Source organism: Watersipora subatra, chromosome 10, assembly GCF_963576615.1.
Source record: "Watersipora subatra chromosome 10, tzWatSuba1.1, whole genome shotgun sequence".
Lineage (NCBI taxonomy): Eukaryota > Metazoa > Bryozoa > Gymnolaemata > Cheilostomatida > Watersiporidae > Watersipora > Watersipora subatra.
The window spans coordinates 33,212,074-33,356,252 of record NC_088717.1 but is presented as its reverse complement, the minus strand read 5'-3'; the positions used below and the strand labels follow the sequence as shown (position 1 = coordinate 33,356,252).

The 144,179-nt window shown below is 34.3% G+C and overlaps 5 protein-coding genes across 5 annotated transcripts in view; 3 read left to right on the top strand and 2 right to left on the bottom strand.

Annotated features, from left to right (window-relative positions):
* Positions 1-3,941, top strand: part of LOC137406988 (calpain-15-like) — an 18,703-nt gene extending 14,762 nt beyond the window's left edge. Inside the window, exons 12-13 of the mRNA XM_068093589.1 lie at positions 1,911-2,110; positions 3,746-3,941. Coding sequence (XP_067949690.1) covers positions 1,911-2,110; positions 3,746-3,941 — 396 coding nt within the window. The remainder of the gene's footprint in view (positions 1-1,910; positions 2,111-3,745) is intronic.
* Positions 3,942-13,921: 9,980 nt separating this feature from the next.
* Positions 13,922-33,088, top strand: LOC137406987 (calpain-15-like). The gene is made up of 7 exons (XM_068093588.1): positions 13,922-14,103; positions 14,448-14,631; positions 15,178-15,319; positions 20,849-21,029; positions 24,076-24,237; positions 24,934-25,092; positions 32,893-33,088. The coding sequence occupies exons 1-7, from the start codon at positions 13,922-13,924 to the stop codon at positions 33,086-33,088; spliced, it is 1,206 nt and encodes a 401-aa protein (XP_067949689.1).
* Positions 33,089-89,383: 56,295 nt separating this feature from the next.
* LOC137406477 (uncharacterized) lies at positions 89,384-109,343 on the bottom strand. Its single transcript, XM_068093061.1, has 5 exons — positions 109,300-109,343; positions 108,300-108,470; positions 105,505-105,613; positions 102,876-103,619; positions 89,384-89,861 (listed from the first exon to the last, which is right to left on the bottom strand). The coding sequence occupies exons 1-5, from the start codon at positions 109,333-109,335 to the stop codon at positions 89,725-89,727; spliced, it is 1,197 nt and encodes a 398-aa protein (XP_067949162.1). The 5' UTR covers positions 109,336-109,343; the 3' UTR covers positions 89,384-89,724.
* LOC137406986 (transcription intermediary factor 1-beta-like) lies at positions 109,340-132,076 on the bottom strand. The gene is made up of 6 exons (XM_068093587.1): positions 132,022-132,076; positions 113,734-113,907; positions 112,759-112,911; positions 109,895-110,078; positions 109,380-109,490; positions 109,340-109,344 (listed from the first exon to the last, which is right to left on the bottom strand). The coding sequence occupies exons 2-6, from the start codon at positions 113,899-113,901 to the stop codon at positions 109,340-109,342; spliced, it is 621 nt and encodes a 206-aa protein (XP_067949688.1). The 5' UTR covers positions 113,902-113,907; positions 132,022-132,076.
* Positions 119,093-119,668, top strand: LOC137406985 (uncharacterized). Its single transcript, XM_068093586.1, has one exon. It carries the CDS (start codon positions 119,093-119,095, stop codon positions 119,666-119,668), a length of 576 nt encoding a protein of 191 aa, XP_067949687.1.
* Positions 132,077-144,179: the final 12,103 nt, after the last annotated feature.

Genomic DNA, 144,179 nt, shown 5'->3' with positions numbered 1-144,179 from the left:
GATATTTCACATAAAGTAAGCCTATGCTGTAGTAATGTTATAATCGTGTTGTAATATCAAATGCATTGCATCATTATTATGTAACATTACAATGTACTTACCTTTAGACAGCACTTTATATCGTTTTATAGTGGATGTACGTAGTACGACCATATTTATCATTTTCTGAATTTCAAAAATATATATTTTACTGAGCAAATACAAATATTTAGTGCTAGATGAAAAAAATTGTTTAACAGTTTAACAGTTTAACAGTAGTTTGGTAGCCACATTTAATAGCCATCCACCTTGTAGAAAGGATCACCTGCCTGTTACTAATTTAAATACATGTAGTGGGTCAGTGAAAGAGAACTCAAGTAACATTTTCTGTCTATTACTAACTCACTATTTTTGTTATCCTTTGCTAATTAGAGCATTGTTGCACCACGAGAGTTGTTTCGGAGTGTTGCCAACTGTGCTCGTGGTTTGGCAATGGATCAAACAGTCTTAGTTGGCCAGCCCTGTTTTCCATCACATTTTATTTCCGGTGACTATCCTTCATCCAAGCTTGCCATTATGGTGTTTGAATTCCACAGAGCGACATGCAGCTGATTAATAATAGACAATTTTTCTGATCAAAGCATTTTAACATTTATTGTTAATTGGTTTAGTTATACCACTTGAATTAGCTCTGTGAGTGCTTTTCAAAGACGGCAACAAGGTTTGCGTCAATAATTTTCCGTCTTCTATAAAATCATTATTTTTTGTATTGCAGTGGAATAACTTGTTGTAAATATGTTTTTCAATTGTACGTTTTAGGGTTTTGGTGTTGATTCAAAACAACAGTAACTATATAGTCATCTCCAAAGCAATGATTCAATTCTATCTTTAGACATATGCAAGCTATGAATCTAGCATAAACCACTATAGTCGGTGTAAAGTAGTCGAAAGCAATTTAAGCAATCTAAAGTATTCTAAAGTAATCTATAGTAATTTAGAGTAATCTAAAGTAATGTATAATAATCTAAAGTAATCTAAAGTAATGTATAGTAATCTAACGTAATGTATAGTAATCAAAAGTAATCTGAAGTAATCTAAAGTAATGTATAGTAATCAAAAGTAATCTAAAGTAGTCTAAAGTAATGTATAGTAATCTAAAGTAATCTAAAGTATTGTAAAGTAATCTAAAGTAATGTATAGTAATCTAAAGTAATTCAAAGTAATGTAAAGTAATCTAAAGTATTGTAAAGTAATCTGAAGTAATGTATAGTAATCAAAAGTAATCTAAAGTAATGTATAGTAATCTAAAGTAATCTAAAGTAATGTATAGTATTCTAAAGTAATCTAAAGTAATGTATGGTAGTCTAAAGTAATCTAAAGTAATCTAAAGTAATCTAAAGTGATGTATAGTAATGTAGAGTAATCTAAAGTAATGTATAGTAATCTAAAGTAGTCTAAATTAATGTATAGTAATCTAAAGTATTGTAAAGTAATCTAAAGTAATATAAGGTAATGTATAGTAATCTAAAGTAATCTAAAGTAATGTAAAGTAATCTAAAGTATTGTAAAGTAATCTAAAGTAATGTATAGTAATCAAAAGTAATCTAAAGTTATGTACAGTAATCTAAAGTAATCTAAAGTAATGTATAGTAATCAAAAGTAATCTAAAGTAATATATAGTAATCTAAAGTAATCGAAAGCAGTCTAAAGCAATGTATAGTAATCTAAAGTAATGTATAATAATCTAAAGTAATCTAAAATAGTCTAAAGTAATCTAATTTTTTGATGAAATATAGTTTTGAATTTGAAAAATCAATAAGCATTATAGGAGAGCCAAATTAGCTGTCAAATATGATACAATATAAATCTTCTATCCAAATTTTAATGTTTCAAGTTTTACCCTAAATAGATAATACTAGATTTGCTTGTAGATACCTCCAGGTATTGATAATATCAAAGCGTACCAGCTACCACCCAATTATTCTGGAGGTAGCCTACTCGCTATAGTGAATCGTAATCAAACAAAGTCTGTGTGTGTAATGACAGCTCCACAAACCAGTTACGGAACTATATATTCTACTCGAAGCATCGCTGATCCAACGACAAAGGATGTCATTCCCGCTAACTGCAGGTTGGATTTCCAAGATAAAAAATATTCATCAGAATATACTCTTTTTGATGGTTGAACCATAGTTCTGCGTTTTGTTTCATTTTTTATTTATTGGGTTTGACTATCTTTCTTGCCAAGTCATTTAATAACAACGGACATGCTTCTACTGCTTGAACTGAAAAAAATGTATTTAGTTTGGCAATGTACATGTATATCTTATACATCACTACTTGCAATAAGTGAGAGTTGTTGGAGGCAATTAGCATAGAGACATCATGAAATTACTATATATAGTATAGAGACATCTCGAGATTACTATATACAGTATAGAGACATATTGAGATTACTATATATAGCATAGAGACATCTTGAGATTACTATATATAGTATAGAGACATCTTGAGATTACTATATATAGTATAGAGACATTATGACATTATTATATATAGTATAGAGACATAATGAGATTACTATATATAGTAAAGAGACATATTGAGATTACTATATATAGTATAGAGACATCATGAAATTACTATATATAGTATAGAGACATCTTGAGATTACTATATATAGTATAGAGACATCTTGAGATTACTGTATATAGAGACATCTTGAGATTACTATATGTAGTATAGAGACATCTTGAGATTACTATATATGGTAGAGAGACATCATGAGACTACTATATATAGTATAGAGAAATCTTGAGATAACTGATGTCATTTAATGACGAGCTAAATGATGCTGTCAAGTGTCATATAAACCTTTTGGCAAGTTTAGTCAAGTTGCTATATTACAAGCCAACTCATGCTTCCACAAGATTGTTATTGGTTAAGTACAATTGAGTTCATTGTAGTTGAAGTAAATGCACAATTACTTAGAGACAACTAAAGGCTATAGAAGCTGAAAACTTGGAATACTCTAAATATCATGTTTATTATCATATTAATTACCTTTCTGCATTTAACTATCAAATAAACAGTAAAAAATGTGGTAAATCTAAATTTGTACACATATGTTGGCGATGATAGTTCTTCAAAGTTTTTCTAATATTTACAGATATTCTAGCTTTTTAGTGTTGTGTTCAAAAAACAGGCACATATAATTTGAACTTTAGTAACATGTCAGTTAAGAACAAATTGAATACTACTACTAGCAGCTAATTATTGCTCATAATCAATAGTATCAGATATTGTGCCTATTATGTAAACAGCCCAGTGATTGGCTGACATTTTAAAAGTTTTTGTGGAGATGCATTTTTCCTATTCAAAGCAAATTCATTGTCACTTAAAATAGGCATTCAAATCATCAATCAAAGATATTTGGACATTGGTTGTTTAATAGCATATTGCGTTTAAAACTAATTTGAACTATTTTCAATATAGTGAAATACAATATATACAATAGGTTAGGACCGCTTCTTTGTGTTGTACTAAGTGTACTTCATGATAAATACAGTAAATGATGTGAACATAAATAATGATAGTAATTATTAATATAAGATAGCAATAATTAAATTTAACGGATAAACAAAGCTATACTACATGTAGACATAATGGGTTTTACCAATTACAGTCAAACATGCTCCACATAGCGAATTATTTTCAATATATTGCATGCAGAAGACAGAGTTAAAACCTGGTTTAATAATTTTAGCCAAATTGTTCAATTTCTCCTAACGGCTGATGAAAACTGGGCTTCAAACGATAATCGAACTTCTATTCGCTTTACACATCCATCTTCAGAAGAACAAGCTAAATTGATGGCTGGAAGCAATGTTCGCCAAAAACCAACCTTAACTTTCACTAACCGAGTCATTCATCGACTTGTGCAAAACTCTGAGCTGGCCTGAGACAATTTTGTTACTTCACCCAAAAACAGTCGCTGCTATGAAATTAATGAAAAATTACTTTACTTCAATTTTTTTTAAAGAATAGATAAAAATAAATCAAGGAAATGAGCTTCTTTCAGTTTTGGTATGGTAAAAGCAAACAACATTTATCTTAGCTGTATGCTGCAAAAACTAATCTACATAACATCTGAAGCTACGCAGTTTAAGGATAGTTCTGAAGGGTTATTTTACACGCACCACATGCAGACCATAAATCACTTAAGAAATCTATGTAAAACTGTTAGGTAACTATGTTGGGCACTTACTATTTTAAAAAACGTCTGTGAAAATAGTAAATTATCTGTTGAAATATTCAGATGGCAATAGTTAGCGAAACACAATAGTGAGACTGTAGTGCTATTCTGTTCATCTGTACACGTTTGCTAGAATCTGCAACTTGATCAGCAGCTGATGTTTTGATAAATACTTCTATTCTCTAACAACTACATGTATCTGAATGAGAATCAATCTTGAAAACTATTGATATGTATGGTTTAATTTTTGATGCACTTTACAATAACATTTGTTTACATTTGTAGTAACCAGAACTGCTCACCTTTAAAATGTTATTAATCTAAAGACAGTTTTGTCAATTCTTTACGGAGAGTGAAAAGCGTAGCCACCAACTTATTTTAATCAAGACAACCAGCAACACTCCCTGTTCTAAGAAAGCTGTTGCAATAACATTTTTAATATTGAGTTAAAACTAGAAAATTAGATGTTATCACTTGCCACTGTTAAATCATCAACCATTTCTATGAGAAAAGGCATTGTACGCTAAAAATGCTGAAAACTTTTATAATGGAAAATTAAACAAATTGAGTCTATTTTAAACAAAAATGACTTTGTGTTTTTATAATATGCGGCTCACCAATCTTGAGCATTTTGTCCGGCTGTATTTGAGGCACTTGTGGAACTTTTTAAATATAATTTGTAACGATTTTTTTGTGTGAAAGTATTACACCTCGATAGTATATGACTAAACTTTGATTTTTACTATTGATTGTATAATTAATTGTATAGCTGATTGTATAATCGATTGTATAGTTTATTATATAATTGATAGTATAATTGATTGTATAATTGATTGTATAATTGATGATATAATTGATGGTATAATTGATTGTATAATTGATGGTATAATTGATTGTATAATTGATTGTATAAATGATTTTATAATTAATTGTATAGTTGATTGTACAATTTATTGTATAATTGATTGTATAACTGATTGTATAATTGATTGTATAATTGATTGTATAATTGATTATTTAATTGATTGTATAATTGATTGTATAATTGATTGGATAATTGATGGTATAATTGATTGTATATTGATTGTATAATTGATTGTTGAGGTGATTGTATAATTGATTGTATAATTAATTGTATAATTGATTGTATAATTGATTGTACAAATGATTTTATAATTAATTGTATAGTTGATTGTATAATTTATGGTATAATTGATTGCATAACTGATTGTATAATTGATTGTATAATCTATTGTATAATTGATTGTATAATTGATTATATAATTGATTGTATAATTGATGGTATAATTGATTGTATAATTGATTATATAATTGATGGTATAATTGATTGTATAATTGATTGTATAATTGATTGTATAATTGATTGTATAATTGATTTGATGCATACAAAAATTGAAAAAAATAAAATGATGCACATTTATTCCAGAAACATTATTTCAAACTTTTTTTAAGATGTTATAAATCCAAATTGTAAAACTAAATGAGTCTAAACTTGCAGTTAAACCTTTTCAACTCTAACCTGTTTTTGTATGTTTTTAGCAAGATCACGTAAAAGCTTAATTTAATAAAGTTTACGCATTAGCTTGTGGTGAATAATTTTAAAAAACTACTCAAGCTTGTATATAGGACCGAAAGTTAGTTTGTTTGTTTTATTTCATCAAAAAATATGAAAACAGCAAAAAAAGAAAAAGAAAAAAGATAATGATGAGGCCCAAACTGCGCAGTAGCATTGCTAGTCAAGGCGCTGGGCCACAGGTTAACAGCAAGCAGCCAGAAACTATTTAGTCATCGCTCAACAGGTACAGCTTGAGGGCACGTCTAAAAGTGGGCTTACTCACTACCCTACGCAGTTCATCAGGCAGAGCGTTCCATTGTGCTGACTGCTGATAAGACATTCCGCGATGACCTGAAGCAGATTTAGAGGGAGGTAGCTTTAGATTTAAGGAAGAGCAGCGAGTGGGATATTGATGAATGCGATGTGATTTAAGGCTGTAGAATAATTGATGAGACGCGATGAGAGTTCGAAATTTATAGAGTTTATTTACCGTAAGAATTGAAGATTTTTGAAAAGGTTGGCGGGTGTGTTCTAATTTAGGTTTTTATGTAAAATCCTGAGAACTCGTTTTTGTAGAAGTTGAAGTTTGTTTAAGTATTTACCTGGGGCGTTCTCCCAAGCCTCAATACAGTAACTGAATTTAGAATGAAAGTGTTAGGTGAATTTCAAAGTATCAGGGACCTAGGTGTCTAGCAATGCAAACAACAGTTGAATAGGCATGAACAGCACAAACTAAAATTCTTAGCATTTCTTTAGTCGATTTAGTCTTTTAAAAATAATGCATATTGACAACAACAAAGTGTCATGTTAGGTGAAACTAGTAACCAGACAAAGCATTCGTTGTTGTTTATGTTATTTTTAGGCAAATAGTGTGTGAGAAATTGCATGTGTTTATAATATTAAGAGTGGATAACTTCTTACTTAGGCGGACACCAACTCATTCATAGTAAACTTGTTTTGCTTTTTAGAGCGTGACAACCATTTTTTATGCGAAACTACATTATACCATAGTGTGCTTTTGATTTTATCAGATGATATTTACATCAAAATTTGTAAATATTTCTTTCAATACTGATTTCTGTTTTAGTTGGCTTCTAGCTAGAATAATTTCTTATTTTTAAAGTAAAAAAAAATTGGAAACCAACTAGCTTGGTTGTTCAGTCATTTTTATATAAGGTAAGATTTTTTGTTTGCATTGTCTGCAGAACAGAAATAGCCAGCTGATGCTAGAAGTCTTTTTGCTTGAATTATTTGATGACACACTGTTGCAGGTGCTTCATGGACATAGCTTTGATGACACACTGTCGCATGTGCTCCAAGGTGTTAGTTTTGATGACACACTGTTGCAGGTGCTTCATGGCTTAGCTTTGATGAAACACTGTTGCAGGTGCTTCATGGACATAGCTTTGATGACACACTGTCGCAGGTGCTCTAAGGTGTTAACTTTGATGACACACTGTTGCAGGTGCTTCATGGGCTTAGCTTTGATGACACACTATGGTATAAAATTGATGAGATGCTCAACTGATTGCAGGAAAAATGTATTTTGTCTGGTTTAAAGATTTCCTGAAATAATGTTCTATGTAATGCTTTTAAGGTGACTCCCAACCACGCTAAAGTAAAAATTGTTATAAAGAGTTCCACCAACTAACAAAGCCAAGGTGAGACGTTTAGCTGGTATGTTATTGTACTTCAACAACTTTAGTTGTTGAAGTACATTTACATACCATTAACATACCATTAAGTACATTAACATACCATCTTAACATATTATACAAGTACATCAAGATATCTTCTAACAACTTTAGTTCTTGAATGTGTCCTTCAACTTAGTCTAAATCGGGTACTGAGTCTAATTATAGTTTCAGAAAAAAACATCCAAAAAGAGTTTTTAATGAAATCTAGCAAGCTAGCAAGAGCTGTTTAAAGTTTGGGTTATATGTATCTTTGACCTGAACAAAAAGCATAGAGGCATAAGGTATATGTGCATGCTAGTGGACATGCCATAGAGCTGTGATGTTACAACTATAGATTGTAATAGTGTAGGCCAGCCAGTTGAATTTGCCTTCCGAAAAATGACTAAAATGGAGAAAATATTTGCATTGATAGAATACACTTGGGCTTGTCTGAAATTAGATCTTTGTTTTGTTTTACATAACTGTACAACTAAAACAAACCGAAAGCTGCTGGTGTCTGTATTGGGTAAAAAAGATGTGGTTACTCTGCCAGAAAAAAATCAACACTTCATGCTAGTCGATGAGATTTGACTGCAACGTATTTCATACATTAAAATGAAGTTTGAAAAACCTAAGGGGAAAACTAAGCTGAAGGGAAAGAGATTCAGAAGAAGAGAGATTCAGGCTATAAATGAGGAGAAACAGTTATATGATTATGGGTTCCAATAATCACAAGCTATCCAGGAGTCGGTTAATGAGTTGCTCCGCCTGAGAGCCCATCTCCGGAGCTCACATTTGTCTATAGCCTAATCTGTGGAAGGCTTCAGTGGTCCCAAAAAGAGTGCACTCAGAACAATGCCGGTTTCTTTTTCAAACTGAATTTTGCCACCTGCTACATTGTTACAAATTTTTGCAACAAAACATTGTTTTTGATGCAAAGGGTTTGGCTGAGGCAGGTGGTGCAGAGGCTTTGGCCAAAGCAAATGATAATAAGGCTTAAGTAGAGATAGAAAAGAAGAAGGTAAGGTCAAAAGTGAGGCACAAGGAGTTACGGCTTCAGATGAGGAACTGCATGCTCAAGGAACTGATAAAGTGATGGACATGACTGCTGCGCATGTTGATTGCCTTGAGAATGAGAGGGAGGTTAAAATAGAAGATTGTGTGAGAGATAAATCAAAGAATGGATGACTGTAAGATGAGTATGCCATTTAACGCCATTGTTAAAAAGATAGTAAATTGTTTTGTTTTACTTGAACTATTGTTAAACTGATTAATGCCAAAACTGCAAATGTTAGCCATAATATTAAAACTTCGAAGTCAGCTGCACACACATATATGTATACATATAGCCTGTCTCTGAATTTTGGCTAGTTATTAGGTACGCATGCCTGTGCTTGTTTTAATATAATTTTGATTTGCTCATTAATGCTACGCATGACATAGTTTAATTCATGTCAGCTTCGCTGACTTCTAAAGCTATCTTAACTCAGTAACATTATTCTGTTTATTTTTTATATGATTGTGCTTGATTAAGCTTGTTTTAAAAGTATTTGCACAGAACATTTATTTTTATTCAACATATAATAGCAGTTATCATTTCAACTTTCAAACTTCATATCATGCAAAAATATTTGTGGCAGTCGAAATAAATTGAGAGAAAAAATAAAACCTATGTAAAGGTTTTCCAACTTTGTCAATCAACTCTAATTGTCAAACTTGATATTATAAAAACTGTTTGGTGCTGATCAATAGTATTAGGAAAAGAACACTCTAAAAGTCTTTCAAAGTAAATCTGAAATAACTAGCTAGTAATAGCTAATTTAAATCCGTTTTGCTATGATTACAATAAAAGATGATTTGGTAATGATACAATTAATACAAACTGAGAAAACAAAATAAAAATCCTGAATATGTTAAATTAATAATAAAAATTAATGCATAGAACTGTGAGTCTGTATAAAAAAAATTACTGTTCTCGCAGAAGCTATTCATCAAAACTTTGAAGACAGCGATACTGGTACCACTCGATACTAGTACGTTTTTTTAGATTTTTACCAGTACCGACAGCTACCAGTACTGTCATATTCAAAGTTTTGGATGGATATCTTCTGCTGAAATAGTAATTTTTTTATGTACACACATTTTTCTATGCACAAATTGTTATTAATAATTTATCTTATCAAATATGTTTATTTAATTTTTTAATTATTTTTAAGCGAAATTTTTAAATATAATTATGAAAAGTCCTTCAATTGTAGAATGAAACAAACCAATTGAATGCTCTAACAAACTGCAATGCGTGGCGAGGCTAAAATATTATCACAGATAAACTGCAAGCATTGGATGCCAGCTGGTAAATATGTTTATTTGCTGCCGATGCATACGTATTTAAACATCTACAACAGATTAGAAGTAATTTAGCATATTTCCTCTAACTAAAAAGGTTAATGCTACTCTACTCTAGTTAGAGTGCAAAATGGAGGCAAAATTTGCTTCTCCTGTAAGAGGGTTAAATTTATCTTCCCAGATTTATGACAAGCTGTCTTAAAAATACAACAACAGCCTCTACTTACATGCCACTTCCATTTGATTGCCACTAATAATAGTGTAAAGGTTAAAAATAGTGTCATTACGTTCAAAGAGAGATTCTAGGTATCTGTGTAAAGTTTCTCACTGTAACAAACAATGGCTTACATACAAACAACTTATCTGGTAAATGGAATTTTAAATATTAGGACTCGGTAATCAGATACTCTAATATTTATGTCTTAGAAAAGATGTTTGTCTTACATTTTGCTGATATTATTTAAATCATGGCAGTTACCAAAATATATTTTGCAATCTACTTTTTGTACCATCTCTGTTCTATTTGTGGAAATTAAATACAAAACGGCATCAAAATATCTAAATTGTAATTAACAAGCTCACAAGATATTAAATACAATTCATGTTGAAGCTCTAAATTATTTTTAAACAGAATTTTTGAAACACTAGTAGTTTATCTGCTACCATTGAAAAAAGTTATTTCTTTTTCAGCATCCTCTCAGGCATCCCTAGGCAAACTATATACTCCACTTGTTTGTACAGACCGTCTGTACAGATAAACAATTTTAAAGCAGCTTACTTCATCGTTTACATTGAGTTTATATTTCTTATAAATAATACATTTATGACAAATTAATGTTAGTTTCGACTATCTTTCAATAGGTATGGCTAGCATCTCAAATATTTGTAGCAAAATTTTAGTAAATGTAAGTTTTGTAAAGCTGCTTTAAACAATGGCATCCAAATCAATGTGAGTGTTTAAATGGTTTCTGGGTGCCCACTTCACTAGAGTAAATAGTCCACACCACTAGAGTAAATAGTCTACATCACTAGAGTAAATAGTCCACATCACTAAAGTAAATAGTCCACATCACTAGAGTAAATAATCCACATCAGTAGAGTAAATAGTCCACATTACTAAAGTAAATAGTCCACATCACTAGAGTAAACAGTCCACATCACTAGAGTAAATAGTCCACACCACTAGAGTAAATAGTCAACATCACTAGAGTAAATAGTCCACATCACTAGAGTAAATAGTCCACATCAGTAGAGTAATTAGTTCACCTCACTAGAGTAAATAGTCCACATCACCAGAGTAAATAGTTCACATCTCTAGAGTAAATAGTTCACATCACTAGAGTAAATAGTCCACATCACTAGAGTAAATAGTCCACGCCACTAAAGTACATAGTCCACATCACTAGAGTAAATAGTCCACGCCACTAAAGTACATAGTCCACATCATTAGAGTAAATAGTCCACATCACTAGAATAAATAGTCCACATCACGAGAATAAATAGTCCGCATCACTAGAATAAATAGTCCGCATCACTAGAGTAAAATAAATTCCTGTGTATTAATCCTTTGTTTCTACTTTATGTATACATATAGTTTGATGCCGTTTGGTGTTCACACACTAAAAATTAAAATAAAGCTTGCATAACAAACAAAGCTAAAACATGAAAATTTTAAAAGTGTGTAAAGACAGAAAAGGTTAGTCCTAATATAGAATGTTCAAAAAACACAACCAAAGATTTGACAGTTTTTAAAAGAATTGTACTTTGAAAATTACAAATGGGATTATTTTTTCTTTGCGAGTTGTTGCATTTTCAAAGATTTAATTTTATTGCAACTTACTATTATAAATGGTTTAGGTCAGATAGAGTAAGAAGAGGATCAGAAGGTGAGGCTGATCGTACAACAGAACACTATCGTCTGATAGCTAAAATTAATGAAATTTCAAGACAATGTGCAGAGGTAACATCATCTACCAGACCACGAACTATGTATATCACAGAAGCTGTTCGCGATTAGTAACTAGCATCTCATAGCCAAAGTTTGAACTATTGTAAAACAACCATTTGAGTCTTTTTAAATAATCATTAGTTCACAAGTATGTCAGATTAGGTTAGGGTGAGTTTTATATTTTAGACCGCAAAATTAATCTAAATAAAAAAAATCCTCTAAATTGAACAATTGAATTCCCTTTTAGAAGTTGTTAATATTTATCATACTGTAAAAATGCGCTGAAAGTCATTATTTGAGTAATCATATTTTAATATAATGAGTATTTTGATCAATATTTCAACATTACATAGAGGGTTAATTGAAGCTAAAAATAGTTTCTTTGTTGTTATGGAATGCCTTTTGTTGACAACGCAATATGCCCTATTTTAACTTTACTTCTTAGCCCTGCAAGAAAGTTGAATCTTTTATGTATTAAGCCAAACTTTTCACTTTTTATTCGGACATATTGAGGTCTAAGACTAAGGTCTTTGTTATAAGATAACAAAATACAACCAGATTTTTAGGAAAGTGAGAAACTTTAAAAGGGCAAATTTTGTTGACTACTAAAAATAGCATATAGTAGGTTATTTTATAGAGTACTAGCTGTGCTACCCAGCGTTGCTCGGTAATAAAAAAGTCTTTGAACAGAAAATTCATTTGTATTTAACATATAGAACATTTGCCATTTTAAATTTCAAACTTCATATCATGAAGAAATGGTTTTGTGCAGGACAATTAAATTTTTTTTAAATAAACAACTGTAGGCCAAAAGGTTTTTGAACCACTGTAAGTTTAAAGTTTCATAACTTGAAAGAAGTATTTCGTTAAAGTTAATTTGAAAAGAAATTTTTAAACATAAACTTAAACATAAAATCATTAGTAAGTAATAGCTAAGTATGGACTATTTCACTATGATTACAATGACAAATTGTTTTGTATACAATAATATGGTTTGAGTTTGTTTCAGTGTTGGTATGCGACAGATTGGCGTGTTAACACTGAAATGCAAAAATATCGTAGGCTGTAGACAAGCATAGGGTAGTATTATAAAAACCCATTGTCATTATCTAATGCAGTCACCTCGTGGTAGCAAGCATCATCATTCAAAATAGTAACAAAATACTGTTAACCTTAGTAACTACATGTACCTACAATAATACTTAGTGCATTTTGTTGTTATGATTTCCAAGATGATATAACATTGAAATGTACTGCATAGAGATTTCTTACCTTTGAGACAGACTCAAAAGTTAAGTGCTGAACTTAAATGAATTTAGTTTACTAAACACATGCTTGAAGGAAGTTTTAGTATGTATTTTAGTAAACTTCAAACTTTTAACAAAAATTTCACAAATCGTGTTTATTATAAGGAATACCGGTTATTGGATAATGGATTACTCGCCATGACAAAATCAGCGACGAATAGCTTTTAATATATACATGTATATGGTGATAGATAATAGATACAGATTTTTTAATAGATATGGAGACAAAATAATTGTCCGTGCGAGCAGAATTGGCCTCGACCCCAGATGTAATAATGAATACTTACAAAAAATATTTCTCACCCAGGCACCGTAATGGGTGGCCGCATTGGTAAAATAATTAGTATGTGCTATAGCTAGAATGACAGATTCACAGACAACATACTCCTAGAAATATTTATATATATTTGCTATGTAGAGCTCTGAGTATTTTTTCTACTGTAGTAGCAGCCATAGGGCGTTAAAAATAATTACTGAATCAAAATGTTGTAGTTATTTCTTTATGAGTTCTTCTATTCCTATGAGCAATGCTCTTTATTTTGTTGAGTCAATTATATTAGGCTATTTATTAAGTTAGTGTTTTGTTGTTGGAGGCTTTTGATGAAAAAGCCCTTTATACCAAACTATGGGTATGAAGCTAGTTTGGTGTAAATGTGTGTCTGTCAATATGATATGTGTAAAGGATATTTAGTTTTACAATTTGGACTCTTCTGTTCAAACCTTACGGACATATGCGCCATGCTTTTCACCAGACTACCAAACTAATTGGATTAAAATTATTATTGAAACTACAAAAAACTTATTTATTACATCTTTTTTATTTAGACAGGTACAATGTATCAGGACACGGAATTCCCTCTGTTGGTTAATGAAACTGTAGAGATAGAGAATAAGATAAATCAGTGGCTACGACCAGGTGAAATTCAGGATGCTAGTACTTCAGAAGATTGTGATTGGGCACTTTTTAGAGAACCTGCATGCAATGATGTCATTCAAGGAAAACTGCCTGACTGCTGGTAAAGCCAGTGAAAATTTAAATTCTTAGCTTTGGTGTAGAAACGCATGTGTGCGATCATAAGTTTGATTGCACATGTATATTAAAGAACAATCCTTTAAATTAAATAAATAGTACACTTATTAGGTAATTAAATAATCTAATTAAATAGATTGTACAATTATGCTTGAATGGATATTTGCATGTGTAGGTATATTAAATTGAAATCTAAGCAGAAAAATGGTAGTGCATGACTCTTAAAATATTCTTGATTCTTATTTTAATAGCAGCCATCATAACATGATGTAGTATAAAAGTGTTGTGAGAACGCCGCCATGACAACACAATTACAAATACATTTTACAGGTTTTTAACCGCAGCAGCATCCATTGCTGAGAAGAAGTTTCTGCTAGAGAGAATATTTCCCGTAAACCAATTAAATCCATATGGTGTTTATGGGTTCAAACTTTGTATCAATGGAGATTGGAAAGAGGTTATCATTGATGACAAACTTCCTTGTGATTCAGATAAACAACTAAAGTTTGCCAAGGTACTTTTTACACTATCATCAAGGATTTCACAATAGATTTATTTTTATAAGTTTTATGTTTTTGACTCGATGCTGTCAAAACTTTAAGCGCAAATTTGAGAAACTAGTTACTTAGCTGATGCCATGGTTACAGAGTTCTTTACATCGAGTGTTTAAAATGCAAATAAATATAAAAAAAAAACAAACTGGAAATCTTAGGTCTAGCGCACTCTAGGTAACTAGATAATCATTTAGAATACGCTAACATAAAGTTATTAGTGCAATAAAAATAGCAAGAATGTTTATCACCTTTACCACATTCTAAAGTGGTCAATTTTTGTCTATCTTATTCTTTAACGAATGACAGTTGTACAAGTTGATGCAATGGAAATTTTTAGCACAGGATTTAAACCAAATACAATATTTTCTGGGTTTATGCTACTCAGGATCACAAACCGAACTGAACAATGCAAGCATATACCTGTACTATTAGGTACATAAGGACAGGAAATAAATAGCAGCTGCCTTTAAAAAAATATAGATCCTTATATAAATGCATTTCTACAGGCAAAGAGAAAGCAACTTTGGGTGCCACTTTTAGAAAAAGCCATAGCAAAACTGTTAGGAGGCTACTCAGCGCTAAACTACAAAACATTGACTGATGGAATGAGATATCTCACTGGTTGTGCAGTAGAGGTACACTTTACTCGTAAGTCAACTTTCAACATTATCTACTTTATATAAAAATGCACAAAAACGAAATCTATTGTTGTGCCCAACCTAGAGATTTGCAACGGGAAGCTTGCAACTCATTTTGCAAAAGGAGCTCTTGCAATGCAATCCGCTGTCTAAAATTGGTTTAACCTTTATGCAGGTAATGAGCAATTAAATCCTGCCAAATATCTTATTGCAGTCTCACAAAAATATAGTCAAAACAAAGTTTAAATTATAAAGGAAATCCGACTTTGGCCTTCTAACAATTTACAAGTTCGCTTGTTTGTTTTTTATAGCAAGAAACGCTCTTGTATTAGTTGCATTCAGCTTTGGCTATAACCTGAAAATTTTTCAACTTTTAACCATCCACATGTAGCTGTAAAAGAGTAATTATATTTTCAAGTTGGCACTTCTTTCTTTGAAAAACTAAAAGTATGATATTTTGATTAGACAGTTTGATAATATTACCTTTAATATTACAATATTACAATGTTCGGGTGGTAGTATAATTATTTATTTGCACTTGTTTTACATCTTATACTTTGCCTTGTGATATATATTTTGAAATGGCAAAGTGTATTGTATTATTTTTGTTGAACACTTGTTTTTACAGCATCATTTTCATATCTATGAATATATACATATCTATCTTATCTCCAAATCCATATATATATATATATATATATATATATATATATATATATATATATATATATATATATATATATATTTATATATATTTATATATATATATATATATATATATATATATATGAAGAGAACTCTACACTAACAACCTAAAAGATAACTAGTGGAGTATGATATGTTTTTTTTTTAAATATTAAGTAGAAAGTAAACTTTTAGTAATTGCGCTACTAACTGGTTTCCTGCAATGCACTCTTTAGACGTGGCTGTACTAAAATGAAAACCTTTACCAAAAAGCAAAAATCTAATTACCTACAAAGATTAATGGAAATGACCAAATGGTTAACTCACCGAATGAGATGGAAAGCACATTTTTACTTGAACCCAAATCAGCAATCAGAACAAGAAAAAACCTATGGATTCAAAACAAAGCAACTACCACCTTTTATAAAAGAAATGTCAGATTTTGAAAGTAAAATAAAAGAAATGATACAAAACATCAAATTCAAGTCATACAACAATGAGCTTCAGCGAAGACTGCTTCAAGACATTAAGACGATACAAGCAAACAATAAAATACTTGTCAAAGCCGACAAAACAACCAATTTTTACAGACTTGAAAATGATGAATACAGCAAAATGTTGTCAGATAATGTGACTAAAACTTACAAAAAAGCTCACAATACAGCAGTAAACCAAATTACATCAAAAGAAAAAGAAGTAGCGCAAAAATTAGGACTTGAGAAAAGAATTGAGACAATAGCCGAGAAACAGCCATTTATAGCGTTAAAAGACCACAAAGATAACTTTACAAACCACCCCACATGTAGACTAATCAATCGAACAAAATCTGAAATATGAAAAATTGGCAAAACCCTGCTCACAAGTATCAACAACAAAGTGACAATAGAAACTAAGGTAAAATTATGGTGAAGTACAGGTGACGTACTGAATTGGTTTAGAGAAATAAAGGAAAAACAACAGCAAGCATTTATTACTTTTGACTTTTGTGAATTTTACCCTTCAATAACAGAGGCACTATTGAAAAAAGGATTAGACTTTGCAAGCAACACAGCAGATGTTACAAAAGACGAAAATACAATCATACTGCAGACAAAAGAACAACTGCCCTTTGGAAGAAAAATGCACAGCCAAAAATGTGATATACTAAGCAACAGTGAACAACCATACAAACAACCACGCAGCGACCTACATAGGACTTTGCTCAACAGAATTTAAAACTAGATACAGCAACCGTAAAGCAGCATTTAACCACAAAAACAAACAACACCACACAGAATTGAGCAAGCACATCTGGAAGTCGAAAGAAAGCAACGCAACATACAACATAACATGGAAAATATTAGCTCAAGCACAACCATATACAAACAAAACAAAACGATGCAAACTATGTTTACTAGAAAAATACTTCATAATATGCAAACCACACTTAGGCACATTGAATAAAAGAAATGAATGGACTTATAATTGCAGACATGCTAGGAGTTATCTTCTCTTACACTTGGCACTAAATAGTACAACTAACACAGCGAGCCCATTTCTGACATTTCGGCAATTTCAGTAAAGCTTTTAACTTTTGTACAAACGCGTCTGATGAGTGCATCACATAAAACAAATTTGTAGCGCAATTACTAAAAGTTTACTTTCTTCTTAATATTTTTTTCAAATATATAAAAATGTATATATATATATATACATGTATATGCATTAAAAAAATTGTTTCTTTACCCCGGTTAACCCGTATGGGTGGTAACTTCTGTTGTAACTCGGGTCTCCTACCAGAGACCTGGGAGTTTGAGCACTCGCCTCAAGATCTTAGCTGTTCTCAATAGCGCACTTTTCTGCAACTCACCTGAGTTGATTGCTGTTGGTATTTGGGCAAGCCACATTTTATGCGCCGGTGTTATTGCGCCCAGTGCCCCAATGACTATTGGGATTACAGTTGTTCTTACATCCCAGCATTTTTCAATCTTTTCTTCAAGAGGGAGATATTTCTCTACCTTTTCTTTTTCTTTGCTGGCTATATTGTAGTTATTGGGTACTGCTATATCTATTATAGTAGCCCTCTTGTTCTCCTTGTCCACCACTACTATATTTAGTTGGTTTGCTAGAACATGCTTGTCAGTCCGGATGTAAAAGTCCCAGAGGATCTTAGCGCGGTCATTTTCATTGACCTTATCAGGAGCTTCCCACCAGTGTTGTGGTTTATTAATGCCATACTCATCACAAAGACTTCTATGCACAACACCTGCAACATGATTATGCCGCTCAGTGTATGCATTTCCTGCTAGCTGCATATATATATATATATATATATATATATATATATATATATATCATATATATATCATATGATATCATATATATATATATATATATATATAATTATATATATATATATATAATTGCGAATTAATTGGCGAATTAATTGGCTCATTCTTACTACACGAGATCAGTAAGAAGCACAGCATCAACCTAGGACTGTATAGAGATGACGGTTTAGCAGTAACAGGATCTACACCCCGCCAAGCCGAAAAAATTAAAAAAGACCTCTGCCTTATATTCAAGAAGCACGGACTAAACATCACAGCCGAAACCAACAAAAAAGTGACACACTTCCTAGACGTCACCTTCGACCTAACAACTGGGAAATACTCACCGTACAACAAACCCAATAACACCCCGTCATACATCCACACCCAATCCAACCACCCACCCTGCATTATAAAGCAGCTACCTCAAGCAATCAACCACCGACTATCAGCAATCTCATCCGATGCTAATGAGTTCAACCGAGCAGCACCACCATACCAGCAGGCATTGACCGCAAGCGGATATACACACCAGCTGAAATTTGCACCCCATGAGACCACTACACCAACTAAACAACACAGGCGACAAAGAAAAATCACATGGTTCAACCCACCATATAGCAGAAACGTGGCAAATAACATCGGCCAGAAATTCATCAAAATATTAAATAAATCTTTTCCGAGCAATCACCCTCTAAGAAAGCTATTTAATAGAAACAACACAAAGATTGGCTACAGCTGCATGCCTAACATCAAACAAACCATCAACAATCACAATAAGAAGCTCTTGAACAACGCCTCGACGCACCCAGCAAACAACAAAACATGCAACTGTCGCGCACCAAATGAATGCCCTCTCGAAGGAAACTGTCTTAGCAAGTCGCTCATTTACCAAGCTGTAGTCACCACAGACGACGGTAGCAAACCTACAGAAAGTTATATTGGCCTCACAGAAAATACCTTTAAGACACGACTCAGCGGCCACATATCATCTTTCAGGCACCAGGACAAGCAATCTGCCCCAGAGCTTAGTAACTACATCTGGCAGCTAAAAGGCCTGAACACATCGTATACAATTAAATGGAAAATCGTTCAACACGCAAGGCTATACGACCCAGCCACCAAGCGTTGTAACCTGCGCATATCAGAAAAGTACATCATCCTCACAAAACCAGAAATGAGCTCACTCAACAAGCGTAACGAGCTAGCTTCCACATGCCGACATTCTACTAAATACACACTACGAAATGCAATTACATAGCTATCAGTCGTTATAGTAATTACACCTCCCTTACATATTTAACTCAGTTGGACGAAAACAATTTTATCTGATGATTGTCTGCGTAACAGACATGAAACTAATAGTAATGAAGTTGTTTTTTATCTAAGGTTTTACATGAATAAATTTTATATTTAAGCTCTGACCACTCATTGAGCACTATCTGGCAGCTTTAACACACTACATTGGAATATATATATATATATACATATATATATATATATATATATATATATATATATATATATATATATATATATATAATAGCAGCCTAAAGAATGACAGAAGTCATGAAACTGCCAGTAGCTACAAGTTAAGTAAAACTACATGTATACATGTATATATATTTATATATATATACATGTATATATATATTTATATATAGATATACATGTATATATATATGTATATATATACATGTATATATATATATATATGTATATATATACCTATATATATATATATATATATATATATATATATACATGTATATGTATATATATATGTATATATACATACATGTATATATATATATGTATATATCTATATATATATATAAATATATATACATGTATATATATTTATATATATATACATATATATATACATGTATATATATATGTATATATATATATATATATATATATATATAGGTATACATATATATACATATATATACATGTATGTATAATATATAATATATATGTATTTATATATATATATATACATGTATATATATATATATATTTAACAGCAGAGCAATGTAATCAGGGGCATAGTATAAAACTTCTTGCTACCATGGTCAAAGTACAGAGCCTCTATGGTACCGAGGCAGGCCTGGCTAATTTTTTTAGTTCTTTTCACTTCAGTTTTTGTTAAAGGGTTCAAAACATCATTATTCTTTTCAAAAGTTCAAATCTTCATATTTTAGTCTACATACATGTTGCAGCTCCACAACAGCTGTACATATTTTATTTAAACAGTTGCTTATAGTTTGGGGTAAAAATGCAAATGGGTTTCTAATTTATTTCATAATAAAATTTAAAAAAACTGGACAACAAAACAGAAAGAAACACAAACTGAAGGAATTTTTTAGAATTTGTCAATTGTTTGCGAGATCCAGCAAGGCAACAATATTTATATCAATGTTGTCAATTTTGCAAGCAAACGATCAAACCAAGTTAGATGATTTGTTAGGTTTTAAATATTTCCTTATTATTTGTTGTGCAACTTGAAGCAATAATTTTTATTTAACATCATCGATTAGATGAATTAAATGATGAAGGCCATCAACAAGCGCTCTGGGAAAGACTACGAATGGCACTACAAGATGGCTTCATAATAGCGTGTAACACGTATCCAAACTCTCATACCGATTTACAAAAGGTTAAACTTCGAGGAAGGCATGGGTATACTTTTCTGGCTATAGCACTAATAGGAGATGTGAAGTAAGTTCTAAACACATTTAGGCACACAGCCATTCAAGTTGACGCTTTTTACACTTTTGAAATAGAAAGATTAATATTACGATTAACACCTAAAAGTGCTGGGATAAACTAGCAGACCAGATAACCTGTGTGCAGACCAACAAATGAATGGTTTGCTTTAGGAAAGACGGATTAGTTGATCATGTAAAAATGTTTCTTTGTAATTTTTTCATCAATATTTCACTAAACACCTGTCTAAATATTCAATAGATGATGCTCAATTTTAGGGAAGTTTTGCAATTTTTTTCTATAAATTGCATGCAAAAAGGAATTCTAACATTACCGATTTGGGTCATGATTTCAGAAAGTGAGGTCAAATTAAAAAATATTCAAATTTAGACACAGTAGTTGCTCAGCATAACAAAAAAATTTAGAAACTCTCTGCTGAAAGAAGATTTGTTCCTACATTGGTTAGAACTGATTTTATAGTCAAAAAGCTACTTAATCTTTTTAAAACGACTGAAATGTGAATTCAAGAAAATTTAGTTTAAAATTTTGTGTGACGTAACCATATGTTTTCAATTAGACTCACCATAGCAACCACTACTGAATTTAGCTGCAGTTCTACAAATACATAATTTCTAGGACAGAATTTTATGCTGAATCTGAATGTTTCAATTAAAAAGTTGTAATTGTTTTATGTCTATAGATAGTTTTAGCTTCAAGTTAATAACCAAACCTTGCTGAATGCAAAAAATTTGATTTGATGTTGCGCAAGAAAATGGTTACTGGTATCATGAAAACACTGTTCACCATAGAGGCAATACAATAAAACTTAGTTTTAAATCAAATTGGTTAAATTAAATTATTTCCATGAGTAATGATCTATATTGAGTCAAATTTCAAAAAGGAAACATGTTGCTGGTTATGGCTACTTCACTATTACTTTTTCTTCAGTCTTCTGTCCAGCGCAGTACAGCAGCGTACTCCAGGAAACAGTAACTTCCACAGTCGTTTAAAACTATAGATGCTGACTTTCAAAGAATCAACATTAGAACCTGCCTCACAATATTGGCTGCAGACATGTTTTAGTCAGGTGTGAAGGCAGCACTTCAGTAGTTTCTCCGGATATTCCATTCAATATACCAGGTAGCACTAAATGGTGCTATTGCAAAATTTTACATGATTGTTTGAAAGCATACAGACTGTTCACATGTGTTACTTGACTTGCTTCCACGATTTAGCTTCCTCAGAACGATTGACTGGACTCCCTGCATTGATTCACAAACTTATCCCGTGTGTTGACACACATATATAGCGTGCATATATTCAAACATGAGTCTGCATATTGGCTTAATGTAGTGTTTATATGCAGTTCTAGCTTTCTGTCTATGTGTATTACTAGCTCTTTTTGTAGAAACTATGTGCTTACTAGCATGAAATATGCCTTCTATATTTGCTAAAATAGCAATATCCAACCCAGTACTGGATATTTCAGAGCAAGCATATCTGCACAGGCTTATTTCATCATTTTCGAATTGAGTTATGCTTTTGGAACAACCAGACCCAATTTACAAAAACATTTTCAAAAAATTTAGTAGTTAGGACAGCCGAATTTTTTGTTACCAATGGGATGTTCACTTTCGTGAATGAAATTTCTTAACGCAGCCTGAACTATAACAAATCCTGCTCTTCGGAATGTGCGATTATTTCTTCATGAATATTTTTGGCATCAATTGAACATGGAATTCATTCGCATCAAAACTTTCTTTGTCATCAGATAATTCTGCATTAGTTACATCGCCAAAGTATTCCTTGAAATTATCATTTATAAATTTAGTATCAATGAAAAAAAGCTTATTTGACTCAAGCGACGCCATGTTTTATAATTTTTGTTCTGCATACCAACGGCTTCGCAAGAAAAATTTGGTCTGTTTTAAGCTTCTATTAGTTAAACAGAGTTCAGATTTTGAAAGAGCATAAATGGTTGCCCTAAATATATGTAACTTTAAAAGGACAACAAATGCAGGTGGCATAGAGTTTACTAACTTCCTATCAATATTACACAAACATAATATATGCAACTTAATCCTACTTACTAAAATTGTGACCCACTTTCTTTTATCAGAATGGAGGTTGCATCTTATTTCAAAGCGTTTAAAAGTGGTAATTGGACACTGAACTTTTTTATATATACACCATACTACAATTCCTAAAACTTTGATTTTTCTAATTCGATCATTGCTTCGAGTTTTCAAAAATGCGTGAGCAAGTCAACCACCAGTTTTATGTGAAACTTCTACTAGCCTTGGCATATGAGACAATTTACGGTGAACAGGAATTTGCTTATTATTGATGTTTTTATTATTTTTTAAAGTTTACAATATTGTTTGAGGGTTTGTACACTGTCTTTACTAACTCCAAAAATAACAAGACTCCGCGCAACAATCAGGCACAGTACAGCTCCGCCTCTCGTATTGCATTTTAGTCTATTTTATAGTTACGAGGCTCCGCCCTCCTTGCATAGGGCTGGGCTGAGCTGGCTCAGTTTTGCATGGCTTGACCTGGCTTGGTATGGTTTGATCTGGCTTGGTGTTTTAAGACGAACCACCTTCCACTACAATATTAAGCTTCAACAAACGTAAATTAGACTTGAGTGAAACTAATGAGTTGAGAGTTGAAAGTTCAAATAGTCAAAAGTCAAAGTTCAAATTGAAAGAATCAGTAATATGGTCAAAGATTTTATGTAAAAATGATTCCTCATTGCAACAATATGGTGTCCAAAAACGTGTTTGAATGAACCTGCTCAGCCTTAACTTTAGTGAAAAATGCTTTTTAACATATTTGCTTTTTTATTATTTATAAAAATGAACATAAATAGCATAAATAAATCTCATTTTTTGGCATATTGATCAGAGCATCGCAAACAATATGCTTTGCAAAACCCAAAATCTGCCTAAAATCTGACAGCAAATTGCTCATAGATTAACTGCTGTAAGGGGACCAATCGATTGTAAGGTAATAAATTTAGAATAAATTACTTGTAACTGCATGTTTTCTATTGAAGGCTTTTTCAACTTCGCAATATATGGGGAAAAGTTGCTTTCAGTGGAAACTGGAGTGAAGGTTCTGATAAATGGAAAGATGTGCCCGAACACTTAGTTCCACTGGAGGGAAAAGGAAACACAACTGAAGGCATCTTTTGGATATCTATGGAAGATTTTTCACGGTCTGTATGCTACCACATTTAGTTATACCAAGAAAAAAATTTTTTCTCATTATTTAGGAAGATGCCTTCAAAGTAATGATATTCATATTTATTTTATTGTTTTAATTAGAAGTTCGCTTTGATGAGCTACTTAAAAATAAGTTGTCTTATCCTGAATGAGTAATAGCAATTGTGTAAACCTGCTGAATGGCTGCATGGTTGCTAGTTATGGCTCTACAGTATATTAGCTAAATTATACAGAAAGTACAGAGTTAAATGCAGTAGAATACAATCAAGTACAATGCTGAACTGAGTATGCAATAATAAGTACTTGAACAGTTGCACTTGTGAATTCTAAAATTGTGAAAGCAATTTATGTAGATGTATTTGTGTGTTTTCATGCTCCACTCAAGTTAGAATGTATCTGTGCTTATGATTTACGTAGCCCCAGTACATGTATGAGCTAAAAAAGACAGAGGGTCACAAAACTGCTAGTACCGATTAAGTTAAATAACATTTTTCATCTCCCAATGATTGTTGCAGATTTCTTAAACCGAAAAGATGCGTGTTTATCAGTTTACCAGAATATGTGGTTTAATACAAAAAACAAATTAAATAAGGATTGTTTAGTTTTTGTGTTTTAGTCCAACTTTTCTGTGCTGCATTATTTTAGAACTGTAACAGACTGCGTTCAGCATCAGTTAATATGTTTTGTAGCTATTTTGCTAGTCTAATAATATGCGTTGCACGAGAAAACTACTATGAACATTCCGCTAAAGCAAAACTTTTTCAAGAAGGAGACACCTCATGGGATGCATTTGAGTTTGAAATTTTTGATACTGCTCAAGTTGACATTAATCTACAGCCAATAGATAGGTGAGTAATCTACAATTAAAGTAAAGAATTATATATCATTTGAAGCGTCACAATGTTGGCTTTTTGAAAAAACTTAGTTTAAACCACATCTTATTTTCTATAAAAATATTATTAGAGGTTTACTGAAGGCTGTTAGAAAAATACTGTACAGCTGTCACCGTTATTAAATAGTGTCTCAACAAAATTCATAAAATAACATTTTTTTTATCTTTGACAATCTTTTTATTGTTAATTAAACTGTAGATAGGGTTTTGTAGCTTTGAAAAGGTCTTTTCTAGTCCTTAAGATGATCGATATTTGGTTGGCCAGCCTTCATAGTCAATCACTGCTCAGCAGCGCTTAGATCTACTATCTGTCAGCATTTGAAGGGCATTTAAAGCTCTGAAGGGGGCGCTAATCAATTATGCCAGGATTGCACAATCAGCTCCATCAATCTTCTTTTATTAGTTAGTTTGTTTTTTGTTATGGATTGTCTATTCTGCACCACAAAATCTCAATTGAGTTATGGTCTGGTGACTGAGCAGGCCAGCTCAGAGTGTTAACATTATGGTTAGCAAACCATTTCTTTACTCTTTTGGATGTGTGACATGAAGCATTATTTTGCTAGAACAGCCATTCTTTGTCAAACAGATTTTTAGCAGATGGTATCATCACACTTCATAGCACTTCACAATATTTCTCTGTATTCATCATACCATCAATAAAGTTTATTCTACCAGAACCAGCAGCACAGACACAACCCCACACCAATACTGAGGTTGTATGCTTTATCGTGGGTGGAATAAATTTTGGTTTAAACTTGACAACGTCTCGTTCTTACATAATTGTTACCAGAGTGGTTTTGCAAGGTGAATGTGCTCTCATCACTCTCATTACCATTATCTCTTGCTGATTTGTGAACAGTTGATGATGCGAACTTTGTATGTGGTGATTCTTTCAACTCTTTGGCCAGCTAAGGACTGGTTATATGTCCATCATAGTCAAAGGAAGTCTCACTTGGTGCCTGGTCAATCAAGCTGCTGCTAATTTTTTCCTTTTTCTACCAGCCCTCTCTTCAACTTGACCAGTTTCCATCCATCTGCAGATTGTTGTAAACACATTTTTCTTAGAGCAGCTACCTCCTTTGCAATTTCCCTTTGTGATTTCCCTTGTTATTGAAGGTGAATTATTACAGCACTTTTTTTCGTGAGATGTTGAGGCATAATGATGAAGTTATTAGAATGACTTTTACTGAGAGCCGAAGGGTTTTCAAATATACTACTTGGGTTACGTTGCGCAATGCACAATGTCTCACTAAATGCAATTATTGGCTTAAACGGTTACTAAACTGAGTAGAATAAAAATGTTGGGAATTCTAGACATTATTCACTAGACTCCTATTTATGAATTTAGGGAATTTTTTATGCGACACTCTGATTAGTTGCACCTTCAACTGTACTAGTGATGGAATTATAGTTGGAGGTGGGAAGAAAATTAGAGCCATTATAGCACATTAGGTAGTAAAACACAAGGGCGGTTCCATACTGTGTATCACCACTGTATAATCTCCAGTGACTATTGTATGTATATATTCTATGTATGTTATTCTTTTTATTGTTTTATGAAGCTGATACTTATTCATAGAAACTATAGAAACAGCATTAAGTTGATGAGATATTGTTAATTTTTGTATTTTTGCCTCAATTTAAAAACTTTTAGGTGAAACTTGGCCAAAATTCTAACACTCCTTGAATCATAAAAGTGATTGTTTTGCTTTTTATGCATGTCATAAACATTACAAAAAAGGAATACCAATAAATTTCAATAAATGAACTGAATGTTTCTCAGATAGCGCTAGAAAGTCCACAGACAACAAATATTGTAGACCAGCATTGACTTGATAAAATATATTTATGTTTTACCTTTAAAGTAAATTAATACCTATATATATAGGCATATATATTTTTGTAAATATATGTTTATTTAGATATGCAGATAGTTACATATGTACAAATATTCATTTAGATTTGTGTACATATATATACACGTATATATATACACGTATATCTATATATATATATATATATATATATATATACATATATATATATGTATAAAGAAAAATTGTTTCCTCTCCCCGGATACCCCGTGTGGTTGGTAATTTCTGCTCGTTAACTCGGGTCTCCTACCAGAGACCTGGGAGTTTGAGAACTTACCTCAAGATCTTAGCTATTCCCAAAAGCGCACTTTTCTGCAACTCGCCTGTGTTGATTGCTGTTGGTATTTGGGCAAGTCACATTTTATGCGCCGGTATTATTGCGCCCAGTGCCCCAATGACTACTGGGATTACAGTTGTTCTTACATTCCAGCATTTTTCAATCTCTTCTCCAAGAGGAAGATATTTCTCTACTTTTTCTTTTTCTTTGCTGGCTATATTGTAGTCATATGGTACTGCTATATCTATTATACATGTAGTAGCTCTCTTGTTCTCTTTGTCCACCACCACTATATCTGGTTGGTTTGCTAGGACATGCTTGTCAGTCAGGATGTAGAAGTCCCAGAGGATCTTAGCACGGTCATTTAAATTCACCTTACCAGGAGCTTCCCACCAGTGTTGTGGTTTATTAAGGCCATACTCGTCACATAGACTTCTATACACAACACCTGCAACATGATTATGCCGCTCAGTGTATGCGTTTCCTGCTAGCTGCTTGCATCCACTGATGATGTGTTGGATGGTCGCAGGTGCATATTTGCACAGTCTGCATCTAGGATCGTCTCTAGTGTGATTAATTTTTGTTTGGAGTTGCCTTGTTGGGAGCACTTGCTCCTAGGCTGCCATGATTAATGACTCTGTATTGGTTGTTAGGTTTTCTTTGTTCAGCCACATATATGTCTGGTGACGATTGCCAACCTTAGATACTTGTCGGTGGTAAGCACCATGAAGAGGTTTCGTGTGCCAGTCAGTTTCCTCATCATCAGGGCGTAGGTCCATTGTCGGAGCAGCCGATTGAATTTCCACTAGCAACTTATCTGAAGTGGCCATGGAGGCTGCATATGCTTTGATGCGTTGCTCCTCCTCTTTCCCTGTTTGCTATACACTTTTGAGTCCCCTGCTGCTATCTTTCCTATTGAGATACAATCTAGTAGTATCAGTTTTTGGGTGGGGTGCTCCATGCATGGTCAGCAGTTCACGAGTTGCTATATCTGTTTTCTTGATGGCTTCCTCAGTTCACTTTATTATGCCTATATATATATATATATATATATATATATATATATATATATATATATATATAATATAATATATATGTGTGTGTATGTATGTGTATATACATATAAATATACACATTTATGTATACATATATATGGATATATATAGTATATATCAGTGTAATATATCAGATACTAGTATATATCAGTGTATATTAGTAATGCAATGCTGAAAACTGACTAATGTCATATGCAAGCATTAAATAAAGAGTTACAAGTGCAAACAACTGGTAAAGTTTTGTTACAGAAAGTTAGCCGCAAGTGGAGATCGCCCTAAATTAATCCTGACATCAATGGTAATCTTTGATCAAAGTTGGGGATTAATTGGATCTACTAAAAACAGTGATATAGAGTGTATGACTTGGAGATCAAAACTTCTCACTAAAGGAAAATATCAAATATATGTTACAAATTTCAATCAGTGGGTATTGAATGGTAAGTCATCGACTAATATGGTTGCTAAAGCTAAAATATTAAGTACCCAATAAGCCTTTTGAACGACTGCTAAGCTAAAAATGACAAATTATCTGTGAGACGGAGAGACGGATAACGATTAACATTTAGCATCAAATCAGACACTTGTAGCTCTATTCTTCAAGAATATTGGTTGCAATTTGTTCCCTGTGTGATTTTATCTCAAATTAGGTAGTCATTTATCATCCATCATGGTGTGCATAAAAAATAAAAAATAAAAATGAAGCTTTTCCATATCCTATTTCAGTTTTGTACAAGAGCTCTATACAGCCACATGTGGTAAATGGTAAAAAGGTCATTAAGGTTAATATGTGTCTCACATTTTAATGCTTTAATTCACTCTCATAGAGACCCTCACACCTTTAGTTTATCCCATAAACATAGTGGGTGTTTAAGACTTGAAAGCCTGGTTTCCTCTTAAAGTTACTAACAGTGGTGTTAAAGATTTGGCATTATCATTGGTGATCAGTTCTTAAAGTAAAAAAATTTACTTTTACTATTTCCACATATATATTTATGTTCAATACAGTTTGACAACATAAATATTAAATAATGTGAACATTAAGAAACCGACTTTTTTCTAGGTGAAATACATTGTTGATCAAAGATAAAATGGCTTTAAAAACAAACAATATTATTTTAATTGTATGGTTTTGTAATAAATACTAGTTTATGTTTGAACTCCTTCACCCAAATGTTTTGAGAAAGTCGTAGTTAATATAATTATTTGTTAAACCTTCACAAAACAACTTTAGACAAAGTTGTTCAGCAGCTCAGAAATTTCCTAATATGTGCTGCTTGTGAGTTATGAAAGAAAAATGATAATCCAGGTTCTTTGTTTCTATAAATTACTACAAAAAACCAAACAGCTGATTTTGCAACCATGAAAATTCACCATAGCTCGTAACAATTTTTCTAACATATGAACTCTACAAATTAAAAAAAGTTAGAAGATTTTGCCAATTTTTGATGTACTCAAACTATACAAGTTAATCATGTTTAATAAGACACTCTATTGTATTTAAAAGGTTTATTTAGTAATAGACTGCAAGAGACATGAATATGTTTCTATAGATATGCAAATTAGGTACAGTCAGTTTTATGTATTCTCTTCATATGTGCATAGACATGTGAATTGAAGTACCATCTAGTTGCGAGTTTTCTCTAGCCTTTTTTGCTTGAAAGAAAAAGCATAATGCATACTGGCAGTTGATTGGTTGTAATGCATACTTGCAGTTGATTGGTTGTAATGCATACTTGCAGTTGATTGGTTGTAATGCATACTTGCAGTTGATTGGTTGTAATGCATACTTGCAGTTGATTGGTTGTAATGCATGCTTGCAGTTGATTGGTTGTAATGCATACTTGCAGTTGATTGGTTGTAATGCATACTTGCAGTTGATTGGTTGTAATGCATGCTTGCATTTGATTGGTTGTAATCATTCATTAACTTGCACTTTCTACTAATCTTATCATTTGAGGCAATTCCATCTGAGCTGTAAAGTTTTAAAACTTTCATTTTTTAGAAAACATTAAGTTCACATTCACTTGTCATACTAGTAAAAAAGTCAAGTGCACGCAGCTGAAAGTGAGCCCAGAAAAAATAGCAAGTATTTTAGTACGGCTGACAGCTTCTAAAGGAACAGCACTAACTGTAAGTTGGAAAAGAGTTTAGTAGTTTAATCTTTAAGTTGCACATCTAGGCTACAATTTAGCCCAAAAACTATTAGAGTGTAAATAGTCTGACTTGTATAACTTAAATTGGCTGCTCAAAAGTTTTACATGTTCTGCTTTTCTAAAAATTTTCAAAAAATTAGGGAAAAATCGTTTTGTTGATTGAACAAATTTATCCGAAGTGATATTGCACTCAAATAGTATAAGGAAGTTTCCCTTCAATTTTCATTGTTTATAGGTTTCTAAAATGATGTTTTGTTTTTAAATATTCAAAGGAAGTTACTTAATAGAAGTTCCAATGTAGCTTATATTGGGAATTTTTAAAATGCCCAAAAGATTTTGCAATTAGAAGGTTAAGCTTCAAACAAAATATAAAAAGTTTTTTTAAGTTTCCCAAAGTTCATCTTTTTAATTGACCAGTTAGAGATAGTACACTATTCACTGTTGGTCTATATGTGGTTCATCGCTGTCTCTTGAGTAAAGAGGTTGTCTCAGATTTTTTTTTAACTCAAGTAAAGTTATGCTCTGGTAATGCTCTATTCAGGTTTGAACTTTACATTAGTTGTATTATTAGTGTGTTACATTACAATGTAATATATTTGCAGACAGTAATCTTTATCATTTCTATGGTGGCTGTATCGAGACGATTTGTATCAGGACTTCTGCTTTCTAAAGACATACTTTACTGAGAAAACCCATAATCTTTAGCGTCGTATAGAACAAAAGTCTAACCATAGAATGGCACACACTTAGTGCCACCATCATGCACAAAAAATTAACTACCTGTCACTGAACTAAATAGCAGTATCAGGCGTAGTCAACTTCCTGAAAGTGTACACAGCAGAAACACTGGTTCACTAGCTGTGTGAGATGCAGTCTAGAACCTGAAGACTCAAGCAGCCATGCTTTGGAGCCAAACTAGTTTTCAAATGTGATAAAATCTAAATAAGTTTTCAAAATTTTGAATTTTAGAGTTCTTACCTACTTGTAGATAGATAACATCGGCTCTGCTTGTAGGTACCTCCTGGTCATGATAATATTGAGGCATACCGGCTACCAATAGACTTTAGTGGAGGTAGCGCAATCATTATAGTGAATCGTGACCAAACAAAGTCTGTGTGTATAAGGACATTCCCAAAAACCACCTATGGAAGTTTATATTCTACCAGGTGCACTACTGACCCAATTACAGAAGATGTCATTCCAGCTAACTGCAGGTTGAAACTTCAACTTTTAAATAGCATTCCAAAATATTCTCTTTTATAAGGTCGAGCCAGAACTCTGCATTGAAATATTCACTTTTTATTTAATGATTGCAACTTGTTCTCTTGTCAAGTTATTTAATAACAACATAGTACGCTTCTACTGCTTGAACTAAAAAAAATGTATTTAGTTTTGCATAGTACATGTATATCTACACATCACTACTCGCAATAAGTGAGATTTGCTGGAGGCTATTGGTGTATTGAGTTGTTATGATATAACTTATATCATTTAGGGATGAGGTAAATGAAGCTGTCAAGTGTTATATTAATCTTAACAATGGGACGTCGTGTTACACTTTAAGTAACTTGCATTATGAACAAGTTCATGCTTGCAGAATTTTGATTTAGCCTAAACTTTATTCAAAAAATTATAGCTAGAATAAAAACCAATTCACTTAAGAAACAGAGCTAAAAAAGTTGACAAAAATTTAGACAACATCGAATGCTGTGCTTATAATCAAACTAGTCCATACTTTGCGTTTAACTATCTAAAAAAAGTAAAAATATATTAAACCTTGTAATACTTGAGTTGCAACAATAGTTTTTCAGAGATATTATAAATATCTACCGGAATGCAAACTCATTACCGTGATGTGCAAATGACAAGCATTTACATATATATTTTGAAATGTAGCACTTGTATCCACTAAAAACAAATTGCGCGCTGTTACTAGCGGCTAATGAGTGATCACAATCCTTGAATTCAGACAATCTATGTAGTGTACTATGTAAACAGTGCAGTGCTTGACTGAGGCTTCAGGAGTTTTAGTTGGGCTTTAGTTATTTCTTCATAAAAACAAAGTTTTTCGATCACTTACCAATCGTTTTTCAGTTACGAGAATAATACATTTAAAGCTAATAGGAACTATGTTCAATACAATGAATTACAATAGGAACGATAAGTTAGCACAGTTCATTTGTGTTACACTAACTATACTTCATGATGAATATAGTGAATTATGTGAACATAACTACTGCTAGTAGTCATAGTTAAAATATACTAAATAAACTAAACTATATTACTTGTAGATATAGCGAGTCTTACCAATTAGTGTCAAACATGTTTCATACGACTAATTATTCTCAATATACTGCATGGGGAAAGCAGAGTAACAACCTTTTTTAATAATTATAGCCAAATTGTTCAATTCCTTCTAACGGCTGATGGAAAATGGGCTACTAATGATTACAAAACTCTTATTGGCTTTGCATCACCAGCTTCACAAGAACAAGCAGATTTAACGGCTGCAAATCCTGTTCTCCAAAAACCAAGCTTAACCTTTTCTAACAGAGTCATTCATCGACTCGTCCAAAACTCTGAGCTGGCTTGAAGAGATACTGTTACTGAACTTGAATACAGTTGATGTTATGAAAAGGATGCCAATAAACTTTCTTTTAATTTTTTTGTTCAAAGTAAAAAATAACAATAAATCCGTCAAATGAATTTTCCTTAGCTTATTGTTCGATAACGGAAAACCATTTTTAGAGCCAAAAAGGTGTGTGTATGTGTGTGTGCGTGCGTGCGTGTGTGAATATTATTGATTGAGGTTTTCATAAGAAAATAGTGTTCTGTTGACCTCATATATAGTTAAAGATTAAAACTAATACAATGTGGTATAATATGATAATTGAGAATACAATTGATAATGGCTACAATAATATGATTTCTATAAGAGGGTAATAAGGTCGTTGATTAAGCTGAATATATATATATATATATATATATATATATATATATATATATATATATATATATATATATATATATATATATATATATATATGCATATATATGTATGCATATATATGTATTCATATATATATATGAATATATATATATACATATATATATATATATATATATATATATGTATATATATATATATATATATATATATATATATATATATATATATATATATATATATGCAAGCTGAGCTGATTGAGTATTTAGATTCCAAGTTAGTAATTAGTATAATCATTTTTTAAGGTTTTTTTAACGCGGGTGACACAATACTCTACTATTCTTATGTCAGTTATAGTTGTAAAGTGACAACCAATGGTATTTAATAATTTTAATTCAATGTTGTTAGTATACCAGTGTTAGTAAATAAAATATAGAATGATCAGTAGTCATAGTATGGCCAATTAATCAATATCAAATCACAGCTCATTCACAGGATCTAATATCTCTACTTTCATAATCTTGATAGCGTTATATTTAAAAGATTGTCTGCCATAGTTCTTATTAATAGATGGTGTTAATAATGAGCATTGTGATCTTAGGCTTATTTGGTGTCTCTCACTATTCTGTTCAACATATTCGTATAGAGCACTGGCCACTGTAGCTACTTCAACTTTGCCTATCAACTGCCTGTAAAAGAAAGAACGTCGCCTGGCGAGAGTATGTAGGCCTAATAATCGACGACCATCAGTTACTGAGAAGGATTTAGGCGCTTTGCATATTACTCGCACCGCTTTATTTTGGCAAGCCTCAATTTGATCTGAATGACATTTACCTAGAAACATAAACAAAGTCACACAATATTCAAGACGACTTCGGACTGTTGAAGTATATATTAATTTAGCATCTTCAACAGACAAAAAATGTCGAATCTTACGAAGAGCATATAAGCATATAAGGTACTTTACGTACAAAGGCAATTTTATGATAGGCTAATAAAACCATTCATATGTTGATAGAGATCTGCTGATTAAACACAATCAGTCTTACGTACATTTATCATTTGTAAGTTTACATGTGAATTACAGTAATAACTAGTCGCATAATTTTTGTAGCTTGCATTTTCATTTTAGCATCAATAGTTTCAGTGATTTTTTAGCTTTGCTAATGGTATATATTTGTAGCTTTATATTGAACATATATAAGTGACTATTATTTTAGCTATGTGGCAACCTGATATCAAGGTAATAGCATTGTTGATTTTCATCTTTTACACAGCATTATATACCTGGCTATACAAAGTAACATAGTATTATAGTTACTGGTTTTATTAGTAGAAATAATACTAGCTCTAACAGGCTCATCAAATAGTTTTCTTGGCTGGTAAAAGTTTGTTGACCAAATACGAAAAGGTAAGTAGCATAATAAAAGTGAAAATTGCCTTTCTGGTAAACAGTATTCTTTAACAACAACAAAACCGTGAATATTGTCATCAGTATTTTTACCTGACTAATTTTAATCACATTTGTTACATTTTAATTATTTTGTTTGTTCCTGTTCATTTAGATAGTTTTATTGAGATTTCATAAATATGATTGTAGGGTGTCTCAAAGAAAACTAGCATTATGTTACTTTCCTAAAGGGATTGAGGTAAATATTGTGGTCATTTGTCATTGGTTAGAATCGAAAAGTTAAATTTTATGACAGGTTGTTTAGTGTTTTATACAAGAACTAAAACCAAAGATAGTACTTTTGATGTATGTGTGCACATGTCTCACCTGTCTCACCTGTCTCACCTGTCTCGCCTGTCTCAACTGTTTCAACTGTCTCCCCTGTCTCACCTGTCTCACCTGTCTCACCTGTCTCACCTGTCTCACCTGTCTCGCCTGTCTCGCCTGTCTCGCCTGTCTCGCCTGTCTCGCCTGTCTCAACTGTCTCTCCTGTCTCACCTGTCTCACCTGTCTCACCTGTCTCAACTGTCTCACCTGTCTCACCTGTCTCACCTGTCTCACCTGTCTCACCTGTCTCACCTGTCTCACCTGTCTCACCTGTCTCACCTGTCTCACCTGTCTCACCTGTTTCACCTGTCTCACCTGTCTCACCTGTCTCACCTGTCTCAACTGTCTCACCTGTCTCACCTGTCTCACCTGTCTCACCTGTCTCACCTGTCTCACCTGTCTCACCTGTCTCACCTGTCTCACCTGTCTCACCTGTCTCACCTGTCTCACCTGTCTCACCTGTCTCAACTGTCTCAACTGTCTTACCCGCCCATTTTATATACTATGCACATCTTTGTCAATAACCTTCAAGTTTTCAATAATTTGTGTTTACAGCTAATCATACCATTTTGTGAAATAGCTCCTAAACTATACATTCTAAAAACATTCGTTTTTGACAAATTGAAGTTTATATTCATTTGTCACACAAGTAAGCAAGTCAGGTGTACAGATCTCATAGTGAACCCAAAATATACCAAATATTTTGGTACGACTAGCTGTCTCTAAAGAAACTCTAATAGATGTAAGTTTGAAATGATTCCAGTAGTTTAGTTTCGAAGTTGTACATCTGCCATATTATTCAGGTATTAAATTGTAAAACTGTAAAAGATTTAATTTCAATTGGTTATATCGGCTAAATAACATGCTATTTATTCAGACTTTCTAAAAAAATTCTAAACAGTGTAGAAACCTTGTTTTGGTGATGGAAAAGGTGTCTGTTAAAGCCTATAAAATATACCGGTAAGTGATATTATACAGTCAAATAGTAAGGTTAATTTTGGTTTAGTTTAATATGTTTGATAGATGTTTAAAATAAACTTTAGTTTGTAAATTTATATTTAAAAAAATTCTGACAATTGTAAAGCAGTTTGAACTAAACCTTTCATATAGCTCTTAGGATACCTTTTAAGGTTAACGTCGAGTTTCTGACCGGATAAGTGTGGGTTAGGAGCTTTGCTTGGATTCCTGAAGTTGGCCATAACTTTGTTTTACCAGTAAGAGAGCAAATTACTTACAATCTGTCTGTCTTTGATACTTCTGTTTGCAAGGTAAAATAATTATTTTGGAAAAGCGTCCTCATTTTAAGCAATTTTTTGCTCTGTTGGTGTGATAATCATCTTATAGTGTTACATAACTTGTGTTATTACTTGAGTTGTGTTCCAATTTGTCTAGCTACAGACAGTGCTACTAAATATTTATAGTAGTTGTATTGGACAACAATATCAGATGTCTGATTTAACAAAAAAATCATGTAAATATTTGGTGTTGAAGAAGAAAAAATTGTATAGTAGAAGGGGCGTATTTGTTAGCCACCCATAAAATAGAGGTGATCAACTGCCTACAACTAGTCTGTTTAATAGTATCAAGTATTAGTCAATCCTTTGACGCTTGTTGCAGCAAAACGCTGTTTGAGAAGTTGGGTGAGAGATCATCTAGAATTTGAAAATTCAGGGTTTGTTGTTGCAGAACAAAACTAGTTGTAAAATATAATAGAAGGCAATTTCTACAGTGAGTTTTCAAAATGTTAATGCTTTGAGTTATCTCCTAGATGGTTAACATAACATCTGCCTGTAGGTACCTCTCAGTAAGGATAATGTTGAGGCTTAACGACTCGGTGTAGATTGTACTGGAAGTAGCGCGATTGCTATATTGAATCGTAACCAAACGAAGAGTGTTTTTATAAGGACATTCTCACGAACTAACCATGGAAGTTTATATTCCACCAGATCTACCGTCGACTTTTATACAGAAGATGTTGTTTCAGCTGACTGCAAGTTAAACATTTAGCTTCTGATCATCAAGTCAAAGTTCCCTCTTTTTAAGTGTAACGCCAAAATATTGCATATGAATATTTACTATTTGTTTGATGGCCATTGCTTCTCTTTTTTATTAAGTTATTCAATTAAAACATACCAATAGCTTACTAATACTCTACTGACTAAAGAAAGATTCTTGACATGGCAATGTACTTGTATATCCACACATTATTCGCCAGAATAAGTCATTATTTTAAAGTTGCTGGAGGCTAAACGTCTAAAGATATTATAATGGACAATTCTTGATGGTGAGCTTGAAGGAAGCTGTCAGTGTGTCATACAATTATGAAAATTTTGATGCTTAAATGTAAACAGATATTAAATATGACAATATGACACTATTAAAAGCTGTCTTTTATTCAGATAAAAATAGTTAAATAACAAGGAAACAAGAAGTTTAAAAAGCTGAAAATTTGAGACATTTTTAAATGTTACACTAATGGTAGCATTAGCCTACATTTTGGGTTCACCTAGTTTTAATTAACAGTACACACACATTAATTCTTGTATTGTGTTGGCAGTGATATGGGTTTTCAGTAATTTCATCAATATTTCATAACATGCCAACTTGTGTTAGTATGGTGTTTACCTGACAAGCTGATTTTTTAGCAGTGGCGCACATGCTTAGCGAAAGGAAATTGAATGCTGTTTCTAGCAACAAATGAGGGTTAGTAATCAACAGTTATAGATATGTTGTTTATTATATAAACAGCTCAGCGATTGGCTGATGTTTTAGGCATTTTATTTGGTTGAGCAACAATGTTTTTCGCCTAATCGAGACCAATATTTTGCTACAAAAAATAGGGTTTGATTTACAAGCAAAATATTTTAAACACTATCAGGAACTATTTTTTATATAATACACTGTATAATAACAATCACAAGGATTCATTTGTGTTATACTAACTACACTTCATGATAAATACAGTGAATTATGTGAACATAACTACTGCTAGTAGTCCTAGTTAAAATATACTAAGTAAACTAAACTATATTACTTGTAGATATAACGAGTCTTACCAATTAGTGTCAAACATCCTTCATATGACTAATTATTTACAATATACTGCTTGGAGAAAACAGAGTGATAACCTGTTTTACTAATTTCAGCCAAATTGTTCGACTTCTCTTGATGGCTGATAAAAAACTGGGCTGCTAATGATTATCGTACCGGTGTTGAGGTTAACATATCATCTTCACAAGAACAATCAAAATAGATGGCTGGAAGTACTGTTCACCAAAAACCAACATTAACTTTCACTAACAGAGTTATTTATCGACTCGTCCAAAACTCTGAGCTGGTGTGAGTTGATCTTCCTACTGAACTTGATTAGAGTTCCTGTTAATGAAAGATAAATTTTATTTTAGTTTGAAAATGAAAAAAACGTGTAAAAAATAAAAATTCATCAATTAAATACCTTTTCTTCAGTCTCTGGTTGGTAACAGCAAACAATAGCTATACTGTATATTCGTGGGTGAGCTGGATCTACATAACATCTGAAGCTGAGCAGACGAAGGTTACTCATGAACTGTGAAAGCTAGGTGCACTACATACTGGCCGTACAATTACTTTAGAAATCTAGGTAAAACTGTAAAATAACTTTGCTGAGCTCTTATCCTAAAAATTCCAATAACATCCATGTATATTGTTTGCTAAAATGTAAAAGTGGTCATATATAATAAATGTTAGTAAGGCTAGAGGACTATGTTAGTCATTTACAAACAGTTGGTGAGAACTGTAACATGAGAAGGAGTTGGTTATTTTTTAGTTCTACATGTATAGCAACCTTTCTAAAGGTTAAACAGCTTTGAAAATTATTGATGTGTATTTTGGAAATTTTGCTGAACGTCATACCAAAAGTCTGTAAATTTTGTAAGGATTAAAATTGCAAGTTTCTGAGATTTTTTTGTGCTAGAGATAAGTCTATGCTTTGGTGGTAGAGATAAGTCTATGCTTTGTGCTAGAGATAAGTCTATGCTTTGTGCTAGAGATAAGTCTATGCTTTGTGCTAGAGATAAGTCTATGCTTTGGTGGTGGAAATAAGTCTATGCTTTGTGCTAGAGATAAGTATATGCTTTGTGCTAGAGATAAGTCTATGCTTTGTGCTAGAGATAAGTCTATGCTTTGTGCTAGAGATAAGTCTATGCTTTGTGCTAGAGATAAGTCTATGCTTTGCGCTAGAGATAAGTCTATGCTTTGAGCTAGAGATAAGTCTATGCTTTGTGCTAGAGATAAGTCTATGCTTTGTGCTAGAGATAGGTCTATGCTTTGTGCTAGAGATAAGCCTATGCTTTGTGCTAGAGATAAGTTTATGCTTTGGTGGTAGTTAAAAATGTTTAGCTGCCAGCTAGTTTGAAACAAAGCACTGAGCAACACTTTCTGATCCAGGCTGACACTTGGCTACTATTGAAATTTGGATAAAAAGTTGAAATTGGCAAACTAGATGTAATGTCTTGCCACAGCTAGATGATCAACCATTCCTAATGAAAAAAGCATTTTGTGCTCTGAAAAAAACCGGATTTGTGTGAATTTTAGTAATAAAAAGTAAAAAAATTAATTTGACTATGTATGCTTTGAACTGATTGGCATATTTTTTATAATTGTGCAGCTCACCATTCTTGTTGGTTTCTTTAGTGTTTTATCTGCTGTATTGGTTGCTTTCTTTCATTTGTTTTTAGTTGGTTTTTTGTGAAAGAATTACAACTTAATAGTTCTTTAATGAATTTTTATTTATTGCATTTAAAATTAATAAAGCATATGAAACTAAAAAAATAAAATTATTGTAGCTTAATTTCCTTAAACATAATACTGTAAGAAATTATTTTAAAAAGTTAGTGTAAGGTGTAAAACTAAATGGGTTAACAGTCAAACTTAAAGCTTGCAAAAGTATTTCTGATTTGTTTTTCAGCTACATTGCCCAGAGTTTTTAGAATCTTTGTATTGGCTTATTTGGAATAACTTAATAAGAATTTTTTTGGCTGAATGAGCTGAGTAGGCTAAGTGGGCTAAGTGGGCTAAGTGACTTTTAAACTTTATTATAAATTAAACACGTTGCAACACAAATAGGTACAATTTTTATATAAGAATGAAACGCATTAGAGCTTTCCCATTTATTTAGTTGGTTAAATTGTGAAAATAATAGCCATCATGACAGCATTACAATTGTTGTGCTAATTAAAACAGGTATATAACTTTGTTTTAGGCATTTGCTAATTTTACTGACTTTAAAATTGATAGATACAAATAAAGCTGTTGTTTGCTACTGATTAAAGCAATTGATTTGAGAAAAATTACATTCTGTCAAAGAACCCATGTCTCGATCCCATCAACTCAACCCGCTCAGAGGTTTAGGCGCTTTACTGATTGCCACCAACTCCAGGAGTGTTTGCAATAATAAGTGGTTGTAGCAATCATGATACATATATTTGTATGCAAATATATTACAGTATAATCATAGCACAACTGTAAACCACAAGCATTGCTACTCCAAACTCTAAGCTTTTTTTATACCCTTGGTTATGTGATAAGCACGGCCTTTTTTCAATTTCAGCTGCTCAAGAGTACATGATAGCAGTGCCAGCATTCTTCATGATAGCAATGCTTTAGTTTTGATAACTTGACCGCGAGGTTTTTTTTTCTCAAACAGGTTTACCTATGGCAGTAAACTCTTGGCTCCTGATTGGTTTTAGTAATTGAATTTTAGTAGCCAAAACTTACACCATTACATCAAAATTCAATAGTTATAATTAGAAAGGAACATAAAATGCCAAAGGACGTAATAAAAATTACGTTATCATTTAAAAAGGGCTGTTAAAACGTAATAGGGCGCACTTAAAACTCATTGATTCAAACCATTTTAATAAAATTTTAGATTTTTGTGTTCCTTTCTAAATACAACTATCAATTTTCAATCTAATGATGCAGATTTGGGTTACTAAAACTCAATTACTAAAACGAATGAAGAGCCAAGATTTTACTGCCATAGGTAAACCTGTTTTGGAACAGAAATTTCACAGTCGGGCCAGCTTTAGCTTAGATACCCTGTCTGGCCTTGGCTATGATTACTGAGCCGGATTTAGTCATGCCCCTCTTTACCGTGACAGTTGTGTTTAGCCTTTTGGCTAATTTCTTCTCCTTTGACTGGCCGTGATAGCCTCGCCAGCTCGCAAATAGTGAGTTATGTCAGCTTATTTAGATGGCTTCCACTACAATGCATTTGTTTATGAAATTAAGAGGAGATAACTCTCTACATTGATACCAAATATTTATGTTAAATGCTGTTGTTTTTTTTTCTTTTATTTTTAAACTTGAAAACAGCTGATCTAGTTGTTGTCGACCAAATCGTAACATGCAAATAATCCCATGTCAGCAGAATTATCTAATGTTTTTTGCAGAAACATTAATTTTTTGGCTTTTTGTGTATTAATAACTTGGCTACCTTTTGCTATAACCTTACTCAACTTTTATTTTATATCAAAATTACAACACAACTAGCTGTGTTCTTCAGTCCTATTTATTCAAGGTGAAATGTAGCTTCGGTGTTGTCTGTAAGGAAAAAGATATTTAGAGTCAACTGATCCTAGATTTTCTCCTGTATTCCTTAGTGACTCTCTGTAGCAGGCGCATTATTAGCTGAATTTATGAGCGCTAGCAAAAAAAAACAGCATAATAAAATGTACATTAGAAAAAAAATTTCTGGCATAATTTTTTAATTTTTGCATTCTGTTTTATAATACGGAGAGCAGCAACTCTAACAGCAGTAAAAAATCTTTACACAATTTGTATAATATTATTATACCAGCTGTGGCACCGTTGTTTCCTTGGCGTTGCACTACTTTGTGATAATATGTAAAAAGGTTTCAATGGCAACACGATTTATCACTGGTGCAATATAAATCTGTTCATGTTTTTAAGTGACTCTCTTTTCTGCATAAACGACAACAATATACTCATCTGCATGTTGTTCTACCCTTTCAATTACAGTTTTAAAATTTTACACCTAATTGTTATGTTCATGTAACAATTTTTGAAGCATATTATTTTCTCTGCTTGCACTTTTACTGATTGTTCAAGAGATAAATTTCAAGAAATGTGGGTTGTTCACCTAGTTAAGATGGTAATAATCCAAGTAAAAGGTTCATTTAGCCTTGAAACTTTACATTGGCATAAGCCCCAACTGATCAACTTTTTAGATTAAAATGAAATTAGCTTAAAGCTGTTGTTACAATATTTTAATGTGAGATTAGAATATCTAATTATTAGAAAGAATACGCTAATATTATATTAGAGTATTCATTCTAATACACATATAATATGTGTATTAGAATTACTACATACCTCGCAGAAGGTGCTTTTTTAAGGTATATGAAATAATTTCAGTCAAAGCTTATTGTTGGAATCTACTGTCTTTGCAACAACTTTCAGCTTTTTCCATTTTACCTGTGAGGTGCATCGTGTTCAATTTATTTGGCTGACCCAAATCCTTCGCGGTGTTTTGTTATGAGCTTTTGGTTCATAACTTTTTGTCATTAAAAGAAATTTTTTAAAAGAAAATTATAGTTCTATGGACAGTGTTCCACTAGTGAGTTATTAGTCCATTAGAATGCTCTAGTTGGTCCATAACCAAAGTATGTACCTTGTGATTGCCGATGGCAGACTCTGTCTAACTGTTGAAGTGCATAATTCTACTCAGTAGTTATAGCCCTAGATCTTAGTCTGTTCATTATGCAACTTAGTCTGCTCAGTGATTACAGTTTGCTTATATTTTACAATGCACTTCATGCTTTATGCATATTAGCTGTTCATGACTTTGAACACTCTACCAATCGTTGTTGCAGCTGCTTTGTAAAGTTCTCAGTCTTTTTTTCTGAGTCTTGTCCTATTTGGTTCTTGGCAACTTTGACTGTCTTGACTTCTATTTTGATGACATTTTAGTTATAATATTTAAGATTAGTAACTTTTTCAAACCAAATAAAAGTGATAGTAAAGGTAGGAGTAAACTGCCGTCGATAGAACTGGTTTTAAAGAATAGAGAAAGCATAATATTATTATGCTTTATTATTCATCTTGAGGTGTTGACTGATGTTCTAAAAAAAGAATCAAGGAGATTGACCAACCAGAAGCTGAGATATAGCCAGCCAAACACAGGTCTACCAAAAAACAAAAGTGTTTTGGTAATCATCAATATATGACGTATGAAATCGACTTGTGTGTCATTGGTCAATTAAGCCAACTAATGCGCTCTCCTATAACAATCACGGCGTTTTAATTGGTTTAATCCCTGGAAGTATAGAACAATCAAACTGGGCCTAACAATCATCGCTCCTAGAATTCTGAACCAGTCCCTCTGACGTGTAGATTAGTTTTAGCATAAAATAATTACACGCATCTATTATTTCGCAACATTTCGCTATCTTGCTAGTTCAGCTCAGTTTTGTTGTTCTCCTACTTAGCTTCCCTATTCAGACTCATCTTTAGCGTTGTTCAGATTTTTTAACTATAGCTAATAAATAGAATCAATTAAATCAATCTCGGTTATCATTTGGAATTTTCTACAAATTATATTAGTTACATCATTTATTCTATACGCAGTTATATTATTATTTTGTATAATATGCATTATGAATATTATATAAATCATAAAAAATAATCATAGATAAGATAATAGATCAATAGAAAAATCAAAGCAAAAGTTATCGTTTTCTTTTCTTATAGCAAGAGCAGCACGGTCAAGTTAGTCTTTTTAAGATTATGGCTGTAGTGAACTTCCAGTCTGTTAATAGTGACGATAATCATGAAAATCAACTGAATGCTGCAGTAGATACACAGTAGAAAAATGATGAAGGAACAAAAAGTCCCATTCCTATTTCGTATTCTAAAAAAACTGCAATCGCGGATATCGCATATAGACTATACACGCGCCGTTCGTTGAACAGATGATCTTCGAAGCATATCCGTGGAGATCGAGTTAAAATTTGAAGCACAATAGTCAAAATCTGCTCTTCTGCTTTAAAAAATCATGACGAGGGGTTGTGGGCAAATGCCTTTACCACACAATGTTTGGATGATTTTCCTGAGAAACCAGAGCTAGTATGTAAATTATTTACTATCGCAAGAAGCGTTTCACATCTCGTAGCCAAAACAATCATTATAAGTAACGGCGGTAAGGGTGCGCAACTCCGGCACATGACCATTAAGTCGATTTTATACGTCATAGTTTTCGGGATTTTCGAAGGGTTTTCCTCTGATTCTTTATTAGGTAGACCTGTGTTTGGCTGTCTATATCTCAGCTTCTAGGGGGTCAATCTCCTTGATTCTTTTTTCAGAACATCAGTCAACACCTCAAGATAACTAATAAATCATAATAATATTATGCTTTCTCTATTCTTTAACAATGAATATCAAAGAGTTGATTTTAAACCTGTAGATTCGAACTTTCATCCTTATGAAAGCTTGGAAGAAGTGGAAGCCTGAATAGCTGGCCAGATAAGTATGATTGATTTATTTAGGGCTTTTATAGCTTTGGGCTGTCATGAATATGCTAGCAAATGAGACTATTAGATATGGCCACCAAAAACATTGCTATACCTAGAAGTCTGCTAATAATAAAATCCTTTGAAGAGATTTTGGTTGGTCTTGCTAGTGAACCTTTACAAAGCCCACTTTGCTATTGTAACAGTCGACTACTCATTTATTATCTACATTTTTGTATCTAGTATAATGATGTCAAGAGAAGGGTTGTTAATGGTTATGAGCAGCATGATTTTTTTTAAATTCTCAAGTTTCTGAAGGAAATAAATTGTTCAAATGAGTCAATGTTTATAAACATTTGACTCATTGTTTGAGTCAAATGTTTTGCAGCTATCTCTGATGTCTGATTTGTGCCACTAATTGAGACGGTACATTCAGCACTTGAGAATTGCATGCGCTTCATGTAAAAGAAGTATGGTTTGAAAGGAACAGACAACCAAAACACGAGATGTATGTTGACTTTGATAAGATTTTGACCTCGAGTTTTTGGAATTAGAGTCAAAGGCTTTATTTATTGGAAAGTGGAAACCATTCTGTTTGAAATCCATTCTGGATTTATTCATGAGTTTTTGAAACTATGATCTTGCCATTCTGACTGCTATTTAAACATGAATTATCATGTTTGCTTCAAATACACTGAGCCTAAAAAAATAAAGAGCCCACCTGATTGTATACTTACTCCTTTCATGTTCTATGTAACTACTGAAAACTTATAATGCAGCAACCTGAGCTCTTCTAATGCACTTCATGTGCTAAAGATAGTTATCAAACTGAATGGAGTGTTTGCTTTGATTTTTATCCTTATTGATAATGTTTCCACTTATATAGATGTTGATTAAAAAAAACTTCAAGAGCATAAGTAGATTAGGTCTAGTCTGTTAACCTATTTTACTAGCATAGCTTAGAATTTTACTTTTTCAATAAATGATACATCTGATTATTCTAATTACAACGGAGCCTATGAATAATGGTTTTACTATATTAATCATATTTTTAATATTGAGGTACCTTGACAATACAGATACTGTTGGTGGTCCACTTTAAATACGAGAGCAAGAAATGGTTGATACACTGAGTGAAGATAAAAAGGTATTGGTTAGCTTTATTCAAAATGTCTTCTTTCAACAAAAAATTAACTAGCTTGTTTTAAGATTTCAAGTATTTTTATTACCAACTAAAGATTTATGGACCATAGACTCTTTAGTATTTAGTGACTGTTGGGCAGTACGCTACTTGCTAGAAGAGCTCACACTTGGTTGCCTTGAGCCTTACTTTCTTTAGCTAGTGAAATACCTTATTCAGCCTGGGCATGTGGTCTAGAATCTGATGCAATGACTACAATGACATCAGGTAGAGCAGCACCGTTCACCAAAACAGGTTATGCAGCATACACTCTATTAGCCTCTGGAAGGTCAATAGGCTTAAGTTAGCCCAAGAGATAAAACTTTTTTTTCAGGAGGTAATAATTGGTAATACAAGCAAGCGGGACAACCTTACTTTAAGCAACTCATTCCAACTGAGTAACAAGCATCTTCTCAGTAGGAATGAGCCATCCCATACCCAACTCTGCTCTTTGATATAGTTTATTTGTTGCACATGCTATGCAACATATGCAATATAGCTATTCCTGTAACTATATCATAGTTTATTTGCATTTTTGGCATTATGCAGCAGGTCAGATTTTAAAGTCTATTTGGTGTTTTAACTAGTCTTACTAGTGCAAGATGCTGCTCTAAAACGAACCAATCTAAACTTTCAGAAAAACTGTATTTGTAATGCTGAGAGAAATAAAGGTTTTTGTTTCAAATAGGGGGTATTTTAGACACTGCCTTTTTATTCCTAACAATGAAATATTGCATTCAGCTTCATAGAAATTTCCATTTTCTTAACATAAATGTATATGTACATGTCTACAATTATATCTATAAGCAAAACAGTATATACATGTGGTAGGCCTATATAGTATATTTATATATTTATATGCATATTCTATATATGTATAAGTGTGTACTTATCAGGACATACAAAGAAACCATTGTCGGTCTGTTCAAGTTGATGCAAGGAAAGAAACAATAAAACTGGAAGGACAGCACAAAAGTTTAAAAAATGCGACTGAGTTGAGCGACACAAAGCTTCTCAGCTGTATAAACAACTCTGTCCTTATGTCATACATAAAGGTTTTTGCAGTTAAAATGATATTGTATCTGTTAAATGCTTTGAAAGTGTTTTACTACTACAACTGAGCTCGAATCATCTCCAAAACTTAAAGCTGGACTGCACAACCAAAACACTGATGTGCCGTGCAAAACATTCAGCATTTAATGGTAAATCTTTTTTCAAAATTTAGTAGGTTTTACCTTTAGTTAGCTGCATTCATTTACTTAACAAAGTTAACAGTTGACTTTCAGACTTTGATAAGTAAAAATTAAAAAAGATCGGTACTTTATGTAAGTATCTAAATTGAGAAAACAGTATAGTATAGCAAGATTTAGCAGATTTCTGTGCCATGAAGTCTAAGCAATAACAAAATATTAATACTAGCAAGTGTAATGAAAATGAATTTTACCTTAAAAGCTTTCGTTCTCAACTAAATACGATGGTGACGATGTGCTATCTTGTGCAAAACTATGAAAGTTTTTGGTTCTTGTTTATATCGGGGATGTTTTTGTCTTTAGTTGACTTCAAGACACTTCACTCTATTTACTTGACTCAATGCTTTCATTACTCACTGAACAATTTTTTGCTTCAAATATATTTGGTGAACAGTTAGCAGAAGTAAGCAAAACAGTGGTGTAACATTATTGTAGAAATTCAAGTAGAAATAATATTGTGCCTTGAAAATTTTTGCATAGGCATAAAAGACTATGCAAAATTTTTAAACTTTTATTGAAAGATTACCGCAAAATGTTGATGAGTTGTTTATGCAAAAAGAATTTCACCAGAAAACATGAACAGAAATATAATTCACCATTGATGGACGATTTTACTATTAAATACCTTTTATACATGTTATTACAAAATCATGCAATGAGCAGGCAATGACGGGTCTGCCGCTGATGTAACAATAAAATAAAAACTTTGTAAAAATTTGTTTTGTTACTACGCTCGTTGCTATGAAACAAAATGCCAAACCTCAAAAACTAATCTGGACAACGTTTTTTTTAATTAATTATTTTATGCTGCTATTCCTTTGCTAGCACGCATACATTATGTGAATAATGCATCTGCTACAGTGTCACTAAATTGAAGGAGGAAATTCATCTAGCATTGTGAAAGATAGGAGTTCGATGAAGTTAAACTACCAACTATCTTGGAATCGATTCAGAGATAAATTTGTAGATGCTATCAAACTTTGTTGTACAATACTTTTGATAACTTGTCTCCTAATATATGCACATTATTGATTCTCAAACACAGTCATGTATACCATTTACAAAACAATCCTAGAACCAAGTTGCTATGATAACCACCAATTAAATTGCAAAACCTTTATGTTTACACCAGATGCAAGATACACAGACACTGAACAGACATTGAACAGACACTGAACAGACACTGAACAGACACTGAACAGACACTGAACAAACACTGAACAGACACTGAACAGACACTGAACAGACACTGAGCAAACACTGAACAGACACTGAACAGACACTGAACAGACACTGAACAGACACTGAACAGACACTGAACAGACACTGAACAGACACTGAACAGACACTGAACAGACACTGAACAGACACTGAACAGACACTGAACAGACACTGAACAGACACTGAACAGACACTGAACAGACACTGAACAGACACTGAACAGACACTGAACAGACACTGAACAGAAACTGAACAGACACTGAACAGACACTGAACAGATACTGAACATACACTGAACAGGCACTGAACAGACAATGAACAACAAAAATGAGGTTCATGGCAAACTCGAATCAGCATGTAAAGATAACGAATTCAATTGTGGGAATATGGAGAGAAAAATGTTGACTACTTTTGGATGGTTCCATAAACTTTTGACCACATTTTATTCACATTATATTCACATTAATATTCCACCAAGAAAGATATCTGAATTTTATCAAATAGGTGGCGACAGTTTAACCAAATCTCTTTAATCTATCTAATGTGATATGACCGAAATAAGTCTACCGAGTCAGAATAAGTCTAATAAGCATTTTATGTAAAGAGTATAACTGTCGTAAGATAGATAAAATAAACTATTATAAGATTGTATTCAACTTCTATCTTACAGCATCAGTTGATAATTCTCTTCCTTAAAGACAAAGAAGAAACTACATCCACTTTTTATAAAAAAGGCTGAGCAACAGAGCTAGTTGTGTTGCACTTTTTTGTAAAATAAAGTGTGAGGTTTTAGAAAATGGTGCTAACTAAAGGTGAGCAGAAGCCCAAAAACAATGTTTCTCAAAGTGAAAACTATAATATCTGAAATTCTGATGACTTATTAGCACTCTATGGTATGTTGCAGTTTTTATGACAAGCAGTTGTCAAGCTGTGACATATAAATAAAAAGCCAATTTAGTCACAGAGGAATTGGTATCCGTGTAAATAGTCACCTACTAATTATTTTACACAAACACTTGTAATTTCTCAAAAAATATTTGCTTATAAATAGCCAGCAGCAAACAATTTGGTTTAAATCGATTAAATGTGAGATCATAAAATCCAAAAAACACTTAAAACGCAATTTAATACAGTTTTACCTGGCAAAAGATTTTCAATTTTGTCACTTTAGACAATTTTCAAAAAAAAGATTAGATTAATTGATTAGAAAAATTATCAAAGATCTAATTTGTTTTTTCTGTCTAATACACGCATATTAATCCCATATGTTGCAGCTCACTCTACTATATTTGTTTAATACACGCATATTAATCCCATATGTTACAGCTCACTCTACTCTATCTGGCTAATACACGCATATTAATCCCATATGTTACAGCTCACTCTACTCTATCTGGCTAATACACGCATATTAATCCCATCTGTTACAGCTCACTCAACTTTACCTGTATAATACATGCTTAGATAATTTTTAAATAAAGTTGTTCTCAATAAGAAAATTCACAGATATTTATCGAATTATGAATTACAATGAAAAAACAAAAAACAGTTTATTAAGGGTATAAGTTCAACTTTTAAACCTTTTATTTTTACAAGTTACTTTTAAAAATATTTGAGGTATTATTTTTATCAGCTCAAAAGTTCTACTCAAAACAATCTTTTTTTTCATTATGAAAACTCACACAAATTTGTTTCCGTTTTAGACACAAAAATCATTATCCAATAGGAATGGTGGATCATTTAAGCTGGCAAGATACTATATCCAATTAGTCAGTTTGGACTTCATACCCAAGTTTTAGTTCTGACTAAATGTCTTTGGTCACAAAGCGCTGCTCAGTGTCTGTTTCAAACTAACCAATGGCTAAACATTTTACCATCACCGTAGCATGGAATCATCTTTAGCACAAACAAGTTTCAAAAATTTGCAACTTTAGTCATTACAAAACTAATCGAGTTTTAGTGCAATGTCTAGCAAAAAGTCAAAATACATGACTAAGTAAATGACTAGCATAGCTACCTAGCTTTACTAGAACTTGCAAACTATCACAACTTACACATTTCAGCAGACAATATATTTTATCAGCTTTTTTTAAAGGAAAAGTGCTCATCAAAATTATCTTACACTTTTACACAGATTTCTAGACTGATGATACAATCTGTATACGGAGCATATATTTTAAGATAATTATTGCTTGTTACTAACCAGAGACTTCAGAATGTTTTTTTATTGATTTATTTTATTGTTTTTTACGATGAAACAAAATTTATCATGCATCAATTCCATAACACCAACTGTAATCGAGTGCAGCAGCAGTATCACCTCAGGCCAGCTCAGAGTTTTGGACAAGTCGATGAATAACTCTGTTAGTGAAAGTTAATGTTGGTTTTTGGTGAACAGTACTTCTGGCCATCAATTTTGCTTGCTCGTCTGATGATATTAATGCAAAGGCAACATCAATTCTGTTATCATTTGCAAACCAGTTTTCATCAGCCACCAGAAATTGAACAATTTGACTAAAATTATTAAACCAGGTTATAACTCTGTTATCCGCATGCAGTCCACTGATAAGAATGAGCTACATCGTATATGGAACATGTTTGACTCTAATTGGTAATACCCATTATGTCTACATGTAGTATAGTTTTGTTTATCTGTTATATTTAATTATTGCTACTATCATTATTTATGTTCACATCATCTGTATTTATTATAAAGTACAGTTAGTATAACACAAAGGAGCTGTGCTAACGTACTTTATCAATTGTATTTATTATAAAGTACAGTTAGTATAACACAAAGGAGCTGTGCTAACGTACATCATCAATTGTATTTATTATAAAGTACAGTTAGTATAACACAAAGGAGCTGTGCTAACGTACTTCATCAATTGTATTTATTATAAAGTACAGTTAGTATAACACAAAGGAGCTGTGCTAACGTACTTTATCAATTGTATTTATTATAAAGTACAGTTAGTATAACACAAAGGAGCTGTGCTAACGTTCTTTATCAATTGTATTTATTATAAAGTACAGTTAGTATAACACAAAGGAGCGGTGCTAACATACTTTATCAATTGTATTTATTATAAAGTACAGTTAGTATAACACAAAGGAGCTGTGCTAACGTACTTCATCAATTGTAATTATTATAAAGTACAGTTAGTATAACACAAAGGAGCTGTGCTAACGTACTTTATCAATTGTATTTATTATAAAGTACAGTTAGTATAACACAAAGGAGCTGTGCTAACATACTTTATCATCTGTATTTATTATAAAGTACAGTTAGTATAACACAAAGGAGCTGTGCTAACGTACTTTATCAATTGTATTTATTATAAAGTACAGTTAGTATAATACAAAGGAGCTGTGCTAACGTACTTTATCAATTGTATTTATTATAAAGTACAGTTAGTATAACACAAAGGAGCTGTGCTAACGTACTTTATCATCTGTATTTATTATAAAGTACAGTTAGTATAACACAAAGGAGCTGTGCTAACGTACTTCATCAATTGTATTTCATTATATGAAAATAATTCTTATTAGTGTTTAGGATATTATGCTCTTACACCAAAACCTATTTCAAGTGACTCTGAAATTTTTTTCATTAAGAAAAGTAGAGTAGCTCAACAAAAAACTCCTAAAATTTCAGCCAATCACTGCACCGTTTACATAGTAGACAATATATCTATAACTATTAGTCGTTAGTTCTCATTTGTTGCTAGTAATACCATTCAATCTGTTTTAGCAGAAGTGAAAACTAGAGCTCAAAATATAACTGCTTGTTATTTGAAGTCTACTCTAATAAGTTTGCATATCAGAAAAAATTGATAAAATTCCTGAAACACTAAATCATCGCCAACATATTACAAAATTATTATGCATGTTCTGTCTATATACCTAGTTGAACAAGGAATGTAGGCTAATGCAATGATAAGCATAGCATCTACAAAGCCTCAAAATTTCAGCTTTCAAAGCCGCTTGTTTTGCAGGTGAGCTGACTCTTATTCTAGCATTAATATCAACGTAAAAGACAGCATTTAATGGTTTTCTGTAGGCATGAACTTGCTCATAATGCAAACTTTTAAAAGTATTAAAAAGTTCCAGAATGTTCTGATTTTCATAAAACTTAATAGCATCACTCATGCTCACCATTAAGAATTATCAATAGTAATATATCTAGATTATTAGCCTTCAGCAAGTCTTGAATGAGGACTTAGTGTGATGAGTAATATGCAAATATTCAGGTTCATTGCAAAGCTCAAGAAATCTCATTCAGTCTAAAAAGTCTTATTTTGTTTGTAATGATAAAATAACTTAGCAAAAGGGAAGACAACCATCAAACAGCAAGTGAGTGTTTATATGCAGTTTTCCATCGAAACAATAAAAAAGAATTGGCATATGTTTAAAAGTTGCATGCCCAACCTGCAGCTAGCTGGAATAACATCTTCTGTAGCTGAGTTCGTAGCAGATCTGGTAGAATATATATTTCCATATGTGGTCTTTGGTGATGTCCTTATACAGACAGATTTGGTTGTGTCACGATTCACTACAGCGATTACGCTACCTCCAGTGCAGTCTATTCCTAGCTGGTAAGCCTCAACATTTTCATGACTAGGAGCTACCTACAGGTAGATCCAATTTTATCCATCTAAGTTAAGATACTAAACATTAACAGTTTGAAAACCGATTTGCGTTCAATAGTATTTGACCCGTAGGTTGGCTCTACAACAATTTTGTTTCCATTTTCAGAATCTAGATTATCTCTCACTCAAAATATCAAGCAGCATTTTTGTGGCAACAAGAGTTGGAGAGTTGAATGATTCCTGATGCTATTCATTAGACCAGTGGCAGGAAACTAATTACTTTTGAATTATAGGTGGTTAACACATACACTTCCTTTCACCATAAAACTCTTTCCAAGTAACACTAAAAATTTTAATGCTTTCTCATTTTAATCTTTTTTGAAAAATCAGGCTTTATGTTACAAATTGTTGTATTACCGTCACTATAAAATGCTCTACAGCACAATCTGTCGCTAATAAAATTATGTATAACAAGTATAATAAGTATCACAAGATGGACAACAGTGAATAGTCTGCTTTCTCTTACTGGGAAACTAAATTAAGCTATGGCCAACCTCAAGAACCCTGGAAAGGTAACAGAAAAAAGCCCAAGGGTAGAAAAGAGAAGAGTGTAACTCATATTGTAAAGCGTCAGAGCTATAGAAAGGCCTACTCTAAATCACCTTAAAATTCTTATTATTTTTGTAATGAAAATTCACAAGTGAAGTTTAGTTTAAAAATTTATTAAATTTATTAAATTGAATGAAATTTCACTACAACATTTCATTGTGACCTCATTTCACTTTATTGGCTCTATTATGTTATATTTCAATTGCCGAGACAATATTTCGGCACTGACTAGATAGGTTCTAGAAAAAGATTAAGTAGCATTTTTTATTAGCTTTGTAAGATTAGAATAGATTGTAAGAAATAAACTTTTTACGCTTTCAAAATTGGCTGCCTAAATAGGTTGCTAAATGTACAGCTTAGAAACTAAACTAGTGAAATTATCTCATACTTACAGTTAGTGGGGTTCCTTTAGAGACAGCCAGTCGCACCAAAATACTTGCTATTCTTTCTGGGTTCACTTTAAGTTCTGTGCACCTAACTTGCTTACTTGTGTGACAAATATATGTGAAATTAACTTTGTCTAAAAATGAAAGTTTTAGAAGTTATTGTTCAAGTATTATTCTATGATATAATTTGTTACAAGTCTAAGTTTTATTGAAAACTTGAAGGTTATTGGTAAAGGCGTGCAGTACAATATTAATGAACTCACAACATAAAAGAATCCTTTTGTTCTACTTTTTTAACTTTCCTTACAAACACAAAAGCTCTATATGTTTTCACAAAGTTTAGCATTTCCATTTTAATCATCGCCAAATGACAAAAACATTGCTGCATTGTCTTTAGGAGGCTGTGAAAAATAATATTTTTGCTAGTTATCAAACTAGCAGCTGCAATATTATGTCTATAAATGAGCTGAAGCCAGTCAGGTATATTACAGTATTGCAGCAAAAGCTGAAACTCAAAAAAATTATTACCTTGATATCATTTTGATACATACAATAAAATTAGTTTTTATACATTCAATATAAAGTGGCGTAATCAGCAAAAGAAAAAAGAATTTGAGCAAAAAAATATTTTTAAATGAAAACACAAGCTAATCAAAATTAGGCAACTAGCTATTACTGTTATTAACATGTTGACATACAAATGTAATGAGTGAATAAGACTGATTGTGCCTGACTAGCACATCTCCATCCGCATTCAAATGCCTCTAGTAGTCTACTTTAAAATAAAATCTATACACAAAATTTTCCATGAAGTATCATTAATTGATGTAGTTTGCGATTTTTAGAAAAATCACCACTCTGTCTCAAAGTCTTAAACTATGCAGTCTCTATGTTAGGAACATTTAAAAAAAAGGTAAATTTTAATTATGGTTAGTTTGTTTGTGCAATTATTTTGTATTAATAGTTAAAATGAAAGAGAACATGGCTGATCATTTGCTGTGTCTTAACTCACAATTACCAGCTTGTTGCTATGTTTGCAAGTTTGAGAATGGATAGAGAACTTTTGTAAAAACACTTTGTAAAGGTCAAACTAACTGTTATTTTAATTGTGACTTTTTTATAACGGTTTCCATGTGAGAGCTGCTAAAATATTGCGTATTATCTACACAACCAAATTATTTAAATTAATTACTTGCTTTGAAAGTACAGTAATATCAACTTTGATTTACAAAGTATTTTATCTAGTAAAAGGCTAAGACCAATGATGGTTGCAATATTTAATATGCATGTTGTTGAAATAATTCTAAGCCAAAGTTTGTTATGTAGGAGTGATTTATTATCAATAATATCAAATCTTTAATAATTTAGTTACAAATTTCACCAGTGAAACCAGGCTTTCGAGTCTTAAAACACTAAATATGCTAAGTGATCAAATTAAAAATGAAAGAGTATGTGAACAAAAACTAGTATTTTGCTGTGAAAAGGGTAACTTCATGAAGACAGACAGCAAAAAACTACAAGTGTTTGACACTCAAAACTGTCTGATCTTTTTATAATACAAAATCAAAATAAAAAATAAAATTGACTCATTACCATTTTTAGCGCAACATTATCAACAAAATGCTACATAATTCAACTTGAAGCATACAAGAAACTGTTCAAACTTTGTATGAACTGAGCTACAGGCAACTGATGTAGTATTAAATGTTGAGCAAATCCATTCTCATTGATGATTTACTACTTTTAAGTAAACATCCATGAGAATAACCTATCGGACAGTTTTATTTTAAGCTGTAGCAGCATTACTATGAAGCTGTTGGAGGTGACTTACCCTTCGCCACCCAGTGATTAAAATTAGTTATGTATACTTGATATTTTCCTTTGGTGAGAAGCTTTGACCTCCAAGTCATACTTTCTATATCTACATTTTTGGTTGTCCCAATTAACCCCCAAGTTTGGTCAAAGATTACCATGGATGTCAGAATTAATTTAGGACGATCTCCAGTTGGTGATATCTCTCTGTAACAAACATTACCAGTTTTAAGCACTCACAACTGTTTTAAGTCTTTTGTCTTAATTTGAAAACAATCGGTTTTTATCATTGCAGCTCTCACAGATACACATGTATCGGTCATATTTTTCCACAGAAAATATGTAACTTTTAACAATACCAACAGCATAAATGTGTACATGCATGTATAGATACATGCACGCACACACACACACATGCACACACGCACACACCACACCACACACATATGCACATACATACATACACATATACATCTGCATGCATGTGTGTAAATAAATATATATATACTAAAAATTCCACTGTCATACAGCCCACGGCCAAAGAGATGGCCAGAGATATTGGCAAAAAAATAAAGGGTACTAATGGTTGAGAAATGCAATATTAGCAATCAAATGGCTCTGCAGCGCAATAGGATAACTGCAATGGTAGCTGTAATGTACTGGGTGTGGGTGTTATTATATACAACAATAAGCAATAATGAATGGAAAAGATGTTTATATTTTCCCCCTGCAACAGGAGAAATGCAATATTGGCCAATATTAGAAGTAAAATGCACTGATATTCTTAGAATAATCAATTTTATTAATATAGTAATAATAGAAAACCAATACACAATTTTGTTTACATTTCAAAACGTCATAGGTAGCAATATCGAGAAGTTGTGGTATTTATATAGGTTTTTAGAAAATTTATTTAAAAAGTGTTTGGTCATGACAAACAACAACAATGAAAGGAAAATATTACACGTTTATATCTCTCCCTTGCAATAGGAGAAATGCAATGTTGGCCAATATTATAAGCAAAATGCACTGATATTATTAAAACAACCAATATTGTTAATATAGTAATACAGCAATAATAGAAAACCTATGAGCGTTCATGTGTCTCGAAGATTTCTGCAAACTGCAGCAAAATAAAAGCTGTTATAAAAGTGTTATAAAGCTGTAGGCCTAATTTACTGTAATGTATGTAATTCAACAACAATAAAGAAATATGTTTATTATAACTCTGAAATGCAAAATTAGAAGTAAAATGGCAAGCTACTGTGTACTATACACAGTTTGAAAGTTGGTTGCGTTGAATGTAGAATGGTTTTGATAAGCGATCTTTAACAGAAAGCGGGTAGGAGCATTCACGTGTATAAAAATGTAGCAAAATAAAAACGTTCTCGTCATGAAGGGGCGTTGTAGTTCAGCCCTAGCTTGTACATAAGTTATAAAGAATTTCGGCTAACGTTTCAAATAATGAAACCTTCGGTGATTGGACAAAAAACACAGGCTGATAAACTGTGTACCACAATTTCGTACCTGTAAATCGGTCTACGCCTCAAACGGTCTACGTTTATTACAGAAACCTTCGAATAAATTCGAATAAAAGTAAAAATGGCCATAGACTGATGAAATGAGCACGGTTTTCTCGTGAAATGCGCACTGCTAAATAGTTCTACAATCGGTCGCACAGCTTTATTGGCGTTTCAATTTTCGGTCTTAACTTTTATTAAACCGAGCTTTTCAAGCTTTTTGTGGCAATTTTCGTTCAAATTAATCTGTCTATTTGTGTATAATCCGATCAGATGGGTAAGTTTTAAAATAATACCGACGGTTTACAAAGACTTGGTAACATATTTAAATAGGTTTAAATGTGTTTTGCATCGTTATTATACTGTAACGACTTTACATTCCGATGCTTAAAATTTTTGACGAAATTTCTTGACGAGGGTTCTTCTCATTGTTGATGAATAATTTTTGTAAGTTGTGTGCACATGCATTTATCATAAAAACTCCCACACTTCCGCTCCGCTCGTGTGTTCGTGGGATAACATTGAGTGTATTAAAATTAGTTGGTGTTTAGCGTGACTGAAATTTGTCACCGCTTTAGGAATATGAATATATTATATATAATTACATATAATCATATGAATGTATAAAATATACAATGTAAATAAAATATATTTGATATATACACATATGTATATGAATGTGTGTGTATGTGTGTACATATTGTTGATATAATACATATGTCACCACCAATATTCACCAATTATGAATGATGCAGCTAGCAACAGAATAAACACTCACAAAGATCTATACCAATATTACACCAGCACAGAAGCCGTATGCTATCATGCAATGTAAAGAAAAAAAACCCACAACAGCTGTCATGTTTTATCATAAGGACATCACAGGCTGCATAATAAGAAGCGCCCAAGCATCTACAGGCATACATTTAGTGGGCAAAAATATAACCGACAACCTAGTGATAGCGATGATGCAAAAAAGGCTATCTGAGTCATGTTTACTTGTTTGTTGTAGACCCACAGCATAGTTGTTCAAAAACTGTCGGAGTTTGTAGTTCATTTGGAAAATTATGTTAGCACTGAGAAAATGAAGAACTGCAATACTAATGTTCTGTTTACACATGAAAAATCAAAACTATTACATCAATAACAACAGGATAAGTCACAGAAACAAAACTTTTCAAATGGTCATACAGTTTGTGGTAATACCAGATACAGATCAAATTCATTTTTACTACATAAACACGTCATTTCTGTATTTACACACTTACACATTGTTCTTACTATGTAAAGTAGTATTATGATAAAAAATCAAAAGCAAACTTTTGCGAGAACACCCAAAAAGTTCAGCACATTTTCATTCAAAATTGTAAAGGTCAACATATTCGACCGAGTTCAACATAGCTCCATGCCAATTGAGCTGGTCCTACCTAGACTCTATAGCTAACTCTCATTATTATTAGTGATCTTAATAATGCACATTGTTTCATGTCTTTATCTCTTCACAAATCTAATAGTCACAAAAGGTCTCTTTGAGAGCGCACTACTAGGTTTTGCATTTCTGCCAGACCTGCTCTCAGTACGTGCGGTAGTCCAAAACAAGCAATGTTTTTTCAAAAGGTGCCCACAAAAAAAACTATCAAAGTTTGACTTTGCACAGAACATGAATCTCCATTATTTGAAAACATATGAAACCAAAGGCTTGTCAAACATGAACAAAAACTTGAGAAGTGTAACATGTAGACTTGATCTTTGTGACCATGGAAACATTATTTAGCTATTGGGTGCAGTAAATCAGTTGAAAATCAATAAATGAACCAGACTTATCTCAGCAGACTTAATCGGTGATGAAAATAGTAAGGTCAACTGACCAAAATTTGAAGATGAAGCAGTGGTTTAGAACACTAAACTCCACGAGCAACAACGAACTGGTTTGGAACACTAAACTCTTAAAGCAGAAACGAACCGGTTTGGAACACTAAACTCTTAAAGCAGCAACAAACCGGTTTGAAACACTAAACTCTTAAAGCAGCAACGAACCGGTTTGGAACACTAAACTCTTAAAGCAACAACGAACCGGTTTGAAACACTGAACTCTTAAAGCAACAACGAACCGGTTTGAAACACTAAACACTTAAAGCAACAATGAACCGGTTTGGAAGACTAAACTCTTAAAGCAGCAACGAACCGGTTTGGAACACTAAACTCTTAAAGCAGCAACGAACCGGTTTGAAACACTAAACACCACGAGCAACAACGAACCGGTTTGGAACACTAAACTCCTAAAGCAACAACGAACCGGTTTGAAACACTAAACTCCACGAGCAACAACGAACCGGTTTGGAACACTAAACTCTTAAAGCAGCAACGAACCGGTTTAGAACACTAAACTCTTAAAGCAGCAACAAACCGGTTTGGAACACTAAACTCTTAAAGCAGCAATGAACCGGTTTGAAACACTAAACTCTTAAAGCAACAACGAACCGGTTTGAAACACTAAACTCTTAAAGCAACAATGAACCGGTTTGGAACACTAAACTCTTAAAGCAGCAACGAACCGGTTTGGAACACTAAACTCTTAAAGCAGCAACGAACCGGTTTGAAACACTAAACTTCTCAAACAACAACGAACCGGTTTGAATCACTAAACTCTTAAAGCAGCAACGAACCGGTTTGGAACACTAAACTCTCAAAGCAACAACGAACCGGTTTGAAACACTAAACTCTTAAAGCAACAACGAACCCATTTGGAACACTAAACTCTTAAAGCAGCAACGAATCGGTTTGAAACACTATACTCTTAAAGCAACAACGAACCGGTTTGAAACACTAAACTCTTAAAGCAACAACAAACCAACATGCAATTTCTAATCGGTGCTCAGTCAAATGAAGGTTACGGCTACGTGAGAAAACTCATGGAAGAGTATTCACCCAGGCTGCTTACAGATAGTCTGAAGCCTACGTGAGAAGCCTGTGCTGTCATTCCTACTGGTGAGGTAAAAGAGATTCAATGAGATAATTTTGGTAAGTTATACATGTCTTCTAGTCAGTGCTACCAAACCAAAAAGTAATGTTCAAGAAAAAAACACCATATAGTCTGTGCCATAACAGCAGAACAAAAAGGTTTTGGCAAAAACTAATCAAGATGACCAGATGACTCAGAGAAGCAGATTTTTTAAAAACTCCATGGCTAAATTATGAGCTATGTGGCATATTACATACTAATGATGTGTTTCATCCAAAACCGCATGCTAGCTATTTTGCAATCACCAGTCAGAAATGTGTGAAACCCACAAGTTTGGTGCAATTTTCAACCTATATGACAAAAAGTACAAACACAAAGTCAATCAACAAGACAAATATGGCGCATACATCAATATCAAACAAACAGTAAAAGTTCTCACATTTTTTGTGACAACTAACAGATCATCATACTTTATAAAATCTTTGTATACAACTTTAACATGTCTTTCACAAACACCAGAAAACAAGAACTAGCACCAGCTATTTTTTAAATACCAACAATACTAAGCACACAATAGGGCTAGTAACGAATTGGCCGGTTTTAGACAAACTGTTAATGAAAAAGTCAGATTAGTGGATACAAATACTATTAGTACAAATCAGGAGCAGGTTCTGAGCAAAAAGGAAAATAGAAAATACAACTTTCTCCAGTGGCTGTTATCTAACTTTCCAAATTTACTTTGCTTGTCCGGAATTGAGTGCTGAAGTGGAAGGCTATTTTAGCATTGGTGTGTTTAGCATTGGCTCTCTAACATCATTCGAACAATTCAAAAGTAGAATATTGTTAGAAAAAAAGTTAGCTGATGTTTATTTAGCTGACCCAAGAAGTATGGTTGCTCTGATGGGTCAAACGACTAATGGAAAACCAGTGATTAAGTTGGCACCTGTGTCTGGCCTGCCAACTAACGTTGCTACTCAGTTCAAACCTACTTTCAAATTTGACAAGCTTGAGTTAGCTGAGTTGATCAGTAAAGCTTGTGCAATACTTGAGTGTAAGGGAGGCAATTATAATCTAGTTTTTGTAAGTGCTGAGCAGGTGAAGTTAAGCTTTGTGTTTTAAAAATATGGTCATTTGTTCAAGACTGTAGTAATAATTCACAAAGAGATAGGTCTGTTCATATTTGCAGTCAGCAAGTCTGACAATGTTTTAAATGTAATTATCTTAATCATTTGGCTAATAGGCATTTAACCAAAACAGAAAATAGTAACAGAGCAGTGTCTGCATTGGATACTCGCCCCACAACACAACATTAGAAGTGCCATTATCCTTGAAAAACATTTACATACACAAACGGTGTTCCTTGTCTATCTTTGGTTGACACAAGTTGTCAGCACACAATAGTGACATCCCAGTCGTTGATGCCTTATGTGCTGAAAATAACTCGGTGCCACATACTCTAACAATGTTAGATGGTAAAACTGCTGTCTGTGAAGTTGATCTGTTTATTAAAGACAAGGAGTTACTTTGTGAATTACATTGTTTTATGTCACCATCATTGGTTTTTCGGGGGCTCCGCTATCATGGGTATACATGTAGGTGCAGTAAAAAGTTTAAGGGGTGTCTCTGTGGGTCAGTAAAGTATTCCTCTTTTTGAAACTGTGGATCGAAGTGCGCAATTTTGTCACAGTAGCTGGGATATTTCTGAGAGTCCAACTTTGGAAGTTGATGACACTGATTGCAATGCATTTTATGATGCCAAACAGGGAAGTTTTTAAGAAATAGAAAAAAAGGGGAACCCATCCTCACATATCAGTGTGGCAAGTATGAGATTAGTGATGAGTATAAGTCAGATTATGAGAAGGAGGTTGAGTCATGGGTAAAGTGTGGCTGGTGAGTCGAGTATGACAAGTTAGTATATGTGAATGTTAGAGAAGTTATACCCATGATGACTGCTTTCAAGCTAAATAAGAAGAGAAAAGTCATACTAGTATTAAACTATGGCAAGAGGTTGAATCGACAAATTAATAGCAATCTAGGAATAGATGCTGCTATTTGTCAAGAGAAGCTTTGTGAGTGGCATAAACTCGGTTCAAACTGTTGTATGCTCAATCTAAAGAAAAGGTATTTGCAACTGTATGCTGGTGATCAGGAGCTTTGGCTTCAGAATTATCAGTGTAAGGGCACGCTCTATGTAATGAGAAGAATGGTTTTAGCCTAAATGTTGCTTCGAAAGCAATGTCATAGTACTCAGTAAAGTGTTGACAATGGATCCAAACGTTGTGAAGGGAACAGACCACCATTTTGATGATGTATTTGTAGTTGAAAATAAATTATCTGTTGTTAGTATTAATAATCACTTGTTAAGTTATGGGTTAATGAAAAAGCAGTCTTGCTGTTGGTAAATTCATAGAGGTTGATGGTCAAATTTTTGAGAAATGTAGTTGGTTGTGAATGAAGAGAATCACAAAAATGTTGCAGAACTGAAGGCTGTTACAGTAGTTAAAGGTTTGAGTTGTGGTATCAAGTAGAACTCTAATTCAGTGAGAGTTATTAATGGTTCAGCAACTGTATTTGAGAGAGTAGAACTCTGTGATTTAAGACATTAAGCATCCAAAAGCGGGTCAAGGTGAAATTTTGACTACGGAGGTTTGGTGAGATCTCCAAACATTTAGTCTATAGGAGTTTTCTGTAGAGATTAGACTGGTGAAGTTTGAAGAGAATGTAGCTGACGAGTTGAAAAGAGTTCGAAGAAGTGGCTCAAGCATCCAGTTGTGGACTATTTAGGAGGCTGTGTTAGTTCATAATTAATAGAAGCTCTATGTGATCTGAGCGATACTCACCACATGACCAACCTGGGAGTAGAAAGAACACTTTATATTCATTGATTGAATCAGGGTAATACAGTGCTAAAAGACGAGGTGGACAGAGTGGTAAGAGAATGTTAGGTGTGTGGACAAGTCAATGCAGCACCGGCGAGATGGGAGAATGAGCAGCTGTCTGTAGAAGAGATGTGGACAAATTGAGCATTCAGATGAGGTTCTATACTTGACTCTGGTGGACTGGTATACCTGATGATGATAGACTGCAGACTCAGTTAGTCTTGCTTATAGCAATAAATGTGAAATGAAACTACAGAAACTGCTATCAAACTATTCGAACAGACATTTTGCAAAAGAGGACCCATTCCTGAACAGTGATCTACATGCATGTGTATGCAAAACTATACAAACTGATGGATCAATACATATTCACGGATACACCTTTTTCTTAGTACATGACATTCTAATCTTCAGAAGCTCCTGCAAAAAGCTAATTAATTTCAAACCAAAACTAGCTCTCGAATCAACATGGGTGATTGTAACGAATTAAACTGATTTTTTGATATCCAGTTTGTTTGCGAAAATGGTTACAACTACTAGTTGTCTCAACAATGCTTTTCTAAAAAATTCTTCTTATGCTCTGGCATGTACATCAACAAAAAAATCATAACTCCTACTGAAATCTTGATAAATACTAACGATATTGAACACAAATCTACAATATTAAGAAAGCATAGTACAAAATAGCTTTATCTACCTCCATGCTACAAGACCTAATATAATTTAGGTAGTCTTAAAGCTTACCCAGTTTTTTAACAAATTTCACATTTTCTAGTTTGTATTGTAAAAGTGTGAAGATTTATTTTTTATATTATTGGCATTAAAGCTTGACAAAGTCTTCAAATTAAGTTTTTTTCAAATTGTGAATCTTGTTCTTCTAGCCAAAATACTTGTCGCTGATGTCATAGATTACATGTGTAATATTAATATGTTACGACGTCAAATAAAATTGACTTCAAAAGCCTTCAAAATAAATCAAAAATTAAAAATCTAGTCTAAGGAAGTTACATGCTTGAGTTTTGCTAGTTAATTCACTTTAGTAACTAAAAAGCTGATAAAAGTTCCATCTCATATTTGCCCATTGAATTGTGTGGTTCAACTTAAACTAAACTATGAATAGCAACACAGCTAAACTGAAGCAACTATCAACATTTGCATTAGTATAAATAATTAGTTATTGTCAGACAATTTATGAATTGTCTCACCAACAAATAAATAAGGAACAACAACTGACATGAAAAACTATAAGTGCATCTACATACAAATTTTAGAAGAGTTTATTGCATTGAAATAAAATTCTGAAAAAGAACAACTAGTAATTGCTTTGATTATGGTCAGGTTTCAGCTGAAAATCTTTTAATTTTTTACAAAAAGGCAAAAATTAAAAAACCATTTGATAAACTTAATGCTGGTCTACTTTATTTGCAGTTTTTAAACATTTAAATAAACTTTCGAGTGCTACATGTATCTAATAAATATTTAAAATAATATTTATGAAATTATTGGTATTCCTGTTTCTTATAAATCTTATTACAAGCATATGCTGTTAAACAACCACTCACTTCAAATGATTGCTCAAAAAATTTTCGCACTCAAATACACTGCTGGTTTAAGGAATAATCATGGCTTCATACGTAAATCCATAAAAATGATAGAATCTGTAGAATATTCATTGATTCTACCAACCTTTTAGCTGGCTGTAGATTAATGTCAACTTGAGCTGTATCAAATATTTCAAACTCAAACGCATCCCATGAGGTGTCTCCTTCTTGAAAAAGTTTTGCTTTAACAGAGTGTTCATAGTAATTTTCTCGAGCGATGCATATGTTCAGATTACCAAAGTAGCTACAAAACATATTTTTGCATGCTAAAAATAAAATGTACTAAACTAAGTGCAACTCAGTTATCAGGAAAAAATCACAAGAACTCATAATCGTATTGATGTTTTTATATTGGGGTATATAACACATAATTAGGTAAACTGATAAATACATGTATTTTGGTTTAAATGAGATGCAAGAATCTTCATGAGATGAAAAGACTGGAATTTAATCAATATTAATATATTTGCTACTTTCTGCCTGTTATATTTGATACATGTACAGAAGTAGCAGAAGCCGTTGATGTAGATGCATTCTAGCTTAAGTGGAGCATGAAATATACACAACTAGCCCTACCTGGTACTTGTGTAGTCATTATTATTGACAACTTGAAAACTTTTTAGAATATTTCTACTTTTGTCTCTATTAAACAAATTTGCTATATAATTCGGTGTAATCCTAGCTAAAATATCAAGTCTTACTGGTGCATATGCTTACCTCTAAGATTATTTGTAAAATAGCCGCAGAATAATCAAGTTCAAATACTCACTAGAGCTATCAAACTATTTTGGTTAGAAGCATTTTTGTGCCAGTTAGGTTTTGATTTGTTTAGTCTATTTTTCGAAATTTAAAACTGAACAAAACTTATGGAATGTTGGACAGATTTTACTAGCTAAACATTTTTTGTAATTAGCTAGTTAACATTAATAATTATTAACTAAAACTTCAGCTAGTTTTAAGGAATGATTTTTTTACGATTTCGTGTTTTTGGGAAAAAATAAAGAAGAAGCACAACAAAGTGAAAACTACGCTTAAATAAACTATGTGGAAACAAATTATAATTGTGATATGATTATTTTATGAATTTTGGGGTGGCTGTAAAATACATTGTTCCACCGCGTTACATTCACGAGTACAACTGCTCAGTTACTTATCAGAACTATAGGCCTATACAGTTGAGCATTATAGGCTACTTGGTTGTATCTTATTGCATTGGATTATTTCACATCTGTAAAGTTTGACTAATATAGAACCACAACTAGCGGCCAGTCGCTTTGTTTGCTGCGGCTACAAATGAAAATAGTATTATTGAGCTATTAAGCTATTATTTATTCAGAATAAGACAACTCATGTGCAAGTAGCTCTTGTAAGCGCAATTATACTTGCAATGATAAAATTAATATCCCTATAACTATCCCTATAATAATCAATTTCTTATTTAATGACTAATATTTCTTTTTTTCTGTAATTTTTAAAGTTAATAAAATATAACCGTAAAAAATCTTCTAAGGCTATCCAGAAGATGCCTTCAGCAGCGTTTCCTGTTCCTTGTGGCGGAATTAGGTTTTCAGGCACATCCTTCCATTTCTTTGAACCTTCGCACCAGTCTCCATTATAAGCCACCCACCCCCATATATTTTGAAGTTGAAAAAGCCTTTAAAAGAAAAACATGCAGCCACTACAATCTGTATTTAAGTTTATTAGCTTACAAGCTAATCTGTGAGTAATTTGTTGCCAGGTTTCGCTAGGTTCTGGGTTAGACGAAGCTTTATGTTTGCAATTGTTTTGATCAATTTGCAAGTAATAAAATTAAGCTATTTACGTTTGTTTTTATTGGTCAAAAAAGAACAAAATTTAAAATACAATTATTTTTTTCTGAAGCTAGCGGCTTTATTCAAGTTTGTTTTTTTGGGCACCAATTTGATGTAATACTTGTAGCAAGTTAATTGTTCCAAAAATTGCTGAAAATAATACTGCAAATAATAGCATGTACCATGATTGAGTTACCTTATTTATTTTTCTATTTAATTTTAAACTAGTGTAAGTCAAATTATATATTCTAAAATTTGCTCAAATCGGTCACTTTTTATTCTAAAAAACTATGCACTGATGTTTTGTGTAACAATTCTTAGCTTTATGGATTGGTATTTGATACTATTTTATTTTGATGATTTTAGGCTTGTTAAAAAATTAATGTGGCAAATTTGAAATGTAACAATAAAAACAGCAATAATAGCCACATTACTGCTGCTCCCCTTAAACTGTGCTATATTCTATTGGTAATATAAGTTTTATAGAAAACAGCGAACTGACTTGGTTAATAAAAATGATTTGATAAATTAACATTTTGAGAATTTTGTTATTATGCATCTATAAGACAAGATAAATATGTATGAAGGTATTACTTTTAGACACTTTAAAATAAGGTCAACTTGCAATTATGGTAAAATAAAACTCGTTAATGCTAAAATTCCTTTTACGTGAAATTTATAGGAAAAAAGCTGCCCTATTGTTTAAAAATTGAGCAACATTCATATGATTGCGAATCATGTGGACAGGGAAATCATGATCAGAAAATAGAAGTAATATTTTCAAAAGATTGATTGATCAAGTCTTCAGCAGAGCAAATCAATTCTTAGCTGGTTTACTGACAGTCTTCTTTATGACTTGAAGTGTTTTGACAATGGCTTTATGTTTAAATATGGCTTAGAACTTACTTTGCATCTCCTATCTGTGCCATAGCCATAAAAGTGTAACCATGCTTTCCCTGCAATCCGACTCTCTCAAAATCAGTATAAGATTTTGGAAATGTTGTGCATGTTATTATGAAGCCATCTTGTACAGCAACCCGTAGTCTTTCCCAGAGCGCCTGTTGATGGCTTTCATTACTTAATTTATCTAAATGAAAAATTAAATTAAAAACCATTGTTTTATGCTAAACTAATGGAAATAGGAAAAGTGTCTAAAACTTCACAAATTGCTAAATATTTGACAAATTGTCTAGCTTTGTTAAATTATCTGATTGTAAAGTTTAAGACTGCAACACATTGTTGTTTTGCAAAAAAAGCTTAGATATGAACATGAAAGTTTTACACATTTTGGCGGTAAGTTTATAGTATATTTTTGTTTGTGCTGCTCTCTGCTTTGTTGTTCAGTTGATTTTTACAAAGTATGAAGTACACTTTAACACCTAATTGTATTTTTTACCATAAAGCTTTCACCCGCTCTAGAGAACTCTGACAAAAAATTATTTAAAGAAAAGAATTTTCAAGATATTGTGAACTTGCTGTAACGCTGGATCAAGTACATGTACATAGTCCAATATATAAATATCTAAACATCTTAAATGTTCTGAACTATTTTATGAAATTGTACTTGTGAGCAAAAAATTTATCCAAAATTTTTTTGGCGCAATTTTAGTTGATACTTTTGCTCTTTGCCTTGACAGAGAAACAAAAAGAAAAATACTTGAAGCAAAGTTTTGAAAACGGTAACAAAACACTTATAAAAATTACCCAAATTCAGAAAACTCTAATATAGTCACATAGCAACAACTTCAATTTGATACTAAAATTAACATGTAACAAAGCATATTAAGTTATGAATCAGCAAGCAAGTTTAGAATTATACCAGTTCACGAGTGAAATAAATACAATAAACATCGACTGTGAGTTATACCAGAAGCAGTTCAATACAACAGAAATAGCTTTATGGTTCCAAGTGCCAAAATAGTCTAAAATAAATAAATAGGGCAGCTTTGCTTTCCAGCTTTCTCAAAACCTCATATTTTTTCTTGAACACAACAATAGATGGAACACAACAATAGATGGAACACAACAATAGATGGATCACAACAATAGATGGAACACAACAATAGATGGAACACAACAATAGATGGAACACAACAATAGATGGATCACAACAATAGATGGAACACAACAATATATGGAACACAACAATAGATGGAACACAACAATAGATGGAACACAACAATAGATAGAAACTCAAAAAATTACTTTGATGGGTGGCCAGTTTACGGAAATTACCTTAATAATTAATACCCAAAGCGACGATAATACACTTTAGTCAAGGGTGAGAAAGCAGTTTCCACCAATGTGTAGCACTCACTGCGGGAAGCTAACATTTTGGGGTGTACTACCATTCTAGAGACTGTCTTTGGACTTCTGCTATAATTTTCAATACGCTCAATCTTCATAGGCTTTTTAAAGCTGATAGCCGCCAGATACTTTGCAATGACGACTGCTTCAGAAATTCTAGTGGCCAGAAAATGCTATGGCGTGGTATTTTTTTGCAGATCGTAACAACTAAATACCGAGATATTACTGCAGGTAACTATAGCTACTAAAGTTAACATTATGTTATGCTACTAGTTTTTAGTATGTACACTACGTATATAAAATATTGATGATTTGTACTAAAGGATGTATGCCATAGACAATTAATATGGGTTTCTATACCACTCTCTACAATATTTTTGTTATAACAATTAAGTGAATTAAAATCCTAAGTGTATACCAAATAATTTTTCATTGTAATTGTAGCAAAACAGACTTTATTTTGCCATTACTTGTTTTTTATTGCTTGATTGTTCAAACAAACAAGTAATGGTTCATTGGTTTAAAGATTGCCTCTGCACTCTGCACTGATAAAAGTTGCGGAAAACAACCAAAAAATATTAGTTTGGTGTGTTGAACCACACGCGGCTCCCATCAACATCTGACAAAGAACAAGTGTCGAGTTGTTGATAAGTCTAGAGGAAGAACAAATGATTACTAATGTTATAGCAAAACTCCACTTTGCCATTACAAGCTATTAAGTTCAACACTCCATTGGCAGTAAGCCATGCGTTCCCAAAAGCGCGAAACCCCTGCAGGAACAATCATTCTAAAACTGCACAATCGCAGAGCAACTCGATCAGCTTACACAGCTGATTACTACTTTTGCAACTATTTTAGCACAGGGAAAGACAGCTCAGAAGTATCTGTGCTAGTCAGACACAAACTTATTATTCTGACTGAAACTTAACCTGTCAAACAGGCATGAAGGAGAGGACTCCATTCAGAAAGTGAAAGTATTTTTACTCAAAGCTCTTGTATTTGCCTACCCAAGTCTAGCTTATCAATATGATAGACTGGATAAAGGTATTAGCATATATGAGGTTACAGCCATACTCTTGCAAATTCAACAAGGAAAGGAGAGGTTTACTCCCTATTACTCTAAGCCATCCTTAGCAGTGAGAGGAACCACTGCTTCACAAGGAGAGAACTTTGAGGATTAGTACTTGTGGTAAAGCATTTCAGACTATAATTATACAAGTAATTATTGCACGCTGACCATGCTTCACTACCGTAGTGATAGAGGGGGAAACAGCCGGATCTCCAAGTGAATCAGTCATTGGAAATATTGTCAGAATTTAGGTTCTAGCTCCAACACTGTGCCAGAAACAAACATGACAATGCTGATGGGTTCAGAACCAAATTTACATAATGAAAACCATGTAAAAGGATTGAAGACAAAAATAAAAAGCTTACCAGAGTTGAACTACAAGATCGAGGCCGCAAAATCACACTCTATACAGAGAGTAAAAATCCAGATACACAAAAAAAGCTATTACCAGTAAAAAAATACTGATTGGCCCAGTAAACTAGAAAATTGTAGCCTTGCAGCACCGACTGCACAGCATGTTTCATAACCTTGCTACTTTTGAATCAGGTCAGAAAATCAACAGTGAGACAAATGAGCATACTGGGTAGTCAGCATGGTTTAACAGGCCAACTCAACAAGCCCACACTCGACAGAAAGCGAGAATAAAAAAACACAAACAATTACAACTACATGTAGCACGAAAAAAGCTAAAAATTTTCAGTGTCGTTCATGCGGTAGTAAAGGCATACCACATTTGACAAGCAGCTAAAAGCAGCATAAACCATCAAGTCAGGGCCAAAAAAAATTATTTGCTCACAAATCATGGCAACTCATGCTCATCAGCCTTGGGAAACTCCATACACCAACCGTGAAGAAATAAAATGAACTGGGTTTATATATATATAACTATATGCATATAATTATGTTTATGTATACACTGAGAAATTTATGCTAATGTATTTATTCATATGTATAATACAAAACATATACGTATATATGCATATGAAACATTATCGCAATGTTCGAAAAAGTGCTCAATAGTAAAACTAGAGTGGACTAAAATCAAATTTGAGTAAAAGTTACCAAAATAGTTAAAGCATTTTACTACTAAATAGTTCTGTGCCTAGTAGGTGCACTCTACTACTAAAATGACCAAAGGATGGTAAAATGTATAAACGCAAGCTAAACAATTATAGGTTTAAAGTAAATAGGATTAAAGACACTACAAACGAATGTTGTATGGTAACATAATTTATGTAATATGACCCAGTCTGTGCTTTCGTGCATGTCTACCTGTTGACATCATTTCTACTCTGTTGTTTAATGTTGATAGCAGTGGTTCGTGAACTATATAGAATCTTTCCCAATGACAGAGGATGCAGAGTTTCATAGACCAATTAAAAGAAGATGCCAGTTATAAGAATATTCCAGTTATGTATATATGCTATTGCACATGTATATACTTATACATATTGATATGAATATGCTGTTATATACAGTATATACATGTACATGTACATATAAATATATCTAGTTATATGTATACATTTTTTTCCTTTTTCTATTAAAAAGGTAAATTTAAAAGTTGACTTACGAGTAAAGTGTACCTCTACTGCACAACCAGTGAGATATCTCATACCATCGCTAAGAGTTTTGCGGTTTAGCGCCGAGTAGCCTCCTAACAGTTTTGCTATGGCTTTTTCTAAAAGTGGCACCCAAAGTTGCTTTCTCTTTGCCTGTAGAAACGTATTCATATAATGATCTGTATTTTTTATAAATAGCGGTTGTAACTTTTTTCTGCATTTTTATGTACACCAACTGATACAGGAATGCAGTAGATGTCTTCATTGTGAGCTGTTGTTTGTGAGTGCAAGTATGTAGCATAGGTCAACAAATCTTTTCGGAGTCCAAAATGATGTACTAACTATTTTATCAAATAAACTTGGACCTCCAACTTCTCTTTTGCATCTTATAATCAAGTTATTGAACTTACTTTGGCAATTCCACAAATAATCGTTTACTGTATTTGGCAAAGTAATTATTGTTTCTAAAAACTATAACTTTTAGCTAGCAAACCCTGGATACGAATTCTAATTTTATAATATTGTATAATATTCTATTTAGTTGACACGCGTTTTTAATGAAATACGTTTTGCTAATGATACTAAACAATGAGTCTAAATATCTTTTATTAAATTATAGCAACATCTTTTTATTTTTGTCAAGTTTTGCATAAGTTCAGCTCTTCCTTCTACCTGAGGTTGCTTCAGGGTCACAGTTATTCAGACCGAAACTAAAGTGGCTATCTTATTGAAAGTGACGCACACTTTCACCTGCATGCTCTTGATAGAAAAAACAGATGACAAATAAAAGAACTTTGTACCAAGGTGTAAGAAGCAATATTTGTTATACATATTGCAGATTAGTTTTCTTTAAGAAAAATTTTACTATTTCAATTTTTTTGAATGCTCTATAAGTATGTATATAAGTATGCATGTAAGTATTTATATAAGTACATGCATGTATATAAGTATGTATATAATTATGTATATAATATGTATATAGGTATGTATATAAGTATGTATATAATTATGTATATAAGTATATATATAGGGATGTATATAAGTATGTAAATAAGTATGCATATAAGTATGTATATACATGTAAGTATGTATATAAGTATGATAAATATATATAATATAATAATATATGATAATATAATATAAATATGATAAAGGTTATCAATGTGTATTTGCTATTTTGTTACACAATTACTTTCATGTTAGAGGCTTCAAGTTCCATTTTGCATTTTAATCATTAATTGTGACAAATTTTATATTTCATTCAAAATCTAACATATTTTGCAATAATTTTCTAATAGATTTTATAATCCTGAGTCAACAATAATGAAATTTGCAAAAACATAAAAGTTTTAATAACATGTTTGTAGTAGTGTAAAATGTACCTTGGCAAACTTTAGTTGCTTTTCTGAATCACAAGGAAGTTTGTCATCAATGACAACCTCTTTCCAATCTCCATTGATACAAAGTTTGAACCCATACACACCATATGGATTTAATTGGTCAACAGGAAATATTCTCTCTAGCAGAAACTTCTTCTCAGCAATGGCTGCCGCTGCGGATAGAAACCTGCAAAAGAACGTTGTGGCTGTGTTTTTATGGCTGAGTTCACCCCTTAGTCTGAAGCTAAGTTATCATCTTATAATGGCTGCTATAATGATAAGAATCAGAAATGCTCTTTAGGCTCATACACTTCTTCACTGCTGTTGCCCTCTGCACATTATCTCAAAACTGTTTAAATCTAAGCGCATTTATGTATGACTTGTCTGTTATGAAAGCTTACACTCACATACATCTACATACTTATACTTATTCATACTTATATATTATAATTATACTTATATTATATTATTATACTTATTATTCATACTTATATGTACATACTTATGTGATTTTACTCTGAAACAAATAATTTAATTATTTACAGGCCTTACCAGCAGTCAGGCAATTGCCCTTGAATTACATCCTTGCATGTAGGTTCTCTAAAAAGTGCCCAATCACAATTTTCAGAAGTACTTGTGCCCTGAATTTCACCTGGTCGCAACCACTGATCTATTTTATTCTCCACTTCCACAGTTTCATTAACCAAGAGAGGGAATTCCGTGTCCTGATACATTGTACCTGTCTAAATAAAAATAGATCACATGACAAATCTATGTACCTAGGTAACTGCTAATATTAAGAGTAGCGTTGTCTGAGACAAGTTTGATTTTTAATCAGGGTTTAGAAAACCAAATATTTAGGTGACCTGGTGGAAAGCACTATGCATACTTGTGTCAGGTTTGTGCAAAACTTGGAAAAGCACAGTATATACACAAAATTTTAGAGAGTAGCACACACTCCCACTTACACGCACACATCATGTCACACCCACACGCACACATCATGTCATACCCACACGCACACATCATGTCTTACCTACATGCACACATCATGGCACACCCACACGCAATCATCATGTCATACCCACACGCACACATCATGTCATACCCACAGACACATATCATGTCATACCCACACGCACACATCATGTCATACCCACATGCACACATCATGCCATATACACACGCACACATCATGTCATACCCACACGGACACATCATGTCATACCCACACGCACATATCATGTTATTCCCACACGCACACATCATGTCATACCCACATGCACACATCATGTCATACCCACATGTACACATCATGTCATACCCACACGCACACATCATGTCATACCCACACATACTCACATCATGTCGTACCCACACGCACATATCATGTCATACCCACACGCACATATCATGTCATACCCACACGCACACATCATGTCATACCCACATGCACATATCATGTCATACCCACACGCACACATCATTTCATACCCACACGCACACATCATGTCATACCCACACGCACACATCATGTCATACCAACACACACACATATCATGTCATACCCACATGCACACATCATGTCATACCCACACGCACCCACCATTTTATACAGTGACACATATTCACACTAAACTAGATTCCTAAAAATAGTGTGGTGTGAACTGCCTTTTAGCAATAACCCTAAAAAACCACCAATTTAAGAAGTAGTATTGGCATAACTTAACATAATTTAAAACGCTGCCTAAAGGACTAAATGTCATCATAGAGGAATAACTCCAAAATACTAATTCAGTAATTTTTTGAACACCTTTTGACTTCTACTGCAGCGAAAATAATGTGCAGACCTGAATTTACAGAATGTTCTTTAAAATAGCTTACTAGATGATTTTGATAGTCAGCAATATTTGCTGCTTTGCACTTTCTATGTTCTATTTTCTATCAATTTGTTGTAATTTTGGTATTTTAACACAAAGACCCGCTCAACTGCTCAGCTGGGCATTTTATTAATAATGATGAGCCAAATTAAGCAATCTACAGCACAATCTTATCACAATCTGCAGCAAATAGTGAGTAATTTAGGTTATCTAAATGCAAAGTTGAAGAAAGGCATCTTGTAGTGTCGGAGAAGATTACAAAGAAGGGACATAACTGATTTCTGCTGCGATTAGCCTTTTAAATACTGTTAAAATTATCACAAGAATACTCAATGCATAACATAGAAGTGATCAAACAATTAATAACTTTCAAGGCAAAATATTAATACTTTAACCCTGCGAAGCCCAAAGGTGTTATTAAGCGAGTGAAAAAATTTTCTTCTTGGTTTTGATCTGTTTATAGGGTCAAAAAAAGTATTCAAATTTTCTTTTAGTTTTAAACTTTCATTAAAGAATATTGATAACTTTTTAAAATTTTTAATGTTAACTAAAAACTATTAACTAAAATATTGCAACCTAATTGTTTGCTTTAATGAACTTGGTTTTATATACTTAGTCCCTGTTTGCTATCTATCTAAAACATAAAACTCAGTCTTACATAACCTGACCTATATATATTTGTCTCAGTTCAACATAACCTGACCTATATATATTTGTGGACTGATAACTGTTCTTTTTCTAGTCATTCAAGACCTGTCATGGTGTATAAGACTAAATTTGTCCTTGAAAAGACTCATATAGTTGTTCTACAGTAATTCAGACTTTGGATATGATATTCTAGTAACTAATCTGAACAGCCTCTAGAATATGAACAGTTTGTGGTGTTGTATATACAATGTTACCTCTGCGCATTGCCTTGAGATTTCATTAATTTTAGCAATCAGATGAGAGTGTTCTGTTGTAAGGTCAGCATCACCTTCCGTTCCTCGTCTTACTTTATCTGACCTGAATCATTAATAAAAGTAACATAAATCTAAAACAGCAAGCACTTAAAATTAACATTAAAAGTTCAAAAATAAAAATTCTTACGAATAAATACATGTATGTCCTATGAACCAAATATGGCAAACAGAAAAAACTTATATGCAATTTTTTAAGAGTTATTTATATAAATGCTTGTTCAAGGGATTTCAACTTCTCATGTTGGCATTACTCTATTAGCTCTTTAATAACTTTCACATTTGTCACATTTTTACTTTGTCTGCTATGGAAGTTTTTTCTAAACGTCAGATTTTGTGAACACAAAGTAGCATTCAACAATTAACAAGTTTTACTCAAGACAGTTCATTTATAGTGACATGAACTACAAACCATTTAAAGACTCACATTGGTTTGAATGCCATTGTTCAAGGCAGTTTTACAAAACTTACATTTATTTAAAAAACTGCTATAAATTTTTGAAATTTTTGTCATGTTTATTGAAAGCCAAGTCCAACTAGCCTTAAAATAAACAACTTTGAAAACCAAAAATTAAATATAAACAATAAAATCACCTGATTTAAGATTAATAATGTAAATGATCCTTCGTGAACCCTTCATAGCTCCAAGAAGAACCAATTCCATTTTACGAGTGCAAAGAATTTCTATATGTATATGAAATGAATATCAACGCAAATAGTTAATGTGCACATAACTGCAATGGCCATGCTTTTCCACGTTCTGCATTCGGTAGATTGTCTGGTTCTTTAAATATTACTTCAGATACGTAGGCTTCATCTTTTCTTGTTGGACTGATGGCCAGCTTTTTGCGGCCTGGCAGCTGTCGGTAGCGGTCGACTGCATTCGGTAGCCGACTGGTCTGTCTTTTACCATTTGACCAAACCACCAGCCCATGACACAGCACAGTTTCTTCCTGCCTCAGCTCACTGGGGCTGATCCGAGTCACCGTTGGTCCACTGGGCGACACCATTATTCTGTCATCGGATTGAATGGTTGGCCACTTTGATTATACTTCGTTTAACCAAAAATCAGAAATATCTAAAACTTTATTAAATTCAATTATCTAATCCACTTATGTTCTAAGGCTGTGATCTATAACAGTAGAAAACTTGATATTTGACAAAAAGCTACACTTTCTATAATCAAATCTGGTATTTAATTTATAAAATCATGTATTTTTTCATTTTGTTTTGTTACATCTTCTAATCCTCCAAACTTCCAGCTCTAAACAGATATTACCCATAATAATATACGTTTTCATCTATTTTTGTGTTTTGTATGCTAAATATTTACATACACAGATGTTATTTTTAAAGAAATTGGCACATTCAAACAGCCTATTTATATAACTTAAGAAAATGCATTTCCTTTTACGATACTTAAGGTGCGCTTGTGATTTAAATTTTGCATTTAAATCTAGATTAAAATATTACAATTGTTGTAGTACAGAGTTGTTAGGTTCAGGCTATATTGGCGTCTGGGCTCAAAGAAGTACAGGTGGTTTTGGCAATCATGGTGAGTGAGTGAAGCTGGATAAAGCTAGCAAATAAGAAGACATATACTCTGATATTGCAGGGGTAAGAGCGGAGAAATAAGATATGGCAGTAGATTTAACAGTAGGGCAGAGCAATGAAGCAGAGAAAGCCCTCATGATGTAAGGGATAAGTAGAATAGACCCAGAGATTATAGTATAAACGGGTACGAGAGAAACAGTTGTTTTGAGAAGCGACAGTTGGATAGGATTGATGAAAGGTACAGCGATAGTGGCAGGGGGGAAAGAGCAGATTTTCTGGTTCTGGTTATGTTTCAGATGATGTCAAGTTGCAAAACCTGACAAATATGTCTGACAGGGAAAACGATGTTGCAAAAGCCTGTACAGGTCAAGATCTGTAGACTTGTGAAACCAACGGAGTGACGAGTAGTGGGTGCGCAGTAATACAAATTTATAACGAAAACCAGCTCAAAAACAGAGGCAGAAAAGTTGGTAGCCAAAAGGGGAATGGTCCAAGGCACCAGAGAGATAAAAATATTTTGTGGGTGTAATAGGAAGCACAGTCACTCTGCGGTAAGTGAAGGTGCTAAGCACGTAGCTGAACCAGTATCTGTAATGGAAGTTTGCTCCTTTTAGCTGAGGTACTCAGCAATAGAATGTTAGACAGAGATAGTCATGACATAAAGGTAGCAGAAATTGAGAAACAGAGAGAGAAAAGGAAGGTACGGAGGAACTCAGAGGAGAAATTCGCTAGGCTAAAAGCCATATGTGAAGCAGCAGTCATGAAGTTGAAAAATATCAAGGCGTTCAGAGTAGCTGTGCAGGAGTTATCTGAGGTTCAAAGGAGAATTGCTGCTAGCAGACCTGCCCTGGTAGAGGGTCAGGTCAAGCTAGATAGGTCTGGCCCTATGTCAAATCTCATTTCTGTGATTCCAACTCCTGTGCAGTTGATCACAGCCTAGGGGGAAGGAGACCTCCCACAGGATGCCTGTCAAGCCTGCCTCTTATTGAGGAAAGTGAGGTCAAGATGGAAGAAATGGTGATAAGGTTGAAGAGTCATTACTGACCCAACCAAAAGTCCCCAGGCTAGTCTAGGTTAGTAGGAGTCGTGTTGGTGGTGTCAGTGGTCACGGTAAAAGTATTGGTAGTCACGGAGGTCAGGGTGATGGAAAAGCGAGTGCACACTGACAATAGAGCTGGCAGTAACAAAGAGAGTGTTTTTGGCAGTGGCACAGGGTCAGACAAGCCAGAGGCGTAGCCTTTGGAGACTACCCAGACGGAATCAGGTAATGGGCAACACAAGGTGAGTCACTATGTTTGCTTGTTAGCGGTAATGTTGTGGCCCAAAACAAAAAGAAAAAAAGGTATGTTGTATTATGGATTTGCTGGCTCAGGCTATATTGGTGTTTCAGCTAAAAACACTACAGGTAGTCTTGGCAATCACGGGAAGTGAGTAAAGCTGGAAAAAGCTAGCAAATAAAGCTAATGAATAAAGCTAGTAGATTAAGTAGTACAAGGTAGTAAAAGGCAGTATGGGGAATATATGAAAAGAAGGAACAAAAGACAGATGCTCTTCTACTTCTTCTTCACATCAATACATGTAAGTTCACTCATTTATACAACAAAAATCCTTCAACAGCTTCTCTAAAGAAATTTGCAGGCAGCGACAGAAAATAAAAAAACTCATCAAAGTTTAGTCAACCAAATAAAATAGTTTTTTTAGAATAGGTAATAATTACTGAAAATAATATTTTTACAATCAAGTAGAGCAAGACAAACTGAAAGATCTTTAAAAAACTTAAATCCAATACCTCAAATTGTCGTATTGTGCAACAGAATATCAGCCAGTTGAGCCTGACTAGATGATAGGCTTGTAGTTTGTGGTTTGCATCACAGCAAGTAGTAAAACGCTTTGATGAGTGCTGTTTTTGGCCGCATTATTTGGTTGTATTATGGGTGTACAACAACGAGTCATCTATACGACTGAGACAGCCCTTGTAGTACCATCGCTATCATAAGGTTTTCAGTAATATTTTTACCCACTAACTATAAGCCTCTAGATAATCACTCATCTCTGATTATCTAATCGTTCATGTCCTATTGTTCAGACATGATTAATGGTGCTTGTCTTTTATGTAACGTAAGAAGATGGGGCTTCTCTATATTGGTGTAGAGTTTGCATAGAATTTTGAAAGCTGTGGCTGGCTGCTTTATTCATGATTAGCAGCTGCAGCCGCTCAACTATTGATCTAGTTCTATGTATGGTGTTTCATTTTTTTCCTTCAAATTAATGATCATTCGGTACTTTTTGTTTTAATGTTTGAAATAATAGTTTTGCTGAAAGCTTTGTTCTCTGTGTATAAGTAGTCTATGAAGCTGGTTTCCCATATTCACTTCCTGGTTGCATTTTCATCAGAGCACTACCATGACTTTTTAATCTAGAACTGTAAATTGAATACTTGTAATTGTCTTTCAGTAGGTTTTGCAGAAAGATAAAGGATAATTTGTGAAAGTTTTTTTGCTGATAATTTACTGATTCTATTACCGCATTTTGACACCTCAAATACGGTACAAACAAACAAAGTTTTTACAACATCTAATAAATAGACATAAGCAATGCATAAACTACTGACTATACTAATATTATATACTAGCTGTGCTACCCAGCATTGCCCGGGTAGTAAAAAAGTCATTGAACAGAAAATTGAGTCATATTTAGCATATATAACAACATTTTCCATTCTAAATTTTAAACTACATATCATGAGAGAAGTGCTTTGTGTAGTCTAAATTAGTTTATGAATTAATTAATTAATTTCAAACTTTGTTAAACAACCGTAACTTTCAAACTTTATATCATGAGGAACCGATCTTGTGCAGAACAGAGTCTTTTCTTTGGATGCATTAGAAAATGTGTAACTTCTGAGAATACATGTACTTAACATATTGACAAAAAATATGACAGAATATGGTAGTATTTTGTGGTTGAAATTTTCTTAGAAAATTTGCCAAAAATAGTTGAATGAAAAATTAATAAAAGTTAGAAACTTAGTAATGGAATAGGAAAACAGTGATAGGAAAGTGAATAATGTTTATACTTCAAACATGACAGTATACTCCAATAATGTTTAAAAAATGCAAGTTGAAATAAAAAAGATGATGCAACAAACTTTAAAGCTTTATAATTATTATGAACTTCAAAAGTTATACAAAGTTTATAAATGTAATAAGAGAATGTAAATCTATCTATAAATATACATTTCAAACTATGTAAATTTGTGTAAATATAAGAGAGTGAGGAATAACTGATACTTGTAATCTTACACGATAGGTTTTTCAGTAAATCTTACAGATAATCTAACAAATAATCTTACAGTAATCTTCCTAATGTTTGTTGTAAAATGTGAAATTTATTACGAATTACTAGTGTGTTAAGTTTAAAATGAAAAATGTAAAAGCTAATACACAAAGCGAGCCTTGATAGGAACATACAGACAACAATGTTTTAATTTGAACTAAAATAAATAACATAAAAAGATTGTAAACCAACAAAATATTTATTCCTATTTAAGGGTTGTGGAGCGCAAGGTACCAAATCAGAATCCAAAAAACATACTGTAGCTAGAAAAAATTATTCTGAGCAGTTGGAATAAATAAGTAGAGAACTAAATGAAGATTTGAAATAATTAGCAAGTTTGTAAACTATGAAACATATTATTTGGTAATGATGCAATTAATACAAAGTGCAAAAACCAAAATCGTTTTGACCAAATGAAAAGCATTACAGCAGTCACCAAATTTCGAAAGGGAAATGCTTGTTGATACGGTTTGGCGCAAAGCATCATTTTTTATGGAGGCGTAATGACCTGCGGGCGCAATGCATCAATAAACCTGTCGTTTAGCTAAAATTTTATCATTAAATGATATTATGTTTGCGAAACCGTTTTACCGTAACGAATAACGCTAAATTCACCACTGCGAGCCACTGAATTTTCTAATTACGGTTATAATCAGTACACAATTTGCCAAATTTTATGTTTGTAGATAAATTATTGTCGATATCGTGGGGCTGAACAAATTAGACCTAAGGAAATAAAGACGAAGAAGCATTGTGCTGCATATACATAAGTCACAAAATAGTTTTTCCTTGCAGCTTCGTAACATGTGGTCGCTTTGCTAAAATAATTAGCTTGTGATTATGATATATCAAATATGATATCTATATATATATATATATATATATATATATATATATATATCTCATTGTTTGTCGAATGTGTATTTGTAGGATTGACTGTCCGGATATAGCAATCATTTTAGCACTGCACCCACATGTTACAAACACCCGGTTAGGAAATTTCAATCTATGGTGTTATCTACTATATAAATGACAATCGTTGTCTGTGTGTGTAATTGTGTATCCACCTTATAGAGTACCGTACTTTTCGAACTATTAGCAGCTACTTTTTTTCTGATGGTTTGAGCCATGTGGCTTATATAAGGGTGCAGCTATTCTGTAATTTTTTTTACCGTTAGGGCACATTAACAGGAATCTCTGGTTAGTGCGCCTCTTTACAGAGCCTAATGGCACTGTTCCGTTTTAAACAGCAAAGTTGCTGCCATGTTAAAAAGCACCGTCCTGAGTTCTGCGGCCAATACAAAGGTGCCCATACAGCTATACAAATGTACTACTCATTAAATTAAATAAATTAATGAGTAGCAATTTACATGTAATTAATATTTACTGCCAATGTGTACCGAGAAGGTCATGTGAACGTTTGTTTATTGGGGTCACTAAAAAAAAATCTGTTCTCACCTACTAAATTTATAAATCAAGCAGGGATCGCCAAACATATTATGGAAATGTTTACTTTTCCATATCCATTTCCATAAACATAAATATTTTTATAATTGTATAGACATGGATATTGAAATCTTATTTTAGAAATATGGAAATGTTATGAAAATGAAAATAATATGGAAATGAAATAAGGATATGTTATGGAAATGGAAATAATATGAAAGTTAATTATGGAAATGGAACTAATATAGAAATGAATTATGGAAATGCTATGGAAATGGAAATAATATGGAAATGAAATAGGGTAATGTTATGGAAGTAGATATGAATTATGGAAATGTTACGGAAATGTCATGGAAATGGAAATAATATGAAAATGAATTATGGAATTGTTATGGAAATGGAAATAATATGGAATTGGATTATGGAAATGTTATGGAAATGGAAATTGTGACATACACGTAATTCTTGACATCAGGTGAGTACTTTAAAAAGTGAGTACTTCTCATTGAATGTTGTATTGTCTATGAATTGCCACACCTCCACCACATAACCCTTTCACTTGTGTCGATGTACAAATTTAGCTATCGGCCTGCTGCAAGCCATTTTGCCGCTATTGCTTCATGATATGTATACAATACTTTTTCAATTTCAAACTCCATCTAGAATGTTTGTTTTGGTTATATATTTCAGTTTTCCAACATGTGAACAACCACTGCTATGCAAAAAATTTATTGTATCTTTACTTTGTGCCTTGATAAAGCGATGTGAAGCTACGAAGCTAAAACGATCCTCTACAATGTTCCTTATTCTTAAAAAAACCATTACTTCCATCACCATCAGAGTCGGCGCCGCTATTGCTATTTTAATTATTTGTGTAATCACAAAAATCTGAATCGGCTATAATGTCATCAACATAAGTAGCTTTTTGTTTTCCAACTCAAACGCGTTTAATGGACTTAGACAAAAACTCTTCGTTTTTAAGTTGGAAATTCCTAAACAAAGATTAAAATATTAAACTTAGGCTAATTCTATAGAAAAATCTTAGGACAACACTGTCACTACCATAAAAGCCTTAAAGACCGTTAGTTATATTATCAACGAATAATAAAATTCTGTTACTAGCAATTGCTGGTAAAGTCACAAAAAATGCGTCTACGCAGTCGACCATAGAAAACGCATAAATTAGTTTACTTCAGTGAAAGAGTATAAAAGGTTGGACTTGCCACTGTTTGTGATAGTAAACATGTTCATTTCCTTCTGGAGCCGAGTTACTTTTACCTTTTTTCCAGCGATGAGTGCTACAGAACTACAGCTACTACAGAACTTGCACGGGTACTGCTACTGCATTTTACCTACTAAATTTCTACTTCAAAAATTAAGTACTTGTCATTCAATGTTTTAGTGTATTGTCTATGAATTATCACACCTCAACTACTTAATAACGTTGGATTTGCCACTGTCCGTGATAGTGGGACATGTTCATTTCCTTCAGCAGCTGAGCTACTAATTTTTTTTCAGCTACGAGTAGGCCTACTGTAATTTACTACTACAGAACTTGCACGAGTACTCCGACGATTGCAATAGGCGATGGTGAAAAGAAAGAGACTAGCTGGTATCGACTTACTGTCACCCTGCTTTAGCCATCACCAGCTTTACGTCACCTGCTCAAAAGTAGGCACGAGCCGAAAACTGTTTGTTCATACAATGTCTATCCGCAAGTGTTGCGTTGGACTAACATTGTGTAATTGTTATGTCATGCTATGTTATTCATGTTCTGCTATACCACATGCAGCATTTTCTAACATATTTTTCAGTATATAAACAAGTATATATTTTCATGCTTCCATTTTCTTTATTGTATCTCATAAAAAGGCTATCATGTTGGCGTTATGTTTTATTATTGTAAGGTGCTAATGCTGCAGCTCCCTTGACATCATACTGTCTGTGCTGTTATAAGTATAAATTTTATCGACACAACCTCTTTACTGTTTGTATATACTATGTCAAAACACAGGCTATATACGAAAAACTGGTGACCCATTATTAGTGTTTTAAGCATGTAGAAGTCTCCATTCAATAAATGCTGGCTATAGCAAAATGTTTTGTATAATTTTTATAAAGACTGGTCAGTCGAGGCCGGGGCTCGGCGGCAGAAGTGCGCGATCGTCAAGTGCAAATATACACGGGTATGAACAGATGCGTGAATCTAGACACATAAATCTAGAATATTTACTAGATTTTACACACATCTAGCTGTAAAACACATTGCAGATTTCCATTGTTATCCCCAACATTATTGACATGTATATGTGTATGCATACACTGATCAGGGCAACAATTTTAGTAGACTGCATATGTGGAGATGTTTTACAGTATGAAAGACAACTCTCAATAAACCTTATGCTGCGCGTGAATCTGTTCCTGTAGGCGGGTAATGCAGCTAGTACTATATCTATACAATGTCTATCAGATGAAATGTTTGTAAGCCTTCTATTTATGGCAGATGGTAGATTTTTAAAGATTTGTGGTGGATGGTTGGATATCCTGTCTATATATCGCGCAGTGTTGTTGAGTTTGTTGTAAATTTTATGCGTATTGTAAATTTTATATGTATAGTTTGCTTGGTACGTCAAGCAAACTACGAATTTATACAATAGTGCCTTACTGCAAGTTGACCCTGAAGTTACAAGAGAATGCAACTGCTGAATTAAAGAAGATTTCCTATTAGATGCAAAATGCTTAACTAAGTCAATAGTGTTCAAGGCAACAGTGACAATATCAGATAAGCAGCTAGACCAGCACTATGTTGGACTTACTGAAAATGCTTTTAGAACGTGTTATGCAAGCTAAAAGTTAGCATTTAGACATGCACAAAAGAGATCTAGCGCCGAATTGAGTAAATACGTGTTCAGCTTTAAGGATAACAGTGTTGATTTTGATATGAAGTGGAGAATTGTTAGAAAGGCATCATCTTTTAACTGTTCAACTATGACATGTAACCTGTGCCTATGGCAAAATTTATACATCAACGGAATGCCGGAGTTGGACTGTCATCAACTGTCATCTACATGCAGACAAAGTCTTGTTATGCAATCGCAAGACATAAGCTGTAGTAAGCCCCTGGACTCTATGTATTTAAACATTTTAATCTGTTATCTACTTCAACTCTACTATATAAAAACTGTAGCTGATTGACATGTCTTATCTGATGATTGCTCCATCAGAGCATAAAACTAGTAGTAATAATAGTGTTTTAACCATAAGTTTTCAACTTTTGTTTTTGGATTACAGGCTCTATTTTATAATGTAGAGCACTCTGTGTGGAAAAGTTACTTTAATTTTATATATATATATGTATATATTTATATATATATATATAAATATTGACAGCAGATTGACTTTTTTGAATTCTTTGAGGCAACCTAGTTGTTTCATGGCAGGAAGTCAACTCTCATTGGTAATGGGATTTGTGTCCCTTACCTGAGCTCTGAGCTGCATATATATACATGTATATTATATATATTATATATATATATATATATTATATATATTATATATATATTACTAGTATATATATATATAAATATATATATATATATATATATATATATATATTAGTATTTAAACATCTTCCTCTAGTTTATGCATTAATATGCTGAAATAACGGTGCACTATAATTCTAAGAGTTCAGCGATAATACCGTGTTTGATACATGTAGTGTTATGAGAATGGGGTTAAAGCTAAAAACAGCGCCTTTATGTCATCTATTTTAATGTTAACACTAGAAAATACTTTATAGATCTTAAATAGAAACAAAAGGTAATGCATATGTTTTTGCACTTGAACTACTGTGAACGTTCAAACATGTCTTTAAATACTCGTTGACATGTGATACTGGGCAAAATCCTCTCTGTTAGATAAACCTTATTAATTCAAAGTCGTTCTTATGACCTAGGACAAAGTTGCAGAATGTAAACTAAACCTGTGAAAAACAATTCCTTCATGTGTAAGGAAGGTGGAAAAATACTGAAGTGTGAGAGGGATTAGAGTAGAGGCCCCTTGTGACTTAAGACTCATTAATTCACAGTATTCACTTATATATTATAACTTAGTTTACAGTCATTTGATTTGATTAACACACTCAAACATTAATTCATTTATCTTAGACTACAATGCAATAAGGTGGTTACATTAAAATTATCAAATATTTTTAATATTTTGAAGAAAAAAATACGTGTTTTTGCTTTTAAATTAAACAATCAAAAGAGTTTTTAGATGTCATATCAAATTTTTATGAAACTGATTGGATTATATGTTACATATTTTAAGTGTGTTGCTTTGTCACACTCAAACAACTCACCATGCTTGATTTTAATTTGCATATATACTAGTTTTACTTGGTTAGTTACTAGTGTTAGTTGGTTACTGTGTTCTTGTTTTAAACAGATTGGGACCTATATGATAAAGGTAAAACATAAATTACTAATGACCAATACACATACATATCAAACAATTAAGAAACCAAGAAACTTTTTTTCCTTCCATCCATGAGGAAAGCGTCTTTCCTCATGGATAGAAGAATGAATAATACAAACATTGGGAGCATGAAAATAAAACAGGGATTTTTTTACCATTGGCACTTGAAACTGTTTTCTTTTTCTTCTAAGGAAGCTTAAACACATGAGTATGAGGCACGCAGCTATAAATTTTGGTAACGTTGCGCTGGTGTTCACCAATGCCAGTTAAGCAGTTTTTTTAAGCCATATTTGTAGACCACGCTTTTTTATCTTAAAATTTGTTATATCAGAATTTATTATATAAAATCCATAGCTTGAATGTGACTTGTTGTAGAGTTGACACTTTGTTCTAAAAGCTGGTTGATATAAAAGATCTTTGATTGCCTCAACTGCACATGTTTTGCATATCATTTTCTTTGTGATGACAGAACGATGGGTCAAGAGAGCAGGGACAACTGAGATGATACCAACAGCGTAGTTTAAACCCTTATAGACAACCGACATTATAGAAGTGATAGAGTCAAACATCAGCTCAACCAAAAGTATCGCTTTCGGTAGAAATTGGTAGAACCGCAAAGCTTATTACCTCATAAGAGTATATATGTAGCACAGATTGTAGGCAAAACAGCAGAGCATCTTGCAGTCTTGCACTACTGTTGATCGTTGCTTAATGCATACTTTTAGTTGTGTAAACTTGCGTATTTGCGAAATATATATGTCGTTTCACTTAAGTTGTGTGGTAGCTTGCAAATCACAAACAGGGAGCAGCGGTTTCCTTTACGTATTGATATATGTTATTATCTCTTAGGTATTTGCCCTACATGTATAATGTCGCTTGTATATAGAAGAAATGTTTAATTACGGGTTGTAATTTCCTTGCATAAATTATGGATGTGAAAAATCATAGTGAAACAAGTATATACATGAATGTCATTTGTATCATAAAGTAGTCATGCATCTATTCTGCCTGTTCTAAACTAAGTTTTCTGTTTTGTATCTGTAATTCCTTTCTATTTTAGTGTCTCTCTGAGTAATTTAACAGCCATGATGGAAAGCATTGGAGGACATACTGTAAAAGAAGAATATTAAAATATTGCTAGTAAAAAAGGTTCTTTCCTTCTGTCATATACTTGAAGGACAACATTCCAGGAGGAAAAACCACTACAAAAGCCTCAGACAAAACATTATACATCTGTTTACTTTAGTCTTCATATGATGTGACACAAAACAGGTTTACTAGTATATGTAGTTACCTTTGTTGAAAGGCATGTAGGGACAATTAAAATTGGCCATAAAAAGAATTAATATATAAATATAATAGTATAATAATAATATATTATTCAATAAAGAAAGGAACTTTTTAATCAACACATGTTGTTGATGAAAAAAATATTGAAGCAAAAATGCCCAAATAAAATTGATGCATGATAAAAATGAAAGTTATATTTCGATAAAGCACTTGATAGTGAGAGAAGAGAATGGGACTTCAGCAAACCAATCACATGGTAACCACAGCTATAATTGTGAGCATGTTTTAGTGCTTGTCGTTTAATACTGTTTGCAAATCACAAACAGGGAGCAGCCTACAGACATTTTGGTGAACTGTTAGAATTCATTAACTTAATTTATAATCGAAAGTAGAGAATAAAAGTTTAAACTAGTAACAAGAAAACTAGGTACAGGCTCATAATAGTATAACAATCAGCAGAGTGTTGCAATTGGAGCGGAGCTCCGCGGATTGCACCGGAGCTTCTAACTCTACTTTTGATGAACTTGGGCAACCATTTTTTTTTGCAAATTTCTGCAAACATATGACATCGTGCAGATGCTTATCATAAATCATTTTCAAAAAGTGATTACTTCTAAAAATGTAATTGTTATTGATATTTTATCGTAGAAAGGTGATAACTTCAACAAATCAGAATTTTGACTAAAATATTGACAGCCAATTTGCAGGGAATAAATGGCTGCCTGTTGATAAATTTCTAAGCTTACCAATGCATATTTATTCATAGCTCCATGCCAGTTTGCATGCAAGTTTTAGCAAAGTATAAGCGACCATGTAAGGCCTCCATTTTTCGGTGGTCATTAGGGTCACGCACTGAGAATTTCGAGTGGCGCTCCCGCATTGCATCGGAGCTCATAACTCTACTTAATTGCTCCTCGACAACCAATTTCTTTTGCAAATTGTTGTGAACATATAAATCTGTGCAAGTATTATTTATGCAACGTTTCCAATTACCTTCATCAATTAGAAAAATACAATGGAAAATAGCGTAAAAAAATTCATAGCTTCAACATATTGAGTTTTTTGCTGTAAGGTATTTGCAAGTTATTTACATAAAAAATATGAGCTTGTAGAAAAATTTTTCAGCTTTTCTATGCATGTTAACTTATGTAACTAACACAATTATTTTTATGTAAGTTATTGCAGTTTTTATGTAGCCATGTCGAAGGCTCAAATCGGCCTAGTAAATTGCCACGATACACTGAGGGTTTCCCAGCCATATGTCTCATATGTCCCATATGTCCCATATGCCCCATATGTCCCATATGTCCTATATGTCGCGGTTGCCTAAGGTTTAAATGCATTTATATATCAACTCTTGTGCTGCTCATATAATTTGAGGTAATCAGAGAAGCATGTCTCTATATATTATCTGTTTCTAGTTACGATGATGTAAATTATTTTTTTTATTTAGACAATAGAAGACAACACTGCAAAAGCATATCAGAAGGATTACAGCAAATTATATGATCAACTCATGCTCGTGTGCATGTCAAAAGAAAATAAATACATACCAAAATTATATTAGTCCACCACTCGGAATACTGTAACACTTTTGAATAGATCGATCAAATGATATGTCAGAAAGTCTGGGGTAACGCAAAGTTGCAAATAAGGTTTTTATAACTGTAATACAGAGTAATGTATCAAAAATTAAAATAGTTTGTAGCTAAGGCCACTTTGAAGCCTTTATAGAGAGCGGCCAAATATATTTCCATGTTAGACTGAGCTTCTTAGCTACACTTTTTAAGTCATTTAGCAAAGTATAATATTGTTATAAGATAAAAGGGTTTAATAATTAAATCATACTCCAAGTGTATAATATATGCAATCAAGCAGAGCTCCTTTGAAAAGTTGTCAGTTCCTTGTGAAACAATCATTTTTCGTCAAGTCTATAAAAGAGCATTCTGTCATCTTCGTCATCAGGGACAACCAAAGTGCCATCAGACACACTCAAGCTATAGACATTGCTTCCATAAATTTCGTCATGCGCCATTATGGATACTCTCTCTCCTGCAACCAAATTATATAGAGTCATAATATATCAAGTTCTAAGAACCTCTACACTACGTTAAAAGTTTGCCAAAGACTGAAGCACAATGAAAGAGTCTTTACTACAATAAAAGCTGTGTCTGTCGGTTCATCCATCTATCCAAAGGCAGATGGATGAACCGATGGATGCAGCAGTATTAACAAAACAAGTTATCTTGCACAAAGGTTGAACTCACAACCTATTTATATAGACCAGCGTGCTAATCACTACATCACTCAGCCTCCTCACTACTTCACCGAATAATTATGCACATTAGTGCTGGACTTGGGTAATAAAACTCGTTGAACTAACGAGTTTATATTCTCTCGAGTCTCGGGTAATAAATATTTTGAGCATTTCGGTCTTGCAGGTTCAGGTTTTAGTAAACAGATCCGTCGAGTAGAGTGGAAAAAACTCAATCTATGGCGCTTCGTGCTCTAAACGCTGATTGATAACCCGCCTGTTAACCCTTTGAACCCTGGCTTTTTGTCAATGCGCGTCAGTAACCCTGGGCAATCTGTCCAACGATCCGAAATCTGAACGTGCTCATAATATAATGATATTTGGTAAAACACTAGTAAACAGTCGGGCAACCTGCAGCAAATGTCATCAAACAGAAAAAAACTGTGGTTTTTCATTATTCGGGCTAAAACTATAAAAATTCAAACAATTTTTAAAAAACTCATAAAAACATTTACAATAACATCATATTCATTGAGCATATGTTCATCATTTGTTATGACTCAAAATATGCTGGAAAATTATAATTAGTATTTTAAAATTCTTTATTTGCATCACAAACATTGATGACTTACCAAAAATGAGTCGTGTCAATTTTTCAACGATATCACTCAACTAAAACTTGATCTTAAAACAAAAGAAGTACGTAAAGATATTTGAAAACTGTTACAAATAGAGGTGAGATTTCTGGTCTGATATCATATGCAAACATTAATTTTATTGGTTTACGCTGTTATACTTAGAAACGGCTTTTGTAAACAAAGCCGTGTGAATGCCAGAACTCCGGCCGATAGAGATTCTGAAACACCCTGCGCCACGCCTGAAAACTGACAGTTGGGGTTCAAACATCAAAGGGTTAAGGCTGCGAGCAAAAATATCGGTTATTAGAAAATAGTAAAAAACAATAGCTAAATTGAATAGAAGTATGGTTGCATTGTAAATTTCAGAATATGTCTAATGTTTAAAAATTTTAGACATAAAACCCTATCAAAAAACCTGATACGCAAAAAACCCATTGGCCAAGAAGTACTCGTGCCAAGCACTAATGCACATACTGGTTACCTATGGTGATCTCTCAAGGAGCTCTACCAAAAGTACTAGTAATAATAAATGATGAAGAGAGGGTGATGCATGGTAATGAATTTGTTCTCATCGGTATATTGAATGTTTGGAATGACACTTTTCTAAGATGTTTCTAGTTTTCAATGGTTTTTTATACAACTAACCAGGTTTTAACATCGGACAAGTTACTGTAAACTCGTATACATTCACTATTTTATTAACAATTATATTTGCAAGTGTCTCTCAGAATGAAAGTAGTTATGAAATTTAAAAAAATTAAAAACCACTAAATAAGAATATGTTGCATTATGTTATGTTATTTATGTTACCAAAGCCATAATAAAGAATTGACACTTATAGCTCTCAAAGAAATAAAATTACTTACGGTAGAAACCAAGCGATAGTGTATTGACCTGTAATACTGAAACTCTATGATAAATATAGTTCTATATTATTAACATGACTTGATTTACATTAATTTTGTCTAAAGTCTCATTACCCTCTGTTATGAAGTTCATTCTAACAGCACTGCATATGTTTACATATGTTTTTAATAGATCAGTTTTAAGATAATAAAATACTATTTAAATAGAAAACCCCCACTAGTAATATAATTATTAACAAGCTAGTTTCTTTGCATGACGTGCTAATTGTCAAAGGATATCAGTTCAATGCCTGTCTGTTGGCTGTCATTTTAAATTGTAGCATGTCGTTATTGATGTCTTAAAGGCTAGGAAATTTAACTGCTACTGAATTTGAATATCCTTTGTTTTTTTGTGACGTCATTCTATCGTTGTCTGCCATCTTTATGAACAATTTTTATCGTTAAAAACACGAAGCTTCTGCAATTAATTATTGCAAACAATGCTTCTGTTTGCAAATTTTTTATTTTAGTACCAAAACAACACCGAAAAATACTATTAATCAAAAGAATAATGATCGTTTTCTACCAAAATGGTGGCTTTTTCGTAGATGAGCACATGTGCAAACAGGGTGATGACGTAAAAAAACCGATGGATTGCTGAGACCAATATTTATCGAACATTATTCACAGCAGCACAAGGTGGCACCTGTCTACAGCTGCTAGTTACCACGAGGTGACACCTGTTTACAGCTGTTAGCTGCTACACAACTTATATAAGTGTTGAAGTGCTCAAACTTCGGCACCTAATTCTTGTTTAATCTCATTTTACCTTTCAAAAAGCAAAACAGCAGCGTAAAGAAGTTGCTGATATTGCCGCAAAGATCAATAATAAATAATAATTTATACTCGATATTGTTAATTAACAATACTCTTCCTAGTCATATCTTGATGAAGAGTTATGATAAAGACTATTTTAATAATAATCTTTTATTGTAATTATTAAAAAACAAATTATAACAACTGCAATGTTATCATTTTTATTCCCTTGCAAATTAAAGACAAGCATGTTCAATAAAGGACCAGTAAAAGGTAAACAATGTATCATGTTCTAAGCAAACACAAACATGCTAATGATAATAACAATGCTGTTACGGCAAATTACTGTGACCAGGGCTCAGACAATCAAACTTTTGATCAATACAGTCAACAGGCTGAGCCTTTCAGTTACAGGGGAAGGTCCAGTAAACGTTGACGACATCCAGAAAACTGAAAAAAAACTGGCTAAAAGACAAGGTGTAAAATAAAGAGGAATCGAGCAAAGCCTAAAAAATAAGATAATGTATATAAGAATCATGATGCAATCAATTGCGTACATTCCTTGTATGTTTGAATGTAGTTTATTGCTTTTTATACATGAATGCCGATGTATATTTATTTATTCAAATATATATCAGTGGTGTTTAACACTCGGTGTAAGAGAACCAAAGTAGCCTTTTATGTCTATTATTCACTTACCAATTTTATTGTTCGAACTTAATTTAAACATTGTTGTGTTTGGGTACAAGGAGCCACGCAAGTTGTTTTGGCTTCTGGTGTGTTCAGCCAACTGTAGTGGTGGTTTTGCAGAAAAATCTAACTGTCTTTGGTGGCCAGCAAGGAAGAGTGGTTGTGGGGCAGCCACAGCCTTCCCCAAGTTGAAGGAGCACGTTACCTCAGCTCTTATGTTACATCTGAGTCGACCGCGCTTTCCGGATACAGATGACAGCAGCCGCTTAGTAAAAACGGCATTAACCCAAAAGCAGAAAGAAGCTGAGAGAATGATAGACTTTTTCAGTAAAACACTGACCTGGATTTTCTGGTCAAAGTCCAGTTCACACTAGAGGCCCAAGCCGGTCTCCGTTTTGGGAACGTCGATGGACTCATCCGACAGAGGTGTGAAGACTGTTGGCAATGCGAGCTAATTGAGCTGGAAGATGGAAGACCGACTCGCAAAAAAACTTGTTCCAGAGAGCCAGTATCTTTTAGAAGGACTTATTGAAAGCCCTTCAATACTTGAGAGAAGCTTCAAAAATGTCTGGCAAACTCAAGGTCACATATGCTAAGCTGTCAAAGTCACCGACCCTTAAAAGTCTGGCGACACTGGGCACAGTACCTTTACCGTGCCTGGGGTTGCCAGGACCGCGCACCAGATTGTTGGCCAAATAGGCCTGTTTGTTGCTATGACATCCAAGTGAGCCAGCACAAAACTAACCAAAGCTACCATAGAACTATGCAAGACAGCATGGGAGAAAACTTGGGTAACCACCGAAAAAAAATACTGCAGATGCAAACCACTGACCAAGGACGAGTAGACACCATATACCACACGGTTGAGCAAGCCGAGCAGCCGACCTGAGAGCGGCTAAAGTTCAAAAATCAAGAACTCCACCAGTTGCATAAAACTCGTCCGTTTCTTAGGCTATGATGTAGTGAAGTACTGAAGGCGCAGACTTATGTCATGGCCAGCCAAGATGATGCACGGTATGCCCACCAGCCATCACGAAAACGGCCCTATAGCAGACTGAGGCCCTTGCTCATTCTGAGATGGGTAGAACGATCAGCTGATTGCGACTGATGAGGTATTTGTCGATAGGTCACTGATCAAAAACTCTGAGGACTGTCAGGCAGCAAAGCTCGGTGACACCAAATTGTCGGTGCCCTTAGTAAAAGGTAGTGGTGAAACTAGCAAGACTGATGCTGGAGACTCTGAGAGAATAAGTGTATCTTGGTGCTGACAAACCACATCTCAAAGTAGTAGGATGTCATAGCCCTACAGAGACTACAGCTCCAATAGTGGTAATTGCGTTGGAACCACGGGTGTTTTGTTACATGGGTTTACCAGAAACAATTCTACACTGACCAGGGTGCACAGTTTGAAAGTCAACCGTTGACCGAGCAGTGTCATCTCTTTGTGGGTAAAATAAACTCACACTACACCCTATTACTACCAAGCCAACGATGTGATCAAATTCAATAATCAACAACTGGGTGACTTCCTGCAAACACTACTGCTGATCTGGGGTCATGAGTAGTAGGACAGGTTGCTCCCTCAGTTAATGCGAGCATATGGTAGAACGCCATACTTAACCACTAGAAAGACAGCCAACCTGCTAATGCTTGGGCAAGTGCTGCAACTTCCTGACCAGATAGAGTTTAACTCACAACCACCGAGGCTCAATCTTTACCTAGTAGAGATAGGCCCAGTCTTCTGTGCAAAATGAAAGCAGACTGAAGCCTTTCCGTACCTGCCCAGAGGAGCTAGGACAGGCACAGGCCAGTGTAGGGCCAAGAAGAGGGCCTAACATAAAAGCGGCAAGAGTTAGGAGAAAAGAAGATAAAGTCGAGTTGGATCTGGCCAGGCAGAGGACATAAACCTACACCTACCCTGCTTTCACCAAGAATCTGGAAGGTCAGCTGCAACAGCTTTGAATGAGAAAGAACAAACAGCAGAAACAAGTTCAGCACTAGCCCGGCTTCCTAGCCAATGAAAAATGCTCCTGGATTAGAAAAATGCACTTGGCCACCACATCGTTATTGAGAGTGGGAGAGGTTAACTATGGTAACAACCAATCAAGATTTTCACAAGCGTAGTGCTGCCAAAAAGACAAGTGAGCAATGTTGTTGAGGAGACTGATAACAAAAGATATTTTGTTTTTTATCCGTCAGAGGAGTTAGTCAGGTACAGCATCGCTGTTACAAATAAAACTCTCAAATATTTTCAAATGCTCACTACAATGATAGGAAGCTCAGGCAAAAGTGTATACTCAGGTGTGTCAAAGCACAGGCTCAGCTGCCTTAGAGAGCACAGACAACATCGCTGGCAACTTAGAAGAGTGCTCCGAACAGGCTGCCGTCCCGAGCCAGTCTGTCATCAATGGAAACGCTCAAATTGAGACACACCTGGTCAACATTCTAGCTACAATGGGTCAGAAGGTGTCTGCTTATATTGTTCTATTTTTAAAAATGCCTGCAAGTCCACCCAATGATTCTCTGCTAGAAATCCATGAACGACTCGACAAGGTGGAAGAAGTAGAAAAGGCTGAACTAGTCACAGAGTCGATGCAGGTCTCATGTATTACTGAGACCAAGCCCGTTTGGTCGATAAACCTCAAGCAGCCTCCTCTGTAAAAGCTCTAAAAGGTTTCCCGCAATACCGACTGAGAAGAGGGAGAAAATTCAGACTTAACGCTACGTCAGCGATGGCATTTGGGACCAAGTAGAAAATGCACTTAAAGAGCCTGGCACCTGCAGCATATGCGTAGTTATCTCGAGAGCACGCAGAAATAAGCTACTTGTAGAACAGCATTTTGCTTTGTATGTCTGCCTCTGCCGCTGTCAACATGTTTTCCGTGACCAGCTGATTGTCTACTAGAAAGCCCACCAATCTACCGAGTGCGGCAGCGCAGTATACTTAGTTGACCTGGTCCACTGGCAATCCTTTCTGCATGCCAGAGGGTGGCTGGTCAAACTGGAGGTGCTGCTCTGCCAGCCAGCACGAACCGAGGCCAATTGCCGCTTTAGAAAGTCAGCGGCCAGGTCTTCTACTACCCATAAAACTGAGGGAGAACACTGGCTGAGAGCCTCACGTTGACCTTGGCTACATTACCACAGTCCCATCAATGCCATCACCAACAGAGCTCAGGACTTCCCAACTAGGAAGAGGGCGGCCAATATTGTGATGCTACCAGAAGGCGCGTATCTACTCTCTCCACAAGGCCCGGTGCCTCAGAGTAACTGAGAGAGCGTTCACTGAGACCAAGGTGGCCAGTTTAGAGTTTGGTGCTCAGCAGCAGCTCTGGTCATGACTGCTCTCCTCTTCTAGCTCAAAAGTGGACAGTTCCCAGGACCTCCACTAGGGTAGAGTGTTACAGCAGAGCATCAAGACTTGGGCTGTGGTGATTGACCTTCTAGTCTCTACGGTCAACCAGCCTTCTGGTTTCAGGAGAAGGCTTGGTCAGCATTGAGAACAAACAAACTACTGAGGAAATCGACTAGAGGATTGAATGTATAATAAAAAGAAAAGTGGGCAGAACCAAAAAAAAACATATATAAGGAGAGGATATGCAATTGTTTGAGCAGATTTGTACGCACACACTCTCTGCATGTTTGAATGTGGTTCATTGCCTATCTTACATGTATAATGCCTATGTAACCTATTTATTTGAATATATATTTTGTTGGTGTTTAACACTCGGTGTTGTTGCTTGAATGTTTTGTGGAGAGTGAAGGGAATCAGCAGTCTTCTTTATAATGAGTTTGAATTTACGTGTGAACCCAGAGTCATACATCTCACTCCAGAATATATAAAAATGTACTCTAAACAGCACATTCCACTCCTGTATTATTACCTATAAAATTGGTTGACCTTCTACCTATTACAGCAGTATTATTAGCCGTATGAGTTATTTGCTTTGTCACCAGTTTTAATACAGGTAGGTAGGGCCACAATTTTTAAGGATATAATTTAATTATTTTTTAAGTTGAATATTGTAACAAAATTATAATTATAAAAAAGAATATTAAAACTTAACCATATATATCGTAAGCTGCGGGAGACATTAACATCTGTAAAGAATTTGTTTGCCAATATTCGATACAACTGACTATTTGTTGACAAGAAAATTGTTATTTTTGTTGTAGTTTGGGCTGTTTACACGAGCAGCGATTATTACTCTGTGTTGCCATGACTATGGAACTCTAGAAATACTGCATTTATGCTCATTTACAGTCTGGTTACAGCTACTTCACGCTCTAAAGTTATTTTTACCTGCATGGTTTCTGATTGAACACTAGACTGCTAGTTAATAGGGCAGAGGAGATGCAACCCTTATTAGAGATATTATGATAATTTAACACACTATCATATTAACATCTTTTAATACCTTCAGAGGAAAGACCTGTAATATTCATGTCAAAGTGTAATAGGTGTCATGTACTCTGGTACGAAATATTATATTCACATCATAATAGGCTAAATCCTAATGTTAAAAGTAAGATATTTTTATTAATATCTTAGATTAGTATAACATTAGTTTAATAATTGTAGTAATAATATACATAGATTGTACACTGTAGTTCAAACTGTGGTGGTCACCATTAACATAGGAGTTGTCCATTCTTACAGCTTTTAGGATTGCTAAACAGATCAGTAGTGAAACCTTATATACAGGTATCATACAGATATACTGTTGTTTTGTAGTTGTTGTATTGTATTATCACAATAAGTCTTGTATCACAGAAAACACAGCTAACAGGTAAGAAGCACATAAAGGAACTGACTTAGTTAGCAAGCCCATAGCTATGGGTTATTAGACAATTATGCGATTATAGCACAGCTAAAAGAAAGCTGACTGCACAGCTAATATGTAACACATCTCCCTCACTATTCTGAGTTTATGGTTAGTCATGACCTTGTTAGAACTTAGAACTGTCATAGTAATCAGGTCGTCTTCTATTACGAGTAGGATATCTGGGACTTTGTACTGGCCTCTCATCAGGTACAGATTGGGCAGGTTGGATGTTAAGATCATTTGAAGCTGTGATGATATTGTCATTGGTCGATGTATCATTAACTTGAAGTCTAGCTTGTAGCTGATTGGCATGTCGTCTCCATACACCACGGTCTGTTCGCACAGCATACAGTATGTTACCCAGCTTGTTAATTATCGTTCCAGGTATCCACTTAGGTCCAGAGCTATAGTTCCTTGCATAAACCAAAGAGTCTACTTCATACCGTGATGATGTAGAAGATGCTTGACCTGGTGAAAGAGTTTTCTTGTTCTGAATTGGTTTCAGCAAGGTCAGAGTATTTCTCGGCTGTCGTCCATGTAGAACTTCAGCAGGTGATTTCCAGTTCAAAGAGGGATGAGGTAAACATCTGTAAGTGGTTAAAAACAGTTGCAGGGCAGTCTTGATTTTCTCCCCTCCTGCACAATTCTTCTCTACAGATTGCTTAAGAGTCTGGACAAATCTCTCCGCTTCTCCATTCGATGCAGGATGGAATGCGGGAGATGTTATATGTTTAATGCCATGCATGGTGCAGAACTGGTCAAATTCATTTGACACGAATTGTGGGCCGTTGTCTGTAACAATAGTCCGAGGAAGACCTTCATGTACAAAGATCTGTCGTAGCACGCCAATTGTGTCCTTAGAAGTAGTTTTTCCTACATCTAGCATAGCAACGTACGGATATCGGGAATGTGCATCTACACAAACCAACCACATCTGACCTTTAAAAGGTCCTGCATAATCCAAATGAATTCGTTCCCATGGTAGTTGGGTGGACGGCCAACTTTGGTAAGTCTTGGCTGGGTCATTAGCACAGATTCGGCAAGGTTCACAAGCTTTGATTAGCTGTTCTATGTCTGCATTGATGCTAGGCCACCATGCGTATCGACGAGCAAGCTGTTTTACTCTTTCTACACCCCAGTGTGATGTATGCAGCAAGTCTAACACTTTACTCTTCAGAGCCTGTGGAATGACAACTCTAGTAGTGCCATCACGTTGCAAAAGCACAGCCTCCCCATGAACAAAAAGAGACTCCCTCATATTCCAATATGGCCGCAAATGTTCATAGCTAGCTGTAAGCTTACTGGGCCAAAGGCCATTCAGTATCCACTCTTTCACTATCTGTAGTGATGTGTCTTTCATGGTTTCTTGTTTAACAGCCTCATCGTCAAGGGGACCATGATCGAGCTCCTCTTGTATAGTGTGTGAGACCTCAATGCTCTCCTTCTCTTCATCATGGTCAAACTTCGGGTCTGCCCCTATAGGTAACCTGGACAAGCCATCTGCATTGCCGTGCTGTGCTGTAGGTTTGTACCTGATGTCATACTGATAAGCCATCAGTGTGAGGGCCCATCTCTGCAGTCGCTGAGCTGTTAAAACGGGGATATTCTTTTCTGGTGAAAACATGGCAACCAGGGGTTTATGATCAGTAATGAGCGTGAAACGTCTCCCATATAGATACTGTCTAAACTTAGTCACTCCATAGATAATAGAAAGCGCTTCTTTCTCTATCTGTGAGTAATTCTTTTGGTGCACGCTCAATGTCTTTGATGCATGTGCTAGTGGTCTTTCAGCTCCATTTTCCTCTTGTAGGAGTACTGCCCCAATTCCATAGTTAGATGCGTCTGTTGCTAGAACCAGCGGTTTACTCTGGTCAAAATGGGTAAGTTTGGTAGCCTTGATGACACTTTCTTTAAGAACATGGAAGGCCTTGTCACACTCGTCAGTCCAGTCAAACTCGACATTTTCACGAAGAAACTTGTAGAGGGGGGCTGCTTTGCTAGACAGGTCAGCAATGTATGAGCCGTAATAGTTGATCTTGCCCAAAAACGCCTGTAGCTGTTGTAAGTTCTGTGGTCGTGGAAGCTGTTCAATAGCCTCTATTGCAGAATTCGAGGGAGTCTTGCCGTTCTTGTCTATTATGTGACCTAGGTATTCAACAGCATTCTTGAAGAACTCGCATTTCTCTCTTTGTATGCGGAGCCCATACTCCTGTAGTCTAGCTAAGAGTTTGTCGAGGTTAGACCAGTGCTCACTCTCACTGCTACCAGTGACAATCAGATCATCCAAGTATGCTGCAACTCCAGGTAAGTCAGCAATCATTGAGTCCATGCATCGCTGAAACTGTGCAGGGCTTGATGCCAATCCAAAACACATCCTGTTGTAGCGAAACAAACCACATTGAGTGTTGATGACACACAACTTCTTTGCATTATCATCTAACTCTAGTTGCAAGTAGGCATCTGCCAGGTCTATCTTGGAAAAGTGTACCCCGCCTCTCAACTTCTCTAGCAACTCTTCAAGGCTTGGTAATGGGTGTTGATCAATTGATATTTGTTGGTTCAACATCTTGAAATCACCACATATACGCACTCTTCCATTTGGTTTGGAAACTGCTACTATTGGAGCAGCATAATCACTAAAGTCCACATGTTCCAAAACACCAGCTTTAACTAATCGATCTAGCTCTTCTTTTACAGCTTGGCGTCTAGAGAATGGCACTACACGAGGTTTAGAAAAGCTTGGTGTGCTTCCTGGTTTCAAGCGTACTGGTACTTTTACCTTTTTACATCGGCCAAGACCTGTCTTGAAGACATCAGAGTACTTAGAGGAGAGTGCAGCGATTTTGTCCCTAAATCCAATAGGGTTACTTCCTGTGACAGTACAGGTAACATCACAACTACCCTGTGTCAATATAGCTAGCCCCTGCTGAGAGAGACCGAATTTGTCACTCCAATCTAGACCAAAAAGGTTTGAGCCTTGTGTTGTGTTTACAACAAGAAGTTTGAGATTTTGTTTTTCCACATCTCCTACCTTCACACTAACTGAACATTGTCCTTTAATCTGTAACTCACTCTGCCCATATGCTTTAAGATGGGTACTGACAGGTAAGAGGGGGGGTGATCCAAGACTTTGGTAGCCTTGCAAATCAACTATAGAGCAAGTAGCCCCTGTGTCCCATTGAAACATTGCATCATGACCATTGACAACAGTTTTGATCCAAACCTTTCTATTGACTCGTTGGAAAAGATTATCTGAAACTGCATGTACTGAATGATAAGGTTCACTTGCATCAGTGAGCACACTTAACACAGAGTTTTCAACTGTCCTAGCAGACTGTTCTGTCTGACTTTGTGTTGCTGTCTTAGCCATACAGACAGCCTCAATGTGACCTTTGACCTCACATTTCCTGCAGACAAATGCTCTGCAGGGACAATTTTTTCTGTCATGTTTAATGTAACAGCTAGGGCAAGACTTCAACATACCTGTGTTCTGTGCATTAGCTTGTTGCTTTCCAATGGTTTGTTGACCTCGGCGTGATCTTTGCTTGTACTGACCTGACATTTTGTTTACTGTGTCTTCGATAGCTGGAAAAGTTGTCTCCCCCTTGAGAATTTTATCGGTCTCCGTTGTCTTGATGAATGCTGTAGCCTTCTTAAGAACATCATTAAGAGATGGATCAGCATCAAGTAGACACTGGCGACGTACATCAGCATGTGGCGTCTCTTTAATGATTATGTCACGAATTTGTTCATCAACATAACTAGTGCCACAGCCTGTGCTTTTGCACGTGAAAGCACAGTGCCGTGCGAGTCCACTAAGTTCTGCAGCCCAATCAACATAGGACTGACCAGTCTTCATCTTACATTGAGAAAATTCAAATCTTGCTGCCTGAACATGTATGGTATCTGCAAAGTGTTCATTAAGTTTCTCCGACAACTCAGTAAATGACTTGCTTGTAATATCCTCTGCGCCAAATAAGTTTGACAACAAGTCGTATGTCTCAGCTCCTACCCAAGATAGTAAGCATGCTCGTTTCTGACTGTCATCTACCACCCGATACACATTAAAGTGCTGATTGAAACGTTGAAGGTACTGGTTCCATTTTTCTTTACCCCTGTCGTATGCTTCAAACTTGGGTATGGCGACAGCTACTGGTATTGATGCAGCACTATCACTCTTGGTAGCTTCAAGCAAGGAGATAAACTGCTTCTGTAGATCAGCGTTTTGCTGCTGGAACTGTTGTTGCTGTTTCTGCATAGCATCGATCAAAGCTTTTATGTTAGGATCCATAGCAAGACAATAGAAAAATGCTGGCTGTGAGTCCACAATGTTCGTTCCTGACACCAGTTGTTGTATTGTAGTTGTTGTATTGTATTATCACAATAAGTCTTGTATCACAGAAAACACAGCTAACAGGTAAGAAGCACATAAAGGAACTGACTTAGTTAGCAAGCCCATAGCTATGGGTTATTAGACAATTATGCGATTATAGCACAGCTAAAAGAAAGCTGACTGCACAGCTAATATGTAACACATACAACTATTAGACATATAAGCATGCATTTTAAAGTTGGTTTGGCAACTTTTTTTTCAAATGTGGTTTTCTATTTTGTGAAAATGCTCTGAGCAATTTATGGTCTAAAGAGCTATGTAAAACTTGTCTGATTTCTAAAAAAGACCTTTTAAGAAACAGTCTTCAAACACTAATAATTATCTCTCCAAAGTTTTTTTAAAAATGTTAAAAAGGTTTCATAATTGCAATTTACATTGTAGTTGTAAAAATCGATTTATTAGTAAGGTAGTTTAGTTTTCAATTATCTTATCAAAATTTTCAGATGGTTCAGTTTTCAAAGTAATATCATTCATAAACATTAAATTTCTTACAATAAACTTTATTTAAAACTTTTTCAAAATTTAAGGCTAGTCGTAGGCTATAAATGACACTATTATAATTGATGATAATCAGCATGCCTATTAAACAATATACATGTACATGTACCTGTAACATAGCTGAGTGTGTAGATGCTAATAGTGACACCTGCAGCTACCAGTATGTAGTCTCTGTAGCATACCAGACCAATTGGATTAGGATGAGTGACAGTCCACATGATATCCCCTGTGGTGATGTTCAATCTGATAATTTTGTCTGTGTGATAATCAGCTATTATGACATCATCTCCATATCCAGCGCATATCGTGACTATATTATTATCACTTAACAAGCTGCAGCTGATATTATGCAGAGTCTTACCAGTGAGAGAATAAACAGTTACTCTCTTATTAAGAGGGTCAGCAACCACTACCTTACCTGCTGCTACAGTCAGCATGTTACAGCAATAGTCATGACTTGGGTGGTCCCAGGTTGTCATCTCTCTACCTGACAGGTCATAGACACAGACTTTAAGAGTTTCACTGCCGGAGACTAACATGTATAGCCTGTTCTCATGGACGCTAATGGACTCGACCCAGCCAGTCAAAGATATGAACGAGTTATGTAACTTCAACTTGTTATCAATTCTACTGACAGTACCATTATTCAGTCCTACATAAGTGACTCCTTCATGCTGACATACTGATATGGGGTTTGATGATAGTTCTATAGTCTGGAGTAGAGTAATAGATGTACCGAGTGAAGCATCGTAAAAGGGAAGTTGTTGAAGTGTCATGATGTCCTGGTTGCTTTTAACTCCATGAAATATGTTATCAGAGGAGACAATCTCTAACTCAATCTCACGCTTTTCACCTACAAAATATAATAATTTTCAGAATTAAATACAGCACGCTCTGACCCTGTTAAAAAGGTGTGAAAGTACTTAGTGTTTGTAATTGTCTGCTTAAATAAATAAACTATTTTAGTTTAGTATATTAAACATGTTCAACAGCTAAAATATATTAGTGACAGTTCAATATACTGGCGACATGTGAATACCGCTGAAACATGAGTACGAGTGAGCAAACGACATGATCACAATGATTGTGTCATACATGTTTAAAATGATAATATATCATGGTGTTAATATACATTGTTGATTAGATTACAATACCAAGGCCCCAATTTTCTTTGAAACGGTGATAAGCTCGACTCTCTTCTTGACGATATGATGGTTAGAGCACAAGTTCATGCGCTTGCTAAATGTATTTAGCATCTGACAAGCTGTCTACATGATCTACATGTAGTTCATTTTTCAGCCTTCATATAACATCAATTGTTGTGATAATTTTGGGCAATCTACAGTAACACTGAAACTACATTCCAGGTCGTTAGAAAGCTAGCAGTGCCAGTTGATTCAAAGTATCAACTTCATACTGATGCGCAGTAGTTGTACACATCCATCTTCAATCTTTTAATGTTGAAAATTTGCAGCATACATGAAGTGTTGGGTTCCAGATTGAATTTGATGCACGGTAAATTGCAGAATGCAATTTGCAGTAGGAGCGTAGTTGTAGTAACAGTAAATGGTCACTGTGGATTGTTGTGGCATGGTAAAGTTGCAATGTAATGCACAATTGCTGCTAATTGCACTGCAATGGTGCGGCGCAGTTCTAAGGCGCCATAGTCATAATGCGTATTTATTCTGCTTAAAGAAGTTCTGGATGAACACATCAAAACTGTCATACAAAGATTAAAGCTCTCTATAAACCAACTGACAAGGAGATTTATGAGTTACCTTCCTTTTTTGCTAACAAGGAATAAGCTGGTTCATGTAAAGTCTCATCTAGTTGACTGAAGTCACCCATATTTATTTCATGAAGTAATGAAGTCTTAAGTCTTTGCATGTAAATCATTTTTAATTTTGGTACTGGAACACCTTGATATTGACTCCCTCATTATGATAGTAATAATTTATATTGTTCTTTTGATATTCATAACCCAGCTTCTTTGATAATATATTAACAAAATTTATGAAGAGTTCTACCAAATTTAAAAAATATAACTTTGCCCCTCAATTACAAAATTTTAGCAGAAAATTAAGTGTGACATAAATATCTAAATTAATTTTTGAAAATTTATGGTTTATAATACTTTTCATCTGAAATATATTGTATTGGGAACTGCAGGTTCTCTTTACTTTCAACCAGGCAGTCGACGACAAGACCGAGTGTTAAGTGCCAATAAAATGTATATTTACTAAATAGATATATAAGTTTAAATGCATGACAGGCAATAAACCACATGCAAACCATGCAGAAAGGGTGTGCGTACCGCTCTGCCAAAACGATCAACTTTTTTTCTGTTATAGTTTTACTTTTGTTTTAGGCTCCGACCCTTTTTATTTGTTTTAGGCACAGTTTCTCTTTTACAGTTTTCTTGGTTTTTTCTCAATTTCTTTGTTTCTTTTTGGTAGCCAGAGTGCTCTAATGGTGGATGGGCCTTACTCGATGTCTTGAAGGCTGAGCCCTAAGACTGAGGTGACTAAGAGACCTATCGCTACGGCCCTGGTCACAGCGCTCTGTCCAAACACTATTGTCATCTCAATATTCACAGGCTAATGCTTATAAAACAATTATTTATGAGTTGGTTTTTATCCAATGTAGCCAACAAGTCATCATATTTGTTGCAAAATTACTGTTATGTTATGATTAGGCTATATTTATTTTCATCATACAAACTTTTTCCTTTCTCATACCTTTTTCTTTTAGTCGGAGTTGTTCTTTCACTTCCAGGTTAGGCAACTCCTCGACAATGAACTTGTCCATTTGATCTTTGAATTCTTTAAATCCTCTCACAACAACATCCTAAACATTGGAATGCTGTGAAAACTTTCACATTGAGCATAGCAGTTTGTTCACCATATATCTTCACCATATATCTCATGTATTCTTTGAATAGCCATCAAGATATATACAGTAGATCTTTAAGGTAAGTTGTTAATAATTATACACAATAAGCTCAATCAGATTTAAATTTGTAAATTTATCGGTAATATTTAATCAGTTAGCTATTTTCAATTATAAACCAATCATCAGCAACCAATCATCAGCAACCAATCATCAGCAACTAATCATCAGCAACCCATCATCAGCAACCAATCATCAGCAACCAATCATCAGCAAACATTTTAAATACTAGAAATTCCCCTGTCATACAGCCCACGATCCGATAATGGAATAAGTGATAATGGAAAAGACATGGAAAAAAGAAAGGGTAGTGATGGTTGTTGAAAAAGTAGTTGTCAGCAAGATTGACAAATACTGCTATCTCAAACCTATGTTTTACAACAATAAAATAAATATTAATTAAAGCTGTAACAGTAGGCCTAACCCATTGTAATGTATGTAATTTAACAACAGCAAAAATGAAATATGTTTATTATATCTCTGAATTCCAATATTAGAAATAAAATGGCAAAGTGATGTGTAATATACACAGTTTGCAAGTTGGTTGTGTTGAATGTAGATGGGTTTGATAGCGATCTTCAACAGAAAGCAAGTATGAGCGTTCACGAGTCTGGAAGTTTTCTGCAAACTTGAGCGAAATAAAAGGGGCATAGTAGTTCGGCCCTAGCTTGTACATAATTTGTAAAGAATTTTGGCTAACGTTTTAAATAGTTTAATGAAACCTTTGGTAATTGGACAAAAAACATAGGCTGATAAACTGTTTACCACAATTCCGTACTTGTAAAACGGTCTACGCCTCAAACGGTCTACGTCTATTACAGAAACCTTCGGAAAAATAAATTCGCATAATTATTTTTATAATAACAAAACTATTTAAAAATAATAATAACAGTACCATATTGCCCAACAGTGGTCACTACTTACTTCGATCTTGTAAATTCAAATGCTTATCCTTATAATTAAATCTTATAAAATCGAATAATTATTCTTATAATTAAATATTGTAATCTATATATATATATAAATATACATATATTTCAAAGTATGTCTGTATGTCGTAAATCTGTCTGCATTGCGGCTATAGCTATTATTAGAATAGCCTACCTGGGCAACAATGCTGACGCAATGTCATTGCCTAACGGCATTTGAAGCTTACCTACTAGGATAGTGGAATTTTCCATTGGCAATGTGCCAGGCCACTTGGTAATGGTCTGCCACTTGCTGGAGAGTTGCCTGCCAGCAAGTGGTAAGCAAATCTCATCACATCTCATTGTTTATAATCTGATTTTCAATACCCGGGCAACGCCAGGAGGCACAGCTAGTATAATCTCATATAAATTGTTAGAAAATATATCATCGTTATTTCCTTTACTTTCACTGCTTTAGACATCAGTTGGAATACCAAAGTACTCATAAGTGTCCAAAATGTCAGTTACTTTGAAATCGGCAAAAAAGAAACGATTACTTTACAGTACTTTTACGTTAATTACACAAACCTTCGGCAATTGGGCAATGCTATACACTAGTGAAATGTGCACATTTTTTTTCGTGAAATTCGCATGACTTAATGGTTATGTTTTCTGTCACTCGGCGTTTTGTTTGCTAGTCTTAATTTTGATAAAATAAGGCTTGACAAATTTTAATAACGATTTTAGGCCGAATCAATATGTCTATTTATGAATAATCCGATGAGATGGGTAAGGTTTAGGAAATTTTCTACAAATAATAAAGACTTGGTAACATATTTAAATAGGTTTATATGTGTTTTGTATCGTTATTATACTTAAATGACTCCATTGAAAAATGGTTAAATTCGTTGATGAGATTTCGGTACAAAGATTTGCAACGGCCATTGATGAATAATTTTCATGAGTTGTGTGCACGTATGCATCTATCATAAATCTCCCAAACAATTGCTTCGCTCATGTTTGGTCGTGGGATCAGAATAACACTATTTTTAGATCAGGTCTAAAAATATGTACGGTTTGACAACTTTCGAGATTCTCTAAAATAAATATTTATATTCTAAAATATTGAAATAACTATCCATTCTGAAAGATATTGCGTCAAATAACTAGCTACAATGCAAAAGGTTAACAAGCTCAAAATAAAAGCTGAATTTAAAAACAAAATTACCCTAGACCTGATCATTGACCAGGATTTGAGGGCATCAGAGCTAATTGCGATTGTAAATACATCACCAAAACAATTTTTATATGGTAAACAGACATTTTTAATGATATTTTTTTATGTGAATTTTAAGTCTTTGCTATAATAAGAGCCATGTTTATCCATCATTCCAAAGCCGCGGTTCAATGTTGGAAAAAGTGAATGCATTATATTTGGTCCAAACCCTTGACCATCAGATCGACAGACCTACATGTACACATAACCAATGACCCAATGATTTACCTTCTGTGTTGAAGAATTAAGTATATTGTGCCCATACCCATTATCTGTACTTAATTAGCATGGCTGATAATCTCTCAGAGCACATTAAACTACCAGGGTGCAAGTAGTATATAGCCACAAGTGCAAGATATCTTATCTTCTGTATTACAGCTTAAAACATATATTCACTTACCGGTGGTGAATGCTTGATTTTAGATTCCAACAACTCTCTCTGATTTTTAAGACTTTTCCATTTGTCTAGAACAACGTCCTCAAGAAAGTCAGTAATTTGTACTTTGGACCTCTGCCTGTTTTTAATTACCTTCTTCTCTAGTTCATCATACTGCTGCTTCAGTGCGTTTATCTATGATTATATGTAACAATAATTAGACAACAAAACAGTGTTATTATGTAAACCGAGTTGTAGGTATTTGTGAACAAAGTTAATCAGTTTGCTATGCTGTCTGGTGTATCATATAGGTCTTGTAAACAAAGATCTATGTTAGCACTACTTTATTCTAGTAGTGAGCAGAAAACTTCCCTTGTACTCAATTAAACAGCAGCAAAAGGCATACTTATTAATAAAACCCATGTCATTGTATTGTTTGAAAAAAGTGTGGGAAACTAATTTTTCTATGTGGATATTGCCAATGATATGGAAATCATTCCAGTTACCTTTTTTCAAATAGTCAAAACAAATAAAAAATTTGATATCTGCTAGTAAAGTTTTAATTATAATTTAAGGCTATTGCTATAGTTTTAATTATAATATAAACTTTCCAGTAATAATTTATAGAAGTACGTCTTTAGCCAAAAAGGCATATTTATACATAGGTTCTTTATGACTAACTTTATCTTAACGCGCGACTATATAGACTATGATCAGCCTAGCTCAGAAAAGAAATAGTACTGATTGAATACAAAGCCTTCAAGGTATTAGTTGTGAGTCATTCATGAACAGAACTGCAAGTCTCTACTAGTTTTAATTATGTTACTGCTCTCAATTACCCTCCTGTAAAATATGTCAGGATGTAAAATTCTAGTAATAAAACCATATTTCTGTAGAAACTGCTTAATAGCCTTTTAATTGTTTTGTGACAATAGATATGTGCAAAAAAATACAGGAAGCGTGAAGAGATGAAGGATTATTCCAAGAGTAGTTCTATAAACACTTGAATGTTCTTTTTTCTAACCTGAGCATCTCTCTTGGCATGAATCAACTTTAACATAGCTTCAGTCTGACTGTCATAATCAGCCTGAAGTTTTGAGGTGCGTTTAAAAAGTTTTTCAAGCTGATCATCTCTCGCTGAACTCTCAGCAGATATCTTGCCAGTGAGAAGAGTTGATGCGAGGTCTTCCAATGGCATCAGTGAATGTGACAAACCTGAATCAGGGTATTTACATTAAAAATCACATAAGGCATTACTGACTGTATTTAATAACAACTAAACGTTTTAATATATCATTTTTTGTAAAACTATCTGGTACAGATGACAGAGATATTACATGGCTGAATAAATCAGACCTCGGAGTAAATCACAGTTCCTAAGTCAAATGTTAATTTTCGCAAGCTTTTATATAAATACTCTTTCACTGATTTTAGTCTCTAAACAATTTTATCACTACCATAGAGCTGTGTACAAGACCTGTTTTTACAGCATTTAAAGTGAAACTAGTATTTTCTTTTGGTTTCACTCTCTAAACATAACCATAAACTCTAAGCAATAACCCATTAAAAACATTGCCTTTTCAAATTAACCAACATATCAATAATTATAATGCACATACCTCTGTCACAGACCGATAGGTCAGGAACACACTTCAAGCAGCTGAGCACATGACAGACTTCACAAGCAAGAACATATGGCTGGTTATCATGTTCCGTGCAGTTGCTGACTTTGACCTTTTGCTCTTGTGTAAGATATTCTAGAATTGGTATCTTTTTATGATCCTCCAATGCATCATCGTGAGACTACAGTAATAACAATAACAATGATAACGAAAATAATAACAATGGCAATAACGATGATGACGAAGACAATAACGATGATGACGAAGACAATAACGATGATGATGAAGACAATAACGTTAATTTTAACAATAACGATGATAATAATAATAATGATAATAAAAGTAATAATGATAATCTCAGTTGTTGCTAGTCAAGAAATCATACATAATATGGAAATGATTAACAATTGCATTGACTGTAGCAAATTTATACATGGTGAATGAACCGCAGGATTACCTACCAACAGAGCAGCATTGTTAAGCATTGCTGACATATGGAGAGGATGACTATAGGCTATAAACTAAATATGATTGATAGGGTTTATCTGAAATCAGCAACAAGTGTTCAATATCTGTTACCTTTATTAAATTGTTAGAAAAAAAGTATTTTTAAAATAATTATAGTCTTCAAGCAAAATCTGATTGAGACAGTTATCCATTGTGAATAAAAGGTCAATTTTGAATTGAGTGTAATGGCAGTGTACCGAGATCAGGGCCAGCTGACCAGCTGATTGCATGACTGACACCACAGCCGGACTGAGTCTCATCATCACTGCAGGAGACTTGATCGCAGGTGAGCCAGCTTGGCATACCACACAGATTAACAAAGGACCAGCAAGCCTTGACCTCAGAAAATGATGGAGTAGTGAGGCTGTGCTGACCGCACACTAATGGGTTTAACGTAAAATCTAGTGCAAATAAGACTTTCACTTTAAACTTCAAGTAAGATTATATATTTGAGACATGTACACTGTGTGTATAGCAATCACGTATGAAAGACTCACTCTCTATAGCTAAGAGTGCTTCTTCTATATAACAACTTTGATGGGATGACTGATGTCAAAACATAAACATTGCCAAACACAACGTGGTATATGTGACACACAACATTAGCCAAAAATATACATTTTGTCTAATAAACACAAATGACACGGCCGCAGTTCACAGACAGATGTATCGTGACACCGCTTTTTGAGAAGAAACCTTGAAGGCAGACATAGGATGAGAATGTTCATTTTAAACCAAATTCATAGCAATGCATGTCAGCAATGACTGTCGGTGTCAATATAGATAAATCCATAAACAGTGCATTGCTTCTTTAAATGAGTGGCTTCTCTGGAAATGTTACAGCGATGTTATTATAACAAAATAAGTGTTCTCAAATAAGTGCCTAGCCCCACAATCACTTCACTAGGAGTGACATAATCAGGTCAACACTGAATAAGGAATCCTTGGGAGTAAATCGTACTTCTTCTTTGAGATACATTCAAACTCGGATAACTCGCCCTCGGATAGCACGAACACATGGTTAACTTGAACGGTTTGTTTGGTCCGTTCCCACGCAATGATAAACTGCTTTAGATAACTCGACCTCAACTTCCTTAGCTTGAACATTTGTTTGCCCAACAGCCGCTGAGATGGTTGTTATCGCTTTAGGATATCACTTAATTCCAAACCATAGAGATAAACTTCAACTTTTAGTAGTTTTTAGGCGTCATTATTACTACATTTGGCAAAATATTTTCGTTAACAACTTTTCTAAAAGTTTGTAAAAATCAAATTTTACCAAACCTCCGCTTGGCGATAGCCCATCGAAAGCAAAGAAAAGCGAGTTAACCTTCGAATAAACTTAAAGAAAAGTTGGTAAAATTGATCTTGATTGAACCACTCAAAAGAAAAAGATGTCTTCTCTCCTGAGCATTTCAACAGTGACCAAGTTTTGCCAATTTCAACCTGAAAATGTCCTGGCAGGTGCATCACCTAAAATAACAAGCAAATCTCAAGTGATAGAAAAATCTATATACTTTCTGATGAAAATTTTTTAAACTTTAGATTACAAGTTTTTTAATTTGAAACAAGCCATCTATGCTTGTGATTTATATGTAGTTTGTATACGTACATGCATCTACTAATAAATGCATGAACTTGTGACAGTGCTCTGATAACTCAAACACTTTCGCTCAGTCCTGTGAAGTTTGGGTTATCCGAGTGTGCCTGTATCCTCCTATCTTACAGAATCTACCACACAAGCTGGCTATATAAGACCCCTGATATGAAGGAGAAGAGAGAGACAGTAGCAGTCTTTTTGCATGTTATTATTTGCACGCAAACACATTGACTTCATATATTTATAATATATATAAAGCACAGTTCTATATTCACATTGATGATACAATAGTTGTATTTATTCTTGTAAAAAATAAAGAAAACTGGCACTTTTCTTTACACGGTGTAAAATTGTATGGAATAACAAAGTACACTATAGATGTCTAAGCCATTCATTATTGAGTTACGAATGCAGTTCCTTTAAAATAACCAAATTTTACACAGTCACAAAAGTTTATCCATGCAGGTACTGTGATGCATAAAGTTTTGGCAAAATTGGGCTTAGGTTGTTTCGCTATTCGACTGGCTGTCTACCAAACTGTGCTATGAGTATCCAAACTCTGAAGCTTTAAAAATATAGCGCCAAAACTTATTCCCTGCGCCGCTATGACAGAAAAAACTGACAGACAAAAACGTTCAACAGTCAATAATAACAAACATCTACTCAAGGCTATAAAATTGCTTACTATTTATGATCACTATCACACCCCTCTGACAACTTATCACAGACATCAGTCATATTGACTCTAACTTACCATCAAATGTGCCGAGCAGAACTTTCTGCTGCACTGAGTACAGTAGCTTATAGCCTTCTGTCTGGGAGAACTTTTCTTTAGACAGACATCACAGAGTGTTTTGTCTGAACTCAGATCATAAGATGGGAGACTGTCTGGTGACATCTCAAACACCTGCCTGCACAAAACAAGCACCAGCGCAGTCAGTGCATTTTTGTCATGAGCTAGTTATATGAGTGTCTAGATTTGCTTACACTGACAATATGACAGAATGCTGATCTAAAACATAATTCAATTTAAATATTGTAAAAGGTACTAGAAAAATTTAATGTTGTAACAATTCTGTTACATAACCTATAGCTCATATACCGTTATTTTGATCAGCTGTTTATTGGCTGGTTAGCTTTTTTGGTTTTTATAGTAAACTAACAGATGAGTGAAACAAGCTGATTAAATTCATAAAAAATAAACACCAACAAGGAAACTAATGTGCTGCTAATATTACTAATTATTATGTGTTAATTTTAGTTCTAGTTATACACAGAACCTGCATTCATAATTAGATGAGTTCTATTTTCTATTGACAAATCAAGATAGCTTAAGCCTTTGAGCCTAAATTTGACAGGTTGTGTAGGTACTATATGTGTAGTATGTCAATATTTATTATTATGGTTCAAGTATTTACTTAGTTTGAGGACTGACTACTGAGTGCTGAAAGCTATGTGGATCATACAAGCTTATAGATTATATATTATATAATGGAAAGTATGTTATTAACTGAACCAGGTAAAACTGAAAACCCAACAGACTGTTTATGTCTCCATAAAGTTTCAAAAAAGGCTTCTAAACTTTAGTAGCTACTGCACAATATTTTGACCTTGTTTTAAACATAAACCAAAGCAATCATAATATATCTGATTTTTTGAATAAGCACTAAAGTTAAAATTCAAGGCAAAGGGTGCCAAAAGAAACTATAATTATACATTAAATATGGACTTGCCCGCATTCGTTGTATCCACAAAGAAGGAGATGCTTACTCTCATAATAGGTAGTCAAACAGTTTATGCAGTGAATATGACTGCATGGCAGCACTTTGGGGTTCATGATAGTATCACTTTTGCGACAGCAAAAACCACACTCCATATCCGTTACAGCTTCTGCCATTTTGCTCTAAAACTAGAAAGACAGCAGTTTCTTTCTGGAACTTCTCACAATCAGATGCAGTTAATATTAGAGTTGTCCCGACTTTGGTCCTGGAATCGGTATCAGTGCCGATATGGGTGTTAGGTATCTGAATCGGTATCGGCCGATCTTTTTTTTTTAAATCAGAAACTTCAGATGCTTTTTACAGATCAATTATTTAGCAAAAAACAGTATTTTAGCCTGCTACACTAATAAAAATCGTCATCTGCAAGTTCCCGACTTTTACTTAATGTATTCCAGGCCTGCCACACAATTTATTTCATGTATATAGCCTGATCAACATCAACACAACTGAGGAACATATTTGCTTCAGTCAGGAGTAATCACAAAGTGTGGTATTTTCCGCAATTACAGCGATAAGAGTTTTTGCAGCTAACCACAAACAAGATAACAAAGATGGGAAACAAGAATGCAGTGTAATATTTCTATCTACTGGCATGACGAAAGTAATTTAAGCCGTCGATGCATAAAGCCTGGTTCCCATATCGATTGTGATACTCCGGCGGTAACTTGCGCAGCAAAACGTTTGCGACGTTAAGCCTGGTTCTCATATACATCGCAAAGCATCGGCGACAGCACCACAGGCTATTAGCGGTAAAATGGGAACCTACGCACCAGGTACCGCCAAGGACCGCCAGTAGTTGCCGGCAACATCGCAATAATTTCGCGGTGCTCAAATTTCACAAAATACAGCAGGCAAAACCTTCCCGAAATGCACTGTACAGGTGAAGGTCACCATTATAAAAATGGTGTGGCTAGTGAGCATTTTATTATGTTATTTATTACTCAATTATGTTTAGCGATGCAGCTTATATTTGAACAAATGTCGCCGAACCTAACGTTGCAAACGTTTTGCTGCGCAAGTTACCGCAGGAGTATCGCAATCGATATGTGAACCAGGCTTTAGGCTCGGCGGCATATGTTCACATATAAGCTGTATCGCTCAACATAATCGCGTAATCAAATAAAATGCTCGCTAGTCATGTCGTTTCTATAATGGTGACCTCCACCCGTACAATGCATTTTGGGAAGGTTTTGCCTGAGGTCTTTTGCAAAATTTGAGCAGCGCAAAACTATTGCGATGCCGCCGGCAACTACCGGCAGTCCTCAGCGGTACCCGGCGCATAAGTTCCCATTTCACCGTTGATAGCCTGCGATGCTGTCGCCGGTGCTTTGCGACATATATGGAAACCAGGCCTAAAGTTATTTACCACTCTTTTGATCTTGACGATACAATGCATCGTTTGTATTGTACAAAATATGGTAACCCTAGTGGCTTATTGTTGTTTAGCCTGTCCTTCATCATCTGTGGCAAGTGAGTACCTCTTCAGTACGACTGGCTACTTTAATAGTGAAAGAAGAAAGAGACTTTTTACCAAGAGAATTAAATCACTATGGTAATTAAAGAAACATTGATTTGCTCGAAACTTGTACAGACGCAGCAGTTCGATCGGCAATAGAAGAGCGACTTCGTTATCACAGAGAGAGCTGTACCACTAACAGTAATTACATTTATTAATTACAAATTACAAGAAACATTGAATGTTTTGCTACTACATGCATGGTATGTCAGAATGTGAATATATATATTTTTTTCCATAAATACAATCAATTATTTACATTTATATTTATATTTTCTCCGCATTGTGTTTATATTTGCATAATATAATGAACAATTATCTATGCAACACTAGAGATCTGAATCGGTATCTGAATCGGATTATTTTTCAATAAGAATCGGTGTATTGGATCGGTATCTGAATTGGCTAGTAAATTTATAATCAGGGCATCTCTAGTTAATATCCTTGTAACTCTTAAATATAAACTGATTAATAAGACAACCAAAGTTTTTTTCAGAGTTATCGTCACCTGGCATAAGATAGGTGTAACTGTAGTGCAATAGGTGTGATCATATATGTAAAGATAATAGTAACAACAAGAGTGGTTGTGTCATATTATCAACATTTAATAATGATCTTCAGAGTGAAAATAAAGGAGTACTTGCAAATAAAAAAATGTGAATTATTTTTGGTGCAAAAGAATGGCTTTGAAAACATTTACCAGCATTTATGGTTGTGCTATAACCATGAACATATTTATGGATTACCCTTAGCAATAAGTGTGTTGTTGAGTATTTAGCTTATATAGGCTCTTGAGCACCAGTACCTCTGATACAGTGAAGTATTTTAGTTATTACAAACTGAGGACTATCTCTGCAGAACTTTTGTCGTGGCATTTTATTATTCAAACTATGCAGGGGAAGTAAAATATTGCCAATGACCATTATATTGCTGACACAATTACTAGCTGTCTGACATTGACTTGAACTTAGTTATCATATATAAATACAATGTAAAGTTTTGTAGTGGCTACTTTGGATGTTAATTGTGTGTTTCTGCTCCTGACCTAATCATTACAACTAACCTATATTTTGAATACAAGTGCCATTGCTGGTGGACAAACAACAGAATGCAAGAACATGACAGCTATAACCGTGTCAAAGCAAATAGCAGCTGTATACACAATTAACTCATTCGCACCTGACTAATTTCCAGGCGATTAGCCCAAATATTGCTCATTTTTCAGAAAAAAGCCATAATTCAAATTACTACTACAAGAAACAGGCCTAAGATAATTTACTCATTGAAGTTTCAAAGAAACCAGCCAAGTGTCCTTTTTCAAATAGTATTACATTTATATAAACAACTCATATTTTTTTTATGTAGATCTCTCTGTAGATGTCTCAAAGAAGGTAGTTTCATAAAACTTCCGATTTTGAAAGGATTGTTATTTGCTGAAACAAAGTTAGACTTGCACCATAAAAATGGCAAAATATACAAAGTTTGACTAAAACAGTGATGTAGTGCTACCCTAACTCTCCCTAACTAAGTTATGGTTAGAAAATTTGTGTTTTTAAGTATAACTATAGTTAAGGTTAAAAAACTTTAGACTGCCAATTCTCAAAATATATTATAGCTCTATTTCATTGATTAAAGTACACTAATGTCATTTTAGTCGACATTTAATGGCCATTCAATATAAAAGCAGCATACAGTACAATACAGTTATGTAATGTTCATGTAACATGACAAGATTGTGATCCTAATTGGTTGTCTACAACAAAGGCTAAGATCAGATTACAGCAAACCAATGGTAGTCAGCATTTGTACTAAAGGACAAAGACCCAAAACATTGATCCCAATTGGCCGTCTCACTAAACAAATGACAGCAACCAATGGCAGCATATCTTATCAAGGACAAAGGTCAAGGTTACAACAATGACAGTAAACCAAAAGCAGCATTTCAACAGATCAGTTAAGACAGTTCAGATATGAGATATGCCAGCAGCTTTCCTTATCTAGCAGCAATTGCAAATTTTCTTTGTTGTGAGAACGCCTCTTAAGTTCTGCTGTCTGTAGACAATGGATGGCACGAGAAAATCTCTTATGGACTTTGCCTTTACATAATCAAAAGTCAGGTTAGTCACAATACAATTGATATAAAATGTCATGCACAATATTGACCTTACCTAGTTTATTGAATCAAATTAGATCTATGAAAACCTTAGTCACTTGTGTCTGGGTATTAGTGCATCGAGTCAGCTGGCTTTTGAAACACTGCCATGCACTGGGTAGTTTAGGGATGAGGCAGGGGTCAAGATATCATAGAAATGTTGCATTAGCGTCTAGCAATAAATTGTTTGACTTTATATTGAAAGTACTGTTAAAACTTTTACAGGAAGACCAACTATGTAGATGCTCCAGTAGAACTATCTGATGGCCCTGATACCAAAACTTTGCAGGTGAATAATGTTTTTAAAACTCAATGAGATTCTGTTTGTATAAACATAGCCAATTGCACCAACTCGATTGTAAATTTTATGGATATTTTATTTATTAAGTGTTTAGCTACCAAACTGATTCTCCTATGCATATTGATACTGAGATCACTGCACCGACAGACACAGATTCTACTATCACCACCACTTTGGATACCCCTACAGCTAAAGCAGTCAGACAGGAAAAGGTCGGTTGACCAACTTTTATGAAATTTGGTATGCAAACTCTGTACAACGGTTATCCTGTTATATATTCATACTCTAACACGTTCAGGAATAAAGAACCACAGGCTAAATAGACTACTAGAAGTTATAGCTACTGGAAGCTGCGGCTTAGACGGCTATTAGGCTACGGCTTAGACGTCTAGGAGACACGTGACCCCCCATCGCTATATAGCGACTGGAGACCAAGCTGACGGCCTCTTGTGATCAGGAGTTCACGGTGAGTGCTTTATTGCTCCCTCAGCAATATAACTTGGTGTCGTAGGCAGGATTGTTCGAGGAGAATTGTGATCGGTGATATGTTATTATATTGTAGTGTATTGGTGAATAACTAGTGATATCGGCGATCGATAGTGGTGATACAGTGGTTAGTAATTTTCCGTGGTGTATTTCTGTAATAAGTGGGAGACACTATACAAGGTGAGTGGTGATTACATTGTTATAGAAGTTCCGAAGGGTGTTTGAAGGTAAGTTTAAGCTATTTTTGAATATGGCTAGAAATTTGAATTTTAATGACTTTCCGAAACTAGTAATTAATAGCAACGATGTTGGTGGATCATGGAAAAATTGGTTAAATGAGTTTGATCTAAGCGTTGAAATAATCACACTGAGATTAGGTAAAGAAAAAGTTACAATAGAGGGGGAGGAAGAAACTGTTGATGTATTTAGATGTAGAATAAAATTAGTATCTTTGTTGAATGTCGTGGGTAAAGCAGGTAGAGCAGCTTTGACATATTTAGGTTTTGATCAAAAAAGTGCAACTTCTACATACGACGGAGCCATGGAACTTTTGAAAACTGTTTATAAATCTGAAGAAACTGTTTATGTTAAAACAATGAAATTTGTAACTGCTAATCAGGCTATAGGAGAAAATGAAAATGACTATTTATTACGAATTGAAGATTTAAGTAGAAAAATGACTTTTGAAACTGAACATGATGCTTTGAGACAAGAATTTGCTTTAGCTATTGCAGTTGATGGGTTGAGAGAATCTTCTCTTCGATCGCAGCTGATGCAACAAAATGACTTGAATTGGACTAAGTTTTCAGGTATCTTGAGAGCTAAAAAATAGCTAGAGATTCAGAAAGAGCTATGGAAACTGTTAAAGCAGGCAATTTTAATGTGAAATTGGAAATAGATGCAATAGAAAACAAATCAGAGGACAAAGATAGTCAATTTAAATTTGACTATGATTTGGATAATGAGAAAGAAATGAATAGAGTATCTTCTAGAGATAAATATAAATCTAGAGGGTATGGTAAGGATAGGAAGTCAAGTAAATACAATAAAGACTATAGTAAAGTTAGAAGCTCTAGAGACTATATTAGCTCATCTAGGGATTCTGTTAGAGAGAGACCACTTGAATGGCGTAGGAGAAGTAGAGACAGGTATTCCCCGAGGAGATATGATGATAGATCTAGCAAAAATTCTAGACGGTATTCATCTCCAGGGGCAGATAAATGCTATGGTTGTGGAGTGAGAGGACATGAAATCAGATTTTGTCCAGAGGTAAGATGCTTTTTTGGTGCTACCAAAGGGCACACAATTAAGGACTGCAAGGTACGTAGGAGTCAAAGGAGAGATAGGTACGAAAGTAGTGGAAGTAGTGAAGGTAGAAGAAGTCCTACTCCCAGAGTAAGGTTTTCTGAGTCTAGTAATAGCAGCTGACTAGGCAAGAAATTTGTCAGAAATTTATCCGTAAATGGTAAATATATGGAATTTACTTTTGACACAGGAGCTGATGTGTCCACTACGACTGAGAAAGCTAGTAGAAAGCTTGGTTTGAATTTAAAAGAGCCCGAGCAAATTTTGAATGGAGCAGATGGAAATAGATTGAATGTTTTAGGAGTTGCTGATGTAGCTATTAAAAGTATTTACAGAACTATTGATACTTCTGTTTACATACATAAAGGTTCTAGAAGAAATCTTTTAGGTATGCCCGAGATTAAGAAGTTGAATTTGTTAGCAGTTATTAATGCTTTGTGTGCTAATGAATTCGACCCTTTGAAGGAATTTCCTAAGACCTTCGAGGAACTAGGAACAATGCCTGGTATTTTTAGTATTGACTTAAATAGGAATGCTGAACCTGTTAGATTGTACGCACCTAGGCCTATTTCAGCAGGTTTGCATAAAAAAGCTAAAAAAGAAATTGATAAAATGTTGGAAAGTAAGGTTATAGAACCTATAGAAAAAGCAACTGATTGGTGTTCTGGTCTTACCATTGCTCCAAAACAAGGTGGTAAGATTAGAATGTGTGTAGATTTGACCAATTTGAATAAATGTGTTAGAAGGGAAGTATATCCTTTACCTAGGATATCAGACATGTTGTGTAAATTGACAAAAGGAGTTATGTTTTCCAAACTTGATGCCAACTCTGGATTTTGGCAAGTTAGACTTGATAAGAAATGCAAAGAATTGACAACTTTTGTAACCCAATGGGGTAGATTTTGCTTTAAGAGAATGCCTTTCGGGATATCTTCAGCTCCTGGATTTTTTCAGAGGGAAATGGAAAAGATATTGAAAGGCTTAGACAGAATTGTATGTTTGATGGACGACATTTTAGTTCACGGTAAAACTGTAACCGAACATTGGCAATGTTTACGTAAAGTTTTAAATAGAATTGAGAAGTCTGAAATGACTTTGAGGAAAGAAAAATGTGAATTTGGATGTACCAAGGTGAAGTTTTTAGGACATTTGGTTAGCAGTGCTGGTATTAAACCAGACCCAGGTAAAATAAAAGCTATAGTTGAAATGAAGCCTCCAAGGAGCAAAAAGGAGGCCAGGAGATTTACCGGAATGGTTAATTATTTGATGAAGTTTAATAAAAGGTTAGCTGGTTTATGTACTGCAATTTATGGAGTAACGGGTAGTAAATCGGAATGGTATTGGGGTCCTGACCAACAAGAAGCTTTTGAAACTGTTAAGAAAGAAATTTCTAATAGTCCAGTATTATGTACTTTGGAGATAAATGCTAAACATAGAGTTTCCGCTGATGCTAGTAAAAATGCACTAGGTGCAGTTTTGCTGCAGTATAACGAGGAAGGTGCGTGGCAACCTGTAAAATACGCTTCTAGGAAAATGACTGAAACTGAAGGTAGATATGCCATGGTCGAAAAGGAAGCTTTAGCTAAGACATGGGCATGTGAGAAGTTTGATTACTATTTAGTTGGTAGAAAATTTGAAATAGAGACGGACCATAAGCCTTTAATTGCGATTTTAGGTGAAAAGGATTTATCTAAACTACCTGTAAGAGTACAACGTTTTAAGTTAAGACTAATGAGATATGATTATGATATTTTTCACACTCCTGGAAAAGATATGTTCATTGCTAATTTGCTTAGCCGTCCAAACAGTGGTGCTGTTTGTGATGAGGTAAGTAAAGCTGTTTGTAATAAGGTAGAAACTTATGTTAACTCGATAGTTTCCTCTTCTGCATATGGTGACGTTAAAGAAGAGAAACTAAGAGAAGAGGTTAGAAAATTATCAGATGCTCTCAAGTGTATAGAGTATTTATATTCTGATTGGCCATCTGAATTGGATGGTTCTAGTAAAGAACTGATAGGTTTGTATAGATCTAGAGAGAGATTAAGTATTTATAATAATATATTGTTATATGACTCTAGGCTGTATATTCCTAAGTCATTAAGACCGCAGTTTTTGGAAATTTCTCATGAAGGTCATCCAGGCATAATGAAATGTCGCAGATGAGCTCAGCATCATTTTTGGTGGCCCGGCTATAGTAAGGAGATTTCAGATTATACAAGTAGATGCAATGTTTGCATTATGCATGGTCAAGTTGAACACCAGCCCATGTATGAAGCAGAAATGCCTTCTAAACCATGGGAGGTGATAGGTTCGGATATACTTGCGTCCGATAACGAATATTATCTGATAGCTATAGACTATTATTCAAAGTGGATGGAATGTCTGCATATAGAATCTCAAACTGCAAGAGAGATAATTCAAGTACTCAAGTATCTGTTTTCTCGATTTGGTATACCTAATGTTATCAGGTCTGATAATGGAACTTGTTATGCTAGTAAAGAATTCAGAAACTTTGGAGAGAAAATGGGTTTCATTCTAATTACTAGTAGCCCCCGGTATCCTTGTTCTAATGGTTTAGCAGAAAGCGCCGTAAAAATTGTTAAAGGATTATGGGAGAAAAGTCGAGATAAAGATGTGGCTTTGTCTGCGTATAGAACTACACCTTTGGCTTCAGGATACACGCCAAGTGATCTGATTTTTGGTCGAGCTATTAGATCAAACTTGGGCTTCCCATATGAAAGTGATGTAGACTATGAACTGTTTAAAGAAAATGAAATTAGACGTAAAAAGAAAATTAAGAAACGGTGGGATAAAAAGTATAGAGTTTCAAAGCTAGACGAATTTAAACCTGGTCAAATGGTTTATGTAAAAGCTCCTTCTGATGTAGGTTCAAGAGGTATAGTTTTAAGAAAGGATAAATCTCCTGAAAGTTACTGGGTCAATTTAGGCATGAGTGAAATACGCAGAAATAGAAAACATTTGTTTTTGTTGAACTCTGATGACAAGAACACACTATCTGACTTTTTTGAGGATAATTGTCTTCCCTTCGGTAGCTACTCCTCAAAAAAAGGGCTACTCTGAAGTAGTAGAAAATGCTAACGGTTTATCTGAAAGTCAAGAGAACATGATCCCTGATTTAGGGATTCTTGAGCAAGGGGAGGAAACCCCTGGTGTAGCTGAGCACGTGGAGGAAATTCCTGGCATCAGTGAACACGAGGGGGAAACTTCTGTTGTTGAGAGAAATTCTAAAAGTAATTTTGTGTCTATTAGTAGAGAACCTGTTGTCACTAGCTCAGGTCGAGTTAGTAAATCACCTAATAAATATGGTATGGAATATTATAAATGACCTTGTTTTTAGTTTCAGATCGATATCAGACCAATCTTACTTTTCTATCACTTATGAAGAGTGCTGGCAATTCGCCGAAAGGTGGTGGTGCCGAGAGCGGCGGTGCAGGTAGAGGCAGGGGTAGAGGTGTGAAGGTGACGAAGGATTCAGAAGGTAACACAGTGTTTAGTAAGCAGAAGGGGAGTGAGTCAGGTAAGAATGAGAGCCAAGGTAAGAAGGAAGTGTACGGTAAGCCAGGTAACATTAAGTGTGTTGTCTGCAAAAGCTTAAGAGACCATCATGCTGCTCGGTGTTCTGGATTTATTTGTTATAATTGTAAAGGTCAAGGACATTTTGCGGTAGATTGCAAAAAGACATTGTGTAGATTTTGTGGGAAGTTAGACCATGGACTTGAAGGATGTACTTTTGGTGGGTCTTCCTATAGAGATATTGCAGCGGGTATTAGGCGTACGGTAGAGGAGAGTAACAATAGGGGACCGGATTCTAAGTTGAAGAAGCCTAGTTCGAGTTTACCCTTTGTTGCTAAGATGGATAGTTTTGTAGAAGAGATGGAGTCAGAGTCTGTTTCGACCGAGGCTGCCATCGAGCAGAGGAAAGCTATGCTCTTGCATAGGAGGAGACAAGTAGAGGAGCAGTACAAGCACGCATTGTCTGCTATAGACAAGGATGAGAGAGAGTTGGAGGAGGAGATTGAAAGTGAGAAGGAGTATAGAGAGGCTCTGTTGCACTTGGCTGCTGTAAAGCAAAAGAGGGCTCAGAGGAGGGGTGCGAGGAGCGCGAGTTCCGTAACGACTACTAGAAAGGAGAGTAAGGTTGAGGAATCCAAAGAGGAGATCCAACCTAAAACCTCCGTTGTGAGAGTAGTCTCTAGCAGAGATGCTAGTTGTGAGGAGAGTAAGGTTGAGGAACCCAAAGAGGAGGTCCAACCTGAAAGCTCTGGAAAGAGTGGCAATGACGACCAGCTTGCTGGTTCTGAGTCAAAAGTTCAGAGTGGCAATGACGACCAGCTTGCTGATTCTGAGCCAAAAGTTTCAGATAACCTAGTGGCAATGGAGGAGGAACATGAGAAGGCCGATTGATATGGGGATAATGCCAGTATGGAGGAAGGTGATCTGCTAAATGGAGATGAGGTAGATTGAGATGGATTGGGGTGCGATTAAAACTGTTAAATTTGCGATAACTGATGACTGAAGGAAAGACGAGTAAGTAAACAGAATATTGGGTGAGTAGAGAGATATTTATCTCATCTTTGAGACGGTAATTATGATTTGAAGCTTTTGTGATTATCTAACCTGCTTGGCTTGATAACCCTGTTTCATTGAATTTAACGCTCCTCTTGAGAGATTATTTGTTCTGCTAATAGTGGTTGCACTTGGGTAAATTTGAGTGTATTGGAATTAGAGTTCGTATTTGGATTTTAGATTAAGCGGTGTAGTCTTTAAAAAAAGGGCATGTTATATATTCATACTGTAACACGTTCAGGAATAAAGAACCACAGGCTAAATAGACTACTAGAAGTTATAGCTACTGGAAGCTACGGCTTAGATGGCTATTAGGCTACGGCTTAGACGTCTAGGAGACACGTGACCCCCCATCGCTATATAGCGACTGGAGACAAAGCTGACAGCCTCTTGTGATCAGGAGTTCACGGTGAGTGCTTTATTGCTCCCCCAGCAATATTACAATCCGATTATGATCGATTATCCTCAATGTTCCAAGCAGCATTGTAAACAAAGCTGAAGACTAAATTGTATGTCACTTAATGGAGCAACCCCTACTGCTAAACTTTCATTTAGCTGACCAACTGGCCAAGTATAATATCATTTCAAATTTCAAATTGCCTACAAATGGCTCATCATTTGTGCCTCACCAATCCTAGGCTATTTCTTACTAAAACATGTTGTCATCATTGTTCTTATCAATTTATTTATTTTATTCATTTTATTTTTATATTTCAATTTATTTATTTTTTGTTTTATTTATCAATTTAACCCTTTATTTTTTTAGTGTCCTTCTATCTGGACCAAGTAACAGTTTGTGAAAAGAAAACAAGACTGTCCCTGGCTCACCAATAATGAAAAAAAACTAATGCGTAAAGTTTGCATTTATGCTGGCTCACAGTCACCTGACTCTGCAAAAGGAGTGTACATCAGAGGAGAAAGAGCCAAAGATGGTGTCATCCACAGTGGAGTTTCATATGGCCAACAGCTTGCTTCACTGAGGGTAAAGATTTTTAATCATGCAAAGTCTGCTTGCCATAAGCATGCACACACCATAAAAGACCAGTGTAAGAAAGATATACTTTTTAATCAAGTGCTTGCTAGCAAAACAGAGTATGCCTCAACGACTGCCAAGCTAATGAGAACTGCATATTCCCTTGCAGAGCATAATAAACCTTACACTTTGTAGATTGTTTGTCAGAGTATTAAACTCAGCTCTCTGTTTACTATCAAGATTTAATAACATTACCGTACACTACTCAAGCGAATTTACAACTGACTGCCCAGTTATTCATCAGCACTAATAACATGGATAGGATATGTGGTTACAGCAAGAAGGCATAAAGCATAAAACAGACATAAGACATAAAACAGACATAAGACATAAAACAGCACCTGTGGTTATATAACGATGGCTATTCCTAACCAATATGCACTCGCAATCTCAGAGCATCTCCCACTAAATATTCACATCACACACTTCATACCAAGAAATGTGTGAGTTACAAGAAAGCAATGGCACAAACCTTGGCAGAGGCCTGCATTCAAGATTCTCTGCAACTAACACGGTTGATTGTGTATATAAGAAAATGAGATCATCTATTTGTTCAGAAATACTGAAAAACTCTTGTAAGGTTAGTATTATGATGGAGGAGTCTACCACAGTAGGAAAAAAAATATGTCTTACTTTACATTTAAGAACAGCATAGCCAGAGACAACGCTTTCTAGTGAAGAATGCTTTGCTTTGCCTTTAGGACTTGTTGTGCTTGAGAGTTTGTGTGCCGAGCTCATACCAGATGCTTGCTTGGCGTTACTCAACAAAAATGAGTTCACCATGGACTTCCTTGAAAAAAATTTGCTTGGTGCTTGCTCTGATGGTGCATCTGCGATGCTTGGCTTTTCTTCTAGTGTTTTGTTGAGATTGAAAAGTTTGTTCCCCAGCATTTTCCTATGACATTGTATGTGTCATCAAGTCGAGCTTTCTATTGGTAATGCTGTTAAATCTGTCTCACAAATGAATCATGTAAAAGGTTTCCTGGACAAACTGTATGCCATATATGGTCAAAGTCCAAAAGCTCAAAGAGAACTAAGGAAGTGTGGTGCTGTGGTCAAGTCAGAGGTACTCAAGATTGGCCAAGCATTAGATGTGAAATGGTTGGCATAAAGTTTTCAGAGTCTCACTGCAGTTTGGAAGAGTTACAAAGCATTATCTAATCACTTCACGGAGTCAGAGTCTGCCAAGTCTGGCAACTTGCAGAGTAGCAAGCATGCTGCTACACATCATGGTATGGCAAAGAATCTGGCGTCCAAGCACTTTGTTCTGTTGCTTGCCATCATGGTTGATGCCTCGGGTGCTGTGTCAGAGCTTTCTCAGGCTTTACAGAAAAAAGACTGTAATCTTGGCACTGCATATAGACTCTTTATAGGTGCCATCAATACTCTCAAGCACCAGAAAGATGGTGAGATGGGTGATCGCTACCAAGCTGACATGAATTGTGATTGGCTATTCAATTGTGTGGAGCTTCAAGATAAGGGTTGCTACCTAAAAAATTCCGGCCTTTCAGCAATCTATCATTGACAACCTTTCCAGTCGCCTCTGTAGCAATGGAAACATTTCTATAGGTAACACACCACAAATTACACCTAGGTCAATCACTGATAGTTGAGAGAGAAGGAAATCAAAAAGCAGTTTCAGACATATCTTATATATATATAGTACTTTATTGGCAATAATTTCATTTCACAAATAGAAATGTTTTTCAAATTAGGCCATACAACAATAGTGAAACAAAAAAAAGGGAAAAAAGCAACAGTTAGCCATTAAAATTGAATAAATAGTTTGACAAATAGTGTTTAAAATGCCTTTCTCTGCTAAGAGACCGGATATTTAGTGGAAGATTGTTAAAGCAGCTGGCAATGAAGAATATCTTGAAGACATATCTTGAAGAGATTGATAATCTGTCTCTTGCCAAATGGCCAGGTGGTGTTGAGAGGCCATTGCTACATGGAGAAGGTGCACTGAAGGCCCTTTGTGCTTGTATCTTGAAGGCATATCTTGAAGAGATTGATAATCTGTCTCTTGCCAAATGGCCAGGTGGTGTTGAGAGGCCATTGCTACATGGAGAAGGTGTACTGAAGGCCCTTTGTGCTGCTTTAGCCTAGATTTTGCCCATTATCTCTCTCATTTTCAAGATTATGTTGACACCCCTGAGATAGTACCAGAGCAAATATTGAAACTTGAAAGCATTGTAAATGCACTACCTATATCAAGCGCAGATTGTGAGAGGGGTATCAGCCAATGCTTTGCCCCGGACCCCATTAGAGGGCTTACAGCGCATGCCACCCCAGCCCCCCTCTCTCATATCAAAGGAAAATCTTTGATATGGGTTATTTATGAATTATATTTATGATTTTAACTTGTTGCAGTGTTGGCATGGTAACACTAAAATATCCTTTAGATTGGTGTAGAAACTATCCAATTTGTCTAGCGCAAACACCTCATGGTAAAAATCATCAACATTCTATATAATTATGTACTGTAAAATTAGTAACAAAACAACATGTTAACCTTACTATCTTTGGTTACCAACAATAACTTTAGTGTATTTAGCGATTATGATTTGCAAGAAAATGCAACATTACAATGTATTATGTGTAGTATCTACAATAAGGAATTCTCATCTTCAAGACATACGTATAACGCAAAAGTTGAATTTAACATGAATGAATTTAGCTTACTAAACACCCACTTGCTAACACTTCTTTAAAGAGGTTTTAGTAGGCCTATGTATGTTACCACATTTGAAACTTTGAAAAATTAAGCTATATATTTTCAATAATTAAATATATAGGGAAATGGAATTGTGGTTAAACCACTAGCATTGAACACATCAATTCCCTCCAAACTAAGTACATACAATCGTGGTGTGTGGTTGTATGGAGATAACATCGACTCATAGAGTGCATAATTATCATGAAGCCCAAGGACCAGCTTATGTACTGGGCTAGGTAAAATTATAGAGATCTTGAGCACTATTTATTTTTAATGATGTTGCTTTCTTATAGCAATGCCAACTCCAAAAAGCCTTAATGAGTAGACTGGAACATGGGCTAAGTCAAACTTTCTGCCTACAAGAAAGTAGATAACCATTTTAGCTTTATGCAGGCCAATCATGACACGCATGCAATATGTTTTAAACTGACTACAAAAGCGTACAAGCTCTTGGTAACTATTGGAACTAGAAATTTTCTATTTATAATGCTAGCAACTTAGGCTAGATGTGTTGCAAAGGGGTCAATTGTTGAACACTAAAAACAGCAGCTTTAAACCTTCATTTACATCCAATGGGCTACTTTACTGATTGACTAGAAAGGCAATGATGCTCCTTCTACTAATCTACTCATCAAATGATTAAAACAAACTTCACTTAAATTCATAGATTTCTAACTGACTCATCTTTAACATTTCTATTATTTATTTATTTTTAATTCAATTCTCTTAGTAGAGCAGGAACATAAACTTATCTTTCAGCCTTTTCCTTCGGAGGGTGGGCTACTCAAACAAAAATGTTTTATAGTCAGAAATTTATGCTGAATTCAATTATAATGTTTCTACACCTATGTGTTTGCACATTTCTGAGCTAGAGACCACTTTCGAAATGGGAGGGGGCAACTCCAAGTTTGGTTGGAAAACCTTATATATCAGACAAAGAAAACTATTTTATAATCTCAAAAATTAATGAATGTTTTTATTTGAGATTAAGTGAGTCAACTCTCAACACTCCTTAACCCATGCCAAGGATGCAGCAAGACCGCTTGTTTCACTGTCTCGCTGAGTCTGTGAATGAAGCCCTAGTCAGAGTGACTAAACTTCAATATGAGACAGCCAAACAGTATTCAAACAGATGGTTAATATTAGAAGAAGAGAGCATTCAATGTGAAATTGCTCAAAAAGTGCTAAGCATTGAGAACTTCGATGAGAGTTCAGACTTGTTGTCATTATGCCTGTTATAAAAAGTATTGTAACAAACTCGTTATGGGAAGAGCTGAGAAAAGACATGAGAAGAGACAGAAAGAATGTGATACAGCAGAAGAGGTGAAATTAGATATTTATAACTTTACAAATTCATGATGATTACTCCATGATGATGGTACTTTGGTGGGAGAAAAAGAAAACATTTTCATTTTTGTCTGCATATTTTGTGAGCAGCAAAACTAACTCTTTGCAGTTTACATAACGTGTTATGGCCTACAATTTGGACATAAATTTATAGATAAATTACATGTATGATCCTTCCTTGGTTTTTTGCATATGACCACACAAACTACGCTAGATATGGCACGCTTTACTGTGCAGAGATGACTAATCTGAAAGTATAGCGTAGCAAGGTGTATGAGGCTCTTATGAAGAAGGGGTATTTTACTTATCAATCACGACATCACTGTCCATTCAGCTCTATCGCTTGTGATTAATCTATTGAGCAAACAGTTAAAAGAGACTCAAAGTCTCACGTTGGAATCATAGGGTTTACCAAGAATCATCGGCCTCTCAATGCTGGACTCTATCTCACCCAGAATGAACAGCTGTACATACAGACATGAAGAAGATGCTAGTGCCTGGTGATTCGGATGCCGCAAGTTATGAGATAAGTGAAAAGGCTTGGAAGGCTGATGAGGAAATGAGGGAAGTCATGAAAGACTCATATAACAGCAAGAATAAATTCGTTTGCGTTTCAAACCACCAAGCTATTACATATTACCAGTGGTGCAAAAGCCTCCATTGAAGTGAAGCAGGATCTTGAAATGGCAAATGTGATAGGAGAGAAACAGCTTTCAGAATTGGTCCAGAAGAGATTAAGTGCCCAAGAGATTGATTTCAATGCATCCATCGAGTCAAACAAGCTCAAAACCTTCACCACATTACTATCAGCTAAGAAAAAATCAGAAGAAAAAGTCCCAGAGTGTTCGCACAGACTGTTTGAGAATTTGTTAGTGATCAGCCAACAGCGTAACTTGGATTTGAGAAAAGTGTTATCATTCTCTCTTGGCAACATCAGCTGGTCCCTGGCTAACTCTGATGGCTCTATATTGAAGACTGCCAAGTCGGCTCTGATGGCTGCTGTTGAGGAAGATGTTGATGATCAACTATCAATCTATGTTAACCAGGATCAGCTACCAGTCTTTGATCTGTTGTGGTTGATGCTATGGCCGAAATTCAGACCCTAAAAGCTCCTCCAACTTTTGGCATGGCTGCAAGTCAGCTTTTGCAACGGATAGTTAGTATTACAAACGTATATCACACATTTCGTGTGGATTTTGTTTGTGATACATACCCTGATATCAGCATTAAAGGAGGTGAGAGAAGTCGTAGAAGTGTGAAAGGAAGGCAGAAGGTTGCTGTGTTTAATCCGAACTAATTGGTGTCAAACAGGTCTGAATTTTTAGCAGATGGCTCAAACAAGACTGCTTTAGTGAAATTTTTAAAGGATACATGGAGGAAGTCAACTGTGAAGCAGATGGTAAAGAGACAAATTTCATCAATGAAGCACAGTGTAAGATCTTCTGCTCACTGTCTCACACATCACAACCAAACCTACCACCCACACTAGATGAGTTAAATCTCCATATATTTAAGGCTGCATATCAGGCCACGATATGGAGAAGAGCCAAGCAAATCATCATCAATGCCCCATCCCCCAGCAACATGGATGGTTTATGGAAGATGGAGAGCTTAAAGCTAGATAGATGACACAATAACCAGCACTTCCTGATGTGCTCGTGGACATGTTTTGTCGATACAAAACTGGGTGTCAGTGTCATTGCTGTCAGTGCTACAATACAGATCTCAAGTGTACGGACATGTGCAGAAGCAGCTGCAGTAGCAATAGAAATAAAGAGGATGGAGATGAAAGTAGTGATGCCGAAGACTCAGATGACTGTGAATTAGAAGGTTAGTATTTGAGTGGTATTGTAACCAAAGGTGCACTTCATGTTTGATTAGAATGCATATGTGTCACACTGTATAAAAGACTGACTAATTGCGATTACACTTGCATAATAAAGTAAACGGTTCAACATAATAAGCATTAATGATGAATATATGTATATTAATATGTTATATATACATGGTCTGAGTCTTTAAAAATACTTTTCATTTTGTTTTGCAGATCTGTAATGGTATATGAGTTGCGGAATAACAAGGACAAACTGTAAAGCTGCCACAATATCAACCAAACTGGGAATACATAATATTATATAATACACTTCTAATATTATAAATTTGAAGAATAAATATTTTAATGTTATCAGAATTGATTCCAACTTAGGTTATTGCTAATTATTTAGTATTTATATGTCATTTTCATTATTACATTGTTGGTAGAAGCACATGAAACATTACAGACATTTATTTAATTAAAATAATATATTAATTATATTGCTCAAAAATGAACAATCTGAGAGGTGTAGAAACCAGATATTTGAAATCAGCTCAAAATTCTGATCTAGATGCCACTCTTATCACATAGCCCACCTCCAAAAGGAATAAATCACTTTTTTTGACAGCTTTTTGATGCCCTCCTGCTCTACTATCTTATTTCCAATTAAACAACCTTATGATATGTTTAGTCTGATGTCCTTGTGAAAAAACCATTGGAGAATTATTAAACATGGTCTACAGACTTTGCGCTTATGCAGCACTAAAATGAATTATAGTTGGCTGCCCGTCCTCACATCATTAATTAGCCTTGTGTGACTCAAACTTCTGACTTACTTAACATAAGTCAGTGCTCTAACCACTTAACAAGGCGGCACATCGGATAAAGAAGAAACAAATGAACAGTACCAAAACATGATTAAGCTGTATGGTTTCCATTCTGAACCCTATCTAATATTATTAATATATGCTTACCAGATCAATAATAAGTTCAATAGCCAGCTATTTCTGTTTAGGAAGGAAACAGTCCTGATGTGAAGGAAATAGTCCTGGTGTGTATGAGCTAGCGAGAAGTTCTGCCTTAGGTTAAAGCTCAATAAACATGCAATCAAGGAACGCCCACATGAAATCATGTAGCTAGCAAATAAACCACTTGTTTATTAAAGCATGGTGCAGATAAAGGAAAAAGAATTTCATGCAATTGAATAGCAATTCATCCCGCTTAGCTTTGAAAGATCAGCATGCCTATTAATCAGCTGTTGCATACAGTAGTGGTTGTTAGCGGTCTATAGTGCTGTACTCCAAAACAAATCAAAACAAGCTCCAAAAATAATTCCTGTAGAGAGTGACACGCAGCAGAATATGTAGCAGTATAACTACGTGGTCTATTCAGTCTCTCAGCTAGACAATATAACTACATGTATTTATCAATCCTTGCATTTCATGTGCTAGTAAGATGAAAAGTTTACTAAATTACTGCTAAACACAATAAGAAATTTGTATATTGTCACATGCATGTATTCTCTAGTAAGTTCTGTAGGGGATCCAAAGTTTATAGTAGTAATACAATGACTCCATGTATAATTCTTTCCATCAACATAAAATATCAACAATTATTACTTGTAAATACTTACTGAATGAAGAATCACTCTAGTAACCAGCTATCCTTGTTTAGGAAATTAGGAATAGAATTGTTATGATAAGTAAGAGCTAGAAGGAAGTTTCGTCTTAGGTCAAAGTTTAATAATCACATGACAAAAGAATGCATACAAAAGGTCATGTAGATAGGGGCTGAAAGAATCGTTTATTGAAACATGTCATAGATAAAGGAAAAAATAGCTTAGCCTGATTTTATTGACATCAAAAGTAGGCTACTGCTCAACCCAATGACAGATGTTACTAATGCTGCTAGTTTTCATTCTTACACAATATTAAGGTATACAGATGATACAAAGCTTATTACATTCTTAATCAATAGTTTGCCATTACTTTTGCGGTGTATTGAGTATTTAGCTGCTTCTGATAATAACTTTGTGTGACGCAGCATAAACATTAGTTGCAATCCAGTTTACTGCTTTAGTGAAAAAAGAGAGTTATCTCTTTTCAATATTGTAATATAGCCTATAAGGAAATATGGTTATGATTAAACCACTGGCTTAGAACATAATTATCTTCACAAACCTGAGTAAATACAATCATAACATGTGGTTGTATGTAAATAGCATACCAACTCATAGTGCTCAATTATCATGACTCCAGAGAACCATCTCATGTACTGGGCTAGGTAAAAGGATAAAGATCTTAAGCATTATTTATTTTAATGCTTGTTGCTTTCTAATAGCGCACCAACTACAGACTCTACTGTGTGCACTGGATCATAGGCTAAGTCAAACTCTTTGTCTACAAGAAAATAGACAACCACTCTAGCTTTATGAAGGCCAATCATGACACATATGCAATATTTTTAAACTGATTATAAAAGTTGCGTGAACTCTTGGTAACGACTGAAACTTTAAAAAATCTGTTTAGAACGCTACCAACTTTGAGTAGATGTGTTCCAAAGTGGGTAAGTAAGATTGTCGAACAGAAGATAACCTTAAAACAGCAGCTTTACAAATTCATTCACATACAATGAACTACTTGACTGATTGAAGTTAAAAAGGCAAGAATGCCTTATTAATGACCACTTGAGGCGTTTATCTCATACACCTCATGCTGGTAACTTGTTTTTTACCTGTATTATATTTGCCAGTGTTACTAAAGCAAATCAAACTAATGTTATCATAAACTACAACCAAGAATATTTATCACGTTATATCGCAGCTAAAACAATCCCTATTGCAACTTTTGAGTTGATGTCAAAAGTTAATGTTTTTTATCGTTTTATTATATAGAATGTTATTTATTTTGTTATCATTCATAAAGTTGAAGCAACTCTTTCAGTTGTCTAATTCAAGTAAATGCGCATTTCTGCTTTATATTGGTTATATACTCAATGATATCAAACCGTAACTTGTTATTACCATTTATTTGTTACATATTGTTACGAGATTTTATAATTTTTTTATGTTACTACTTTTTGCTACCTAATTTGCTGTTTCCTCTGTTATTATTTAGTCTTTAGTTAATTTTATTTTAGATTCACAACATATTGGTGCATGCATATACGCGTATGTCAAATTAACATACCATTCACACACAACTAACAACCGATAATCTATTTGATCTCAGATCTATTGGCTCGTGCACACGATCACTCAAATAGATGATTAGCTGTGCGATAGATAAAAACGCTTAGATGTTTTTGTGTTGGGATAGTTTACAGCGCTTGTTGGTCAAACATTGAAATGAATCATGACATATGTTTTTGTCATTAGGTAGAAAGCATTTTTTACCACAAAACATTCTTGGCTGCCTTGCTCAGTTAAATTAGGTCACTGAGCCAGTGCTCAGTCAGACACCTTTGTGTAAGCATCCATAATTACTGCTTACACACTTGAAACTATTTTATCTATACATATTATTTATTTTAAAATGTAGCAATTGCTTACTACAGCAGTAGCCTATCATCTGGACTGATATTTCTATACAATTTATGTAAGTACATAAAATAATGCTTGTTTTATTCTTGTGTTTCAATTGTTTTGTGAAGAATGCATTTTATCATGCATGTAGTATTTTAAATTTGTATCTGTATTTTAAAGTTTGCTTTTGTTCTTTTTAGCTTCTGCTACCAAATCTATATTATATATGTGCAATGTAGCACCTGTTTATCTAGGTGTTTCTTGGCTCTAAGGAAACAAAATCTTGTGTGAGTTTGTAACAAGTATTACTGTCATATTATTATTTCTGCATTCTTTGTCAAATTATATTTGCATGGTAATTTTAAACCACTATTATGCAATTATGTACTGTTAGTCATGCAATATTGTATTATTCAATGTTTATTTCTTGTTCTTTATAGTACGACTGCTTATGAGTAACAATACAGCAAAGCAAACTATGTATACTACTCATCAAGTGGTCCGTTAACAAGTGCTTTCCTGGGAGCGAATCCAGTACAGTTTGGACCTCATCACCAACGATAAGGTGTGCGCATTACAAGCGATTAGCTGTCAATGATCGCTAACGAACAACCAATAGAAACTACAAATAAGCATTTCTGATATCGCAAGTCTTTTTGTTATCTTTACACAGATCTTCACGACATCACAAAAGCACCATGTTTTTGAAACCGGTTCGGCTTAAGCTCACAGCAACAACGTTGTGCTATGAGCAGCATGAACTCAACAAACAAGCTAACAAGAGAATTTTTTGGGAAACTCCATTGATAATTTTTAGGAAAACAGAAGCAAGGCTTATATCACAATTTGTTTCCTAAACTGAGAGAAAGCGCCAACCTAGCCTGCTGCCATCCTGACTATTTTGAATGAGAAGAAACACATTTGATTATATTCTTAGCAAGATTAAGCATACATGTAGGTGAGTTTATGATGTTCTTGCTATGAATGGCTTAAATTACCCAATGTTGTTTATAGAAGTGAGTATTACTCGTTGTGTAAAATTTATGTTCCAAAATAGAAAAGCACGCTACTCATCTTTGATAATCTATTCCTGCTGACATGAGACTCATAGTAAATTTACACTAGTTGGCAGCGGCTGCTTATTTAACTCAATTAGATATCATTGGATAGTCCCCAAAACAACTGTTGCAGAACCAAAACAATTGCCTTGCGGGATGGGCTAATGCAGCTTTATCTGAAACCTCCTAAAACACACAATGATTGAAAAGGAATAGCCAAAGGGTGAGTAGCATCGGCCTTGCAGTACCACTATAAAAATGCAGAGTGTTCGACAAAGATTTATATAAAATAAAAAGTTGTTGTTGGAAAAGTATAACTTACAGAATAGATTTGTTCTACTGCGAGTTTGAGCAGCATTGGAACTTTCTCCACTGCCTGGGAGCCATTGATGACAAACACATTAGAATGCAATGTCCGCCAACTCCAAATATTACAATTACAAGGATTTCACTCACAACCTAATGGCAGCATGTGACGCGGATTAGAAATTGGCTCTCTTTGATGTAAGACAGGCTGAATGGTGGAGGATGCTGGTGTTTTTGAAGCACATTCCTTTGAGACTGCTCTTATGAATGGCAAGTTTACAAAGCGGCTATGATAGGAAATAAAAATATGATATATTAAGTTACATGGATGGCGATGTGCAGTAATGTTTAATTGGCAACCCGAATACAAGTTTGCTAAGATAACTAATGCATCTTAATTAATTGTTCTTTGTGTCAATATGCAGGTACCATTGCAATACCTGGAGATGAGCATATCGAAGGATGCCAGAATGCATTTGCATTTGCATATTGCTTTGATGGTGACTCAGCTTTTCCGTAGAAACCATTCCCTTAATGCCCAATTACTAATGAACAACGTCTGTATAATTACAGACTCTTTAGAGTGCTGCGATTGAAAAAGTTTTGCGTTGAGCTAATTTTTTATCACCTAAAATCTTTTTTGGGTTTTTGTAAGAAATTGAGTTATTGACTTAAAACAGCATAAAATTATTTCATAAGATATGCTATAATGTGTCAAGTGTACTGAGTTCTAGACACTGTGTTCTCCAACAAACAATAATAGGACACCCAGAGAGAGTAGGCTATGTGTCATAATGTATGCTCTGTGCATGCTGCACAATCTGCTGCAGTATTGTGAACCAGCGCATTATATGCCAGCAAGATACACTGACGCAGATGATGAGCTAAGCCTATGGAGAAATGTCAAAAAAACTTTAGACAAAGTTAGACAGCTTACACATTCAAATTCAACAACTAGCGCAATTGACATGAGAAATCATTTTATGCTTTACTTTAATTGCAACAGCGGCAGGGGAGGATTATCCAGAGGCAGGGAGGATTGACAGGCAGGGAGGATTATCCAAAGCATCACGTTTTAAATTGTACAGAATGGACAGTGAATATTTTATATCTCCGCAGCTTCTAAAAATGCATTTTTATTATATAGTTGACTGATTAAATAAATACAACATTAATATATGTATAAAATAATCTAGTCGGTAGAGTCAAGTAAATCCAGATATGATGCTGGAGGTGATTGATCAACACCTTCACTTGCTATTACACTTAGGATCTTAATTTTGAGTCAGAGAGCTTGTGCAGGTTGTAAGATATGAAGATATATCAAAGAAGAAAAATGATTTATTCTCAATAACTCATCAATGTTGACCTGAATGTGTCAGTCCTAGCAATCGCTCGCTAAGCATTCATTTGAGAGTCATTATCTTATTATAGCAACATTGCGATAACATTTCCAGGAAAGCCACTCATTTACGAAAGCAATTCAATGTTTACGGATTTATTTATATTGATAGTCATTGCTGACATGCATTGCTATGAACTCTGTTTAAAATTAACATTTTCATCGTGTGTCTGCCTTGAAGGTTTATTCTCAAAAGGCGGTGTCACGATACATCTGTCTGTGAACTGTGGGTTGTGTCATTTGTGTCTAAAAGATAAAATTTATATTCTGGCTAATGTTGTGTTTCACATATACCAAGTTGAGTTTGGCAACGTCTATGTTTTGACATCCATCATTCCATCCTAGTTTTTAAATAAAAGAAGCACTTTTAGCTAGTAAGAGTCAGTCTTTTACACTAGTGAAATATATTATCTTGCTTGAAGTTTAAAGTGAAAATTTTATTTGCACAAGACTTTACCCCGAACTCATAGATGTGAGGTCAGCACACCCTCAAAAAATGAAATTTTTTTTAGTTATTCTGCTACCTCAATTCCAAATTGATAATACATGTACATGTATTTTTCTTTTTCCTCTTGGTATACTTTTATGCTCTGTGTTGCAGATGACATGTATTAACATCCAGTAAAACCAGACAGTTGTGTGAGTTTAGATACAAGGGTGTCATAAATGATGCATACTTTACAACTTTTAGTTGTAGTACATAATATGCATTACGTATTACATAATATGTAACTCACTAAAAGTTGGGAAGTACGCATCACTGAGCACATTATGCTTATTGATAAGAATCTTTTGAATTTTCTGCAGTTCTTCTTTTTTGGTTGTATATCCTTTAAGGTTGGTGTTAGTGCAAGTGAAGCAGCAGAATGGTTGCTCAAGACTGGCTGCCGAAGGGGTAGTGCTTTCAATGCTTTCTGTAAAAGCTGCTTCAAAGCAGATGACCTCTACTGACTCAGAGCTGATCTCTTGATAATTACTCAGTGTCCTCAAATCAAGTTGAAAAGCAATTTAACCACAAACAATTACCACAAGTTTTGAAACCTAAACCTTTAAAAAATTAACAATATATAAACTTACAACTTGCTCTTGTTTTAATGCCTTAGCTATTGCAGATGGGCCCACAGTGGCAATTTGATGGCCGATACTTCTCTGCTATCACTTTTCTTATTTTTTTCTTCCTTGCTCAAGTACGATGCAAACATATCATTAACGCCTTTTCAGTGTTTTGGATACGGATACCTGCAGAGTATGAAAACATATGAACAATACTATATAGCGAGGTGTCAGAGTGAATCCTAGAAAACCACATTATATTGTTTGAGCAACAGCACAAACTCTTAATAAAATATTTCATTAATGTATTGATATATATACTATCTGGTGAAAGTAATATTCGCAGACAAGACTTGTATACTGACTATCTTCAGAGACATCAAGCTGCTTAGTTATCTGTGCAGCTATCTGATTAAAAATATTGACCTTTGTTCTTTTTAGATTTTTGTGTGAAGCTAAAGTAAAGTCATAAGGAGACGGATAATCTTTTACATAACTAATACTTAATTTATGTTGGTATAACAGCTGGTACATTCATAAATAGATACACCAATCATATGAGCTCTTTTAGAAATGAGAATAAAAGGACTGTTACATTGTTAAGCCAATTTACATGTATATGAAGCTTGAATGATTCAGGAGAGAGGTACGATCTAATCTAGAAAGTGATAAGAATGGCAAGGCCATACTCTGCAACAAGCAAGCAATGTAATGTCTGGCTGACTGAAAAGCATATTATAATTGGCAAAAACTCTATTGGCACTCTTAACACCAGAAATGAGCTGAACAGTGCTTGCAGACACAGAAGAAAACATTTATTGTGTAATAACACATAATCGGTTTAAACATTAGGCTCGACTCTTGGTAGCTGATATATACAACTGCATTAACTTAGTATGGTTTTGGCACCTGACGAGTGTGGGTTGCTTAGATTTGAAGCTGTGTTTTCAATTTTACTGTAAACCAATATTGTAGTGCAGTAAATTTTACTGCTGCTCTATAACTTGTTATATATATACATATATATATAGATATATATATATATACATATATATATATAGTATATGTGGTTCACACTGTAAAGTAAAGTGTTCAATAATCAAGTCAATTTGAGCTGTGTATGAAGTTTATTGAAACTACAGGTTAAAATCATTACTACTATTAGTTTCATGCAATCGCGTTGCAATCTTCAGGTAGAATGACTAAAATGTGTAATGTACAAGCTATAAAATTACTTTATAAAGCTGAGGGCTTAATACTATTGTGTGATATATATAGCATACAGCAAATATGTAGTCAAATTATGTTATTGAGCTAATTAGGTGTTTTCTAGCATGCCGGCATGTGGATATCAGCTCACTTCTAGTGTTAAGGCTGGCTAACTTCAGTTCGAATATGATGAAGTACTCTTCCCATAGACATAACTGGCAAGAATTTGTTGATGTGTTGTGAGACCGCGCTCTTTTGATGATCTTCCAGGTTATTTTATAGCGAACGTTCTTGTCTTTTAAGTCCCATATGTATTTACTCAATTCTGTTTGTAGCCTTTTAGTAGGATATTTAAAGGATGTTTTGTGGTTGGCTAGTCTTGTTTTGCAAGGTGTTTCAGTGAGGCCTACATATTTATGTAGACCTCAAGAGCTAGAACAGCATATTGATCAAATATGTTTTCATACACCGCTTACCCCATGCACATGCTAATTATTTTAGCATTGCGTCCACGACTTATGATGCTTTTGTTCAGAAACATTTTGGGACCTAAGTATATGCAACACGGTGCTTATTCATTCTTTTTCTGTGAGACTAATTTATTCACCCCCACGATATCGACAATAAGGTCTCTCGAACATAAAATTTGGCGGTTTGTGTATGGATCATATATAGTGAAACGGCTCTTGGACGTTTCGGCATTCGACCAACTTGCTCATACGCCAAAGATTTGGAGATTTGCTCATCTCGGATCGCGAAAGCATGCGCATTGAAATAGCTCCAGAAACAGCCTGCAAACATTCGTTAACAAACGAAAAATCAATTTACGCTTCATAATTTTTTATAAAAAGGGAAGAACCATCTGGAACAAAGAGATTTACCAAATAGATTTGTTAGAGAAAAAATCCCTCTAGTCGAGTTTTCCTAAATAGTTTTGGAGGAGGATTATCCTTCAAAGATGTAAAGTAAACGTGCCATTGCTGTTTATATTTTCCTTTTCCTACCATTTTTGATGTAACTGGTTTTTGGCATTTTTTGCTGTTTCATTATTAATTTTTACATTTTTTGTCATTGTATTGTAAAGGTTTTGCACTACCCTATCTTGCTCCACCAGTATAAGAATCGATGCACAAGTTTATACAAATATTTTTTGCTTTGTTCTTAAGAGTACAAGAATAGTCAAGCACATGCAATGAACAAGACCAGAACAGCTCTGCTCTCTAACACAAATGTTCAGGCTTATATAGCGGGTAGCCCCGCCTCTTGTTCCGCTTGAGTAGACTGGACTCGGCTCGGTTTGGCTCGACTCGGCTTTAGCTCGGCTCGGCTTGGCTCTGACTGGCTTAATGATGTGGTTGCCTCAAAAAATTCGATTTAATGAAACTTAGACCAATAAAAGGCTAAATGATCAGCTACAATTTGATGTCATTTTTGTCTTTGTAGACCAATCCTGTCCGGAGATATATCTATTTGAATGAGGCCATCTTTTATAAAGCTCACACTCCAGCCGGTGCTTCATTCGCTACGTAACTAGTGATACATCTGAAAAGAATCCACGAGCAATAAATATAAGGTCACTTCATTAGCCAATCATCAGCACAAAATTTTCATATAGGTCGTACGTAATAAATGTTATCACTCGTAAAATGCGTTGTCTGTGATCTCACATTTAGGGTTTTTACTCTATTATTAAATCGCATGGACATCAATATTTACTGAATTAATTAACATCGTTACTTCAATTAATTACTCAATCGACAAGTTTTATTAATGAACAACAGAATTGTAAAAATTGCTGTAAAGTTACTGCGAAGGTGACTCCGAGTTATCTGGACATCAGGTGGTTAAAGTGCTATGGAGGAAGATCGGTGAATAGAGGCAAATTTATCTTTTACTTTGAGTCTCTGATAGATATACTGTTGAGTTTACATTCAGATTATATTTCCCTGTTTAAGGTTATAATAGAATTTCCTGCGCGCGAGATAAGTATGTATAGTGAGTTCTTGATAGCTTCTTTTTAATCCATAGCATCTAGCAATACAATGGCTTAGATTGATGAATATACTAAAGGTAATATTTTTTGTACTCATTAATACATGTACTAATTAATAAAATCATAACTTTTTGCTATCACCAATCATCGTTTTATAATTTCTTTATCGGTTCACCGAGCTATATTTGCTTCAAATTTTCTGTGGCAGGTTTATCTAGTAAATTAGATTTTTGATTTGACATTAGATTTTCACTTCTCAATTGTGGAAAGTGAAGAAATTCGGTTGATCCATGCAAAGCTTTAACTTACAGAACCAAAGCTTTGAATCATTGGCTTGATGTACTTATGCTTTTGTTAAACATTTATTCTTTTTTAAAATTACACTTGCAATCTATCTAACTCCCAATTTAAAAGCTTTCAGTAGATATGCGTTAGAATAACATATCTATTAATGACATATTTATTGCATTTGTTTTACCGATTACAGGATGTTTATGTGGTCCAACTAGCCGAAGCAGCTTTGTTAGTGTGGAAACTGCCATAAATGGGAAAGAAAGACTTGAATGTATGCTTCATAAACCATGATGTTTTGTTTGAGTTTGCTGCAGTAGATGAATTTGTCTTATTGTATCAGCTGAAACTATGTGAGTGGCCATGACTTGATGGATATTTTTAATAAAAGTTTTATGCCGAGATGAAAGTTGTTTTGCTTGTAAAAATTATGCAATAAAATAAAACTGTTGAAAATAATGCAAAACATGATTTGCAGAACATTGAATACAACATAGCCCCATTGACATGTGTGCTGAAATCTTTTCTGATAGATGGATTTATGAAGTGCAAACAGAGCTGCATGGATAGGCACTTTTGCATAGCTCGACCATTTGTTTAGTACTTGAATCAACTAATCAAATGTGACCAGTGAAGTTTTTTCTACACATTGATAGCAATAATGACTCGATAACATTGACAGTCGACTATACAATGTGCATGACTTATAGGGATGTTAGTTGGTTTCGCCACATATTTTTTTCAAAGACACAGCTTGCTTATTTTACTTAGTAAGAAACTAGTTTTTGGTGAGGGGGATGATATACAGCCTCACCCCAGGATAGGTGACAGGCATAATGTGGGCGGGGCTTTTGGGAGGCTGTATATTGTTAGTGTGGATAGCGACGGAATTGTGCCGATACAATGACCTTATTCTAAATAGTTTGTTTGACAGATTCACCATAGACCGGTAAAATTATTAGTCGGTACTAAGAAGTTTACACAGCATTTAGAAGAAGCTAATATGCCAAGTTTTTAATTTGCTTTGTTTTAGGCCTTTGAGACATTGGTAATAATGTATCTGTAGCTGGACTTATTAAATTTTATTCTACCTAACACGAGCAAATAAAAGATAAAATACATAGGCCAATAGAGCCACGTAGGACTAGACTTTCATCGCAATAGCCGATGTGATTAAGAGAGATAGAGACAGGTTGTACCACACGTTACGTCATTTTGGGCAGGTCTTGGCATGTTTTTTTGGCCTACGAGTTTTTACCAGAATTGATTTTTTTCGATTTTAATCTTCAAATATCTTGACAATAAGATTGCCTAACACAGCAAACAGCACCTCAACTGATAAACAAAGAAAAAAAATTTTTTAAATCATACCAAATTTAACAAAACCACATCTTTAACTCTCTACCTCGTTATTCCGCATGACTGAGCACAGCCCAGCTCGGCTCAGCTCAGCCCTAAGCTCAGTTTTCAGTGGATCACATTCCACAACAGTGTGTTAATTTTTTATGCTTTTGATGTTTTAAAAGCAAAACATACGGAACGTTTACTTTTGTTTTCTTTTTCCATCATCATAAATAGAAAACTTTTCGATAAAATTAAACACAGTCTATATCTAATGGTTTTTATTTATAGTATGCGGTATACAGAACAGTTAATGGTGTGAAATATAAAACACTGTACTAAAGTTGATTTTTTGCCTTGAAAAGGATTAAAAGTTACTTTCATTCGTTTAAATGGGAAAAATTTATTCGGATTTCCAACAACTCGGTTTTCAAACCAAAGTTCCACTGTACCTTGTTGAAATATATATATCGCTGAAAGTTATGAAATCTTAAATACACAGTGGTTTGAAAACATTTACAATTGTTTTACTTACTCTATTACTTGTTATGATATGAAGTTCGAAAGTAACAGTTGATTGACAAAGTTGGAACACCTTTCAAAACCTTGAAAAACATTCCAGGGATGTTTGAAAAGTCACTATCTTGATCCAGTTGAAGTCTACAGCCTGAGAAATGCACCAGCAGAAAACTGTCAGTAGCTGAGAAAAGATAAGTGAACTATTTAATTTTCTAATTTATACTGCTCCATCCTATGTTGAGCACTCTGATTTTAGTTCCAAGTATGATACATTTAAATATATATACATATACATATATATATAAATATATATATATATATATCTATATGTATATATATATATATATGTATATATATGTATATAGATGTATATATATATATATATATATATATATATATATATATATATATATATATATATATATATATATATATAT

Bases quoted from the DNA above. Each gene is read 5' to 3' on its own strand.
- LOC137406987 (XM_068093588.1), top strand. From the start codon at position 13,922: ATGTATCAGGACACGGAATTCCCTCTGTTGGTTAATGAAACTGTAGAG. The intron at 14,104-14,447 runs GTAAAGCCAGTG...TACATTTTACAG, and splicing joins GGAAAACTGCCTGACTGCTG to GTTTTTAACCGCAGCAGCAT. The intron at 25,093-32,892 runs GTGAGTAATCTA...TAATAATTATAG, and splicing joins AATCTACAGCCAATAGATAG to CCAAATTGTTCAATTCCTTC.
- LOC137406477 (XM_068093061.1), bottom strand. From the start codon at position 109,335: ATGTTAAAGTTGATTCATGCCAAGAGAGATGCTCAG. The intron at 108,471-109,299 runs GTTAGAAAAAAG...ATATAATCATAG, and splicing joins ATGCCAAGAGAGATGCTCAG to ATAAACGCACTGAAGCAGCA. The intron at 103,620-105,504 runs GTATGAGAAAGG...TATATTTTGTAG, and splicing joins ACTCCGACTAAAAGAAAAAG to GTGAAAAGCGTGAGATTGAG.
- LOC137406986 (XM_068093587.1), bottom strand. From the start codon at position 113,901: ATGGCAGAAGCTGTAACGGATATGGAGTGTGGTTTTTGCTGTCGCAAA. The intron at 112,912-113,733 runs GTCCATATTTAA...TTGTGCAGGCAG, and splicing joins GATACAACGAATGCGGGCAA to GTGTTTGAGATGTCACCAGA. The intron at 109,491-109,894 runs GTATGTGCATTA...ACCCTGATTCAG, and splicing joins CCTATCGGTCTGTGACAGAG to GTTTGTCACATTCACTGATG.
- LOC137406985 (XM_068093586.1), top strand. From the start codon at position 119,093: ATGGAAACTGTTAAAGCAGGCAATTTTAATGTGAAATTGGAAATAGAT.